The sequence below is a fragment of the Nannobrachium achirus genome (genome assembly GCF_963921795.1).
Source record: "Nannobrachium achirus genome assembly, chromosome: 1".
Classification (NCBI taxonomy): domain Eukaryota; kingdom Metazoa; phylum Chordata; class Actinopteri; order Myctophiformes; family Myctophidae; genus Nannobrachium; species Nannobrachium achirus.
The window spans coordinates 68,151,889-68,264,388 of record NC_137810.1 but is presented as its reverse complement, the minus strand read 5'-3'; the positions used below and the strand labels follow the sequence as shown (position 1 = coordinate 68,264,388).

At 41.1% G+C, this 112,500-nt stretch overlaps 1 protein-coding gene and 1 long non-coding RNA gene across 2 annotated transcripts; both read right to left on the bottom strand.

The window, feature by feature from the left end:
- Positions 1-23,330: 23,330 nt before the first annotated feature.
- On the bottom strand, positions 23,331-75,753 carry LOC308289563 (protein NLRC3-like; the record flags this gene model as incomplete). Its single annotated transcript, XM_080731291.1, has 3 exons — positions 23,331-23,855; positions 41,329-43,091; positions 75,717-75,753. 3 exons carry the CDS (start codon positions 75,751-75,753, stop codon positions 23,331-23,333), a joined length of 2,325 nt encoding a protein of 774 aa, XP_080587417.1.
- A 7,483-nt stretch (positions 75,754-83,236) lies between these two features.
- Positions 83,237-87,050, bottom strand: LOC308281934. Its single transcript, XR_013961884.1, has 5 exons — positions 86,966-87,050; positions 86,616-86,709; positions 85,391-85,516; positions 84,843-84,998; positions 83,237-83,448 (listed from the first exon to the last, which is right to left on the bottom strand). It is a non-coding gene; the product is annotated as an uncharacterized lncRNA (long non-coding RNA).
- Positions 87,051-112,500: the final 25,450 nt, after the last annotated feature.

The window sequence follows — 112,500 nt, the reverse complement described above, 5'->3', positions numbered from 1 at the left end:
AATCTGTCAAGGATTTGATGAACAATATTCAAGCTCTGATATTCATGTCAGACATACTTTAACATGTCTAGAGCCATGCAGTGCTGTTATCTCATTCTGTAATGAATATAATTTTTGTGAAAATGTTCTACTCTGGAAATTCAATGGATGAACGAGGACTATTAAATGATCATGTGGGCTTACATATAAAGAAGGGATGTAGGATGAGGATTGTTGTGGTGGTCTTGTACAACTAAAGAAGGGATGGAAGGATGAGGATTTTTGTGGTGGTCTTGTACATATAAAAGGATGGAGGATGAGGATTGTGGTGGTGGCCTTGTACATTGGAAGTTATGGGTGAAGCCCCCCTCCAAACTGGCCAGCCAGTTAAACATTGTAAGGGAAACACTGCACTAACCAACGTGGCCACAGTCCAATTCTACTCACTTCAGAGTATCCAGTGCAGCAGAGAGCTTCTTCAGACCAGAGCCTCCCAAGTGGCTGAAGTTCAAGTCCAGCTGTTTCAGATGGAAGGGGTTGAAGGTCAGAGCTGAAGCCAGAGAAGAGCAGCCTTCCTCTGTGACCCCACAGCCTGACAACCTGCAGAGAAATCCATATTTAACAAACTGCTGTGTTGATGTTCAAGTAGAGATCCACGCCTTACAGTATTTACAGCATTTACCTCAGGATCTGCAGTCTACACTCTTCACTCTTCAGTAGAGCAGAGAGTCGGTCCAGTTGTGATTCCTGCAGGCAGTTGAAACTGATGTCCAATTCTCTCAAATTGGAAAGATTAGATCTGAGAGCTGATGCCAGGATGTCAAATCCTGTCAGTGTGATGTTACAGCCAACAAGTCTGTAATTAAATAAAGAACAGGCAGGCAGGAATAATGTGAAATAAATCATTGTAATCTTCCAAGAGGCAGCCAACTGTGATGTATAGCGGACCAGTTACCCATAATTGGAGACCCCATGGTACCCATATGTGGAGATCCATGTACTGTATATGGAGATATGCTGTGAGACCCCTAACATGCTTACTCAGTTATTTATTATGTGAAAGTACTATGGCCTCTATGACATCTGACATCATACATTCAATTCCTTTGCCCATATATGGAGATATCTGTCTGCAGAACCAGCCACACATATATGGGCTGTCTTGGCCATCTGTCTTGGCCATATATGGATTATGTTAGTGTGGTATGTGGCCGATGTGGCCTCCATATATGGGCATTTAAATATGAAGTCCTGTTGGATATGGGCTTAATATTGATGACATCAGGGATCTCCATACATGGGCATAAAAGGGACTCTGTTAGTGTGGTACACCTGACATCACAGTGATGTCAGAGCGTGATGTCAGAGAGTCAAACTCATAGACCATTAAACAAACCTGACACGTACGGAGGCAAGATGTGCTCATTGCGACCGTAAGGTCGCAGTTTAGTATGAAAACCTCCACCGGCCGTCCGTCCGTCCGTCCGTCCGTCCGTCCGTCCGTCACACACGTCACACCTTTGCCCTGCTCAATGTATACGTGTAACGCCTGATACTGAGGTGATGTGTCACTGTGACATCACAGATACTGAGGTGATGTGTCACTGTGACATCACAGGTGAGATCGCAGTGATGTCAGATACTCAGAGCAGGGATCTCCATATTTAGGCATAAACAGGTGACATCACAGTGATGTCAGATACTCAAAGCAGGTATCTCCATATATGGGCATAAAATGGATTCTGTTAGGGATCTCCATACTGTATATGGGCATAAAAGGGATTAGTGATGTCAGATACTCAGAGCAGGGATCTCCATATATGGGCATAAAAGGGATTCAGATGGAGATTCAACTTCAATGAGTAACAATGGCAAACTGTCAACTGCCCGTATTCTTGATAATTGGTAAAACAAACTTTTGGCCCATTTGTGGCTTATCATCACATCCAACCATCTTAAGATACTCAGCTAGTGGGGAATGCTCTCTTCCCTGGTGAGAATTGCCCCTTTATATAGGGCTTGTTTGTGTATTGTATGACATCACGCCACATCATCAGCTGTGGACTCTGTGATGTCATCGTATCTCCATATATGGCCATCTCCGTATATGGAGATATAAGTCGTCCATGCCCAGGTATGGGCTGGTGAGGTCAGACTTTGTGTGATGGGTAGGTTATCTCCATATATGGAGATTCAACATTCCAGGTGTAACTATGGCTGCCCGTATGACGTGAGAGGTGGAGGCTGTGATATTTGTGGAGATAAGCGACCAACGGTCGCTTATCTCCCGATTAGGGAGTCTTACTGGTGTTAAAGTATAGGGTGAAAAATGATAAAAACGAGTAACAATAAGTAGTTGCGACCGTCAGGGAGCAGTTTACTATGAAAACCTCCACCGGCCGTCCGTCCGTCCGTCACACGTCACACGTCACACCTTTGCCCTGCTCATATCTCCGCATCAGTATGACATCACACCACATGTGTACACAAACCTTTGTGTACGTTGCTGTGGCAACAGTCTGTTGTTGCTGGTCTGTTAGTGTACGTTAGCAACCACCTTAGCAACCATGGTTTTACCCTAGCAACCAACTGTTTACCCTAGCAACCAACTGTTTACCATAGCAACCATGTTTTTTTACCCTAGCAACCAACTGTTTACCATAGCAACCAGATACGCAGAGCAGGGATCTCCATATATGTGCATAAACAGGTGACATCACACTGATGTCAGATACTCAGAGCAGGGATTTCTCCATAATATATGGGCATAAAAGGGATTCTGTTAGGGATCTCCATATATGGGCATAAAAGGGATTCTGTTAGGGATCTCCATATATGGGCATACAAGGGATTCTGTTAGGGATCTCCATATATGGGCATAAAAGGGATTCTGTTAGGGATCTCCATATATGGGCATAAAAGGGATTCTGTTAGGGATCTCCATATATGGGCATAAAAGGGATTCTGTTAGGGATCTCCATATATGGGCATAAAAGGGATTCTGTTAGGGATCTCCATATATGGGCATAAAAGGGATTATGTTAGCTGTTAGTGATCTCCATATATGGGCATAAAAGGGATGCTGTTAGGGATCTCCATATATGGGCATAAAAGGGATTCTGTTAGGGATCTCCATATATGGGCATGAAAGGGTTTCTGTTAGGGATCTCCATATATGGGCATAAAAGGGATTGTATCCCAGATGATGCCCTGTTAGGAGATCCACACTAACAGAATCCATATATGGTCCTACCGACAGCTGCTATAAGCCAACCCTGGCGATAAGGTCTGAGTCGAAGAAATGCTTCTTTCCTGGCAAGAATTGCCCCTTTATACTGTAGGGCTCGTTTGTGTATTGTATGACATCACGCCACATCATCGGCTGAGGACTGTGTGATGTCATCATATCTCCATATATGGAGACATAAGTTGCTCATGCCCAAATATGGGCTGGTGAGGTCAGACTTAGTGTGATGCGTAGGTTATCTCCATATATGGAGATTCAACTTCAATGAGTAACCATGGCAAACTGTCAACTGCCCGTATGTCTTGATAATTGGTAAAACAAACTTTTGGCCTATTTGTGGAGATAAGCGACCAACGGTCGCTTATCTCCCGATTAGGGAGTCTTACTGGTACTAAACTGCTACCTACTGTCGCAAAAAAGTGTGACATACAGACGTGCCGTTTCAACTATTATTACTATTATTTGTTTCTGGTCAGTGTGGGTTACTATGACATCAACCTTATTGGCTAAATGAAACGGACATTAAACTGCTGGTACTGGTGTGCTGGGGAACCAGCAAACCTTCCAGTCTGTGTTTACACCAGTTTGACACTCAATGATTGTGTAACTGGGCGTGATGATACCCTAGTAGCCACGATGGATCACATATTGTATTTACTGTATAAATACAATAAATACAAACTCAGGCCAAACTCTGACCGTATCATTATTCTAGTCAGTGTGGGATGTCTTAATCTAAATAATGCTGGTTAATTAATCAGTGACCTCAGTATCTCCAGTTCACAATGATGAGTTCCATGAATGAATCCGACACGTCATTATAACTGAGATCCAATTCTCTTAGATGTGAAGGATTAGAGCTGAGAGCTGAAGCCACAATTTCATAATCTGGTTTTTCAAGTCGACAGCCAACAAGTCTGTAAATGTAGATGTAAAAATCAGAGATTATCAACACAGATTAAATCAAGTTCTTATTCAAGTAAAAACAATAAAAACATGCCCAAAATCATGAAAAATGAAATAAAAAAGAAATAACCCCCAAATATTAATCACATGGTGAGGGTTGTATACTTAACGCAGCACATTTATGCTTAGACCAATGGTGCCACAAATGGGAAAATGTTGCTAAAAGGTTTACAGTGGTCAATCCCCTCAATATGACAGAGGTGATCTGAACCACCCCACCCGGCTTCGAACCCAGGTCTCCTGCGTGAAAGTCCAATATCTTAACCATTACTCCAAAGGGATATCCCTATGGAACGAGAGCAGATACTAGACTTTTGAGGCTTCAGGCTGGGGCTGCGACTCTCTCCGCCACACACATATCTTTTCAGGACACTCATATCTTTTATACTACGGTGAGTATTGTTATCGTGTGCCTCTTTAAAGCTATACTGTGTAAGTTGCTCAACTGGTGGTCTGTAGCAGTATAGCAAACCGCGGTCGCGTTTGCTTTTTTCGTCCGTTTTTCGCTCGCGGACCGGGCCGTCAGACCACCGCGTCCGCCTCGCCTCGCCGAGACGCTTTCAATGAGGTCTCCCGTGTCCTTCTACGAGCAGCGGTTGGGGAGTTACATGCTAGACTCCTCCAGTGTAAACACTGCAGTGTACTTCCTGAAGGCGTTCCTTTCCTAAACCCACCAGAGAGCCCGGCAGTGTATGTTCTGCGCTGTGATTGGCCGGCAGTGTATAACCCTCGCTGTGATTGGCCGGTAGTGTGATGACGCAATTTTTCCGCGAAAACCGGTCCCGGGCAGGGATCATAGAAAACATATAAAGAGAAGGCTTTAGAAGCTGAAAATAACGGAGTGGGGGTTCTAAAACTTTAGCGATTTAACAGCTAGGACCATTTTAAGATTTGTTTTATAAAAAAGGTTACATGGTATAACTTTAATGGTTATGTTATGTTCATAGGAGTGATTGTTATAAATAGTATTATTTATATATTGTACATGACAGTCATCCTGTGATCAGACATGTTAAGTGTAAAAGGACCACAATGGAAATATCTCCTGGACTTTAGTTTGTTTGAAAATCAATAAACAGTACAGTTATAACCATCTGACGAGACACAATAAACTAAATTAAAGTCATTGTTCATAAGGCCATCCTCAGATGGTCATAACTGTGCTGTTATTGGCAGCGGTCCCTCAGTTATTTTCTGGACGTCCGGCCTCCAGTTGTTACACGTCGCTCCAATGAACTGCAGCGGTGGATGAGGTATCTAGCTTTTTATATCTATGGTACAGAGGACTTGAGTTCTTCTGTTCTGTGTGGTAATATGTTCCCTTTTCCCTGTTGGTGTGTATTTTGTCTCTGTTTACCTAGCTTTAATAGGACTAGCCTTTATTTTCACATTCACACAATACCACCAGTCACTAGACCTAACTATTATTGGATATTTTACATTAACCATAATTTTATAATAGTTTTAGATGATTTTAGATTGATTCTCTTCTAAGCCGTTTTCTATTCACACTAACCGAGCCTTTCTGGTGTTCCTCACAGCTGGGATCAGTCTGGATTTCTCCCAGTCTGGTAATGTTCTGTGGGTGTCCAGGTCCAACTCATCCAGAACCTCCTCTGACGTCAACAGCATGTGGGCCAGAGCTGAACACTGGCTCTCAGACAGTTTTGTCTTTGATCTGTCCCCTGACTCCAGGTACTGTTGGATCTCCTGATTAACTGAATGGTCGTTCATCTCCATCAAACAGTGGAAGATGTTGATATATCTGTCAGGAGAGAGATTTCGATCCTCACGTTTTATCTCCTTCAGGTTGTTGATGGCTCTCTGGATTTCACCTGGATTGTTATCTGTCTGACCTCGAAGGCCCCCTATCAGACTTTGGTTGGACTCCAGTGAGAGGCCATGGAGGAAGTGAACAAAGAGGTCCAGGTGGCCATTTTTACTCTTCAGGGATTCTTTAAAGGCTCTCAGCAGGAAGTCAGCCAAGGAACTGACATCATCTCCCAGGAATGTCTTCAGTACCCCCATGTTCTTCTGTGTGTAACAGTGGAACAGGTAGACTGCAGCCAGAAACTCCTGGATGCTCAGATGAACAAAGCTGTAGACCTTTCTCTCAGATTGAACAGTTTCTTCTTTGAAGATCTCTGTGCACACTCCTGAGCACAGCGAGGCGTCTTTCACATCAAGACCACACTCTTCCAGGTCTTCTTGGTAGAACATCATGCTACCTTTCTCCAGATGTTCAAACGCCAGCCTGCCCAGTTTCAGAAGTAACTTCCTGTCAGCTTCCATGAGCTGCTGTTGATTCTCTCTCTGGTGTTGCTTCTTCCTCTGTCTCTTGTTTGGTTTCTTTTTCTTGTCTTTATCCTTTACCTTGTGTGTCTCGTCATATTTCAGATTCTTCCTCTTGGTCTGGACCCACAGGAAGTGGCCGTACATTTTAGTCAGGGTTTTGGGCAGCTGTTTTGTCTCGTCTGTCTTCAACATGTCCTCCAGAACGGTAGCGGTGATCCAACAGAAGACGGGGATGTGACACATGATTTGGAGGCTCTTTGATGTCTTCATGTGTGAGATGATGTTGCTGGCCAGCTTCTCATCACTGAATCTCTTCCTGAAGAACTCCTCTTTCTGAGAGTCTGTGAACCCTCGTTTAGTTTAGTTTAGTTTATTTGATCATCCTCACAGTACAAAATACATCAGCAAAATCATATCATCAACAACATACATATTTGTATATATATTTTTTTTTTTGTACTGTTTTTTTGTGATCAAAGGGAGTAGGCTGAAGCTTAGAGCTTGTAAGTGCCTATCCTACGAATATACACATAATTACAGACGATTCAAACAAACAGAAAATAACAAAGACAAAACAAAAAACAAAACAAACAAAACAAACAACCAAAATAGGTTGCCAAAACAAAGATATCCTAGTAACCAGAATGATGCTAGTCTACACCTATATACCTCCATGGAGTTATATAGTGTATTTAGTAATAAAAATATGATTATCTTCATCATTATAAATGTCAATATCATCATTAATTAAATGGTCCTTCACGACCCCACCACCATTAGCCACCAATATCACCATATCTGCCATTACTCTATCATCATGAATCTAACCGCCTTACTTTATGTATTAGAATTGTATTTTGCAAGAATATTATGTTTGAGACGTTTTTTAAATTGTAAGATATTAACACTATGCTTGACCTCCTCAGTCAAGCCATTCCAGATTTTAACTCCACAAACGGATATGCACATACTCTTCCGAGTGGTAAAAGCACAGCTCTGTTTTAAATTAAGTTCCCATCTCAAATCATAACCCCCTTTCCTATCCCTGAACATTTGGAGAATGTTCCTAGGAAGCAATTTATTCCTTACCTTAAACATAAATAGAGCTGTTCTATATTCAATTAAATCACATAGCTTCATTAAAGACGACCTTAGGAACAGTTCATTTGTATGGTCATAATAGCCAACCTTATGTACTATTCTTATTGCTCTTTTTTGGGCTATAACTAACGGTTGTAGGTTACTTGGATATGTATTTCCCCACACCTCTAGACAATAAGACAGCTATGGTAATATTAGAGTGTTATACAATGTTAACAATGACTTATAATTTAACACCTCCTTAGTTTTGCCAAGGACACCCACACTTCTTGCCACTTTAGACCGGACATACTTTATATGAGGTTTCCAGCTGAATTTATGGTCTATGATCACCCCCAAGAAAATGTTCTCGTATACTCTTTCTAATTTTACATTATTAATCTTTAGCTCAACCGGTGTATCCAATTGTATTTTTTTATTACCAAAGATCATGAATTTAGTTTTTTTAAGGTTAAGTGATAATTTATTTATATCAAACCACAGTTTTAGTTTGTCCAGTTTCTCTGAGACCTCCTCTAATAGCTGCTGGAGGTTCTCCCTAGCGCAAAAGATGTTAGTGTCATCAGCAAAAATAACGTATTTAAAGATATTAGAGACCTTACAGATGTCATTGATATATAATATAAACAATTTAGGACCTAATGTGGAGCCTTGTGGCACCCCACAGGTGATGAGTGAGCTGGTTGACTTATACTCACCCATCTGAACATACTGTTGTCTTTTTTCTATATAACTTCTAATCCAATTAAGTCCTACCCCTCTAATACCATATATTTCTATTTTATTTAATAAAATATCGTAATTAATTGTATCAAAGGCTTTCTTTAGATCTATAAAAATTCCTAGTGCATATTTGTTATCATCGATTGATGAGGTCAGTTCTTCAATTAATTCCATTAATGCCATAGAGGTTGACCGACCCGCTCTAAATCCATACTGACTATCTATTAATATATTATGTTTATCTATGAAGTTGTCCAACCGTGCAGCAAATATTTTTTCCAGCACTTTAGAGAACTGTGACAGTAATGAAATTGGCCTGTAATTAGTAAATTGATGTTTGTCCCCGGCTTTGTAAACAGGGATCACCTTGGCTGTTTTCATTTGATTGGGAAAGGTGCCCGTTTTTAGAGAAACATTACATATGTGAGTTAAAGGGTCAGCCACCTCATAAATAACCTTTTTTATAAGAGCCATATCGATATCATTAACATCTGTAGATTTTTTATTGCTGAATTTGTGGACAATATCAATGATTTCCATTTTATCAGTACTTTTTAGGAAAATTGAGTGTGGATTCCTTTCATGTGTAAACTGAGCAACACCACCCCCTATGGGAGGGTTAATTTCATTAGCCAGATTAGGCCCCACACTCACAAAGAATGAATTAAACCCCTCTACGACATCATGCATGTTAGTAATTGTTCTGTCATTTTCAATAATATGAGCAATGTGGTTGGAGTTGATTCCCTTTCTTATTAATTTATTTAAAATATTCCATGTGCCCTTGATATTACTTTTATTCTTTTCCAATAGTTTATTATAATAATCTTTTTTACTTCTCCTGATAATATCCATTCATTTATTTTTATATATTTTATATTTAGTTTCTTTATCACTGGTTCTATATTTAATAAAATCACGATATAGTTTATTCTTTTTCTTACAGGCATTCACCAATCCCCTTGTCATCCACGGTTTATCACCAGAATCAGTTTTTTTTCTACATTCTATTAATGGACAGTTTTTATCATATAGTAATAGGAATATATTTAAGAATTGATCATAAGCTGAATCAACATCCACTGCTTCATACACAATGTTCCAGTTTTGGGAAAGTAGATCTCTCTGAAATGCCATAAGAGCTTCATCAGTTCTAAGTCTTCTATATGTCGTTAAATTAACCTCCTTTTTCATTCTATAGTCACAGTCGTAGATCGCAAAGACCGGCAGATGGTCACTAATATCCTGCATGAGTATTCCACTTACTATATTATTTTCCATATTATTAGTATAAATATTATCAATTATAGTAGCTGAATGTGGAGTTATTCTAGTTGGTTTAGTTATGATAGGATATAAACTCATACTATACATTACAGCATTAAATTCCTCAATTAATACATTATTGTTAGGATTCAAAAGATCTATGTTATAGTCCCCACAGATATAAGCCACCTTCTGCTCGTACTTCTGTCACCATGTCAAAATATTCAGGAGGGATCTGATTGGCTGCTGCAGGTCTGGTAGTTATCCAGAGGAGGGCTGAGGGGAGCAGATTCCCCTTGATGAGGTTTGTCAACAACAGGCCCACTGATGATGTCACTGTGACATCAGAAACAATGTCATTGTTGTGGAAGACATCAGAATCAATGTCAATGTTCTCGAATTTCAGTGGAATCCTGCTTTCATCCAGACCATCAAGGATTAAGCCAACTTTCCAGACAGTGAGCTCCTCTGCTGTGACCTCCTTTAATGTTGGATGGAAACGATGGATCAGTGAGAGAAGACTGTGCTGCTCATCTCTGATCAAGTTCAGCTCCCGGAATGAGAAGGGAAGCAGGAGAATGACATCTTGATTTTCCAAACCTTTTGCCCAGTCCAGAGTGAACATACGGACAGAGAATGTTTTTCCAATGCCAGCTATGCCCTTGGTCAGAACCCTTCTGATGGGTGTCTCTCTGCCAAGGAGGAGGGGCTTAAAGATGTCACGGCATTTGATTGGTTTGTCATGGATGGTCTTCTTCTTGAAAGCTGTCTCAAGCTGCCAGACCTCATGTTGGTTATTAACCCCTTGACTCTCTCCCACTGAGACGTAGAGCTCTGTGTAGATGCTGCTGAGGGAGGGCACTTCAGTGACATATGTCACACGATCAAGACGGTTCAAACTGACCTTATAAACCTTTAAATCCTCCTGCGGACTGACACCTGCTATGAGAATACAATGAAGACATTTTAAAGATTTACTGCTGTGTTTGCACACCAATTAACATTTGCAAGATGTTTAAAAAATGTAAAAAAGAAAAAAGAAAAAAAAATGTAAGAAATATATAGGAGATGTACAAGCTCGCCAAGATGCGTTCCTGATTTTAAAGGGTTAAAGGAGCACTTCGCCCGTACTATGTTGTTGACTCACTCTGACACCTTAATCCCATTTCTAAAACGGCTAGTTCCATTCCTTGATTCTGATTGGCTGGTTGCCGTGGTATATGAGACTATAACCCACACCTTATATTAAAGCCAGGTGTGTTATTTCTTTCCACTGTGCCGTGAGGCTGAACTAGAGAAGCGAGCGTTTGATTTTCTCTCAAATCCTGCCGTGCGGGTGCTTCTAAGCCCTGCCCGCTTGCATAGGACAGTGACTGAATGGCTCCGGGCGGGGCTTGTAAAGGCAACAAGCGCCTCTATTCTCCAGGCACATACTCGGCTGTTAGTTTAGGTTGCTATGCTAGCGTTTTTGATGTGACGTTCACCCACATAGCAGCTAAATCTGGATGAAAATAAACATGTGTATGGATCGAATATGGTTCTTAACATGAGACTGATCTAACACATAAGTGTTGTTTCCCTATTTTTTGGCAGAAAGAATGACGTGACTTTATAAACACACACTGGCTACCGTTCCTGGGATGTGGCTGGTAAACAAGGAAAGGTCTCTTCCTGGTGGCGGAGAAGTGTACTTTTTTCTTTAAATAATGGAATGCTATGATTTTCATGTTGCAATATTGTGACCTGCCGCGAGGCTTGTGGTTACCGGGGTAGTATACACCGGCTGAGAGGGTCGGAAACACTCGGCTGGCGCCTCGTGTTTCCCAACGCCTCTCAGCCGGTGTATACTACCCCGGTAACCACTCGCCTCTTGTGGCTTATTGCTTTAGTATAACGCGCTGATTTTAATATTTTCCCACCTGAACTAACGTAGAGTATATATCTGCTGCTGCTCACACACCTAGGTCCTCATTTATCAATGAAGTGTAAAAAAACAGCATATTTTGTTTCCATAAATATTGGTGTAGTCAACGTTGAACCTATATCATTGTATCGCTGTATGTTTAGAGACCTCACGGTCCACAACAAGATTTAATCAGCGTTAGGGCGGTACAGACACCCGAAAATGCTCTTGTATACCTTAGGTCTGAACCAGATCAGCAATTTTATCTGAATAACTGATAAAGCACTTGTTTAACTCATTTAGTGCCACCCCTTTCACCACTAGAGGGCGCCCAGTGGCCAGAGAAAATCCCATAGAGATATGCTGGTATATGCAGAAGCCCTGCAGCCATGACTTGCCTGAACACTTTCCTTTGTGCATGACTGCATGTACAGGAAGAGGATGAAGTTAGCTTGAAGTTAGCTATTGGCTACCAAGCATTTTAGAAGCCTTATTTTCGTCAACTTAGCCATGATTAAACCTTGCACACCTCATGCATGGGAAAAAAACAGAGAAGAATGAGCTCTGAAAAATCCAATGCAATCCAGAGTGGATTTGTGCAGTTTGTTCACAGCTTTCAAACAAAAGAATCCGATTGGAAATCCGTTCAGGCATTCTTGAGATAATCGCCCTTATGTTTTACATGTAATGTAAACAAAAATGGCTGCCCTGTATGTTAGATGGGGTTGTATGGGGGTGGAACATGCAAAATCGCGATTGAAATCATGTTCACCAGATTTGATGGGGTCCAAAAAAAAAAAAAAAAAATTCAAAAAAAATTTTTTCAAAAAAAAAAAAAATTTTTTTTTTTTTTTTTTTTTTTTTTTTTTATATCCCGAACTTGTTCGGGATAGGCACCCTGTGATACGATCATATATCCCGAACTAATTCGGGATAGGCACTCAATGAGTTAAATGGGTGAATACCTAACTTGTAACATTGCAAATAAGGGATTTTAGATTGTTTCCATATGGCTAGATTTTAATTGTTATCATTGTCACTTATAAAATAAAATCGGCGTGCATGTCCATGATGTATGCCTTTATAAAATATTATATTCACAAGGATTATTCATTAGTTTGTTAGATACATTTTGGAGTGGATACATGTGTCCACATTTTGACGTAAGAGCTGAGTACGACAACGTCAAAGTCACGATGCAATGATAAATGCAGACAATTGTGGAAATCTTGTTGATAACAATTGTTTGCACCATGTTGATAAATGAGGGCCCTTATGTCTATATCTATCGGTGCCTATACTGCACAAATATATATATACTATGTGTTAATAGGTAGATAAATAGTGTTTTCTCTCTCTCTCTCTCTCTCTCTCTCTCTCTCTCTCCCCCCCCATCTCTATCTCTCTCCCCCTCTCTCTCTCTCTCCCTTGCCCCCCTCTTCTTCTTATGTAAATAATAAAGATGGAACTTAATGCACAAAAACTGATTTCACCCACAGTTTTTGCTTTGTTGCTAAAAGCGACAAAGGCAATAACCAGATTCCAAAATTGTCCTGAAGCGACGTCATTATGAAGCGCTCGAAAATTCCGACAGACTTTTGGCCAGTCGGAGCTATAGGCTCACAGCACATTGGATGTGGCACTTGCGTTGCAACGATGAGGAAATCGCGTGCTCTCAGTGAGATTTTCCCCGTAGTTAATCCGTCTCCCTCCTTTCTGCTGGACTAGACCAGGGACGTGCAGAGAATCTTAGAGAGGCAGGGACTGAAATTTCTAAAAATATTGAAAATAGCAGAGGCTGCGACGTGTTGTGAGCTTGGAGGTCGGCTATTTTAAGTTCTTGATACCACACTGAACTAAGCATATAGTCAATACTGGAGATATGGCGTAACAGCATGGATTTCTACACAGAGAGGGCAATTCTTTTAACATAAGATGCTGCATTCAAGTTCAGGAAAGTTTGGACAAGGCAATTCTCTTGAATGCTGCCTTCAGGGTATGGCATGGAAAGAGGAGCATTTGCATTTCTTTCACCATAGTAAAAACTGCATTCATGGTCTGGAGAGGGCACTTTTGTTACAGACAGATGAAAGGGCAGGGGCTCAAGCCCCCTTTCATGTCTATGTGTGTCACGTGCCTGGATTAGACTGCTCGCACTCAAAACATACCATTAGACACTACACTACAGGATAATTGTTTAAGATTCGCCTTTCAACACACACACGCATGCACGTGGCATGCATGCACGCACACACAAACACATTAATGTTATCCTCCACTCGACACCATCGCCTCGCACAACGGAGGAAAGTGCTTCAATACGGAATTTGTTTCCCATGAGTTCACTTTGACACGTTTCATGTCTATCCATGCATGGATCTGTTCAACTCTGACTTTTATCCTCTCTCTACACTGTTAAACTAGTAGATCTAGTAGTCAACGCAATTATGAAGCGTTACAAATGAGGCGGCTCTCCCCTACGTTGGTGTAGCCCAATTTAATATTCTTTGTTATGCTAAAGAAAACGACAAGCAACAAAGCTTAATATTGAAATATTTCAATTCTAGTTTACACCAGTAAACCAGTTGATGTGACAATAAAGATCTGAAAATGGGCGAAATGCTCCTTTAAGCATCTCAGTTATTAACATGAAATGTTAAATATAGCTGCAAGCAGCGATAAAGTGGCCAAGGTAGAAAAAGTAGTTAAGCAAAAAAGCATCAAGGGAAAGCAAAGAAGAAATCAAAGAAAAATTAGAAGCAGTGTTCTTCCGAACAGGTCTCCGGCAGGTCAGGTGTTTTTTTTTTGGCCTAGTGGTGACTATAATAGGCCAAAGTCAAAAGGGTACCACGTGTTCTTTGGCCTTTCACGGCAATCGGACGCTGCATGCGGGATTTGAGGCATTTTGTTCCAAAAATGGGTTTTGCAAAAATTGACCCGCTGGTGGCGCTATAACAGGCCAATGTGAGAAGGGTGGCATCTGTTCCTTGGCCTAGTGGGAATGTGCGTGCAAAATCTCACACAAATAGCAGGCTGCGTTTGAGACATTTTGTTCAAAAAGGAGCAATCCTGCAAACCTTGGAATTCAATGTTAGCCAATTAGATAGAATATGATATTGGACAAATCCGTCATGATTACATCACTGTAGAGATACTGTGTGCCCATTTGTGTGATTATCGGATAAAATCTGAAGGAGTAATATCGAAGAATGCGTTTTCGGCCTTCTGGTGGCGCTATAAATGACAGAGACTCTGCCGATTTTACACTAATCGGCATAGTTATTGGTGAAAGCACAAATTGACCTCTACACAACATGTATGCAAAAGACTATATGCAACAGACATAAAATGTGTCCCAATCTCACTGAGATCCAGTCATTGCAATTTTTTTCATTTTCATTTTTTCATTTCATTTGAAAGCTGGGGATCATAGCTACAAAATGATATATTGGTTGTGGAGATTGACCCAACAGTTTTGAAGATATGGCTTATAGAATGATGCCATGCTAAAATACTACTTCTGAGATATTTACCTTTTAAATATAATTCTAACCTGCAATGACGTGACTCCGCCACATGGGGAAGTAGAGAGGCACAATTCAATTCAAAAAGCTTTATTGGCATGAGAACACAAACGTTTACATACACTCTAACTTAGAGAACTTGGCTATTTCTACTTTACTTTAGTAAATCCAATTTCCAATACTTTTACTTCTACTCCACTACATCTCGGTTCCAAATATTGTACTTTTACTCCACTACAATTTTTGAAAACTTTAGTTACTAATTACTTTGCAGATATAAATTATAATATTATAAAACATGCACGGACCACTTTAGCCCTATTTTATACCTTGGTAATTTGAAAATAGCAGAGCATGTGAGCATGTAGATCGGCTATTTTTTCCACCACTGGTTACTGTGTGTGAATTATTTCGTAACCTATCTTATCTTATCTTTGTAGCCAAATGCGGTAATATCGGAAATCCATTACTTAGCGATGCAAACCACAGTATTTATCCCGTTCATTCAATGCCACGTGTGTTCCAAATGAACAATTATTAACCACGTAATGTTGTTATACATCTAACATCTAACAATAGATAACTGTAGCTATGCTAATTGCTAATAGCTAACTAAGTGCTTCATGTTACATGAGTGTTTGTGTAACTTCAGTCAGAAGGATAATCTGACCTGATAATAAAACACAATCTACAGGCTTAACCGCCTCGCGTTGTGAGCTTGTAGAAGAGAGCAACAATAGAGTTGGGTCACGTTTTATTTGTTTATACGATGCCTGCGTTAGCCTGCAGCTAGCGCTAGCTAACGCTAGCTAGCGTTAGCCGTTAGCCACTCATAGCCAGTCAACCAGAATAGTCTACTCTAAAGTCAACTTTCCGACGGCGAGTGAACGATTGCATTCCATCCATTGTCCAAAAAAACAAACGCCCTGAACGTTAAAACTAGATAGTTTACGACGACACTGATCTATTCAATGCTAAGCTAACTCAGTGACAAAGGAAGCTTCCGCACCGGAGCTTCACGGAAGACAAACGCATACGTCACAGACGTCTCCAGGCAGGAACGGATCATTTTCACCAGCGTAGAAGAAGAAACAGCGGAAGAACGGCGGAAGAATAATAAATAAAATAATACACTAAATCATACATTACGTGGTTAATAATTGTTCATTTGGAACACACGTGGCATTAAATTAATGGGATAAATACTGTGGGTTGCATCGCTAAGTAATGGAGTCCCGATATTACCGCATTTGGCTACAAACGGCTAACAAAGGCATATTTTGTTAGCATTAGTTAGCATTTTAGCTAATATCAACTGGGAGGACTAACAGAATTATGTACCGATCTCTCACATTAATTAAAAAAAGTCTTATTTACATGCAGAGTTAAGCTCTGGCGTTTAAGTGAAATGTAGCCTGAAATTTATGAAATGCTTTAGTGGCTTTATCACATTTTAGTGAGAAAAAAAAAAAAGGTATTTTCAGTCCCTGTCTAAAGCTGTACTTGCCGAGATGACTGGCTGTCAATGAGATCGGGACACAAATAGTTCCAAAGAACTCCTCAAGGTTTTAACTCAATATCTTTATTTTCCAACTTTTTCATTAGTTGTCTTTGTTGAAGAGTTTGTCATCAGGTTGTAAACCTTCAAAACAGAGGGTTAACAACCTAGCCATTTTCAGGCATGTCTTTTAAATCACAATGTTGTCAAATAATTCAAGTAGTAAACGTCTTCAAATAAAGTTTTTAAACATTAAGTATTGTGAAGTCTGAACCCAAACCAGCACACGGAAACAGTTCTCAAGGTGAAAACGCAATAAGCGTTGTTTTATTCAATGGGGCGTTCCCCTAAAACATGAAATAAAGTTCTTCCCAAAACCGGGGCTTTTAACTCAAAATATGCTTCTTTCCAGAACTTAACAAACAGGGGTTACATTCGAAACATATGTTTCACAGTATGCCGTTGCTTCCATTAACACATGCCATTTCTCTTCCAAGACTCAGATGCAGCTCCTAATTTTCCTACAATGGGAACAGATAGAACCACCATTAGCAATGTGGCAAAATACAGAGCAAATGTGCGACAGAGGAGAACATAGTGGAGTTTTGCTTACTGCTCGATGGAAGAGTCCCTTCGAGAGCCAGCTACACAGTGAAGAAGAGCTCGGTGGTTAAGAGCAAAAACATTTGGATTGCCTGATTCGGAGAAGCTGTGTTGCGGCCAGGTGCTGACAAATCAAACTGATTGCAACAAGCAGCCATCTTAGCTGCTGCATTCTGGGAAATGTAGTTTTTCTGAAAACCAAACAAAGCCATCAGTTAGATTCAGTTCACATGCAAAAAACAGGGCCTGGATAAAAAAATAAGAAAAATCAACTAATCAGCCGATCTACAGGGTTAAAACAAAATAAAGTAAACAGATCTGCTGATTTGGAGGTTGTGATTTGCCATCCAATTTGTGTGATTTTAGGCCAAAATCTGTAGGAGCAGTGTTGAAAAATGTTTTGCAAGAATCGGCCTCATGGTGGCGCTGGAGGGCCATATGAGAAATCAGGCAGCCAAGGAGTGTGTGCAAAGTTTGGCATGGATAGGGGCAATGGTAGCGGAGATATGAATAGGGCAAAAGTATGATGTCACACGGACAGAGTAACAGCCGGTGGAGGTTTCGATAGTAACTGCGACCTAACAGTCGCAATAATACTCACATCTCTTTAGTTAAATGCTTACATTAAAGAAAGAGATGAGGCCACACCCCAAACAATAGTGGACACAGGCAATCATCCACAACTAAACACTCCTGACAATATAAAACACATTCTCACTGTAAACCATAGAACCAAAATAACACAGTAAAACGGTAAAAGAGACCATACAAAACACAAGCAAACAGTCTTACCGGTTAACAGAGCAGCACACATAGCCTCCTCAACTCAGAGTGTTTTGCTCAAACTGTTCAGATGGATTCAATCGGCCGACGCCCAACAAGCAACCATCTTAGCTGCTGCATTCTGGGACATGTAGTTTTTCTGAAAACCAAACATTAGATTCAGTTCACAAGCAAAAAAACGAAAACCAAAAAAATCAACTAATCAGCCGATCTACAAGCTTAAAACAAAATAAAGTCGACAAATCTGCTTATCTACAAGCAATAATTACATTCCCGAAATGAATCTTTTTATATTCCAATCCCAAAACCAGAAACAAACATTTCCGAGCCACATGTTCACTTACCAATTATCTTAGTCACGCAGCCTCGGTGTCAATATCAGAGTTGGTCAGGTGGATCTAAAAGCAATATAGTGTGGGTTAAATATAAATGGAGTAATGTTGTTAGAAATTGGAATAGTATTGAAATGAAATGTGTACAAACCTGCAGCAGCTCCATTGAGGTTACTGAACAAACTGAAGAAAGACTGGCTTTATACAGGGTGTGGTGATTACGAATGCTCGGCAGCTGTGACTCAGGGACCGTGGTCAAAACATTGCATGTGAAAAATAAGAATATATTCCATTTGAAAAATAAAATAAAATGACTGTAATTCCCGCTGAACCGTGGGTTACAAGTGCACAAGTGCACAGTGCACTAACCTACATTATTGCAAAGTGTGATTAAAATGTGACTTTGAATGTATGTTTTAGAGGCAGAAGAATAATTTGCCAGCAGCATCAACCATGCTTCCAAACACACTGAGCACGCACGCACGCACGCGCGCACGCACACACACGCGCACACGCGCACACACGCACACGCGCACACGCGCACACACACACACACACACACACACACACACACACACACACCTGTGCCTAACCATTCTGCATTAGAGGTGGGATTTATGGCTCTTTGAAGTGAGACAGTACCATCGATCTGGCTCACTAAAAAGAGCCGTTCAAAAGACTGGCTCATTTGGCTCCTTGTATATTTATATATTTTTAAGAAGAATTTGTTTAAACATGAATCCACAAGGTGGCACCACATTCCTCTGCTGACAGTTGAGATCACAATTTAGTATTTACCCTTTTCATAAAATGTGTGTGTAAATTAAGCTACCTTGACTTTTGTTATTCATAAAACACCAAAAAAAAACAAGCAGGCAACAATGAACTCGCTCCTCCACTTGTTCTCTCTCTCTCACTCACTCACTGTACTCAGTCAGTACTCAGTGGAGTAGCAAGGAGATGTTGAATTGGGGGGAGGGGGTCTCCCCCCCAAATGAACGGCTCTCTACTGCGCGAACCGGATCCCAACGTTCACTTCAAAGAGCCGTTCAAAAGATTTGATTGGTTCGCGAACGTCCCAGCTCTATTCTGCATCTAGCCTAAGGCCCAGATCATGGGAAAACCCTACTCACGTCAGGGTGGGGGGTCCCCAGTTCAAATATGATTCTTTTTGGTTTCAGTGATATTTGGACTTACCCTCTACAGTAGTTCATCATGAAAAATTTACTTTGCATGTATGTTTTAGAGGCAGAAGAATAATTTGCATAAAACTTGCAATGTTGATTGAATTATTAAAAAAGCATGTTTCAATGTTTAAAAAATCCGATCTGACAGATCTTTAGATATTGGTCCAAAATTCATGTAAAAAAAGTTCTGTGCACGTGACGCGAAGGTTCCGGAATAAAAGCGGGTACAGTGTACAGTTCTGTGTACACAGTGTACAGTGTACAGTTCTGGAAATAGCAAGAAATGTTGAGTAGGACGTAGTGTCTACGTCCTCTAAGAAATGTCATAATTATTAGTAAGAAGTAGAGAGAATTGCTGATCTACAAGATCACACCACGGCACAAAGTGATACGTTAAAGGCTTGTAGATTTGTTATTTTCACTAGTTTGGGACCCGGGCCAAACTAATCTCTCTTTTGGGTCTTGACCTGAAAAATATGAGCAATATTACCCAGTATTAAATAAAGTAGTTTTTTTACATGAATTCCAGCTAAATCAGTAAAATCGCCTAGCTCTTTCAGTGTTTAATGTGATATAGCAAAGCAGAAATGCAAACATTTACCATATATATCATATGAATTGTTTGGTATTGAGTCAAAGTCAATGTATCATGATGATTTGTTAAGTTAAAATTTATATTAGTGTTGTTTTTTTAAAACCAAATATCCCCCGGGTCAAAATGACCCGAACAGAACGAAGGTGTAGTGAATCTGAACAGAACTTAAGGGTTAAGTGTTTTACAAACTGCTCAAAATGGCGGAAAATCTAAGGGCGGAGCTTACTTAACAAAGACACAGATGTCTTCCGCTTGAGTCTTCAAACGAAACGAGGCATGACTTATGCCCCTTTAAAGTTTGAGTTTTCAAACGCTTCGTATAGCGCCCCCCTTTGGCCAATTAGCCTTATTCACGGCCCGCCCACCTACTTCCGTTTCTCAGTTTTCCCCGGGTGCTGACTTCAATTTAGAAGGGGAAACTATACTGGACTTAAAGCCAACAAATCATTATTTCTAACAGTAAAGTAAATTATAGTGCTTTGTGCCGTTTAGTATCTTGTGTTCTTGATCATGCTAGCCGTATTTTATACTTTACTATTCGGAAATTGCATTAAATTTGCGATTTCTGTGCTAACTCCATAGGCTATGGTAGGATTTACCCCTTCAAAATGTGACTTCAGCACCCGTGGGATGCTTAGTGGGCGGGCCGTGAATTAGGCTAATTGGAGTAAGATAGCTTTCAGTGATATTTGGACTAACCCTCTACATATTTGCCAAATGCCATGAACGTGTCACTTTGCATGTATGATTTAGAGGCAGAAGAATAATTTGCATAAAACTGCATTATACAGTGAATTATTAAAAAATAATGTTTCGCTTTAAAGAAAATCCGGCCGCTGTGCGATGACCGTATTGGTCCAAAGTTCATGTAAAAAAAAAGTTTCGCGCACGTTACGCGAAAATCCCAGGAGGAGATAGATTTTGACTGTTTTTCATATAATTCAAAATTGTGGGAGAAGTAAAGGTCAGAGGTCAAAAGTCAGAGCGTAAAAGTTGTTCGGCATGAGGAGACGCATAAGTGTATACAGTTACATTTTTCAAAGGCTTCCTACAGCGCCACCCTTTGGCCGATTGTTGCGAGCTTCGCGTTTTAGCCGTTTGGCATAGTCCTCTGCCATACTGCCGAGTTTCGTAAAAAGCGACTGCACGGTCTAGCCGCTAGAGAAAAAGTGGCGGAAGAATAATAATAATAAATATAGCTGCAAGCAGCGATAAAGTGGCCAAAGCCAAAAACACCTCAAATCATGAACAACAGCCTGCAATGTGCGTGAAATCTTGCAAGCACATTCCCAATAGGTCAAGGAACAGATACCACCCTTCTTACATTGGCCTGTTATAGCGCCACCAGCAGGTCAACTTTTGCACAACACATTTTTGGAACAAAATGGACCAATCTTTGACGTCAGTAACGTCAAAGAGAGCACTGCCTGCGATCTTGACATTTTGTACTTTCATAGCCAATGTTTTCTGGCTTGAAGCGAGCCCACAATTGTTTCGAAGGAACAATATTTTCTAGTTTGTGATTTGATATTCTTGAAATGGCGGGGTTTATCATAGCATCACTATCACTATTTATGTTTTTAAAGGGGGGACTTGGATTCAGAAATCAGGGAAAGGGGGTACTCATACTCAAGCCAAACAAGATTGAGAAACACTGCTGTAGACAGTATCATTCAATGTTATTTGAGTTCACGAGAAGAATCTCAACGGAAATAAGCTAAGCTGAGTTTCCTTTAAGTGAACTGTACTGTCATGACACTGTACCTTTTACAATGCAATACTTCTAATAAATACCTCACATATACTCTGTTTGTTGAATATTTACACGTCAGTTTAAATCAGTGGTTCCAAAACTTTTTCGTTCAAGATCCAAGCAAGAAATGTTATGTTTCCCCACAGCGGGACCCAAATTATTAAAAAAGCAGATCTACAAGCTCACAATGCAACGCGTTGTAATACGAAGCAACGCATTGTGAGCCTGTAGATCGGCTATTTGCAGTACATCTTAATTATTTGTATTATTATTTTCTTTCTAAAATGTATCCGATTATTTTACACAAGTTGTGACCCATACAAATTGGTACGTGACCCACAACTGGGTCCCGGACCACTGTTTGAGAAACATTGGTTTGAAAAAATGTGTCAGTGATTTAAAACACATCCTGGTTTGAAACTAGATTTGAATATTTTGGGACATCTGGTTCACAATTATACTTCAGATGCTTTATAGTAAAAATAAATAAATAAATAAATATTGCCTATTTCATAAACCATTCATAGTAGTGTTTGTTCATAGCATCATATATGTCCTGTTATTAACATCATAATGCATATTAATCACACACATGATTAGACTTAATGATCTTGACTCGAGGATTTAAAGTAACAAACTGCAAAGATTCAGTGATCATATTCAACATTTTATTTTATAAAAATAGAAAAAAAGGTTTCACAGCAAAGGGGAACAGATTGATAAATATAACAATATTTGGATAAAATAATTTCAGGTCTGATGAAGAGCTTAGGCTCAAAACCACAAGTAAACTCACTCTCTGGCAGCATAAAACATGCTGTGTAGAAAATTACATGTTCAGTCAGTCAGTCAGTCAGTCAGTCAGTCAGTCATGTACATTTCAGACATTTGAAAATAACTGATCTACAAGCTCACAATGTGTCTCGACGCAACACATTGTGATGCTTGTGAATCAGCTATTTTCAAGTCAGTGTTTTATCTTGACAGCAAATTATTATGTAGTGTTAGTCTTTTGAATAAAATTCCATTTAGTTTTAGTCATATTTTTTGGCATCTGATTTTATCTTAGTTTTAGTCTAGTTTTATTCGACTGAAATGTATTTTGGCAGGCTGTGATGTTATGCCTGATTTTATACTTGGTTGTGCGCTGCGTCGCATTGTGAGCTTGTAGATCGGCTATTTTCAGAGCGCAACCAAACATAAAATGACTAGTCTTTTAGAGCTACAGGATCTCTTCTCCGCTGGTCCCTACTATATTTTGTCTTACCCTCATAGCTCAGTGTTTGTTTAGCTTTTATTTAGTCAGTGAAAAAAGGTAGTCGATGGACATTTTGATGCCAATACCTTTACACTTTTACTCCAGCAAATTTGGAATTCCAGACTTTTACTTTTATCAGAGTATTTCTACGTTGCAGTATTGACTGTACTGTGGACATATAAAATATACATACATATATACATACATACATAAAATATTTTGCTGTCGCCTGGAAACCTTGGATGTCCAAAATGCTAATTGTGTTCAAACACACATCCATAACAACCATATTGGTTGATGTCAACTCATCAGAGACATTATCTGTCCTCACAAAGACACACTGAGGAGGAGTCCCAAAGAACCCTAAACCCAGGGTAGAGTGGTTCAGTGAATGTGGACTGAAAGGTGTAAAGGTGTTTCAGTGAGTCAGAGGACACCTTATAGAAGGACAGAGTTCCAGCAGCATGGTCTACATACACTGCTACTCTGTTGGAGTCAGAGGGATCAACAGGGAGGGGAGTGGTCCTACTATTGTGAGAGACAGTGTAATAGGCTACCCCACAGCGCAGACTCCAGGACAGATCATTGTCCCCAAGTCCATTAGGACCCTCTCCTCTCCTGCTGATTCCTCTGTAAGCCACTCCTATCTTAACATCTCCACTCGTCTCTACCTCCCAGTAACAGCGTCCAGTCAGACCCTCTGTACACAGAACCTGTTTACACTCATCATCAAATCTGTCCTGATGATCAGGGTATGACTGAAGCTCCTCCCCCTCTGGTAGAGTCACCTTCCTGTTGCTCTCAGACAGACAGAGTGTTCTGCTCGCTGTGTTTGGATCCAGTGTGAGACGATGGAAGTCTGATGAGAGAACAAGACAGGAAACATTAGAAATATATAGAGAGAGACATTGGTTTACAGTAACTGAGTACACAATAAGTTAATGTTGTGTAGTTAACACTAATAGTGCCTCTTAATCTGAAGGTTGCTTGGTGCCTCGGTGCCACGCCGTTTCCTCCATAGGCCGCCGCTATTATTTTGAAGGGCTGGATGGGGGTTGTTTTTGTGTTTTTGGATTATCACTTGACGGCAACGATTACGTCATCTAGTCACATGACAGTGTGGGTCCAGAAGGGAAACATGGCTGCGCGCATCCCGTGTCTAGAGTGTGCAGAGTGGAGACCCCTTTTTGTATACAAATGTCTTTTATGAGTTATTGAAGTTTCTTTATGGGCCTCTCAATGGATTTACTATGGAGGAGCTTCACTTCGCGTGCACGCCCGACGTGCGTTGTAAACAAATCGCGGACATTACCGATGCGGGCGGGACCGGAGCGACGTACAGTAAGTAATGATAATGAACTTTATTTGTATAGCACCTTTCATACATACAATGTAGCCCAAAGTGCTTTACATACAAGTAAAATACAATAAAATAAAATAAAAACAGAAACAGTGGTGTTAAAAAAATTGAAAGAAGTCATTGAGGGCAAAAGGAATAACAATAAGAAATAATAAAAGATCATAGGAAGTAAACACAACAAAGAAAAAACTGATTTAAGTAAAAGCCATATTAAAAAAATAGGTTTTCAGCTTAGTTTTAAAAACACTGAGAGAGCTTGCCCTTTTAAGCTCCAGAGGTAATGTGTTCCATAACTGAGGGCCATAAACCCAAAAAGCGGCCATACCAATGGCTTTATGAGGACCTTTAGGGACCTCTAGTAGAAGAGCAGTGGAGGACCTAAGCGTTCTTGGTGGAACATAAAACTCAATAGAATCACTAATATAGGAGGGTGCCAAGTTATTTAGTGCTTTAAAAATAAATAAAAGAGCTTTAAAATCAATTCTAAAAGATACAGGTAACCAATGTAATGTAGACAGGACTGGACTAATGTGATCCCTTCTTCTTGTGTGGGTTAAAATTCTAGCTGCTGCATTTTGGATTACCTGAAGTTTTCTTATAGATTTTTTGGTTAATCCTGTAAAAAGTGAATTGCAGTAGTCCAGCCGGCTTGTTATAAAAGCATGAATAAGTACTTCTGCATCATTTTGATTTAAAAATGGTCTTACTTTGGCCATGTTCCTTAGATGAAGGAAGGCTGTTCTCGTGACTTTGTTAAAATGAGAATTAAAATTTAGGTCAGAATCTAAAATCACGCCCAGGTCTGTGACTTCTTTTTTGACGTGTCCAGCCAGAGGTCCAAGCATGGACTGTATTCGTTCTCTCTCAGCCTCAGGACCAGTGAGGAGAATCTCAGTTTTCCCATCATTTAGTTTTAAAAAGTTATGGGCCATCCAGAGGTGGATGTCATTTAGGCAGGAAATTAGCATACTGAGGGCATTGGGGTCGTCTGGTGAGATGGATATATGGAGTTGCGTATCATCTGCATAGCAGTGATAGTTGATTTTATGGCTTCTGATAATGTGGCCAAGTGGCAGCATGTATAATGAGAAAAGGATGGGTCCTAGAATACTTCCTTGGGGAATCCCATACTGACTCTCAACTGGATCTGATTTAAGATCACCGAGAGAAACAGAGAACTGTCGTTGAGACAAGTACGATTTAAACCAGTTCAGGACCTTACCTGAGAGACCTACCCATTTCTCTAATCTGTTTATTAAAACGCAGTGATCAATTGTGTCAAAAGCGGCACTTAAATCTAAGAGGATGAGAACAGACACTTGATTTTTATTACTTGCCATTCTAAGGTCGCTGACTACTTTGAGTAGCGCTGTCTCAGTACTGTGCTGGGATCGGAAACCAGATTGAAACTTGTCGAGGATATTATTATTTTGAAGATGATTGAGGAGTTGATTAAAGACTATTTTCTCAAGAACTTTACTGAGAAAGGGGAGATTGGATATGGGTCTGTAATTGTTAAGATCAGTGCTGTCCAAATTGGGCTTCTTCAGCAGGGGTTTTACCAAAGCCATTTTAAAAAGTTTGGGAAAAATACCTGATTGGGTGGAAAGGTTTATTATGTTAGTTGTCTCTAGGGAGAGACAGTGGGAGGTAGCTTTGAAAAGCTTGGTTGGGATGGGGTCTAGGGCACAGGTACATGACTTCATTTTTCCTATCAGAGTGCTGACATAGTCAACACTGACAGGCTCAAATGAAGTCATAGAGGAGGCTGGCCCTTGACCAGGGAAATCCCAGTGGGTGGCTAAGGGGGGATTTAAAATTACATTTTGAGTAGGGTTCATTATTTCATTTCTGATATTGATGATCTTGTCTCTAAAAAAGAAAGCAAGATCATTGCATTTCAAGGCAAGTGCTTGATCATTTACTAGTGTAGCTGGCATAGGATTTAAAAGACTGTTGATAGTGGAAAATAAGACTTTATGATTATTTTGGTTTTCATTTATTATAGTAGAGAAATGGGTTTGCCTAGCCTTTCTGACAGCAATGTTATATTTATGTAAGTGTTCTTTAAAATTTCCAAGGTTAACATCTAGTTTATTTTTTCTCCATTGCCGCTCTGCTTTGCGGCAATTTCTTTTAAGCTGACAGATGGCGTCATTATTCCATGGGGTTTTGTGGGTTTTATACCTTTTCTTAATTTGTAGAGGAGCCACGGTATCCAAGGAGGATCTCAGTTTGTCATTAAAATAATCTACAAGATTATCAACTGAGGTCATGTTTGAGGGAGTAGGAGTACTCATTAAATTAGAAAATTTAGCTATGGCTGCATCATCAATATTTCGCTTTTTAAAAACAGTAACAGTAATAATATCTTTACTGTATATACAGTAAGATTGACAGTCCTCACCGTCAACGGCGCCATGGTATTAACCCTTTCAATGACGGTGAGCGTCGTCAACAGCAGCAGAACAGTTAAGGTACTAATACCTGAGTATTTGTATTACTGGATACTTGTGACTTTCACTACATTTCAAAGACGCATAATTGTACTTTTAACTCCACTACATTTGTAGGAAGAGAAAACATTTATTTATTATGAATTATTATGCCCTATGTTTTTTAGTAAAAATTGCTTGTAGATCGGCTATTTTGATTATGATTGATAGGCTATTAGTGTTGATTTTGTCAGCTAAAACTATGACGAAAAATGTTTGTCGACTTTTTTCACTGTGGAAAACTAAATAAAAACTAAAACACACATTTAAGATAATATGACTAAAAACTAAGACTAAATTTACTGACAATTTTGTAAAAATGAATAAAAGTAGACTAAAATGTTAGGGAGGGACTAGTGGAGACGAGATCCAGTAGAACTAAAGACAAGTAATTTTATGTTTGGTTCTGCTCGGTAACCTGACTGCGCCAGATGGTGGCAGCAGTGCGTATGCCTGCATAACGCTCTGCCTTTACCATCTGAGATTCCTCGGGGAGAGTTGATAACACTCGTAAAGTCCCGGGCCGGACGAATCAGCGGCAGCTACGGGCGGGGCTCTGAGCGGCTCTGAGCCAATAGAGTCTGACTGCAGACCACGTGGAAATCCAGGAGGAGGATTCTGGGTCTAACGTCATGCAGACAGGCCAATAGGAGTGGTTGGAGTTGACACTCCCAGACTGTGATAGACAGGCGGCCCCATCCAATCACCTGCTAAAGAATTTGAAAAAATGGCCCGCCCCTTACATCAGGTCTGCCCGAGCGATCCCAGATGTAAGGCAGAGCGTTATGCAGGCATACGCACTGCTGCCACCATCTGGCGCAGTCAGGTTATCTGCTCGGGTGTTGCGCTCTGAAAATAGCAGATCTACCAGTAAGACTCCCTAATGGGGAGATAAGTGACCGTCAGGTCGCATACACAAACTTTAGAAGGCAATGGTAGCCAATCAGGAGGGAATATGGGAAATGGGACAGATCCATGTTGATGACATGACTTTAGAGATACTGTGCACCGCTTTGCGTGATTTTAGGCCAAAATCTGTAGGAGCAGTTTCCAAAAATGTGCTTTGCAAAAATCGGCCTGATGTTGGCGCCATATGAGAAATCAGGGCTGGAGGTTGTGGTTTGCCATCCAAGCAGTGTGTGTGCAGTGTTTGGCATGGATAGGGGCAACGGTGGAAGAGATAAGAATAGAGCCAAAAGTGTGACGTGACTTGTGACGTGACAGACGGACGGACAGACAGCTGTTGGAGCTTTTCATAGTAACTTGCGACCTGACGGTCGTAATTAAGTAAACGTAGTAATACCACAGTAAAAAATAAAAAGCCGGTATTCAGAATTTTACTTGAGTAAAAGTACAAAAGTAATGGAATCAAAATATACTCAACAAAGTTTAAATATAGTGTAGCCTACCAACAAAGTAAGAACACTAATGTTTTTCATTTTTCTTTCACAAACAGAATATCTACAAGCTCACAACGCACTGAGATGCAGCGCGTTGTGAGCTTGCAAATATGATATTTGTTTGAAAAGCCAAATTATAGGCTTTAAGTGGTTCTGTGTGTATTTTATTACCGGTAATAATTTAAATCTGAAAAGTAACTATCAACTAACCCTGTCAAATAATTGTAGTGGAGTAAAAAGTACAATACTTGCCTCAGAAAGTATGGAGTATAAGTATAGGCTACAAAGTATTGAAGAAATGAAACAACCAGGTAAAGTACAAGTACCTCAATAATACCTGAGGACTGTGAGGAGGCTCTGTCTTAATAAACATTTGTTTTGTGCATAAAAGCTGGTCTGATCCTCTAAACCAGGGGTCCTCAAATACAAATCGTGAAGGTCCACAAATATTTTTTTGAAACAGGTCCGGGTCCGGGGAAAAAAAAACAATTAATATATATATAAATATATATATTTTAAATATATTTATTTAAAATATATATATATATTTTTTTATTATGTCGGTCATTCTTAAATAGTAGGCTAAGATACAAAAAAGTACCAACCAGGGGTTGACACTATGGTCTCAGAGGCACTTGTCCGTCTGGAAAGTACAGGTCATGTTCTACTTGCCCTCATGTCATGGCCACTTGCCCTCATTATTGTTCATCTTAATTAGGGATCCCTTTCTTATTTTTTTACAATGGCTGATATGTTTATTTTTTTATTAGTTTGTTGATGCAGTAATGGTCTTTTCCCGTTTCTTTCTTTATTAAAAGGGTCCTTAAATTATGACTTCACTGTCATCTGGGCTGGGGACTCCTCCAAAATCATTTGGGGGCCTTACTTGATTGAAGAGAAACAACCCATTTAAGCAGGGAGAACAGAATGTTGTGGAGCAGAGATATTTTGCGCAGAGAGCAGAGATATTTTGCGCTAGTGCTCTGGTTTCTTTTAACAAACTGGGATAATTTTCGAATAATTTATGCTTGTGTCGCAACGTGAATATCGATAAGAAAACAAGGTGTCGCGCGTCAGAGACAGGGGAGCACACACTGAACGTGGACGGCTGCGCAGCGTCTCGTCGCGGTATCGACGCACGTTAAGTGCCGCACGGTAACCCCAACTGGATGCGGCGCGCTGCCACACAGCCCCCGGTGGGGAGAACCATGGGAGAACAACATTCATGCAGAAAGAGAGGCAGCCGTCACGGGCCGTCGGGCACTCTGGAGATAAGATTACAATCCTGCAAACGTATTCACGTTGATGATGTTTGCGTGAATGAAACCCCACTGATTTATAACTAGTTGCATTGTTGGTGGCTGAAGCTACTGTTGTTGCTGCTGCTCTGAAAACTTCCGCGGGTCTGTGGCAACAGCCTATCAGCGCACCCTTGTCATAGAGATGACAGCCCATAATACTATGTTGCCCGGCATCAGCCAATCAGCGCGTCGTTGTCTCTCTCTCTCTCTCTCTCTCTCTCTCTCTCACACCAGCGCATGCAATGAAAGTGAATGAATAAGTGGAAACAAAGCGTGGGGATATTTTTCCACTTTTTTTTTTTTTTACTATAATTCGTCCTGGGTCCGGTCCGCGAGGCACCGCGGTCCGGACATGGACCGCGGTCCGCCTATTGAGGACCCCTGCTCTAAACTGTATGTTTTTAGGTCAAGGTTCATAATAGCATGTTTGTGTTCAGTGCCACTTGCATAATACTGTACCAATTGAGCATAAGATGGTGCTGTTATCACTTTATTAAGGAATATGAGCTTGTTCAAAATAGGGCCTAAAAGTCTCCATTTCCAGGCTTATTTGCAGCTTGTTCCAGTCATGGTCTGTAGCCAACTGAAAGGAGGAGTGACCCAGAGACAGTGGCCCTCATTTATAAATGGAGTGTAAAAAACAGTGTATTTTTTTCTCCAAAATTTTGCGAGGCCAAGTTCAAGTGGCATTTATGAACACGTCCTAAACAGACACACCTGGCGTACATTTGATCTCAGCCTTGATAAATGTGCAGGCTGAAATTTAAATAACACGCCCTTAAATATTCTTGAAATGCCCGACTTTACGGCCAGAACAAGCGGAATACGTCCTAACAAATAAAAGAAGGCTAATAAACTTCCCTTCACGTCCGCGTCCCCCACACACACACACACACACACACACACACACACACACACACACACACACACACACACACACACACACACACACACACACACACACACACACACACACACGCAACTAGGCTTGGAAAAGCAGCATTTTGGTTTACACAGCAGTCTTTGACAGTGGGAATGTGGGATTAACCAACGGTACAATCTTTGACAAGGAGGCTATAGCACTGCAGCCGACATGAATGACACAAGTCACTGCCATGAATACTCTGGGATATTCATTTAAACCATACCCATGCGCGTTCATTTGGTTACAAGCAATCATAATTCCCCATGGCCATGATCTCACAGGCTCGCCACATTAATGACAGATATGCTGGAAACTAAAGGTCATCTGAATGCAGTGGTTGCAGAATGAATGAGGCTCTAAGCATTGATGGATGAAGGCTGGCTGGTGTTGAGTGATCTCCAGGTGGCATAAATAAATCCACGGCGCCCACGGGGAAGATGGTGCGCTGTGGGCACAGGTGGAGCGTCGGGTTTCATCATTAACTCCAGCATAGTGTACAGTAGCTACTGTATACATTGAGAGACCCCACGGTTATGTTTGGATATTAATTTTAACCCAATATCGGCGACGAGCGCAATGCGCTGAGTTCTTAAACTATAGCAATCATGTACCGGTATATACAATTCCCGCACGGGTTGGCTATCTCCCCGGTGGGCCGTGGACCCCCAAATAAATCATCCACAGCGTGCGCTGGGCTGGGCACAGCCAGGTTTGGACCTCCGGCTTTTATCCTTAATAAAGGACTCACGTCACTGTTTAAATTGGAGGCTCACGGTCCACGAAAATGCTCTTGCGAGCGTTCGTATCTGTGCTTGTTCTGAGCCAGAACTGCAATAGACTGTTAGTGTTAAAGCACTTAATGTAGATTGCTTCCATATCACTAGATTTAAATTGCTTGTCATTGTAACTTGGACATAAAATCAGCATGCATGTCCATGACGTAGCCGGCTATATGCTTTTATAAAATGTTATATTTTCACAGGATTATTTATTAGTGTGTTAGATATACATTTTCGAGTGGATACATGTGTCCATTGCCTGTCAGATAGTTAGACAATGCTGCCCCGCATGTCTACAATGGAATAAGAGGTGTAAGATGAATCCTACACCACCTCTGAACTTGACGTGAGATTTGATCCTACCCTACGCCAACGTCGAAGTCACATTGAAATGATAAATGACGAGACTTGCCTAAATTTCGGTGTACGCCAAAATTGTGATCTGCACCACGTTGATAAATGAGGGCCAGTGTGTTTGGGGGACATTAAGCAGAATGTGTGGCAGAAGGAGGGTTGAACATTACAGAAGGTGTGTCAGGTAGAGGGAGTGTTTTGTAAACAAGCATCAGCTGGTGTGAAGGACCAGGCCAAGAAGAGCAGAGAAACCTCCTGCATTCACTGGAAGCTCTACTGAAGAGCTTTCAGGACAGCATCCAGGGAGGGAGGGGCCAACAGAGGATAAGACACTGTGTACAAATACAGACAGACAGACAGACAGACAGACAGACAGACAGACAGACAGACAGACAGACAGACATACAGATACTCACATCTTTTAAGGAGTTCAGGATTAGTCCAGAATTCTCCTCCATTTTTCACTCTGTAGGAAGTAGAACAACAATGCATCAATGTCTGACTGTCTAACACAACCTCTCCACTACCTGACACTACAGTCTTTCTGCTACTAGTGAAATGACGGGAATTTGCAAAAATTGTGGGAACTTGCAAAAGAAAAATATGTGTTTTGATTAAAAAAAGGTGATTGAAAAGGTGACTCACCCTTTTCTTACTAGGCTACTATAACTTTATGAACGTGGCAAAGCTCAGTTTACAAGGAGTGCAATGAATGTTGCATCAAGTAGGATTCATTTAAATTGTCATTATTTGAATTTTAACAGAGCAGATAATATAGACATTATGTTTAATTCAGCAAGGGAAGAGATTATATCTTCTGCGCACGCACGCACGCACGCACGCACGCACACGCACACACACACACACACACACACACACACACACACACACACACACACACACACACACACAGGAGCACTGTTTTTTCACAGCACAGTTGTGTGTTCTGTGAGAACGACGGTTGAGGATGACTTTATAAACTTTATGTGTAAAAATGCAGTGGTGGAAAAAGTACTCACATTTTCTACTTCAGTAAAAGTATCAATGCATTGTAGAAGTACTCTGTTACAAGTAGCAGTCCAGAATTCAAAATGTACTTGAGTAAAAGTACAAAAGTATTGGCATCAAAATCTACTTAAAATACTAAAAGTAAAAGTCCAAAATGTTTGAAAATAGCAGATCTACAAGCTCACAACGTGTCACGATGTGACGCGTTGTGAGCTTGTAGATCTGCTATTTTCAAATAGCCTCTGTATAAAATAGGGCTAAAGTGGTTTATGTATGTTTTAACATATTATAATTTAGATCAGCAAAGTAACGAGTAACTATAGTTTTAGTATTGGAATTTGGAAATACAAATACCTCAAAACTATAAATAAGTACAGTACTTAAGTAAAAGTACTTAAAATACAGGGTACGGTAAAATGCAGGGTTAATGAAATCATGCAAGCCCAGCTTATTTACGTATTTTGCCTGGATATTTTACTGCAACAGATTATACACATAAACATGAATCTTCAGCAGGTGTATGACTGTATAAATGGGGTGGGAGGAGGGGATTGTTGGGGCAGACTAGCACAATAGACGTTATGCCATTGGAACATGAAACAAGGGAATCACTGCACTAACCAACATGGACACAGTCCAAGTCTACTCACTGCAGAGACTCCAGTCCAGAGAAGTTCTTCAGTCCAGACACCGGCAAGACGTTGAAGTTCAAGTCTAATTCTCTCAAATGAGAAGGATTAGATCTGAGAGCTGAGGCCAGAACTTCACAGCTTCTCTCTGACAACCAGCAGTTCATCAGTCTAAGTGACAAATAAAACACACAATGTTTGATTGTCTGCTAAAAAATACATTATTCTGAGAACCTGCTTACTGTTACAACCACCTATTAAAGGAGTCATCCAGACCAAAACACATTATGTGACCACTCACAGAGTTATCAGACACAACTTGGCAGTAAGGGATTTCTACAATAGAACAAAATGCATTCGATTTAATTTTTTTGTCTTTTTCGTTTCTAGGCATAATAAAACAGTTTGGATGTTGATGATTTTAATAACAACAGATAGGCGTTTTACATTCATGCAGTCATCGTTTTATAGTCTTAAACATGGCTGTGTTTTAAGACATTTTCCGTAGTTATTTGGGGGTGGAACATTCCTCTACATATTTAAATAGAGTGCTTGCGATTGGTCTCGCCTATTGTTCCCAGGTGGTTCTCCCCACTGGCCTAGCACCGCCCAGCAGCACACGTGTTTCTAAACAGTAAACACAACAGTATCAATGTATCTTCTTATAATGGCTAGTTTGCAACTCACTTTGTATCAGCACGCTTGCTTAAAGCTTTTAATGTACAGGACAGCCAGTAAACGGAGGCGAAAATCAGGCGATGCGCTGATTACAGCGCTCCCCGACGAAAAATAAAACAGTGACACAGGGGAGAATTAGTGGTGGTGGGTTACAATGCTGTGAATGTACCAGAATACAACAGAACGCCTTGCCTAAATCACAGCGGCGGTGACTCGATCTCGTGGTGAAAAGAGCTGATCTACAAGCTCACAACGCGACGCGAATGCGACGTGTTGTATAGATCAACTAGTTTCAGAATGCAACATGTCGTACGGCGAAGTTAAAGTCAGCTTCACTGTTGTAGAGGAGTCGCTTGCGAGGAACGTTTCTTTCTCTTTATCTTTCTCTCCTCCCTTCCCCCCTCTCTCTTTCTTTGTCATGGCTCGGTGGGTTTAGCTCAAAGGATCCGGGGTTCAATTGGTTTAAAATCAACGCCAGATTAACTTTATTCTTATTATTGCATGCATTTCATACGGCCACACTCTGTGACTCTGTCCCTCACTCTGTCTCCATCATGTTACAAAACATGTTGCTCGAACTTCCCCGTGTGAGAGAGAGAGAGAGAGAGAGAGAGAGAGAGAGAGAGAGAGAGAGAGATGACGGGTGAATTAGAGCGACTGGTAAAGTCACTTTGGAGAGAGAGAGAGAGAGAGAGAGAGAGAGAGAGAGAGAGAGAGAGAGAGAGAGAGAGAGAGAGAGAGAGAGAGAGGATAGCGCATTTTTGGGCAAAGAAATAAGAGAGTAGTGGTGGGAAAAGTAATCAGATCTTTACTCAAGTAAAAGTATCAATACTATAATGCAGAAATATTTGTTACTAGTAAAAGTCTGGTATTCAGAATTTACTTGAGTAAAAAGTATAAAAGTATTTCCATCAAAATGTACTTAAAGTACAAATAGTAGGCTACTAGTAGCCTATTAATACATCATGAAGTAGCCATCTTTCATTTCAAATTGTACTTGTAAAAGTATAAAATACTAATTTGAAAATAGCAGATGGTGCACCCTACACGCTCTCAGTGTAGTAGAGTCTAAGTATTGGAAACTGGAAATACTCAAGTAAGAACAAATACCTACCTCAAAATTATACTTAAGTATATTACTTAAGTACATTTACTTAATTACTTTATACCATTCATGAGTATTATTTGATCTACTGGCTTGAAGGCCTGTCTTGTGAAATATGTTTCAAGTATTGACAGACAGTTGACAGCTAGTGGGGGAGTGGTTGGGGGAGTGGTTAGAGGTGGGGTTAACTACTATGTCACTCCCATTTTCTTAGCCTGGAATAGGTGTTAAAATGAGAATTCTTTGAAGGGCATTTTCTCTCCTTTGCTGTTTCTGGATCAACACGTTTCAATTGATCATATCTTCTTCAAATATTGTCCAATTTCAATGAATGATACATCATATGAAAGCTTACATGCTGTACTAATAATAATAAAATGTAAAAAATAGAAAAATGACCATGGCCCCGTTGTGTCTGAAAACGCCACGAGCGGTCACATATAGGGTTAAATCTGCCTTTTATCATACCCCTTTATACCTGCTTTAGTCCATTTTTTTCATAGCTGCCCCTGTTGCTAGATTTCGGCTGCCCCTGTTGCTAGATTTTGCGGGCCCTCTCATAACTAACAGAGTAGATAGACTTTATACTAGTGCGGTTATTTCTTCAGCTTCAATGTTAGTATTTTTTATTGGATTGTGTTTACACAACGTCCTGAGACCAACCAAACCGCTGTTTTGACCTCACAGGCACCCTTACTTGTGAAACGGCTTCTGCTCTGCACCAGAGCAAGGTAAATAAAGAGGTACAGACAGCCACGCCCCTTTCGCTATCTCGCAGTTCCAATCGGCAGATTTGTCGCACCATGGGTGCCAAACTGCAGCCGGAAGTTCGGTGGAAGACTGTGGAGCAGCCTCCCAGCAGCTCACATGAACATGAACAAACACTATTCATGAAAAAGTGAGACCTTTATAACATACTCAGCTCAGGAAAATAAAAGAAGGCATGTCACACATTTTTTTGTGCTGTGTGGATTTTTGATGTGTGCACTGTGTCATTTTATAGCAGTATCTAAAGAGCAAAAAGTATGTTTCTAAACGAGCCAAGTATCGCGAGACTATCCACCGTTTCCTGTCTGGGAACCAAATCTCGCGATACTTCGGAGACAGAAACGATTATTATTTACTGTTATTATTATTATTTCATTATGTAGGGGAGAGCCTGCACGATTTTAACGTTTTTCACATTTCAATATTTTACTCAGAGATTATTTTACCTACATAGCCAATATTTTCAGGCAAAGGACCTACACATGTCTGCTATCATGAACCACTTCAAGTTTTTCAATTGATGAAACAGGTCATGAGTTATTAAACTGAGAGTGGACGCTGTTCCGATGTTACATTTGAAGCCCACATGGGATTAATTGTAACAGCATGATTTAATGTAACACAGCTAAAGAACTGCATTAAACAAATATTTTTTTGTTTAAATCAATTATATTTCATTCAAGCAACTCTTTTACATTGTTTTCATACCAAGGGTGTGATAAGATACTATATCATACTTTAGGAAAATATTAAATATTACAAGATGTACCAGTTTAAGCGTTTGAGTGAATTCCATGGGAAAATACATTGATTACCTAAATAAATAGCAAGTTTGATTAATTCAACATGTTATACATCCCTAATCTGACTTAAAATACACTGTAATTGAATGTCAGCTGACTGAACACAATTTTGGCCAATATGTCAAATATTTCAATATGATATTATCATGTTAAAATGTGTTACAATTGAACCGTTTTGGCACCCCTGCTTTGACATGCCTACAGAACAGAACTAACATGCATAGCAAGTTAAAATAATGTAAACTAATGAAGAACAGATACATGCAGACGCCATCTAGATTTTATCTCAGCAACATTAAAGAAAAGATTTGCAGACCAAAGATACTCAAGGTGAAAACTTTTACGCATTTTAGAAATACCAGTTTTTCTGCATTAGCTCGGTCTAGGCTGGATACAAATAGTTCTTACTTCCTGGAGACGTTCATTACGGCCCTGGTCACATACTGATGCGATGACGTCATGATGGCATTGACCAATCAGGAGATAATGTGCTTGTTACAATTATGAAGCGTTACAATTGAGGCGGCTCTCCCCTACTGTGCACATCGAAAAGCAAGTGATTGTAAAAATACCTTTGGTATGTCTTCTTTTATATTCCTGAACAGATTAGATGACAAAGGTCTCAGTAGTTAATAAATAGTTTTTGTTCCAGGTTTGTTCATGAGCTGATCAAGCCGGCTCCATTCACTGACGCGACCACGGTTTTCCCAACGGCCCTGAGCGCAAGGGTGGGGGCGCGGGAGTGTGGGAAGCCTATTGCCCATCGGCCCCCACCTTTGCGCTCAGGGTCACTGGGAAAACTGCGGTCGCTTCACTGACATGTATTTTATCGTACTTCCGGTGCGAGTTCTGGCACCCATGCTGAGCTCCATACGCATGCCCATGTGGTCACGTGTTTCCCTTCCTTCTTAAATAACTTCCTTGCACCAGAGCAGGGAGAGGAGAGGCTAGAAAGGGAGGGGAGGGAGGGGTTGGTTTGACAAGTAAGGGTGCCTGTGAGATCAAAACAGCGGTGTGGTTGGTCTCAGGACGTTGTGTAAACGCAATCCAATAAAAAATTACTAACTTTGAAGCTGAAGAAATAACCGCACTAGTATAAAGTCTATCTACTCTGTTAGTTATGAGATAGTCTCGCGTAGCCAGACAACTATTCCACAATCTCCGAATGTTATATAGAGTCTGGAACAGCAGCTCCCGAACGGCGAGTATCAGAAGTAGCCAGTGCTGCACTGAACTGTAGTCCCATTGGAAACATAACAGAATTTTAATAGCTCAGACAAAGTCATTCGAGCGGCCTATTTTTGTTATGAGTGTATAGTTTAAGAAAACGTTTGAAAACAACATGGAAGTAACACCAACAACACCAGAGAAAGACGAAATAATGCCCCCAAAAATAAAGAAAGGAGACATAACGCTTCCAGTAGGACATGTTATTGCTACTGCACGAAGGGAGCGGTTGCGTCACATCCGCTTTATCTCGCACTCATCATTTCTTCCCCGGTTTGCCAGACTGTATGCCGGGAGCATTTGGCCAAATCGTGGAGGCAACAGTCTGGCCACGCGAGACTAGTTATGAGAGGGCCTGCGAAATCTAGCATCAGGGGCAGCCGAAATCTAGCAACAGGGGCAGCTATGAAAAAAATGGACTAAAGCAGGTATAAAGGGGTATGATAAAAGGCAGATTTAACGCTATATGTGTTTTGGTCTGGATGACTCCTTTAAAGGACCTGGTCTGGATGGACTGTCTGGGTTTTAGAGTAGAAAACCAGACAGAGTAACATGAACTAAATAATCTTTACTTAATCTTCCAACAGACAGGAAACAGCAACAGGTTGAAAACAGATGATCCAGCAAAGAGACTGAAAACAGAGTTTATAAAATGGTTAGTTCCAATACTTGATTCTGATTGGCTGGTTTCTGATTAAACCAGTGTCTAAATGACACGATAATCCACACCTTGAATCAGTTTATATCAAACCCAGGTGCGTTATTTCTTTCCACAGTGTTGTGAAGCTCAACTAGAGAAGGGAGCGCTTGATTTTCTCTTAAATCCTGCCTACGGGGCTTCTAAGCACGGCCCACACACATAGGACAGTAACTGAGTGACTGGACGGGGCTTGTAAAAACACCAAGCGCCCCCCCCCCCCCCCCCCCCTATACCCCATTCTGATTGCAACAGGTGTTTCTGCAGCCTGGCCGGGAACTACTTTCTTGTAGCTGGGAACTACTTTCTTGTAGCTGGGAACTACTTTCTTGTAGCTGGGAACTACTTTCTTGTAGCTGGGAACAACTTTCTTGTAGCTGGGAACTACTTTCTTGTAGCTAGGAACTACTTTCTTGCAGACCTTGTAGTGAATTATTATTGAAATAGAACAGTTTTAATTGGTACATGTCTATGATTTTTCATGTTGCCATATTGCAACCGTTTTAGAAAAGCAAGAAGCCACGCAGGCATGTGGTTACCTGTATTTTATAACGGCTGAGAGGGTTGGAGACACTCGGCTTCGCTTCGTGTCTCACCACGCCTTTCAGACGTTATAAAATACTGGGTAACCACATGCCTCTTGTGGCTTATTGCTTCATTATACACATAAGACCTAACAGGTCAAAGGTCAATTGATGGACAGTTTAAGACAAGTGAAGCTGATAACTGCTGATGTCACAGACACAGGAAGGACATCTGCTGGAGAAAGAGACGATACAGACCAGTGGTGGAATGGAACTAAGTACATTTACTCAACTTCTGTACTTAAGTACAAGTTTAGTTTACTTTATTGCTTATGTCAACTTTGTATATTTTATACTTCTACTGCACTATATCTATAGAGGCAAATACTGTAATTTTTACTCATTCATTATTTGAAAATTTTAGTAACCATTTACTTCAGATCTGATTTAGATTATTGCAATATACATAAACCAGCTATTTTATCACCCATTATACACTTTTTTATTTCGACAAATGGAAACATAAAAAGGGGACATTCTGCATAATGAGTATTTGGTAATAAAGTGTATTTATTACTTTTACCAGTAACAGAGCTGCATTGTGATATTGCCACTTGGATTATTTTTTACCCTGATACAGACAGTCTTTGAGTGGTTTGAGTGAATTTAGTGAACATGTACACACTGTAGTTACTGTACCTCCTCATTATCCCAGTCAATGTGTGTTACTATGATATCAACCTTATTCATGCCACAATATTCATATTATAATCACATGATAAATCACTGATGGAAATAATGATTGTAAATTAATCTCACCGTAGAGTCTCCAGTCTACAATGAGGACTTTTCAGTGCAGCACAGAGTAGATCCAGTACATACAGGTCCAGGTGGGTGTAACTTAAGTCCAGGTGTCTCAGATGGGATGGATTAGAACTGAGAGCTGAAGACACAACTTCCATGTGTTCCTTCAGGAGGCGACGACCAAAGCCAACAAGTCTGTAATTAGAGGTGGTCAATCACACACACACACACACACACACACACACACACACACACACACACACACACACACACACACACACACACACACACACACACAGTTTGTATCAATTAGCTTTGAATTTATTCTAGCACACAGAGTGTGTGTGTGTGTGTGTGTGTGTGTGTGTGTGTGTGTGTGTGTGTGTGTGTGTGTGTGTGTGTGTGTGTGTGTGTGTGTGTGTGTGTGTGTGCGCGCGTCACTGTTGATTTTGTCGACTAAACGGAAACATTTTGTTGACTACTTTTCACTGACAAATACATTCTGTACAGACAAAGCTATGATGACTAAAACTAAGACTAAATGCATTGACAATTTCATCAACAAATAAAAGCTAGACTAAAATGTTAGGGAGGGACTATATATATATACTAGTGGAGAAGAGATCCAGTAGAACTAAAAGACTAAAAGTCATTTTATGTTTGGTTGCACTCAAACTAAACGACTGAAAATAGAAGATCTACAAGTTCACAATGAATCACGCTGGGATGTGTTGTGAGCTCATAGATCTGTTATTTTAGGCTTGCAACCAAGTGTAAAATCAACCATTACTACACCATCAAGGCACCGCAAAAATACAACTGCATATAGTCGACTAAAAATTACATTACATTACATTTAATTCAAAAGACTAGCGACTAACGAAACGTGTGTAATAACATATAGCAGCAATCTTTCTTCCTTAAAACAAAAATGAAAAGACTGCTGACAAAAAAGTAATTAAAAATAACATGTAATATGTAATATATTGTCTTTTTTAATAATAACCAGTAATAAAACATAATATTACTGTTCTGGCAGAGTAATCCCTTACCTTACTCATTACTGGATAAAGTAATAGCATTAATAGCAATAATATATTACTTGTAAATAGTTACTGCACAACACAGAGTATTATTGCCTCTTGTTATGATTCTGTGAATTGATAGATCTTTTATCCAACTTTTTCCGCGAGAATTTACTGTAGCATTATCTGTGGGACACTTCCGGAGAACAGCTGACATACAAGCTCACGACGCGTCACAGAGGCAACCGCTGTGAGCTTGTAGATCACACTCGGCTACTGAGCCGCATGCTGCCGCACACCTTCTGCGCAATGCATGATGGGACATTGGTAAGTCGTGGATATGATGTTTCTGTACTTTGTGATGTGTCTGGGTCAGATATGTGACCAAAATGAACCATCATGTCTAGTTTTCTATTCACATGACTACTAACCGAGCCTTTCTGCTGTTCCTCACAGCTGGGATGAGTCTGCGTCGGCCATCCAGGTCTGTGTTGTATTTGTCCAGGTCCAACTCCTCCAGAACATCCTCTGACATCTGCAGCATGAAGGCCAGAGCTGAACACTGGGATGGAGACAGTTCTGTCTTTGATCTGTCCCCTGACTTCAGGTACTGTTGGATCTCCTGAAATACCGAGTGGTCGTTCATCTCCATCAAACAGTGGAAGATGTTGATCATTCTCTCAGGAGAGTAATTATTAGTGGTCATCTCCTTCAGGTTGTTGATGGCTCTCTGGATGCTCTCTGGACTGTACTGTGTCTGAACCAGTAGGCCTCCTAACAGACTCTGGTTGGACGGCAGTGAGAGACCATGAAGGAAGCGGAGAAACAGGTCCAGGTGACCATTCTTACTCGTTATGGCTTTACGGTTGGCTCCGGACAGGAAGTCCTCCAATGATATTTCACTGGTGTCATCATGTCCCAATGGGTCATGTCCCAGGAATGTCTTCATTACCTTCATGTTCTTCTGTGTGAAACAGTGGAACAGGTAGACTGCAGCCAGAAACTCCTGGATGATAAGATGAACAAAGCAGTAGACTGCTCTCTGGAAGAGCACGCCCTCTCTTTTGAAGATCTCTGTGCACACTCCTGAGTACAGCGAGGCGTCTTTCACATCCAGACCACACTCTTCCAGGTCTTCTTGGTAGAACATGATCCTGCCTTTCTCCAGATGTTCAAACGCCAGCCTGCCCAGCTTCAGAAGAACTTCCCTGTCCTTCTCCATGATCTGCTGTTGATTCTCTCTCTCTTTTCCGTTTCTTTTCTTGTTTCTTTTTTTCCCCTGATGAGGCTCATCATACTTCAGCTCCTTCCTCTTTGTCTGGACCAACAGGAAGTGGCAGCACATGGCAGTCAGGGTCGTGGGCAGCTGTCCTGTCTCGTCTGTCTTCACCATGTCCTCCAGAACGGTAGCGCTGATCCAACAGAAGACTGGGATGTGACACATGATGTGGAGGCTCTTTGACGTCTTCATGTGTGAGATGATTCTGCTGGCCAGCTCCTCATCACTGAATCTCTTCCTGAAGTACTCCTCCTTCTGGGGGTCTGTGAACCCTCGTACTTCTGTCACCAGGTCAACGTATGCAGGAGGGATCTGATTGGCTGCTGCAGGTCTGGTGGTGATCCAGATGAGAGCCAATGGCAGTAGATTCCCCTCGATGAGGTTTGTCAACAGCCCGTCCACTGATGATGTCACTGTGACATCAGAGATGATGTCATTGTTGAAGTTGAAGGACAACCTGCTTTCATCCAAACCATCAAAGATGAAGCCAACCTTCCAGACAGCGAGCTGCTCTGCTGTGACCTTCTTCAACGTTGGATGGAAAACATGGATCAGTGAGAGAAGACTGTGCTGCTCATCTCTGACCAAGTTCAGCTCCCGGAATGAGAAGGGAACCAGGAGAATGACATCTTGATTTTCCAAACCCTTTGCCCAGTCCAGAGCGACCTTACGCACAGAGAAGGTTTTTCCAATGCCAGCGACGCCCTTGGTCAGAACTCTTCTGATTGGTGTCTCTCTGCCAAGGAGGAGGGGCTTAAAGATGTCACGGCAGTTGATTGGTTGGTCATGGAGGGTGTTCTTCTTGGAGAGCGTCTCAAGCTGGTAGACCTCATGTTGGTTATTAACCCCTTCACTCTCTCCCACTGTGATGTAGAGCGCTGTGAAGATGCTGCTGAGGGAGGGCACTTCAGTGACGTCTGTCACACGATCCAGACTGTTCAAAGTGATCTTATAAACCTTTAAATCCTCCTGCACACTGACACCTGCTATGAGAAGACAATGAAGACATTTTAAACATTCAGTTGAATTTATAACTTAAAGCCATACTGTGTAAGATGCCCAACTAGTGGTCATTAGCCCTATAGCAAACCGCGGTCGCGTCCGCGTCTTTCGGACGTTTTTCGTACCTTCAGACCCCCGCGTCTGCCTCCACCTCGCTGAGATCTATCTTTTAAGGGGTCCCTTGTTCCTGTGCGTTCAGTAATTCCAGAGATACGGACTCCTTCACCCTGCCTGGTAGGCGAAATTACCTAGAGAAGGGATGGTACAAACGGGCGACAACAAATATGGCTGCCATAGCGACCCCACTTCAAGATGCGCTGTGATTGGCCGGCAGTTGTATAACCCTCGCTGTGATTGGCCGGTAGTGTGATGACGCAATTTTGGCGCGAGATCCGGTCCACGGCAAGGATCTCAGTTTACATACAGAGAAGGCTTTACAGGCTGAAATTCACGGCGCGGATCTTCTAAAACTTTTGTGATTTAATAGTTAGGAGAATTTTAAGATTTGTTTTATAAAAAAAGTTACATAGTACAACTTTAACATGCTTACAGCTGTGTACACACATTAGTGTTACAAAAAACAAGAAAAAAAGAATGCACGGAAAATAACGTGTGATTGTTGTCAACATTAGCTACACAAATAGACATGTCTTGGCCATCTGGCCAGTGATGTATATCGGACCAGTTACCCATATATGGAGAGCCCTGGTACCCATATGTGGAGTGTGGTATGTGCCGATGTGGCCTCCATATATGGGCATGCCCATATGAAGTGTATGGGCATAAAAGGCATTCTGTTAGAGTGGTTCCCCTGAGATCACAGTGATGTCAGAGCATGATGTCAGAGCGGCAAACCCATAGACTGTAAAAGAGTGTACACAACACATCCAGGCGGACAGAGTCAGTGAATCGGTGAATCTCCGTCAAGTAGGAATTCGTTTAGTTAGCTCAATCTACTTCTGGCCTTCAAAATAAGAGACTGGCCGCGGACGGGGCAGGCGAACGGCAGCCTGGACATTTTAACCTGTTCATGTCTGGAGCACTAAATGGGTTAAAAGGTAAGAAAATGGCAGTCATCGCGAAAACCCCTTTTTTTCTGGGCTGTCAATGTTAATTAGTGTAAATTGTGTCCAGTCTTACTGTGTCCACTGCTGGTGTGACTGGGTGTCTTCAGTCTACGTCTGGTCCTGAAGATCTTTCCACACTGGGGACAGTCATGGTGTCCTGTTGGAGCAGACTGCTCCCAGTATGAGGTGATGCACTGTCTGCAGAACCAGTGTCCACAGCTGCTAGAGACTGGATCTGTCAGAACCTCCTCACACACTGAACACCTGGACGCCTGCTCTGTCACAACACACACCCTCTTCCTCTTCCTGTGGAGGAGAAGAATTATTTATTAAGTGTGCCTGCCATGCAATGCAATGGCAAAACACTTATTGTAATCCGCCATACTTATATAATAATAATAATAAATATAGCTGCAAGCAGCGATAAAGTGGCCAAGGTAGAAAAAGTAGGAAAGCAAAAAAGCATCAAGGGAAAGCAAAGAAGAAATCAAAGAAAAACTAGAAGCAGTGTTCTTCCGAACAGGTCTCCAGCAGGTCAGGTGTTTTTTTTTGGCCTAGTGGTGACTATAATAGGCCAAAGTCAAAAGGGTACCACGTGTTCTTTGGCCTTTCACGGCAATCGGACGCTGCATGCGGGATTTGAGGCATTTTGTTCCAAAAATGGGTTTTGCAAAAATTGACCCGCTGGTGGCGCTATAACAGGCCAATGTGAGAAGGGTGGCATCTGTTCCTTGGCCTAGTGGGAATGTGCGTGCAAAATCTCACACAAATAGCAGGCTGCGTTTGAGACATTTTGTTCAAAAAGGAGCAATCCTGCAAACCTTGGAATTCAATGTTAGCCAATTAGATAGAAAATATGATATTGGACAAATCAGTCATGATTACATCACTGTAGAGATACTGTGTGCCCATTTGTGTGATTATCGGATAAAATCTGAAGGAGTAATATCGAAGAATGCGTTTTCGGCCTTCTGGTGGCACTATAAATGACAGAGACTCTGCCGATTTTACACTAATCGGCATAGTTATTGGTAAAAGCACAAATTGACCTCTACACAACATGTATGCAAAAGACTATATGCAACAGACATAAAATAGTTCCAAAGAACTCCTCAAGGTTTTAACTCAATATCTTTATTTTCCAACTTTTTCATTAGTTGTCTTTGTTGAAGAGTTGGTCATCAGGTTGTAAACCTTCAAAACAGAGGGTTAACAACCTAGCCATTTTCAGGCATGTCTTTTAAATCACAATGTTTTCAAATAATTCAAGTAGTAATTGTGTAATTGTGTATTGTGAAGTCTGAACCCAAACCAGCACACGGAAACAGTTCTCAAGGTGAAAACGCAATAAGCGTTGTTTTATTCAATGGGGCGTTCCCCTAAAACATGAAATAAAGTTCTTCCCAAAACCGGGGCTTTTAACTCAAAATATGCTTCTTTCCAGAACTTAACAAACAGGGGTTACATTCGAAACATATGTTTCACAGTATGCCGTTGCTTCCATTAACACATGCCATTTCTCTTCCAAGACTCAGATGCACCTCCTAATTTGCCTACAATGGGAACAGATAGAACCACCATTAGCAATGTGGCAAAATACAGAGCAAATGTGCGACAGAGGAGAACATAGTGGAGTTTTGCTTACTGCAAGCAGCCATCTTAGCTGCTGCATTCTGGGAAATGTAGTTTTTCTGAAAACCAAACTAAGCCATCAGTTAGATTCAGTTCACATGCAAAAAACAGGGCCTGGATAAAAAAAAAAGAAAAATCAACTAATCAGCCGATCTACAAGGTTAAAACAAAATAAAGTCAACAGATCTGCTGATTTGGAGGTTGTGATTTGCCATCCAGTTTGCGTGATTTTAGGCCAAAATCTGTAGGAGCAGTGTTGAAAAATGTTTTGCAAGAATCGGCCTCATGGTGGCGCTGGAGGGCCATATGAGAAATCAGGCAGCCAAGGAGTGTGTGCAAAGTTTGGCATGGATAGGGGCAATGGTAGCGGAGATATGAATAGGGCAAAAGTATGATGTCACACGGACAGAGTAACAGCCGGTGGAGGTTTCGATAGTAACTGCGACCTAACAGTCGCAATAATACTCACATCTCTTTAGTTAAATGCTTACATTAAAGAAAGAGATGAGGCCACACCCCAAACAATAGTGGACACAGGCAATCATCCACAACTAAACACTCCTGACAATATAAAACACATTCTCCACCATAGAACCAAAATAACACAGTAAAACAGTAAAAGAGAACATACAAAACACTTACCGGTTAACAGAGCAGCACACAGCCTCCTCAACTCAGCAGTGTTTTGCTCAAACTGTTCAGATGGATTCAATCGGCCGACGCCCAACAAGCAACCATCTTAGCTGCTGCATTCTGGGAAATGTAGTTTTTCTGAAAACCAAACATTAGATTCAGTTCACTGGCAAAAAAACTAAAACAAAAAAAATCAACTAATCAGCCGATCTACAAGCTTAAAACAAAATAAAGTCGACAAATCTGCTTATCTACAAGCAATAATTACATTCCCGAAATGAATCTTTTTACATTCCAATCCCAAAACCAGAAACAAACATTTCCGAGCCACATGTTCACTTACCAATTATCTTAGTCACGCAGCCTCAGTGTCAATATCAGAGTTGGTCAGGTGGATCTAAAAGCAATATAGTGTGGGGTTAAATATAAATGGAGTAATGCTGTTAGAAATTGGAATAGTCTTGAAATTAAATGTGTACAAACCTGCAGCAGCTCCAATGAGGTTACTGAACAAACTGAAGAAAGACTGGCTTTATACAGGGTGTGGTGATTACGAATGCTCGGCAGCTGTGACTCAGGGACCGTGGTCAAAACATTGCATGTGAAAAATAAGAATATATTCCATTTGAAAAATAAAATAAAATGACTGTAATTCCCGCTGAACCGTGGGTTACAAGTGCACAAGTGCACAGTGCACTAACCTACATTATTGCAAAGTGTGATTAAAATGTGACTTTGAATGTATGTTTTAGAGGCAGAAGAATAATTTGCCAGCAGCATCAACCATGCTTCCAAACACACTGAGCACGCACGCACGCACGCACGCACGCACGCACGCACGCACACACGCACACACGCACGCACACACACACACACACACACACACACACACACACACACACACACACACACCTGTGCCTAACCATTCTGCATTAGAGGTGGGATTTATGGCTCTTTGAAGTGAGACAGTACCATCGATCTGGCTCACTAAAAAGAGCCGTTCAAAAGACTGGCTCATTTGGCTCCTTGTATATTTATATATTTTTAAGAAGAATTTGTTTAAACATGAATCCACAAGGTGGCACCACATTCCTCTGCTGACAGTTGAGATCACAATTTAGTATTTACCCTTTTCATAAAATGTGTGTGTAAATTAAGCTACCTTGACTTTTGTTATTCATAAAACACCAAAAGAAACAAGCAGGCAACAATGAACTCGCTCCTCCACTTGTTCTCTCTCTCTCACTCACTCACTGTACTCAGTCAGTACTCAGTGGAGTAGCAAGGAGATGTTGAATTGGGGGGAGGGGGTCTCCCCCCCAAATGAACGGCTCTCTACTGTGCGAACCGGATCCCAACGTTCACTTCAAAGAGCCGTTCAAAAGATTTGATTCGTTCGCGTACGTCCCAGCTCTATTCTGCAGCTAGCCTAAGGCCCAGATCATGGGAAAACCCTACTCATGTCAGGGTGGGGGGTCCCCAGTTCAAATATGATTCTTTTTGGTTTCAGTGATATTTGGACTTACCCTCTACATTAGTTCATCATGAAAATTTTACTTTGCATGTATGTTTTAGAGGCAGAAGAATAATTTGCATAAAACTTGCAATGTTGATTGAATTATTAAAAAAGCATGTTTCAATTAAAAAAAAAAACGATCTGACAGATCTTTAGATATTGGTCCAAAGTTCATGTAAAAAAAGTTCTGTGCACGTGACGCGAAAGTTCCGGAATAAAAGCGGGTTTAAGTGTTTTACAAACTGCTCAAAATGGCGGAAAATCTAAGGGCGGAGCTTACTTAACAAAGACACAGATGTCTTCCGCTTGAGTCAAGGCACGCGTGTAAGCAAGTTGCATGTCTTCAAACGAAACGAGGCATGACTTATGCCCCTTTAAAGTTTGAGTTTTCAAACGCTTCGTATAGCGCCCCCCTTTGGCCAATTGGAGTAAGATTGCTTTCAGTGATATTTGGACTAACCCTCTACATATTTGCCAAATGCCATGAACGTGTCACTTTGCATGTATGATTTAGAGGCAGAAGAATAATTTGCATAAAACTGCATTATACAGTGAATTATTAAAAAAAATAATGTTTCGCTTTAAAGAAAATCCGGCCGCTGTGCGATGACCGTATTGGTCCAAAGTTCATGTAAAAAAGGTTTCGCGCATGTTATGCGAAAATCCCAGGAGGAGATAGATTTTGACTGTTTTTCATATAATTCAAAATTGTGGGAGAGGTAAAGGTCAGAGGTCAAAAGTCAGAGCGTAAAAGTTGTTCGGCATGAGGAGACGCATAAGTGTATACAGGTTTCATGGCTGTACCTCAAACACAGCATGAGCTACATCTGTTCAAAGTTTGCACTTTTGAAGGCTTCCTACAGCGCCACCCTTTGGCCGATTGTTGCGAGCTTCGCGTTTTAGCCGTTTGGCATAGTCCTCTGCCATACTGCCGAGTTTCGTAAAAAGCGACTGCACGGTCTAGCCGCTAGAGAAAAAGTGGCAGAAGAATAATAATGATGAAGTCCAATATCAATAAGTGGCCATTTGCCACTTCGTGGCCTTGGCCACTAATGATGAAGTCCAATATCAATGAGTGGCCATTTGCCACTTCGTGGCCTTGGCCACTAATTAGTATAAATGGTGTCCAGTCTTACTTTGTCCACTTGTGGTTGGACTGGGTGTGGTCAACACTCTGTGGAGAGGAATATAATGTATTATATGACTTTAATGTAGGATGAATGAACAATTCGTTAACAACACTTAATGAGGACCACAGTCTGTCTTTGTCTCTACCTGCCCCCACTTTGTGGTGAGTGTAAAATGTGCTTACTGGAATAGATTTACAGCACTCCTCTCAACAGGAGGCCAACTGTCTCTGTGTCACCCAGCAGTGTAATATAATGTCTACAGTTGCATGATTAGCATGTCACAGGATGATAGTCAGGATGAAAATGATTATTAATTTTGATGGAGTTGAGCCCTTAGGAGGGACAATATAAGATGCATGTTATTTCATACAGTATATTATTTAATTTAATCATATTGTGGAGACTCCGCTAAAAAAGGTGAGAGCTTCCACAGGGCCATGCAGTGGACACAGTGATGGCAGAGTCCAGCACCTCGGACAGCGCCAGTGCCTTGGCCACGTCATTGATGAGAGCGTGCTATTGACCATATTCACACTGCGGCCAACACATGGGCCTGCATTACAAACCATTGTAAACAATGGAGCGATGGTCCCAAAATATGAGTTCTGTTCAACCAATTTCGTTTGACCAAATTGACGAATGGGCAGATGAAAATGTGTGCGGTCACAGCATCAGCATCTTGGGGAGAACATTCATGTAGGAATGAAATGCAGATTTCGGATTGGACACACTTGTCTTCTGGTCTAAATGCACCGTCTGGGTGTACAAATAAAGTGTGTTATGACCAGTGTTGGGTATAACAGCGTTACAAAGAACGGCGTTATGTAACAAAACTACTTTTCTCTGTAACTAATAACGTAACTCGTTACTTTCCCCATTCAGTAACACCGTTATTGTTACTGTGGTGTGAAGGGGCTAGTTACTCGTTACTTTCTGTGGTCCAAATGGAATGTTTCTCCCTGCCGCAGAGAGAGGACTGAGCGGAGCCTGTCTGCTCTCTGTCAGAGTGTGTGTGTGGTAACTCATAGTGATGAGTGAAAGACGTGATTCGGCTGCACACACTAACATGAACCAATGTGTTGAAGAAGAGCGATGATTGGTTGACCTGGGCAGATTTTCAGGCTACGCCGATCAGAAACAGACCTGGTTTGGTCTTCTTGCCTCATAGGGAAATACACATACACACACTTCCAAAATCTAAACACACGCTCAGTTGCTTACACGGAGACAAAGGAGAGGAGAGGAGAGTGCCAGCAATTGCTGGCGAGAGCTCAGCTAGCGATAACAGCACCTGTTATCGCGGTGCACCTGTGGCACCCCGGGCCCCTATAGGGCCCTTGACGTGGCACCATGGGGCCTGTGATGTGGCCCCTGGTGTGACTATTGTTATGGCAGATCCTGAACAGTGTCTGTGCCATATTTGGTGCAGATCAGAGCAACGGTGCACCTTTGGCACCACAGGGGCCCATGATATGGCACACTGGGGGCCCTGATGTAGCCCTTGGTGTGACTATTGTTTTGGCAGTCTCCTGAGCAGTGTTTAGGTCAAGTTTGGTGCATATTGGAGCAATGGTGCACCTTTGGCATCCTGGGGGCCCCTTATGCAGCCCTTGGTGTGACTAATTATCATGGCAGACCCCTGAACACTGTGTATGTCACGATTGGTGCAGATTGGATCAACGGTGCAACAGTTGCACCCCAGGGGCCCCTGAGTTGGCTCCTAACGTGGCCCCTGGTTAGACTATTGTCATGGCAGACCCGTGAACAGTGTTTATGCCAAGTTTGGCGCAGATTGGACGAACGGTGCACCTGTGGCACCCATGGGCCCCCAGGGGCCTCTGATTTTGTCCCTGGGGGACAAATGTGGCCCCCCAAGTTTGGGTCTAACTTGCCAGTAACTGCTCCAATCCTCACCAGTCAGGCCCACCCGTGGCTACGCCGCTGGTGAATATTGTAATGGATTGTACTGGATTGACTTACTGTGTGTGTGGAGGTCCAGGTTCATTACTGAAGTTAAGAGGTTCGTCTTTAGACCAGTCACCCTTCATAGACACACAGCTGGGTGTTGGAGACTCTGCTCTGTGGTGAAGACTTCTGGAATCATAATAAATGTTTAAACAGTTTTTCAGGTCAGGATTTAGTCGTTTTTAGAATCGGCCTCAGTCCTAAATGCAGACATCACAAGTCTCCCGGATGTTGCGGGAGTCTCCCGGAAATCAGCGTCTCCTCCCGGACACCCGCGAGTGGCACTAAACCTCCCGGAAATCCTGGCCGCTCCCGCAAATGTTGCCATATCCGGCTGGATCCGGTCGAAAAAGCCGTATCTGCGATCCGCGAGTGTTCTAATCCGGTTCCAATTTGTCGTTGAACTGTCAATCTGGCAAATGCATGATTGTAATTCGCTGTGGGAGATGTGGGCGTCTAAACGTGACCAACCACTGGTGTCAAATGGAGACTGGGTTCTCCTCTCGAGAGTCGAGACTCTCACGCGCGAGAATATAATCAGCTCGTAACAGTAAACAGACAGGTTTTTGACAGGTCTTGCTTAATATGAATAAAATAACAGTACATTACAGCTGTCGGTTCTTTTTCGCTGGACATACAACTGGACAAGCTGCGCCAGCCTGTGCGATGCACGGCAGCCTGTGTCTCACTGTGAGAGTGACTTAACCTTCTCCCAAATAGGTAAGACATCATTCTATAAATTAACCTGATTATATTAAGCCTAAATGGTTCCGCCGTTTTTAACAATTTTTAACCGTAGAAAAATTAGTAAAATCCGCGAAAAAAACGATATTCGCGGGCACGCGTGCACAGGTGACCTCCCGGAAATGGTGATCGCCAACTTGGGATGTCTGTAAATGGGTTAATGAAATTATCTCATAAATAGCACCGCTCACCTCACACCAGGTGTGATTTTTTTGCAAGCTTGAGGATTGGTCAAGCAACAGGTATAGGTGGCCTGACTAGTAGGCCTATATATAATTTGCACACTGTTTAACACACTTGTCACATTAAAGTGTTGTTGTAATGGATTTACATACTGTGTGTGTGGAGGTCCAGGTTCATTACTGAAGTTCCAAGGGTGACCCATAGACCGATCACTCTTCATAGACACACAGCTGGGTGTTGGAGACTCTGCTCTGTGGTGAAGACTTCTGGAATCATAATACATTTTTATACAGTTATCGTGTGAATGAAAAAGGTCAGTTTGTTCAAGATTATTTACCCCTAGTTGCTCTCGGTGAGCTGTTTGGTGCCTTGCATGGTTTCCTTCGCCATCGGTGTGTGAATGGGTAAATGAATGTAATGCACAATGTAAAGCGCCTTGGATAAAGGCGCTATATAAAATGCACCATATTTTTTAATTATTCTTTTTTTAGTAAAAATGTGACCTAAGGTCGTAATAATCTATAGTAATTTATAATATATATTAATTTATAATGACTATAAGGATTGGAGAGAGAGGACACATGTCATTAGACTATGTCTGATTATTTAGTAACTATTTAGTGCACACATGACCTAGCATTTAGTGTGTATATTGTAGTGGTGTCAAAAATAATCGATTCAGCAATGCATCGCATTTCAGTTCAATCAGTTCAATTCAATGCAATTCAATGCAGCAACTTGACATAATTGATAATCGAAGCCTATATAATTATATAAAATTATAATATATTCATAATGCTAATGTAATACAATTCTAAATAAAATTGCTTGTATTGACTGAAATGCAACAGCATATGGTCAGTCAGTTTCATGTTCCTTCAGTGGCCATTAGGGGGAGCCATGATACCACTGTAACATTCAAAACGTCTAAAAATCCAAAGATTTAAGTGGTTCTTTAACACAATGAAATACATGGCAAATAGGTAGAGCTTATAGGTCACAGTGGCCGTAGGTTGAATTATTATTCATAAACTGCACATATCATAACTTTCAGTCTATAGGTAATGCTTGGACAGGGAGAGCACACTATTCTAATACCCTGTTTTATTTTTAATAATTTGCACACTATGCAACACATGTGCCATGTTATAGTGTTGTGTATATTGTAATGGATTGTAATGGATTCACATACTGTGTGTGTGGAGTTCCAGGTTCATTACTGAAGTTAAGAGGTTCATCTTTAGACCAGTCACCCTTCATAGACACACAGCTGGGTGTTGGAGACTCTGCTCTGTGGTGAAGACTCCTGGAATCATAATAAATGTTTACACGGTTTTTCAGGTCAGGATTTAGATGTCGTTTTTAGAATCGGCCTCAGTCCTAAATGGGTAATGACATTAACTCATAAATAGCACCACTCACCTCACACTAGGTGTGTGTATCTAACTATTAATCAAGCAAATGTCTGTCCGCCAAGTGGGAAGTGAGCGCCTTATGACTTCTGGAATCATAATACATTTTTATACAGTTATCGTGAGAATGAAAAGTTTGTTCAAGATTCTCTGTTGTTGCATCAAATTATGAAAGCAGGGCACAGACATACAAACTGAGTAGACATTAATATTACCAGAAACAGTCTGGACTGAAGAGTGAGCAAATGGAACCAAATGGACCCTCTTGGGTCCATGTGGTTCCGTTTGTACACTCACCGAGTGAAGGGGGTCCTTGCAATTAAAACATTTTGAGAACTAGTGGACTCATAATGTGCCAGACATAGTAAATACTGGTAAGTGTCACACATATTCAGATTCTGAAATTCTGACATTATAATGGTGTGTAAAAAAGAAAATCTAAAATTTGCCATGGCCCACGGACAAGACCAAGTCTTTGCCACAGACACATTTGAAAGTATAGCAGGGTAAAAATGTTTTGGAGTTTCAACTCCTGGACGTTGCAGCAACGTCAGCCTGTATAGTGCAGCTTCACCACTGAACAGCACATAATGATTTGTAGAACTTCATTCACAAACTGCACACATAAGCCCCTTTTCCACTACAGGGCCGAACCAGAACTAGAACCAAAACGTTCCAGAACCAAGAACTTTCAAGAACCCGTGAAGTTCCGGGACCAAGTTCTGCTTTCCATATAACCAGACCTGACCAGCAGTGCTCTGCCCATTGGTTCCCAGAACTCACGTTTAGTTCTACATCGAGAGCAGGACCTGAAAGGCTCCTAGAACCTTGTCTGAAACCGGACTGTGCGCTATGAATAAAATAAATAAATAGGTTCAGGTTCTAGAAAGTTCTGGTTCTGCTTCGTAGTGGTAAAGGGTAACTTATAATCTATAGATAAACATTGGAGAGACATACTTAGTGTGCGGAGGTCCAGGCTGGGGAGGAAATGTTGGAGACTCTGCTCTATGGATGTGATGCTTGTCAGCTCCCCCCTCCTCTTTCTCCACACACTCACTCATCTCTAGGTCTTTATTAAACCTGTCAGATTTCAGTCAATGAAATAGATCATCTTTAGGTCTTTATTAATCCAGTCAGGGTTACAGGCAATGAAATAGATTTTGATTTATTTGATTTATTTATTTGCACAATAAAAAAACAATACATGTGAACATTATTTTAAAAAAGCATGAAAATAAGTGCAGGCGAGAAAGGAAGCCCATAAAGGGCTTATACAAGGTTCTCACATAAAGTAATAAACAAGTACGTATAATTATGTTAAAACACAAGATTCAAACTAGAATGATAAAAAAGTACCTAAAATGTGTGTGTGTGTGTGTGTGTGTGTGTGTGTGTGTGTGTGTGTGTGTGTGTGTGTGTGTGTGTGTGTGTTGTGTGTGTGTGTGTGTGTGTGTGTGTGTGTGTGTGTGTGTGTGTGTGAGAGAGCATATGCAGAAGCAAGGCCACTTTATGTGGTAGAATTAAATGTAGAGGCTTGATTTATCAGGCTGTTTAAAATTACAGATTGAAGATGAGGATTTGGCAAGAAGTATGTGGGTGGGTGACGTGACGTAACGTTTTCGCTGTCCTCGGTGTCAAACATGTATAAATAAAAAATATATTTGTCAAAAACCTTCTGAATATTGTGCAGGACATTAAGCTTTATGTGAACTTACTCAAGATTAAAACATTTCATTCCTCATTTCTTCAGAATCTTCAACCAAACATGGCAAAACTCATATGGTGTGACTGTCCTGACCTTGTTTCTCAAAGTGGGAACTTGAATAAAACTAAGAAAAAGAATTGCTAAAAATCATTTGAAAATGAATTTAGGCTAAAAAAAATGTCTATTTTGAGCCTATATCTTTTCAAAGTCAAAGCATAATGTTTTCAGTCATTTCTGATCAAAAACATTTTGTCCCCCAACCCAAAATCATTTGGTGTGACACTAGTTTGGAAAAATTAAACAGGCAATTATTTGGACACCTATTGGCTAGAGAGGTCCTTCTTCTGTAAGGCTATTCAGCACTCCCAGCACAACTGCAAGACAGGTGTCTGAGGTGAGTTATGATTTTAACATTTTCATGAAATGCCATCTTGTTGAAACGTTGACAAACTCACCATTCTGGATGTCTTTTGGTGTGACACCTTTTCTTTAAAAAAAGCTTAAGTTATTTGAAGTTTTGGTCATATTTCCATGTAGATCTAGGCTGCTTTGTTATAGCTAGCATGCTGTTAGCATGCTAATGTGTACATAGTAGCCTCAAGGTAAACCTAAATGGAGAAAACAGTAATATGGTGTGACACTTAATCATATGGTGTGACATGTCTGCTTGTCACACCATATGACTTGACTGTCACACCATATGATTTATACTGTATTTAACTACAGATATAACAACAAATAACAAAGTTCCATGTTTCTTTTGTACATTTAAACATTTGTTTTAAACATTTTTACATAAAATGTAATTTAGCTTCATTCAGTGATACTTCAAATTCATCAGACAGAGCAGAAACCCCTTCACAGAAACCTTAACATATTGTTTCAATCTAAACAATATTTTCTCTTTGTCTTAAACTATACATTGCATTTTCTTTTGTCAGCTGGAAAATGACAAGTGCTGAGAGAACGAGAAAGTACAGGGAGAAACTAAACAATGACCCAGCAAGGAGAGAGGAGCCAAAGGGGCGAGACTGCATTTTCTACGAAGAGCAGGAGGTTGTCTGTGGCATAGCAGAACCGCAACAAGGCAGCCGGTTTGCTACCCTCACCAAATACGACTGGCTGATGTACAATACAGTCTAAATGTATAATCTAATCTGATCTAATACTTTTGTACTTTCACTCACTGGACTGGACAGTGGACAGTGTTAAGGTAGGACCCGAGACAAAACTAGCGAAAATAGCTGATCTACAAGCTCTCAACACGTTGTGCTGCGAGAGCTTGTAGATCAGCTATTTTCGGAGTTGCGCAACCCAGCACTCTTTAGCTAGTGGAGATGTGGTGTAATGTCATGATTCCTAATTACATTTGTTCAACACAAAATGCTGTGTTCAAGTTCAGGAGACTTCGGAAAAAAGCAATTTACCTGAATGCTGAGTTCTGTTTCCACTAATTGGTGTTAATAAAATGTTGCCTTCAATGCCTTGGCTCCAAGTGTGGCTATGCGCCTTATTGTCCCTTTAGGATCCTTCTGCCGTGGGCCGGCAGAAGACTTAGGTGTGCGTAGCATTCCTGTGCACATCCTCATCATCCATCTACTACTACAATTCTTTCTTATCCCATGTTAAAGCCCTACAATAATATCCTGTTCAGAAATATTAAGGCCATGTTATCCTGGGTAATTGTTTAATCAATCAGTAGTTCAGTTCAGTACTCACTAATAGGTAGGTTAAAACACAGTTTGCTTTGACACATGAAGATATGATCATACGGTGTGACACTAAATCATTTGGTGTGACATTCCAAATAGTGAGAAATCATACCTTTATTAATGATTAAACCAAAAAAATGTTTATGGATTACATAGAGAATATTATCAGGAAGAGTCACAAATATTTGTGTAATTTTAGAGAAAGTTTTGACAGAATACATTTAAAATATGTTGTAAGATCATGAACATGGGCCTCACACAGAGTGTCGATTATGAAAAAAATATACAGATATAATTAATTTTCAAAAAACTATAGTGGATCACTGGTTAGTTATGATAAAGGACTTTGATAAAGTGAGTAACTTAAGAAAGATGTACTCCATTTTCATTTTATGAACAATTATTTTCATGTCACACCATATGACGATTTTAGGCACAAGTACAACAAACTGCTGAATAAAGTCTGATTCCAATAAAATATCTAAAAACAAAATGTATTTCCATAAGGTTGAGAGTGAGTAGAACAAAAGTAAATAACTTTTATGCCTGCAATTTAAAGTTTTTTTAAAAACACATTTTTTGGGGCGTCACGTCACTGACCCACGTGTGTATTCCAGAAGAACCTCTGTCTTTAATGGAAAACTGGCTATGCGTGATACAACTAAAGGGAGGATGGAGATTGCCGGATTGTCTGGTATCATAATCATGAAATTGTGAATTGGTCTTAATATTCCTTGAAAGGAACACACATGAGGACGGTTTTTCGAGGCGACATCGCCGTCTGAAGGCTCACTCGCTGGCAGTGCGGATGAGTTGTGACGCCGACGGCAGCGTTCGCTGCCGCAGCGCGCAGCAGTTACAGACCCCACTACCAACACCAGGGTTTAAACACCAGTAAGACTCCCTAATCGGGAGATAAGCGACCGTCAGGTCGCAGCGTGATTTTAGGCCAAAATGTGTAGGAGAAGTGTCCAAAAATGTGTTTGTAAAAAGCGGCCTGATGGTGGCGCTATATGGGACTGATCCATGTTGATGAGATGAGTGTAGACATACTGTGTACCGATTTGCGTGATTTTAGGGCAAAATCTGTAGGAGCAGTGTCCAAAAATGTGTTTGAAAAAATCGGCCTGATGGTGGCGCTATATGGGACAGATCCATTTTGATGACATGAGTGTAGACATACTGTGTAACGATTCGCATGATTTTAGGGCAAAACCTGTAGGAGTAGTGTCCAAAAATGTGTTTTTAATAATCGACCTGAAGGTGGCGCTAAATGGGACAGATCCATGTTGATGACATCAGTGTAGAGCAAGTGTGTACCGATTTGCGTGATTTTAGGGCCAAATCTGTAGGAGTAGTGTCCAAAAATGTGTTTAAAAAAATCGGCCTGAAGGTGGCGCTAAATGGGACATATCCATGTTGATGAGATGAGTGTAGACATACTGTGTAGCGATTTGCGTGATTTTAGGGCAAAAATTGTAGGAGCAGTGTCCAAAAATGTGTTTTGCAAGAATCGTCGTCATGGTGGCGCTAGACGAGGGCCATGTGAGAATTGATGGGTGGAGGTTGTAGTTTGGCAGGCAAGGAGTGTGTGTGCAAAATTTGGCATGGATCGGGGCAACGGTTGCGGAGATATGAGCAGGGCAAAAGTGTGACACGTGACGTGTGACGGAGGGACAGACAGACAGCCGGTGGAGGTTTTGATAGTAAGTGCGACCTGACGGTCGCAACTAAAACAGTGAATAACACCCAAACTTAACCCAAGAGAAAAGCATAGAATAGATAGAAAAACAATAGGCACTCAATCCGTAGATTCACCCCCTCCACACCACGCTCTTGCTCAATCACACATGTGCGAGAGAGTGAGAGAGAGAGAGAGAGAGAGAGAGAGAGAGAGAGAGAGAGAGAGAGAGAGAGAGGGGTGTTAGTTTCTGCCAAACACGTTCCAACAGCAGAGAATAAAGACAGATAAATATCTCTCTCCACATGCTTTATGCATGGCCACGCACGCACGCGCACACACACACACACACACACACACACACACACACACACACACACACACACACACACACACACACACACACACACACACATACACGCGCGAGCAGCTGAAGCCTTTGTCTAGAAAAAAGTCAATGCAAGCTTCCACACCAACTACGAATTTCCATCGGGTAAAAAGGCGTCTGTTTATTTATTCGCTCTTGTGTCGAATTTTTAAAACATTCGCTGGCGAACTCCTCTCTCTTTGTAGTGTGTATCAAAGCAAGCTAAACTCTATCCTATTTAAAGAGAGAGAGAGCACTTGGTCGAGGGACCATCCCTTTGCATTGAGGCCAAGGGGAACAGTGTTTCTCCTTGTCCGTGTCTTGTCTGTGTGGCTGTTTGCTAGTATTGCCGTCAGTGGTGAAAAAAGTACTCAAATTTCTTACTAGTAAAAGTACATTTAAATGAATAGTTGAGTAAAAATACAATAGGATCCGAAATGTAGTGCAGTAGTACTGGAATTTGGACATACTCAAGTACAAATACCTACAAGTACAGTAAGTAAATTACTTTAAACCACTGGCTGCTGCTGCGACTGCCTGGCTGCTGCTGAGGAACCCTTCATGTGGTGTCCTCTCTGCTGTGTGAGGTTATGGTTGTGTGATGTCAGCCCGAAACAATTTGCACCACAGATCACATTATTCAATTTTTGGCGAATTGTATGCGCGTATTCGCGTCGCGGTACTGTAGGTGTGGGTGTGTGTCGGCAGCTGTGCATTTTTGGGTCACTTATTTGCGTCGCTTCGCTAATTCACCGGTCTCTAATGACCTTTACAGTAGTCAAGTTTTGATATGACTGATGTCTGGATGAGGAGCTGGGCTGATTCCTGGGTGAGGAAGGGTCTGATCCTTCACATGGTATATAGAGAGTTTAAACCTACAGGTTAGAGTGACCGCTGCAATGTGTGCCTTGAATGAGAGCTGACTGTCCAGGACAACACCAAGGTTATGAATGAATGAATGAATGAATGAATGAATAAATGAATGAATGAAGGGGAGATGACTGTCCAGGACAACACCAAGGTTCTTGGCTGTTAGAACAGAAGTCTCCAGGGAGTTGTCCATACAGTTTACAGTTTAGGCATTTAGCAGACGCTTTTAATCCAAAGCGACTTACAATAAGCAGATAATACAACAAGATAACCCACTACCAACACCAGGGTTTAAACACCAGTAAGACTCCCTAATCGGGAGATAAGCGACCGTCAGGTCGCAGCGTGATTTTAGGCCAAAATGTGTAGGAGAAGTGTCCAAAAATGTGTTTGTAAAAAGCGGCCTGATGGTGGCGCTATATGGGACTGATCCATGTTGATGAGATGAGTGTAGACATACTGTGTACCGATTTGCGTGATTTTAGGGCAAAATCTGTAGGAGCAGTGTCCAAAAATGTGTTTGAAAAAATCGGCCTGATGGTGGCGCTATATGGGACAGATCCATTTTGATGACATGAGTGTAGACATACTGTGTAACGATTCGCATGATTTTAGGGCAAAACCTGTAGGAGTAGTGTCCAAAAATGTGTTTTTAATAATCGACCTGAAGGTGGCGCTAAATGGGACAGATCCATGTTGATGACATCAGTGTAGAGCAAGTGTGTACCGATTTGCGTGATTTTAGGGCCAAATCTGTAGGAGTAGTGTCCAAAAATGTGTTTAAAAAAATCGGCCTGAAGGTGGCGCTAAATGGGACATATCCATGTTGATGAGATGAGTGTAGACATACTGTGTAGCGATTTGCGTGATTTTAGGGCAAAAATTGTAGGAGCAGTGTCCAAAAATGTGTTTTGCAAGAATCGTCGTCATGGTGGCGCTAGACGAGGGCCATGTGAGAATTGATGGGTGGAGGTTGTAGTTTGGCAGGCAAGGAGTGTGTGTGCAAAATTTGGCATGGATCGGGGCAACGGTTGCGGAGATATGAGCAGGGCAAAAGTGTGACACGTGACGTGTGACGGAGGGACAGACAGACAGCCGGTGGAGGTTTTGATAGTAAGTGCGACCTGACGGTCGCAACTAAAACAGTGAATAACACCCAAACTTAACCCAAGAGAAAAGCATAGAATAGATAGAAAAACAATAGGCACTCAATCCGTAGATTCACCCCCTCCACACCACGCTCTTGCTCAATCACACATGTGCGAGAGAGTGAGAGAGAGAGAGAGAGAGAGAGAGAGAGAGAGAGAGAGAGAGAGAGAGGGGTGTTAGTTTCTGCCAAACACGTTCCAACAGCAGAGAATAAAGACAGATAAATATCTCTCTCCACATGCTTTATGCATGGCCACGCACGCACGCGCACACACACACACACACACACACACACATTCTCACATAACTTAACTACTTAGGACCTCTGACTAATGCTGAACTTTTTAGGACCACTCTTTCTAGACATTGTAGAAACATATGCTTTACACCCCTGAACATGAAAAAAAATCTATTTCAATACAATCACCGCAGATTTAAAGAAGGGAACATTCTAGACATTGTCATTTTTACTGTACTTGTTAGGACCACTCTTTCTAGACATCGTAGAAACATATGCATTACACTCCTGAACATGAAAAAAAATCTATTTTAATACAATCACCTCAGATTTAAAGAAGGGAACATTCTAGACATTGTCATTTTTACTGTACTTGTTAGGACCGTCTAAAAAAGGGGGGGAAAAAAGGTAACACTTTTTGTTAACTTTAATGTATTGTCTCTTATGAGCTTAATCAAATATACTGTATAGAATGAATCACCCGTTTTTAATGTGATACAAATAAAAACAGCTTTAGTTCACTTAACCAAATAGTTTTATTCTATCCTCCAGATGTAGTGTGTAATCCTCTAACGTATTGTCGGAAAATACACAACGTTTGGGCATGTGTGAAGACGCATCCGTATTCTTTTTCGAATCAAAGAAACGAATGCAAATCCACAAAAAACGGTGGTTTCGATTCGCTACAGCTTCACTGTTGGTGTGAATCCATCCGTCTCAAATACAGGCAATATATAGAGCCATGTGCGGGTTAAATCCATAGTTATTTATAAAAGGTTAAATCCCCCTCCAGACCGTCCGCTCTCATTAGATTTCTGACCATTCTGGCCGCCTCCTCCCCTCATTGATTTCATTTCTGATCACCGCTCCCTCGATCGCACATGGTGTATTATTTGTGAGGAGTTGCTCACAGTTAGATGAAAGGAAAGTGCCACTGGAGTCACTTGTATATCATATATAGGATATAGGCCTAATATAATATAGGCCGATGTGTGGGTCTGTCTCTCGCCCTTGCTCGCGCGCGCGCTCTCTCTCTTGCTCTGTGCCAAATCATGTCCAAATGGAAACGCTTTACGCGGAGCGCAGAGAGGGAGCCAGCGGAGGGCAAGACGAGGGGCAGAGAGAGAGAGAGAGAGAGAGAGAGACACGTTGACGTTGTCCTCTTCGTAGATATTCATATCTTGCTAAGTAGGCCTATTTGCTGTCTGGTTTATTGCTGGTAGATTTTGCAAGTCCCTCCTGCCGCCGCATGGTTTTATTTTTTGATCGCCCGTTTATGACCGTCGACCGCAGATAAATATTTGCGGGGGTCCTGCGACTCCTGCGGTTACATTGTGAGTTGAACTTGAAGAATTATTAAACACAGGGAGATGGAGGAGGCATTATTATGCAGCTTGGATACATACATGTCCCGTGGACAGACGTGGACTCAGCAATTCCTTGTTTCGGATGACAAAGTGCAGTGTGAGTGCAAGCGTCTCAATTAAATATGCAAGAATGTGGCAACTTCACCCCTCCCATTCGCACAATTAAACCGAATTATATTATGAGAATGTGGCCTAAGTAGCATGTTAGGGGTCTAACTAGGTGTTTTTAATTATTCTGAATTCATTGCAAGCATTTATTTTGCACGAAAAACATTCATTGGGCCAAAATCAGACGCAAAAAAACAATGGTTTAGTGATGAGTCATCACTTTTCACAAGGTGTATGGGGTCCATTTTTGGCCCAAGGAATGTTTTTGGTGCAAAACCAAATGCTTGCAATGGATTCAGAATAATTAAAAATCAAACCTCGGTTCGAAGTGAAGCGGTGAACTTTTATTCTATGTGTTCTAGAGCTATGAACTCTGTATGGTTCGAAGTGAAGCGGTATGTGTTCTAGAGCTTCAGTATTGAGAATTCTGAATGAATGAATGATTTTATCTGGAGGGCCGAATTGTCATGTGAAGCTTGACCAATCCTCAAAGTATTGGACATTTTTAATCATCCAATCATCAGACCGGGACGGACACTACACACATATTTTGGAAGTACGGGACAGATAAAGCCTGTTCATTCTGGACTGAAATGACCATATATGGACGTGGGGGACACACATGGGACACACATTTACGGACAGATAAAACCTGTTCATTCTGGACTGAAATGACCATATATGGACGTGGGGGACACACATGGGACACACATTTACGGACAGATAAAACCTGTTCATTCTGGACTGAAATTACCATATGACCATATATGGACGTGGGGGACACACATGGGACACACATTTACGGACAGATAAAACCTGTTAATTCTGGACTGAAATGACCATATATGGACGTGGGGGACACACATAGCCACTCCTTGGAAGCGGCTTTCACCGCTTCAAAAACACCTAGTTAGACCCCTCACATCCCACTTAAAGCATATTTTTGGGAGTGATTTTATAGTACAGTGTATAGTAAGTGAATGAGACCCAGAATTACCCTAGCTGTCAAACATTTTGCTAGGGATGTTGAATTTCAATCTTTGTTAGATAATTATGTTACTAGACACCTTTACGAACACAGGCAGGCAGGCAGGCAGGCAGGCAGGCAGGCAGAGAGATGCCTACTGCTACTTGTAAATCACTGTGTATCTTCACACTGTGTTGGGCTCTGTTAAGGCAGCTAGTGTTTCTCAAACTTTAGAATTCCAATGTCTCCCCTACTCTGAGTACAAAGGGACCTGTTAGGGTTAATTTAACCTCTCATCATGAGACTTAGGGTTCATTTGGTTCCATTTGTACAATGACAGAGTCCCTGGAATCCACTTTGAGAACCACTGTTAAAATGTGCATAACATAACAATAGCACTGAGCAATACATGCTTTAAGCTACGAACAACCCAGCCCACCTGTCACAGTTGTCAGATACATAACTTTAGATTATTTTGTTTAATTAAGTATGTTTGTCATACTGGCACACAACAATGAAATAACATCTAGTGGAATTAAGGAGATATACTTGACTTCATTCTGGCTTCCACTTATCTTCTGCAGATAGAGTTGAGTTGACTACAGCCACTAATTAGTGATTATATGCACCTGTGTGTCTGCTCACAGCAGTGTCACTGTGTTTAGTGGGGGAGGGGAGTGTAACTCACAAACAGACAGGCAGGCAGAGAGAATGCCAGTGGAATTAAGGAGATATACTTGACTTCATTCTGGCTTCCACTTTTCTTCTGCAGATAGAGTTGAGTTGACTACAGCCACTAATTAGTGATTATATGCACCTGTGTGTCTGCTCACAGCAGTGTCACTGTGTTTAGTGGGGGAGGGGAGTGTAACTCACAAACAGGCAGACAGGCAGGCAGAGAGAATGCCTATTGCTGTCCTGAACAGGACACGTGTAAATCGCCTGGTGTCCTGTCATATTGATTTAGGGTTGTCTTCACACTGTTTTGGGCTCTGTTAAGGCAGTGTTTTGCAAACTTTAGAATTCCAATGTCTCCCCCACCCTAAGTACAAAGGGACCTGTTAGGGTTCATTTAACCTCTCATCATGAGACTTAAGGCCTCTCCATACTTCGACCGAAATGTTCGGTGAGTTGTGTTTTCCGACGTGCAAATTTCCGAACTCTCGTTCGGTCCAATGCTTTTCAGAAGTCCCGAGGGATATAATTTTATGGTAGAAAAGGACCTTTTGACCGAAAACGGCGGTTTCGGTCAAAGTATGGAGAGGCCTTTAGGGTTCATTTGGTTTCGTGTGTACAATGTGGAATCCACTTTGAGAACCACTTGTTAAAATAATACAATATAAATATTTATACATAACAGCTTGGCGGTAATAGCAAAATAATGGTTGCTGGTAAATATCCATCATTCCTTACTTGATACTTGATACTTGATGCATGTCATACAGCCCATAACACAGCATTATGGCAGATACTGTAAATCAATTGATTTAGGATCTTTCTCAGATCTAATTGTGTTGTTGGTGATTTCTTTGCTAGTTGTTTTTATCACTCTGACCTGTGGACACTGCACTATTAGGTTGTTCTAGTAGTTTGAGTATTTCTTCTTGTGTTTGACTTGATAGTGAGATACTTGTTGCATTAACTGGCATTGACTGTTATGGTAACTTTGATCTGGGCACTGTATTATATTGATAGTTGTGCTGTAGGACACTTTTATATATTATTCGTTCCCTTTCTTAATGTACCTTGCTCTTACTGTACTGTACTCTATCTATCTATGATAACAATAATGTATGTGCATTTATAGCTTTAGGGACATAAAAGGACAAAACAATCAAACACCAAAGGGCCAGCACCCGCCCAGCAGTCTGCTGTCACTCAGGCAGGTGCGTGCATGTGCCCCTGTGCACGACCTTGCCCTAAGGTAATCAAAAAATACAAATTACAGCACCTGATAAACATACGAAGAGTTCATTTGCAAAAACAGATAACTCCGTTTTTATAAATGTTCACAAATCCAGTTTTTTTATTGTGCACTCAAAGTAATATCAATCAAACTGAAGTTGGGTGGATTTGACTAAGTAAAAATGACTTAACAAAATAGATGTATCATAAAAAATGTAACTTTATTAGAAAATTGTTTTTCTTTTGATTTAAACTTATTTTTTTGGAAAAAACAGATAACTCCAACAGTCGTTTTTTATCAAAAACAGATAACTCCACAATTGATGTTTCACCATTGAATTTTGCCATATCGAGGACGCAAAAAGGATTTCCAGAATTTTACAGGAGAGCAAAAACAAAGTTTTGACAACATACTTAAGTAGTCTGTACTTTTATAGGGGCCACATGTAGCCACCAGGGGGCACAATAGGGGACAACACAGGGGCCCCTGGGGTGCTAAAGGTGCACCGTTGCTCCAATCTGCACCAAACTTGGCACAACCACTGTTCAGGGGTCTACCATGACAATAGTCACACCAGGGGCCACCTCACCGGCCACACCAGGGGCCCCAGTGTACCATATCAAGGGCCCCCGGGGGCCCCAGGGTGCCAAAGGCACACCATTGCTCCAATCTGCATCAAACTTAGCATGAACACTGTTTAAGGGTCTGCCATGACAATAGTCACACAAAGGGCTAAACCAGGGGCCCCAGTGTACCATATCAGGGGCCCCCGGGGGCCCCGGGGTGCCAAAGGCACACCATTGCTCCAATCTGCATCAAACTTAGAATGAACACTGTTTAAGGGTCTGCCATGACAATAGTCACACAAAGGGCTAAACCAGGGGCCCCAGTGTGCCATATCAGTGGCCCCTGGGGTCCCCAGGTGCCAAAGGCGCACTGCTGCTCTGATCTCCACCAAATATGGCACAAACACTGTCCATGGGTCTACCATGACAATAGTCACACCAGGGGCCACCTCACAGGCCTCATCAGGGGCCCCTGTATATCAGGGGCCACTGGGAGCCACACGCCACATGGGGCCACATGGTAGACCCCTGAACATTGTTTGAGAAAATGTTGGTGCATAATGGGGCAACAGTGCGTCTATGGCACCCAGAGGCCCCTGGGGGCCACACATGGCCCCTGAGAGTCACACATGGCCCCTGGTGTGACTTTCCTCATGGCAGACCCCTGAACAGTGTTTGAGACACTTTTGGTGCATAATGGGGCAACAGTGTGCATAATGGGGCAACAGTGCGCCTATGGCACCCAGAGGCACCTGGGGGCTACACATGGCCCCTGGGAGCCACACATGGCCCCTGGTGTGACTTTCCTCATGGCAGACCCCTGAACAGTGTTTGAGACACATTTGGTGCATAATGGGGCAACAGTGCACACAATGGGGCAACAGTGCGCCTATGGCACCCAGAGGCCCCTGGGGGGCCACACATGGCCCCTGGGAGCCACACATGGCCCCTGGTGTGACTATCTTCATGGCAGACCCCTGGAACAGTGTTTGAGACAAGTTTGGTGCATAATGGGGCAACAGTGTGCCTATGGCACCCAGAGGCCCCTGGGGGCCACACATGGCCCCTGGGAGACACACATGGCCCCTGGTGTGACTATCCTCATGGCAGACCCCTGAACAGTGTTTGAGACACTTTTGGTGCATAATGGTGGCAACAGTGTGCATAATGGGGCAACAGTGCGCCTATGGCACCCAGAGGCCCCTGGGGGCCACACATGGCCCCTCGGAGCCACACATGGCCCCTGGTGTGACTATCTTCATGACAGACCCCTGGAACAGTCTTTGAGAGAAGTTTGGTGCAAAACGGGGCAACAGTGCGCCTGTGGCACCCAGAGGCACCTGGGGGCCACACATGGCCCCTGGGGGCCACACATGGCCCCTGGTTTGACTATCCTCATGGCAGACCCCTGAACAATGTTTGAGACAAGTTTGGTGCATAATGGGGCACCATCTTGGATCACATGGTCTAAACACGCTGCCCAATGGATTTATCTGTTTCTGCAAACAAAGAGCTATGTCACTTGTCTGTTTTTGCTACAAAACCTGATCTTTGAGGGCGTTTAGAATGGGATATATCTGCCTTAACAACAAAATTGATTTTATATTCTAATAAAACTCTAACTTAACTGTTATTTACAATAGTCATCTCATTTTTTTCCAAAATGGCTTTTATCTGTTTTTGCAAATGAACTCTGTCCTACAATCCACAATCTGCTGTCCAAGGCAGATTTTGGTTTCAGAAAATGATTTGAAAAATGCTCCCTTCAAATGTTCTGGGTAGCTATAATCACTGTTGCAGGTCCCCCAGCAGCAACATTTCACCATGGCCGTAATAATGTAATATAAATGTTCTTGATATTAATTTGCCTATATACCCTGCCTATATGGGAGCGAACTTTGGGTGGAAGTTTTTTGCTACGCTGTCGTCCAATCCTCACAGTTAGGGGGAGGGCTTTGAGACAGATCAATCATGCAGAAATCATGCAGATCTAAAAGCTCGCAGCACGACGCGTTGTGAGTCGCCCTCCACAATATTTTTCTTTTCTCATTTGGCCCCTTGGAGAAAATAATTGCCCACCCCTGACCTAAGGTGTTCAGCAGTAACACTGTCCAAACCACAAGCCTTGTTATTGTCTAGCTTCTTAATGGCAGCAGACACATGAGTAGATTTGACTACCATATTTGGAGATGAGTTGACATTATCAATTGTAACATCATTACCTCTGATACAATTAAAAAGATAAAAAATAATTCTCTTGCCACACTTTAGCAATCCGGTCCTGTCCACAAACACCCTCGATGTCAGCAGGCAGAGAGGTTCTACTGTTATTCATGACCTTGACCTCTTTCCAGAAGTCAACATGGCTGTTTATTTGCAGTTTTCTAGTAAGTGTGTACAAAAGGGTCCAATATGAACTAAGGAAGTTCATGTTGGACAGAAACCCTGCCCCTGGCCTGTGTCATGCCCGACTCCACCCCTCTCACCTGATCTCAATCTCACACCTGCTCCCATTCACCTAATCAGTGACAGCTGGCTATATAAACTGCTTCAGTGCCTAGCTGTTCACTTCTAGTTTGGCAGCAGTGGAAGTACACCTCCCTGAGCCCTGTCCTAGAGTCACAAAGTACCTTGGTCATGCGTTACTGACAATAAAAACCATAACAATGGGAACCACCACTCTCTTCAATGGCTTTCTAGCCGAAGCCCCATGGCGATGTAATTAACCTGACCAGCCCTGAACCCTAGTCAAAACCCTATCCTACTTTATAAAGTGAGTTAGCCCTCATTGTGTCCTCCTTTGTTTTGATAAAACGAAGAGCTTGTAATGTTTGCATTTGTTTGCATTGATAGAGGGGGACAGATTTCCCATGCGTGCCATTTCTCCAACAAGCTATATGTTTTAATGAAGTTATCCCATCCTCTTTCCTGGTTCCATAGATCCTGCACTATGATCATTGCGCGAGATGTGAAAGGAGTCATATAGCCCAGAGGATCATAGGCTAATGGCTTGACACTATTTTTTAAATGTTCCTCATTGTAGGCTGATGGTAAATAATGGACTTGTGCTTATAACTCAGTATGTCAGAGCAGTTCCACTGGAGGCCTAGTGTTAGCTCTTTGGGGTCTCCTCCATTCTCTGATAGCCACGGTTCACTTTTCGGATCTGGCGAGAGATGGATCATTGCAGCTGTGTCATTGCTAGCCCATCTGATGTCAAACCACCATCAGCAAGTAAGGGTCTCATTTTTGTCAATTAGGGACTTGGCTTTGTGAGATGAATGGGAATTTTAAAGGCAATTATCTACATAAGAACTATGTTGGGTTTTTGGGCTGCATATGTGGCACAACATGGGTCAGTGGTCTTTCCTATTTGTGGAGATCTACAGCTCTCTCTGATATGCTTTTGACTCTGTATGAGAGGGGTACTTCCACACACCCAGGCTTCGTCTGATCAGGTGCGTAGGTGATGTGGCAGTCAAAATGAGGAGGAGGGGGAGAGACCCGCACACTGACAGTAGTTCAAGAGTATTCATTTATTGAGAAAAGCAACATTTCGGTCCTTCGACCTTCTTCAGGCATATTAAAACATGGCATGATCAAATCATTAAATGTCTGCCTGGTCTCATTGACCAATCAGCGACAACAGAGTACAGCTGTGGTTAACTGTGATAATGTGACCTGGAGAAACCAGTGTTCAAAGGGTCAAGCTAAATTAAGGGCTTAAGAGGATTTGTCTGGGTGTGAGGTTGATCTCTGAGGTTCTGTTGTATCAAATGAGCCCTTATTCAAAATATAATTGTTACATATTCTGTCATCTCCATTGACTTTTCAAAATAGTCCTCTGTGGAGGAGGATGTCTCAGTCTATAAAACTGACTAATAGGAAAATAATTGATAAGACTAGTTGGGTGATTGTTTATGGCCAATACAAAAGGGTTACAATCGGTCTCTTTCTGATATAGAGTTGTGGATAGGCTGCCCCATGTACCTCAATCCACATGTCCAGAAAATGTACTTTTTGTGGCCTGCACTCCATGGTAAATTTCAGACTCTTGAATTTGACTGTAGCCAAGTTGAAAGGTCATAGAGGGAGTAAGTTTGGTTCATCTGTCCAGTTAGAATGCCACAATTAATACAGTACTCAACAAATCCATCTCTGTAGGCTACTACACAGGGAGTTAGTATGTCAACATGAGACACATGTAAATTCAGAGCCATTAGGGCCATCTAAGCACAGCAACATTCCCACCTGAGCATGGATAGAAAGGGAAAAATCATCCAAGGCCTTTACATTACTAATTGGCTCCATTTATACAGCAGTGGCCAAAGCAGTAGGCCTATCTATTTGTATACTGTATATTATAATGACGGTCCTGCAGATTAATATAATGACCTAAAAACGGTGATAAAACTGTGTAGACTTACACGTACAGTACACACATCTTGGTGTTACTGTAATTTAGCTTTCGTTTCATATTGAGCATCATGTCAAGTTATTTGAATCAAACAGCACACTGAGATGAGCTGCCAACTTTAATGTAATTTGGACATTGTTGCAAACTTAAAATACCATAACATCTGGAATAATATAACATAATGAATGTTTATTGAAATCGTCTCTATTTTTAATTAGCATGTAATTTCTATCTACCTGTAGTTTTGGGGGAAATTTGGGGGACTGACTACTGAAATTTCAAGCATCATCATCAGCATGGCTAAATAGAAAACATCTCCATGCATGGCCCCAGTTACTCTCTCTGCATGATGTACAGTATGTGTTCCAGAAGCAGGAGGTCTAGCATGTGCAGCAGGCTGGCCTTTGTTTGCCTATACGTGAAGCGTGTTGTTGCAGACTGGAGGTCAATGCTTTGTTCACACAAGTGTTAAATTGCTCTACTTCCTGATAGGAATCATTGCTAATATAGTGTTTGTTCAATGACAGTGAATAGCTCAATATTGTGATAGCAGGCCTAATCGTTGCTAAAAAGTGTTTGTTAAAATGTAACAAACACTAGTATGCTCAGTCTATAGCAACGACTACTATCATGATATAGAGCTATTCACTGTTATTTATCAGTTAAATAAACCCTGAAAAGGAGTTGAAATTGACTCTGTGGGAATGGATGATTGTAATGATAAAATGTAATTACCTGAGGGTGGGAAGCGACGCACAAATGTCACATTTGCGCGACCACAGGTCGCAGTTTACTCAGTCGCGGGGAATCTATTAGTGTAGAGGTCAGGTCCATGTATAGAGAAGTAGTTTGTATGATCCAGTGCCCATGTTGCCATGACAACATATTCATTGTAGAAATTTCCATTTATGTAGATCTCAGTAGTATCTTTCTGCCTGTATCCCTTTTATGTCCATATGTGGAGATAAAAGAGCTACAGGCTTTATGTTTTATGTTTTATGTTTATGTTTTATGTTTATTAAAGGATCCCCATTAGAGACTCATGAATGAGCCTCTAGTCTTCCTGGGGTCCTGAATCAGGCAAATACAATACAAATATACAATTAAAAAATAAAAATAAAAAATACTTAATGCTTAATCACAGACTGTCTGTCTGGGGTTAGACAATAAACTCCATATTTGGGTATTGGTCTGACAGGCATTTTCAGCTGACAATGTATGTATGGAGATGATTGCCCATAATGGAGGTTTCGGTTTATTTTTGACTGGCATTTTCAGCTGACAACATATGTATGGAGATGATTGCCCATATATGGAGGTCTCAGTCTGTCTGTGTCCCATTTATGCCCATATATGGAGATCTTGGTATCTTCCTGCCTGTAGTCCTTTTATGTCCATATATGGAGATAAAAGGGCTGTCTGTCTGGGGTTAGACAAAAAAATTCAGAGTGACGTCAGACACGTGTCACCATGATGATGTCATATGGGCTGCCAGACACTTGTTACGATGAGTCAACATGATGATATCATCAGTATTCCTGGCACATATATGGAGTAGGGCTGCAACTAACTATTATTATCATAATCGGTTAATCGGACGATTATTTAAACGATTAGTCGATTAATTGTATTATGGCACTTATTTAGCTCCTCATAAATTTTAATTTTAGGTTATTTTAGAGGAAGTTCTAACTAACAAAACTACATTAAAGATGAACAATTCATTGAAAAAATATATTACATTTTGCTCAGCCGCCAATTAAGTTATTATTCAAAAAGAGACAAAAAAAAGAGACAAATTTATTCGTTTTTTCATTCTATATATTTTATGTTCTTCAATGTAGATGACCCTTCAATGGCATTTACAAAACACACAGGCGCTAGTCTCACTGAAATTGCATAACTTGACCAGGCAGATTTGCACTTCAAAATTCTACACACACCAGTAATTAAAATATTAAGTTCGCCAGATGGTCCTAAGTAGGACACACACAAGAAAACACACACTCGAAATTCTACACACACCAGATGCACACACACCAAATGTAAAAATGCCTCCTTTTTAGGACCATATATAAAAATGCCTCCTTTTTAGGACCATGCCAATTTCAACACCAGGCATGTTAAAATGACATTATCTATCTGTTATAGTGGTCAAACCTACTTAGGACCATGATTTTGGTCCTAACTTGGTCAACGGTCCTAATATGGAAGGTGGTTTTCTTAGTAACGGTCCTAAGTAGGTGAGTAATGTAAGAACACACACACACACACACACACACACACACACACACACACACACACACACACACACACACACACACATACACGCGCGAGCAGCTGAAGCCTTTGTCTAGAAAAAAGTCAATGCAAGCTTCCACACCAACTACGAATTTCCATCGGGTAAAAAGGCGTCTGTTTATTTATTCGCTCTTGTGTCGAATTTTTAAAACATTCGCTGGCGAACTCCTCTCTCTTTGTAGTGTGTATCAAAGCAAGCTAAACTCTATCCTATTTAAAGAGAGAGAGAGCACTTGGTCGAGGGACCATCCCTTTGCATTGAGGCCAAGGGGAACAGTGTTTCTCCTTGTCCGTGTCTTGTCTGTGTGGCTGTTTGCTAGTATTGCCGTCAGTGGTGAAAAAAGTACTCAAATTTCTTACTAGTAAAAGTACATTTAAATGAATAGTTGAGTAAAAATACAATAGGATCCGAAATGTAGTGCAGTAGTACTGGAATTTGGACATACTCAAGTACAAATACCTACAAGTACAGTAAGTAAATTACTTTAAACCACTGGCTGCTGCTGCGACTGCCTGGCTGCTGCTGAGGAACCCTTCACGTGGTGTCCTCTCTGCTGTGTGAGGTTATGGTTGTGTGATGTCAGCCCGAAACAATTTGCACCACAGATCACATTATTCAATTTTTGGCGAATTTTATGCGCGTATTCGCGTCGCGGTACTGTAGGTGTGGGTGTGTGTCGGCAGCTGTGCATTTTTGGGTCACTTATTTGTGTCGCTTCGCTAATTCACCGGTCTCTAATGACCTTTACAGTAGTCAAGTTTTGATATGACTGATGTCTGGATGAGGAGCTGGGCTGATTCCTGGGTGAGGAAGGGTCTGATCCTTCACATGGTATATAGAGAGTTTAAACCTACAGGTTAGAGTGACCGCTGCAATGTGTGCCTTGAATGAGAGCTGACTGTCCAGGACAACACCAAGGTTATGAATGAATGAATGAATGAATGAATGAATGAATGAATTAATTAATTAATGAAGGGGAGATGACTGTCCAGGACAACACCAAGGTTCTTGGCTGTTAGAACAGAAGTCTCCAGGGAGTTGTCCATACAGTTTACAGTTTAGGCATTTAGCAGACGCTTTTAATCCAAAGCGACTTACAATAAGCAGATAATACAACAAGATAACATGTCAGAACATCAACAACAATATAACAAATGCATATGAATTTCAATCTAAAACAAAAAATCAGTAAAGAGAAAAAAAAATAGAAATAGTTTAGATCTGGCATTAAGACATACCCAGGGCCGGAGTGGGCCTGTCTGGGCCATAGGGACCCATACACCCTTCCAGGCCACCCTACCCAAACGCTAGGCAACATGAAAACACATTAACGCGCCTAGCACCCGCACTCACACACATGTGACAGCCTTACAGAGCTTCAGTTCTGTTTGGCTGAGATGTTTCTTGTAAAACAAAACACATAAAAAACGAATATACTAATATATACCACCCACTGTAGGCCTACAGAAGTAGTCACTACAACACTCGCTTCTGTGCAGACAGTGCAGTATGTCACAGGAGCAATCATATGAAGACAACAGTTACAGCATGTTTCCTTTCCACATGGGCTAAGTAATCACTGAAAATCATTATTCCATATATACCAACAGTCACACTAGAAAGTGTTCTATATCCAGTCCATATTATTTATATGGTATGCAATTAAATAAAAATATAGTATTATTTTGTCAGCAAAGCATTTAGATGTCAGCTTACTATATCAATATTATATGCAAACGCCAATGTTCAATGTAAAACTGTACAATCTAGTACTGTACTGTATTATCACTGAGTAGAGCTCTGCATGCACCTCTCCCCCGGAATAATCTTATATTCAGTTAGAATCATCACTATCTGCTAGTAGTTCCATTCTGCTAGTAGTGCTATGGAACCTCCTATTCAGTTAGGAAGACATTGTGGAATAATTACTGGAACTAACAAGCACTGGCCTCCACCCTACAAACAACATACCACATAGCTAGCTTACAGATTGTCTGTTTCAACAGCACAGCAGCTTCACATTTTTCTCTATCCCACAAAAACATCAATCAATCAGGTAGCCACATGTATCACAGTCAAGCTCAAATTATATATAAAATGACAACAATAGTGTAGAATATGCCTGAAGATGGTGTATGAAACTCCAACTCAGTACAATGTTTCCCATTTCTTAACTTCTGTCCATACATTAGCATAATCACTTAGTAGTGTGGTCTCAGGGCGCCCCAACACAAAATGGCACCAGTTATTTTAGAGTTGTGCATACTAGTATCCACCAAATGTTTCCTCCAAACCCTAAAGTGTAACTTGCATCATTCTTACTAGAAGACTGCATGCTGAAGCTTTGAACATTTCAGTCAGTATAACATTTCCCGCCATCCTTCTCTCCCTTCAGCTCCATGTTTTCTCTTTTTCTTTGTGGGGCTATGCGGCTGGGGTTGGGGTCCATAATTTAACTATTTATTTTGTCGCCTTCTTCTCTCTGCTGTCTGGCCACTATCCTCAGTCAGATGTGTGTTTGTGTGCTGCCTTCCTTAGCCGGTAGGTCTGTCTGTGAGCACGCTTGTGGTAGGGCCTGGCCAGAAAGCCAAACTAACCAATCACGCATTGATTCTTCAAAAAGAAAAGTTGATTGCTGTCCTTTTTGACCAATCCCTTGGGGATAAAACACACATTGTTTTCTGTTTAGAGAGGGGAGGGGGCGAGTAGCTGTCAGCACAGGCCAGCTGTGGTGTCAAGTTACACAGGCAGGGCTGCTGTATGAAGCCCTGCTGCTGCTGGCTATGTGGCCTGCGCAAAGGGGATCTTTTACTTTTTTTCAGGAGGCACCAGGCCAGTCCACCAGGCCAGTCCACCGGGAATCGTCCCCCTACTCCCTACTGTCAATCCGGGCCTGGACATACCTGGGAAGAAGAGAAGCTCAGTCTTGTCTGGGTTCATCTGGAGGTGTTGTGTGCGTGCATCCAAACATGCAGTGTTGTGCTCTTCCACCTGAGAGAAATATTAGTATCACTCTCATTAGTTTATTCATTTTAACAAATTGGCTCATAATGTTTTATGACTACAATAAGACAAAGAAAACACAGCAGTTAACAGCATTTCACACCAAACCACCCATTTTTGTCTCCCCGCCAGGAGAGTATGCGCTGTTCTAGCGCCACCTTGAGGCGGATGTTTGCAAAACACATCTCTGTGCACTACTCCTACAGATTTTCTCCAACCTAAAAGTTTAAAAGTTATAAGCCCTGCATGACATCACACTATAGTGACACTGCAGTGCATTGCTTGACATGCTGGCATACCTTCATCAATGTGTTTCCATTGTCAGGTTGACATGTCTTACATCACACCTACTCATATCTCGTCAACATAGAACCTGTTCTCCTTCATGAAACTATTTGTACATGCGTGCATGTGCATGTTTAACATTTCATTCTCTCTCTCTCTCTCTCTCTCTCTCTCTCTCTCTCTCTCTCTCTCTCTCTCTCTGTGTATATATGTTACAGTATGTTTGGGTAACTCAGGACGTTCATTGTAAGAGCGCTTGTTTCGTTCACCACACACTAATCACCACCAGATGGCGACGACAGCCCATAGACAGCCATTCACTAGTGCAGGCGCTGACGTCACTCGTTTGCGACTCCCTTTCTTTATTTACTAGCCTAGCTGGGCGGTGTTTAGCCATTAGCTTAGCCATTAGCTTAGCCATTAGCTTACTATGAGCGTTTATCTTGGGCTTGCCCAGGCCTTACGGCCTGGGCATAAATATAACGATTGCATTCACCACGGCTTCGTAACTCGCGCGGCGCTCCGCCGGCCGCGCGGCCCTGGCCCGCTCTTCGCGGCCACTCGCGCCTGCGGCGCTCGGGGGCGAAGAGCAGGACCAAGGTCCGCTGGCCTTCGCGCCGCTTGCAATGTCGTGGACAATCGATGGGCTCCGCCTGGAGGACGTTGTTGTGGGCGACCGCTTGTTCCGCCCCGTGCGGCACCGCGAGTGCTCTGTTTCTCGGCCGTCCTGTTTCTCTAACATCCGGTGACATATATATATATATATATATGTGTGTGTGTGCTATAATACATTAATAATACATTAGTTTGTTTTGCAATGATAGCAAGGTTGGTTTAAAAGGCTATCTAAAAGTACTGTGGCAGCCAACCTGGCATTTATGTAGGCTAATACAAAGCTATTAATTGTGTGAGTGTAGGCTATATAACCATGTTAGCCTATGTTCTCATAGCAAACACTGAGGATGGTGTGCGGGGCAGATCGAGTGCATTGCAATTTGGAAGCACCTACCGGTACGCATGTCTGTAAGCTGCAAATCCCTGAAAATCTATTGTCTGGCAGGATGTGTGAAGTAGTGGTCTTCACGGGGGCCCGGAATTAACCGAATACCTAAGAGACCCGTACGTGGTTCGGTCAGTGTTTTATCATAATCACTCAAAGCCGGGCATTTCCCTCGGAACACGGGGCAGTCAATCATTATACCAGAGTGGACCCGAGAGGACCCGTACTGTGCGTAACGTGTGTGTACTTTCGGCTTTTAAAAAAAAACTGTTAATAAAGCAATCAATCAATGTGTGTGTGTGTGTGTGTGTGTGTGTGCACTGGCGTGCTCTCTGATCAGGAGAATGAACGGGTGTGCTGCGTTTAGGCTGACCTAGGATCAGGTCCTGCGTAGCTAGATATACTGTAGATAGAAAATAGCCTAAAGCATCCTTTCTCCCTGGCTTTTGTCTCGATGTTAATGTTATAGATTCCTTGGCAACCAGCAGTATTGGACAATAATAAGTCGACATATTACACAATAAAGTTTACACCTTCGCTCTGACTTTTGACAGTGCCTGCATGTCAATCAGTTAACAGCGCACGGCTGCAGTGAGTGAGTGGATCTCTGCACATGAAAGGCAGAGGCACGCACAAATAAGGGGCTTTAATTATCATTAAATTAAATTACAAATGTCACGGCTTACAGTCTGTAGAAAAAGAAAAAAGTCGTTCTACCTTCTGACAATGACAGGCAATTAGAAAGGGCATTATGAAAATAATAATCATACTCAGCAGATATTTCACCCTATCCTGACAAACAGATTTTTTTTATTATTATTTTTTTTACACAGCAAAGGTAGTCAGGATCGGGATTGGAAACTGGCGACAGTGAATCCACTGATGTCTTCTTTCACTATGTAAACTAGTAAGACTGTTTTAGTCTCTTCCAACAACAAAATGATCATTAGCATCATTAGCAGACCTGAACCACAGTCAGCCAGCATGCAAAACAAAGCAAAGTGATACATAGGTTAACATGCTTGCACAATTAAAACTGGTAGGCTATTTATCACATATACTGTATACAACCGGGGCGGAGATCCAAATGTATCAATACGTTTTTACACATCACTCAACTCCCCTAAAATGACTCATAAACTATACACAACCCAGGTTGAATATGAATATAACTCCTGTTTATTCCATGTTTTCCTTTCCAGGCACATATCTTACCTGCAGGTTCTTGTGTTTTAAGAAGTGTGTGAGGCCGGTATGTAGAAACTAACCGCAGCCGAGCCACGTAGTCAGAGTTATGTATTTCTCCCTGAAGCTATCAAATGATTGGGCACAGGACCTTTCAATGAATACAACATCAGCAGAGATTGTGATTGGTTTAGAGCACTGGCAGGCGTGGTGTGTGCGTTCAGGCTGGCATGGTGAAAACCTGTTTCAAAAATGGGGCATAGCATGATGGTCTTTGTTTGGTGCAGATGTTTATCGAAGTCAAAATGATTGGTGTAAAACAGACATAACTGAATATGTCCAGTGCAATGCTTCATCTTCATACAACATGTTTATCAAGACGTCACTCAATATTTATAATGATAAATAAAGATAATTTTTTATCATGACTGTAACCAGTTATGATGTCAACAAGGTTCATAATCACTAATTTTGTATCATAAATAAAGCTCTACTATAGGTCTACTGTAAACAGGGTTGAGTGACTGCCCGCCTGTGTGTGTGTGTGTGTGTGTGTGTGTGTGTGTGTGTGTGTGTGTGTGTGTGTGTGTGTGTGTGCGTGCGTTCGTGCGTGCGTGCGTGCGTGTGTGCGTGCGTGCATGTGTGTGTATGCGCACCCACCGCTGTTCCCCACTGACCCGACGTTGTCTCTTTTGTTTGATTTGTTCCTCATGTGTTGAATGGCCTTCAGAAAGGCTGGTTATGTTGAGTTCCCTTCTCCTTTTCGTTCTGGTTTCATGGTTATTGTTGTGTTTGGTTGTTTCTGTAAGTAGATCCTTTGTTTGTTTGATAGCGTCAGCTTTGAGCCAGGTGAGTGTGTGTGTGTGTGTGTGTGTGTGTGTGTGTGTGTGTGTGTGTGTGTGTGTGTGTGTGTGTGTGTGTGTGTGTGTGTGTGTGTGTGTGTGTGTGTGTGTGTGTGTGTGTGTGTATGTATGCACTTGTATGTGCGTGTGAGTCCATTCTGCTATGTTCAGAATGTTGTCAGGTGATTGATGTCACCTCCCACAAACACACACCTTCCCTGTAAGCAGATAAATAAACTTGAAAAGAAGAATTGCAACTGCCTGGCTGGCCTGGCAGGGCTTGCATTTCACAGTCAAAGCCAATTGAAATGGAATCTGGCGGATACATTTTGAGTAGTAGCGAAAACTGCGTTGTTCTGATCCAAAGAATCCATATACAGTATATATATACATATATATATATATATATATATATATATATATATATATATATATACTGCATATATATATACTTCATATACTGTATATATATATATATATATATATATATATATATATATATATATATATATATATATATATATATATACATATATATATATATATATATATATATATATATATATATATATATATATATATATTCCTTTTAAGATTTCTTTTGAGGATCTTTTTTATGTCTTTATTTGATACTAACAGTAGTCTGACAGGAAATGGGGAGAGAGATGGGGAGAGACACAGCTACTTGCAAAGTGTAGTTATCAAACTACAAGTTACTCTCGATGAAATATAACTTAAGCTACAGCTAACTACAGCGACACTACTTGATTCTATGCTGCCCGGCGGATCTTGCCGCTTTGAGTAAATGAGGAAGTGATCCGCGGTGGAAAACGAGTGATAAATCATAGCGATTTTATAAGTATAATGGATGGGCCTAAACAAACCAGTTCACATGAACAATACTGATGTTTGATATTTGAATGGCTACATTTATTTTAAACAATTAAAATGTCATGAGCCAGCACAGTTATAGGGGGGGGCTTGCCCAGGCTTATTTTTTTTCCGATCGCCAAAATAAATAAGCCTGGGTTTCCGAGGCTAGGGGCCAGGAGAAGCACCAAGATCACCCTCCCTGCCAAATGTTAGGCCAAGTTGGATGCACTGTGGTGGATTCAAATCCCTAGACTCCATGGTGGTGAACAGGTACTTTACCCCTGCACAGCGATACAGAGATACAAGTTTTGTCTCGTTTTTGTTTTGCTCGAACGGCAGATGAACACATTTTGCTAATAGTTTCCTTTCGGTGGGGCAACTCTCCAACATAGCTTAAACCAGTGGTTCTCAACCTGTGGGTCGGGACCCCAGGGGGGTCTCCAAATTATTTGGGGGGTCCCCAGATGATTAACTTAATGTACAACATTGTTTTCTCACTCAACAGTAAATAAACCAACATAAAGTTTAAGCGTATAGAAGGTATCTGCACATTTCTAATTTCTAAAGTGAGAATTTATGGACTTTTTAATACCTTTACAATGACGAATGAATCATTGGCAAAATTGTCAAATATTAGAGGCAGAAATTGTGAAAATAGCCAATCTACATGCTCACAACGCCGCGCAACGCGATCTGCTATTTTCACAATAGAACCATGTTATACAAAATGTAAAGCCTCAACTTTCAGGGTGGGGGGTCCCCAGTTAAATATAATTATTTTGGAGGTCCCCAGTTAAAATATGGTTATTTTGGCAGTCGTGGCCTGAAAAGGTTGAGAACCACTGGGTTAAACTACACACCAGAACACTAGTACTCCCGCTGCCATGGCCCACAACCTGCAAGGCATCATGGGAAGTGGATGCGTCTGAAATCCCGGCTTGTGTTGCAAATGCTTTGGCTGAACGCATGTGTCCAGCCAAACGTTGCTGTTTTATTTGGATATTGTAATACATTATAAGGTAATCATTTCCACCAGAAAATGTCTCTTTTCCTCCCTGTATTGTTTTGTTAGGGTTCATTCACACTGCACAACCTTTTGCTCTGATTGTGCTGTCGGTGACCTGTTTTGGCGCTCGCCGACAAAACCGCCAATGTGCTGATCGGGCTTTACTCGACAAGGTTTTGCTCGTTGTGTGTGAAAGGCACTGAGAGAAGATCTGGCCAATACCGGCCGGCCGAGCGTCTAGTCGGCAACCTGGCCAACTCGGGAACGATGTAAATATGGAATGAATGTCCCACCCTTTAATGCAAACCCCATTATACCTGTTGTCATAGGATCCGTTTTGACCCTCTGTTTTCCTGTGTCCATTTATGCCCATATATGGAGTTATCTGTCTGTCTGCGTCCATTTTATGCACATATATGGAGATATCTGTAGGACCCGTTTTGACCATCTGTTTGCCTGTGTCCATTTATGCCCATATATGGAGTTATCTGTCTGTCTGCGTCCATGTTATGCCCCTGTGTCCATTTATGCCCATATAGGAACATCAAAACACTTCATACTGATGACATTCAATACGTAACCATTTCTTTGTTGACTCATGTGGCGTACGTGATGTCAGAGCCTTTTATGATGTGATGTCACAATGAGTCAGCGCTTGCGGCGATTTCCTCAGAAACAGCCTGATGTCAACAATCAGCTCCGCATACGGAGATTCCGAACGTTTCGCGCCGGTTCGGGAAAACCACACATCGGGTCGGGTCGAGGCCCTGCACTGCACTCCGTGCCGCGGCGGGGAACGTGCGTGCCATATCTGAAGCCGGTGGGACGAACGGTTCTCGAGATACACAGGGCACATACATACTCACAGAGATTTCTCGCATTTATAGTAAGATGTTGATAAAGCCGCACAGCAGCAATGCAGGTGTTATTGTGAAAACATTGAACGCATGCGCTCTCTCTATGTGTGTGTGTGTGTGTGTGTGTGTGTGTGTGTGTGTGTGTGTGTGTGTGCGTGCGCGCATGCGTTTGCGTACGTGCAGAGAGAGAAGGAGAGAGGGAAATCATTAGCGCCCTGATCGCTCTCATGCACAATTAGGAAAAAAAACTAATGTAATGTTGGCTATGTATCGGGAATCATATCCTGGTGAAATATCTGGCAGTGTGTAATCCCTTGTCGGCGATCAATCTTATAGTGTGAAAACCACAACGATATTTGACAGCCGATTGCAATAAAGAGACTCCCATAGTGTGAACTACTTTAACGATCAGATGAGTCAGCGACACTTCCAATTCCTACAGTGTGTACGAGCCTTTACTTAAATCAAAAATCCCTGCAAACCACCATTGTTGTACACATATGCTTAAACACATACACATCTTATAGTTTGTCTACATTTTCTTTCTATTAAATTACATTAGGACTTGGTAAACCTTCTTCTAGAAATACCAGGAATTCCATGAGAGCGTGTTATTTTCTCTGAATGTTCTCCTATCAGGTCATGTCTAGCAGGGGTGTCGTCGCACCAAATTCTGGGACATGGGTACAAGGATTCACTGCGGGCCCCCCATGAATGTTCTTCATAGGGGGGAGGGGGTTTATTTAGACATGGGAACGCATTATTATGCATTATGTTGTGCTTTAACTAGAAAAATAGCAGATATACACAGCGAGCTTGTAGATCTGCTATTTGTTTTCTTTTTTAATCGTGAACATTTTTGCAAGTCTTTGAATATTTCAAATCCTTCTAAGGTTTTTTGAAAAAAACCTATGTTTCCCATAAGCAAAATTTGATTTAAATATGTTCGCTTAAAAAGTACATATTCAAAGATTTGCACACATTTTCACGACTTTAAAACAAATAGCAGATCTACAAGCTCGCAGCTCAGTGCCGCAGTGAGCTTGTATTTCTGCTATTTTTCAATAGCCAAAGTATAAAATAATTAAGGCCCCTCCACCTTGGGCCCTATAGTAACTCAGTCCCACTTCCCCCCTTGTGACGCCCCTGATGTCCAGAATAGTAGTGGTTCATATAGTGTTCCATTCAGGTCAAACAGAGTCAGGGTGCTGCTATTGTGCTTGGTTGACTCTCTGGAAACACCCTGCTACACTAAATGGAACGGAGCCTTACCCACACAACAACCAATACAATGTCACCAAAACCACCACCACCACCACCAACAACAACAAAACCATCAACACCGTTTGTGAATTGGTGATTCCTCCCCATGTAGAATGAATGATTCCCTGGTTTTATTAAATGAAGTCCAATAGATTCACATAAAAAGAATCACAAACAATGCGTTGCACGCACGCACTTTGCGCGTGCGCAAGGTCGCGTCCTCTACTTCCGTCTCCGTCCCTTCCTCCGCTTTCAGCTGCGGCCGGGTGTGATTGCCAGTAGGCCAACAGTCTGCACACACAGTATCTGTAGATGATGTTCCTATAATAAAACAAAAACACAATCACGACATAACACAAGGAGAACATATTTTCAGTACATATTCAGGGTCATATTTTCAAGAGAACATACTAAAAGTATGGTATAGCCTATTTATTTATACTGTAATGTGGAAATACTACAGTACATTATTAATGACTAAAATAACATTAAAGACCTCCTGAAAACATTGTGTAGGGGGTTCTGTCCACCAAGGTATTTCTTTATTCCTGAGCATAGCAGTTGTTTTGAATTGTTTTCAGAGTGTATTTACACTATACTGGAAATGGCAGCAGCCTGATGAGACACTGGGAATCCTTCATGTCTGCTGAGATTTATAACATTTTCAACAGTGGCATTTGGATGAGTGTAATGGAATAACGCCTTAAATTGTCAGCTGGAGGAGCAATGCTTTGGTGGTCACACAACCTCATTCTGAGCTGTCTACAGTGCCTCCTAGTGGGCTTTTTTAGAGCTTCCTGTTCCCACTGCCATTACGTTCAGCTGCTATTTCTGTCTTTATATTAAAAAAGAGCATACTTTATAAGTAAAGTATAAGCTCTAATTTATTTAGATCTTACAACACCCAGCAATGAAAACAAATCCATAGGCCCTATATCAAAATGGATTACATGAACATTTATACACTACTTAAGGTCAGTTTACCGAAAAGTTCTTCAACAAATACATAAATGTGAAGACAGTGTGTAGAAACATAACAGAAAAGCACTCTCATGAAGTGTTGCAACTGTATAAGATCATTGTTCATTTGTGTGTGGTTGTTAGAGGGCTATAACATAATAAAATTGTGTGCGTGCGTGCGTGCGTGCGTGCGTGCGTGCGTGCGTGCGTGCGTGCGTGTGTGTGCATGGCTGGCTTGCTGGCAGGCTGAATTTCCAATCCTGTGTGTATGCACTATTCCATGATTGTGACACATGCAGACAAGAACAGATGAATGGTTAGGATGTGTTTCTCAAGTAAAGGTGTGGTCAAGCGTGGTTGCATGGGAGAGTGTTTTCTGCTGGTGTTTCAGTCCGAGTGTATCAAAGGGTGCGTTCGGGAATGCGCACCGGGTCTGGTTAGGGTTAGTTTTAGGCATAGTTTTACTGACTTAACTTAAAATGAATTACTTCATAAAAAAATAAATTAGTAGAATACATTTGTTGAGGTGTTACAGAAGCCCAGGTTTGTTTGATAGCGGCCTCAAATATCATAGTTTACTTTATGAATGAAGCCCAATGTAAATTTGACTTTACTCTGTTCAGACAATAGCAGCAGACACTGAACTCTGAACATGGTAGATATTCATTTAGTCTTTCACTTTGTCCATATAAGAACACAAAGAATGTTTGGGCTCTGCTGAAAGGATACCTGTGTTTTAAAATAAGTACACCAACCTTTTTTAACAATATATTGACCCGGACGGCAGCTGCTGTGTTTCTGAGTTTTAAAACATCCATTATTAGTTTGGAATACACAGTAGAATCCCTCTGATGGTTCACACACTGCATTAGATGTTGCTGTACATGGACTCTTCTCTCTCAAACCAGGACCTGTGGATTACATTGACTTGAGTTTAAAGAGGATAATTCCACAATTCAAATCTATTCTAACTGAATAAGTTCTATTTAGTTCTTGAGTAATGTGTTGCATTACTTATAGTCATGGTTGTGACTTTTTATCAAGCATATCATTAGACATCATTTAGTATTAGTGTAATAATAGTGTAATAGTAGTGGATGGTAACCAAACGTATTCCTATAAGTGATGTTTCATATTTTTATTTAGGCAATTTTAAACTTGAATTTACCTCTGGGGATTTATAAAGGTTGTTGTTATTTTATCTGATTTGTCTTTTATTTGGCTGAGGGGGCCTAAGCCTAGCAGCATGTGATCTCGATTAAGAGCGTCTGCTAAAAGCTTAAATTGTAAATTGATAATGTACCTGCAGAACAGTTGTTACATGTAAAACAGTGTGGTCGTCCGTTAGGCTGATCCAGGAAGGTTCCCTCAGGACAGGGTTTACATGATGTGCCTCTAAACTGTGTGCAATGTTTAGAAACATGGCTTCCTGTTGGACAGGGAATCACAATTGAATGTATTATCTTAAAATTGACTAAAACTGTCAATTATAACAAAAGTAATGAACATTTTTGCAAATGTAATATAAAATACTACAACTACTACTACTACTAATACTAATAATAAGGGTAATAATAATAATAATAATAACAATTATTACCCTTATTAGTATTACCCTTATCATTATAAATATAGCTGCAAGCAGCGATAAAGTGGCCAAGCAGGAAAAAGCAGGGGAAATAAATCAAAGAAAAACTAGAAGCAGTGTTCTTCCGCGCACAGGTCTCGGCCAGGTCAGGTGGGTTATTGTGGCCTCCTGGTGGCGCTATAATAGGCCAATGTGAAAAGGGTGCCATGTCTTCTTGTGCTTTTCACGGCAATCGGACACTACATGCATGATTTGGGGTATTTTGTTCCAAAAATGTGTTTTGCAAAAGTCAATCTGCTGGTGGCGCTATAACAGGCCAATGTGAAAAGGGTGGCATTTGTTTCTTGACCTAGTGGGAATTGCACAATTTCACAGATATAGCAGGCTGCATTCATGATCTTAGGCATTGTGTTCAAAACTGACCAATCCTGCTAAATTTGGAAGCCAATGTTAGCCAATTAGGATAGAATATGAAATATCAGACAGATACGTCTTGATCACATCACTATAGAGATAGGCCTACTGTGTACTGATTTGCGTGATTCTTGGATAAAATCTGAATGAGTAATACCAAATAATGTGTTTTACATAACTCATAGCCTATTCATGTTGATCACATGAATCTAAAGATACTGTTTTGCTTGATCTTTGAACAAAATGTGTAAGTCTACTTTTTTTTCTTTTTTTTTCAAAATTTTTATTCATGGTGGCTCATGTGAAAAATGTGGGGCAGAGGTTCTGAATTGGCATCCAGGGATTGTGTGTGCACAGTTTGGCAGCGACCGGGCCAAGGTAACAGACAGGCGGACAGACAGACGGATGGACGAACAGGGGGAAAAACATAGTCTCGGCCATATGCCTTTCGGCCTGGGGGAGACAATAATAATATTGACTAATGCACAACAGGCAAAAGATAGACAATTTAAGGTGTAGTTCTTACCAGTGGAACACAGGGGGCAGCATCTGCCCTCTACAGTATACTCTTCACCAGAACAAGTGACAGCACATCCAACATCAATGGGCATAACACAAATCTATTGAACAATGAAAACATGATCATTAGATATACTATGTCTTTAATAAAATGCTGTCTAATTAACCTGTGTGTGCAGTGGTGGAAAGTCGCTCAGTATAGGTGTACATGTAAAAAAATATACTGGATTTCAATAATTTAAAATAACTTTACTTTTTACTCTTTCAAATATTGTACTTTTACTCCACCATAATTATTTGAACACTTTTGAAAAAGATGTGTGAACGAGAGGCTGTTTCCACAGCTAATCCTATTACCAATAAGAAACATGAACCAATCACAAGAAGTTTTCTCTCCATTTCATTAAAGATGTTCAATGGTTTTCATCAAGGCAGGATGTCTGGAAGAAAAACAGGAAAAGTGTTGGTAAAATGAAGGGTAACTTACTGAATCATTTATCTATCTCATTCCCTAGGACTAATACAACAATGGCTTATTACAAAAAATACTGATATCACAAATCTGGTTATAATGTGAAAAAGGTGTCAGCATGTACATCAGGTATCTCGATACCTGATGAAGGTCAGTTTACCGAAAAGTTCTTCAACAAATACATAAATGTGAAGACATTGTGTAGAAACATAACAGAAAAGCACTCTCATGAAGTGTTGCAACTGTATAAGATCATTGTTCATTTGTGTGTGGTCGTTAGAGGGCTATAACATAAATAAATAAATGGTTTACGTGTGTGTGTGTGTGTGTGTGTGTGTGTGTGTGTGTGTGTGTGTGTGTGTGTGTGTGTGTGTGTGTGTGTGTGTGTGTGTGTGTGTGTGTGTGTGTGTGTGTGTGTGAGTTTGTCTAGCTATACTTATGGGGACTAAACGCATGTTCACACAGTCACCTGCAGGGGACCTCTGACATTGTGGGGACAAAATAGTAGGTCCCCACAACGGTTAGGGTTAGGTTTAGGGTTAGGGTTAGGGTTAGGGGTTTAGGGATAGAGGTTAGGGTAAGGCCACAGGACTTGCATAAAAATGAATGGAAGTCTATGTAATGTCCCCACAAGTGATGTAAATATATAGTGTCCGTGTGTGTGTGTGTGTGTGTGTGTGTGTGTGTGTGTGTGTGTGTGTGTGTGTGTGTGTGTGTGTGTGTGTGTGTGTGTGTGTGCGTGTGCCTGTGCGTGTGCCTGTGCGTGTGCCTGTGTGCGTGTGTGTGCGTGTGTGTGTGTGCGGCAGGCACACACACAGGCAGACAAGAACAGATGAATGGTTAGGATTTGTTTCTCAAGTAAAGGTGTGGTCAAGCGTGGTTGCATGGGAGAGTGTTTTCTGCTGGTGTTTCAGTCCGAGTGTATCAAAGGGTGCGTTCGGAAATGCGCATCGGGTCTGGTTAGGGTTAGTTTTAGGCATAGTTTTACTGAGGTTAGGGTTAGGGTTAGGGTTGGGTTTAGGCACTCACTACACTGAGCACACACCCGGTCACCGGGTGTAAATGCGCACCGGGAACCGGTGCGCATTTCTGAACGCACCCTTTGATACACTCGGACTGAAACACCAGCAGAAAACACTCTCCCGTGGTTGCATAGCATTGTGCGTGAAAGTCAGAGTCCAAAGTCTCTATTTACTAATCATTCTGAAATTCCCCTGAGTGACGTCATGATATGTTTTTGTTCTTTGTCAGTGTTTTGATGAATGACAATGACTCGTTTTGATCTTGTTACACATTGGTTTAGTTGTGAGAATATTGCTTAAATATAAAGAACACAAGGTAAATATAAGGCTGGGACTTTAACTGATTAATTGTGATTAATTAATTACAGAAAATTTACGCGATTAAAAAAATAAACTTTTAGCATTTTAATCATACGTAGTTTTTGCACCACAGAACCTTCAGTTTTGGGCGTACCGATCATAGCGATGCACCTATCGCCAAGAAAAGACAACAAACGCAAAGGGAGAAGTAGCCGATCAGAGAGCTTTGCTTGGCCCAGTGGATGCGAAAGTTAGATAAAAAAAAACTCACTCGTTGATTCACTCGTACAACAAAATGTGTTTTACTTGAAAAGAAATGCTTCTCAGGTCAAATATCGATGTGCGAATAAAATGCGATTAATTGTGTGATTAATTAATCACAGAGCCTGTAATTAATTAGATTAAAATTTGTAATCGCATCCCAGCCCTAATATATATATATATATATATATATATATATATATATATATATATATATATATATATATATGCACTGAGAAAAATATCTCTTCCTATTTACAAAAAAAAATTAATGCAACCAATTGCATCACTAAATTATGTAAATTATACTAGAATATGCCTTGTATCAAATACTTAATTTGTTTAAGTAGTCAACTTATCTTCTCCAGTAAAATTTACAAGACATTTTCAAGTAAAATCTAAGGCAGTAAAATCCATTAGAAATGTCCAGTAAATTCTACAATGTTTAAGTCACAGTAAATAATACAAGACATTTCAAGTAAAGTCTGCATTTGTAAAATCTACAAGAATATTCAAGTAAAATCTACAAGTATAATAAAATGAATGAATTTAATAAATAAATATTAATATACATTTTAAAGAATAACTTATTTTTTTAAATTGTAATTAGATGCCATTTCTGAAAATACTGTAAATGCTTATATTGTCTTATGAACACCACCAGAATGAGTCAGGTTTAATAACATTTATTCTGAACCATCAGGACAGCTATACAGTGCATGCAGAACTCTGCTTCGTTAAAGCAAAACAAAAAAAATACATTCAATACATTCAAGTGCTTTTGAGATGCTTTCTGGTGTGTGCTTGTAGATCTGCTATTTTTTTTAAAGTCGTGAAAATGTGTGCAAATCTTTGAATATAAGCAAGGAAAGGTTTGTAACTCAAATTTTGCTCCCTGGAACTATAGATATTTTGAGATGGGGGTCCGTGGCCAAATAAATATAATTTTGGGGGTCCTTCACATGAAAAGGTTTGAGCACCACATAGTAGTCTCTCAAGAACAGACTAACTGAGCACCAGTTAAGTGAAAAGGACCTTTTCTTTGACGATGGCTGGCCAGATTGCTAACATTGAAACATAGGTTTTTTCCGAAGATCTTAGGATTCAAAAGACACTTCTAGAATCGGGTCAAAATGCAAATTTTCACGATTTTTCAAAAATAGCATCAGTGCAACGAGTGCATAAACAATAAAATATAGGAACAAAACTTAAAGTGCAGCCACAAATGAATACAAATAAAATAGATTGTATAACTGTAATGCAAATGGCGAAGTTGCATTGGCTGATATCTGCATTTTTTTAGAACAAGCAACAGCTGCCTTAAAATGATAAAATATTGGTCAATGAGGTAATGGAGTCAGCCTTCAGGCTAGCCTCCATGAAAAAAATTAGGCCCTACTGACCTTTAGATGCATGTGGATATGTTGGAACTAGCCCTGGGGGCAAGCCTCCAAGAAAAAATTAGGCCCTACTGACCTTTAGAAGATGAGAAAACAATAGGCCCTACTGACCTTTAGACGATGAAATGTTGGAACTAGCCCTGCTAGCCTCCATGAAAAAATTAGGCCCTACTGACCTTAACACTAAGAAATAGATTTGGAACCTAGTCCTTTAATTTGAGGTTTAAATCGTAAACCTTGGAAGACACATTGTTCTTTGCGTCCAGCTCCAGAAAGATCTTCTGGAAGACCTCGAACGTGTACTTCAACTGCTTCGGGTAACTGAGTTCCAACGCGTACATGAGCCCCATCAGGCATGTGCACGCTGTTGCCACGTCATTGACGAAGAGGACCTCCGATCCCTCAATGGCGATACCTGCCGATTGGTCACGACCACCTGCGCCCCGGCTGACAACAAAGATCTTCAGAACCATTTTCTCGACGGCCTTCTGGACCTCGGCAACATCGCCGTCATCAAATACCTGTGAAATAGAGACAACCGTGAGAATGTGCTAAGATGAAGGAGCACTTGTCATCAAAGACAGACAGACAAGGGGGAAATAAAGAGTACTGTAGTGTACAGTCCAAAGGGTTATCACTGTAATGGCATTTAAAGCACACCATTTAGACCTAACCTATAGAATAGGGCTAAATCAGAAATGAGTCTACAAAACAAATATGTTGCTACATACTGTACATGTACTGTAAGCCCCTCCCAAACAGCAAAATGTGTTCCCGGCCTGAATGGGTTAAACTTGGTAGAGGTTTTGGTTTTGAGTTAACTTGCCCTATTTTCACTTATTTCAAATAATGAAGAGTGACAAGAGCCAGGCCTGGGAGGTGAGTGAGCGTTGGCTTGTGCCTGGTGTCTGGATCTATCATGGTTGGCCAATAAGAGCTACATGCGACACTTCAGCCTAGACATAGGGCTCAGTAATCAAAAGAAAAAAAGTCATTTTGGGAGTGAACTACTCCTTTAGGGGAGCACACATACATTTTCAACCTGGTCTTATTTGCTATGAGAATTACAAAAGTGTCAAGGGGCCACGAAGCAGTTGATAAAATGACAAACTTGATAACTTTATTTCCACATAACTTAAGACAAGTGCAATGTGCATTATTTTATGGCTTGGAATTTCATTTATATTCTGTCAATGACACAATTTGTAATCAAAGTAATTTGCAACATTTTCTCTTTTTAATAATTCTGTGCAATTAGCATATTCCACACAAACACTAAACAAACTAATGTACATTTGTCAGCCATTTGTCTGGGTTGATGTCGTTCTGTTTTGGCCATTATTTCTGGAACGCAAGGTCCAATCTGCTCAGTTTAAAGCTTGTTGGATGCGTGACTTCAAGGACATTAGAAGGGTGGGCCAGTCAAAATTGTGCTGCAGGAGTGGTCCGCAGGCCTGAGTTTGAGTATCGCTGGGCTAGGCCTTTAAACCATCAAGTTTTTTTTTTTTTACCTTGAAGTCCTTGAACAACTCCTCCGTCTTCTCCCCAAGGAACAGAATGAGGCCTCTGATAACCGTTTCCCTACGAGACTCAATGGTGTGGTCCTACAAACACATGAAATGAGAATGTACAGACATCAGAACCAGAGTACTGACATCAGAACCCAGAAGTGCAGACACCATAAATACATCATACAAATAACCACTACACTATTGCAAGTACTTGCCCTATCCAACACCTCAAGTGTCCCGCTGAGTTTCTTTCCAACAGCTCCCCCCTTACTCCTGAAAAGACTCAGTAGCTTTGGTGTGTATAGGTCCAAGTTCCTCATGAATGTTGACTGCAGAGGTTTGAGGGTGATCCTCCGGAACTCTTCCTCGATCTGGAGATGGAGAAAGACAAATCAATTAGAAACTGGCCAAGGAAAACAAGCAAGACATAGAAACCTATAACTACACTAAAACCCATGTTTTGTAAGGGATGCATCAGTTTGGTCATGTTTGAATTTATTTAGATGCTAAACCTTAAGCGTGCACAAATAAAGTGCTTTAAAAACACTTATTAGTTCACCCCCAAAATAACCCTTTTCAATTGATTACTCACTCTGGAGACTTCGAGTTCAATATGTTTTTGTATTAATTGCATTCTTAAAACACTAATTTGGATATAGTACATTTTGAAACTTCGTTTTTTATCGACACAACAATGGCTTGTTACAGCCAAGATTCCAGTAAGTGAAATTAAATGAACATATCAAGTGACGTCATTGGTAGGCTAGTTTCTGAACTGTCCATAGCCGCCTCTGAAACATGTAGACAAAATTCGAGGCGTCAAATGAGCATTAATGACCAATAACATGAAGAGAATGTTTAAAATGGGCTAAGTGTTCCTTTAACATTTTTTTTTTTTTTACATTAAGCCATGCAACTTCACTGTTAACTGTCATTTACAGGATAATTGAAGTGTCAAATAAAGCAATAACAATTGAAAAATAATTAAAACAATTAACATGTTTAACCTGGGAAGGTTCAAAGAGGGCAGGCCATCTTGATTTGAAGTTTACAACTCTAGGTTTATTGACGACCACATCCATCCGGCGGAATGAGAAGGTTTTGGCCATCTTCTCACTGACAATGTTCTTGTTGTCCCGCTTCATACACTCAAGGAGGAGCTCCACTCTTTCTGCTTCAAGGGTCTCATCCGTTTCACCCTCAGGGTGAGGTGGGAGGTAATTTATCTCAGCTTTCTTTGCCTTTTTGACATTTTTGGCCGGCGCTTTATCGGCAGCAGATTTCCGCTTTTGAGTGTTCACGTCAAGCTCTGGAAGTGAATGCCTCTGTCTCAACTTTGCCCTGTAATTTGCAATCTTGGTGTCAAATTTCTGAAGCCAATATGTGATGCCATCATCGCTTTTTGGGTCTGTCAAACACGGGTGTGTTTTAATGAGGGCCTTAAGCATCTGTTCCCTTTGATGAGGGGTGGGATAAGGAGTGTATGAAAACACTGTCTCTACAAGTTTCTGGAGAATGTCACTTTTTATGGTGAACTTGTTCATCAGGGTTCCATCCTTTCTATAAGCCAAGTTTGCCGCATCGAGGAGGATCTCTGTGTCAAGGGAGAATTTAGGAATCTCAAAGACCTTTGGCCACGGCAGAGAACGAAGGGAAGAGCTCTTGCCCTCTGGAAAAGCCTGATATGGGACATCACTGGACACAGAGGTGGCTACGGATGCAACAGAAAGTGAGGAGCTCTCTGGTGAAGACAGGATGGATACGGATGCAGAAGAAAGGGATCTCTCTGGTGAAGACAGGATAATGGTATCGGATTCAGACAAACTGGCATCGGCCACTTCCTCTCTCTCAGTCTCAGCGGACAATGGATTCACTGATGCGACCGTTGGCTGCGGCGCAAAGACCACCTTGATGGTGTACTTGTCCTCTATGTCTTGTGTGTTTATGAGAGTGAAAAATTCACCACCAAAGGTTTGATCCTGGTACTGAATTTTAAAGGCTTCTTCAATTCTATACTTGTCCTTTACTATTTGATTCAATTCTTCCACAGTCTGAGGGATTCCTGAGGGCAAGTGAAGTTTGAATACGTCTTCTTTAAGTATCACACGAAGTACGGCAGACATGGTGATTCTGTAGTAGGGATGAGAAAAAAAAGAAAAGCACATAATTGGTTATGTTGAAACAAAATATTAAAAACATGAAGCATTCAGTTAAGGAGAAGTTCACCCCCAAAATTACTTTTTTTCTATTGAATACACATGCCATGGAGACTTGAGTTCACTAATATTTTTAGTTTTTTGTTGTATTACTAAGACAATAATTTGATAACTATACATTTACCCCCTTTGATTACGGATGGGACCCAAATTTGGGTCCCCATCCGGAATCAATTAGGGTAAATTTACTAAAATATATTTTTTGTCTTAGGAATGAGATAAATATGTAAAGATGTTATCGTACTCAAATCTCCATGGCGTGAGTATAAATCAATAGAGAAAAAGTCATTTTGGGGGTGAACTATCCCTTTAAAGGCCTTCCTTGTCACAAGAATGCATACATGATCAGCACACAACAGTAAGTGAGTGATGAATGCACACAACAGTAAGTGAGTGGTGAATGCAAATTAAAATTAAATTGCAAGTACCTATTCTTGAATCAAAATGTGCCGTTTCAAGGTGACAAACCGCTTTCCATCAACAACGTATGCTGTAAGAGGGTAGGAGTCTGTGAATTCCAGTCGCTCGAGGACAGTCACCTGTCTTGTGTCTTCCAGTTCCCAAGCCCGAAGATGTTCACTGTACCATGAAACTAGACTCTTCGCTGCAAATACAGGTTGGCCGTGCACAATGAAGATCAAACTAAGTTCAACAAATCCTGGAAGCCCGTCTGTGGATCCGTAGGGCATGATCATTCCCACTGAGTAACTGGTTCCATAGCAGGTCACTGTATTGGCCACCTGAAAACAAGTCTCTCCAGGAAACTTTCTTTGCACTGCTTCCTGTATGTTTTCCTTGAGGACATCCAAAGGCAATGTAGACAGATTTGAGACACTGAGGGCAGGTTTGAGTATGTCTGTGCCATGCAGATGGTAAGCTAGCATGAACTGATGCTTAACAGCAAGAGACAGCAGAATATTGCGAAAACATCTGGTATGTCTGACAACTTCCTTAAAGAATTTATGTTTTGCTTCAAACCTCATCGTCCACAGAGCTACAACTGGTCCGAAAGCCTTGATTAGCTGTGGATAATGTTCAAGAAAATGATGCTTTGGTTTAAGGTTTGACTCTGGGAAAAGCTCCAAGTATCTCTGCCTGTGTTCCGATATCAAGTTGTCAAGGTATCCAATTGTGTCATCTGTGTGCACTGGCGAAACCACTAGTTCAACAATTTCTTTAAGAACTATTAGAAGTTGCCATGCAGGTTCAGTCTCTGGCACTTTCATACCAACAATAAAAGGCAGAAGCCGTAACAAACACCAGTTTTCATGAGCGTTTCCACCTACACTCTTTTTGATGGCATATGTCAGTGGGACAGGCTGTGGGCTGTCAGCTTTGTCGGTCCACTTGTAGGGGAACTGTCTGATTAGATCATTTAGTTGATCTAAACTAAAATACTTTTTCTTTATCAGAACATTAAGGCATAAAGCCAGCTCCAGGGGTACTATTCCCTCAAACAGGTCATGGAGCAAGTCAGGTGGATACCCTGATAGAACATGAAAATATTTTAATTTATTGGTGAAGGCACAGTTCTTTCGCACCCCACAGCAGTGACTGAGAGTTTCAGAAGCTCTTTCTATATGAACAGAATGTTCCTGCTTTGTTCTTTCTCTGAATGATCCTTGTCCTACTTCTTTTTCCTGAAATTCTGACTTCTCTGCTAAACAAAACCTACAAACATGAGATGAAGAAAAGCTTTCCACAAAGCCACCAATAGAATGGGCACCTAAATTATCTGCTACTACACTAACCACAGTGCCTTTGATTTGCTTTCCAAGCATAGGAATGAAGAGCCCTTTCTCTTCCAAATGGACGAGGTCTTTTAACAGTGGTTCAAGCACTGCTTCATAACCGTAAGCCTTCACATCCACAGCCTTGCACAGCACAGCTAGATAAATTGACCTTAGCGTAGAACGAAAATGTGGCGGAACATTAGCCAATACCCAATACACAGCAGTAATCTTGTGTTTTTTTCTAGACGTTCCTAACGGGTTACAAACCTCATAATCATCGACATAGAAAATCAGAGGAAGAGAAATGTCTTCGCTAGACAAAAGTGCATTTTCTTTAAAATGCGTGCCATCATGAAATGACTCGTATCTGCCCTCATGAGTAGTGTATGAAGTGAACGCTTGCTCCTGTATGTCTTTCTGGCTTAATACCTGTGACAATGACTCAAGAATAGGAACATATTGAAAGGTTCGACTACCGTTCATGTCTAGGTTGTATTCAACAGGCTGAACTACATTAAATTTTTCCTTAAAAAACTCCCGTCTTTTGTAAGACGTTGCAAGACGACCATCAGCTCTTAAAGCTCTACTAATGGGGTTTGACTCACTCAACTCGTTTATTAAATCAGAAACTACAGTATCTTCAAGGATACAATCATGTTTCCTTAAGCATAGGTTTACAGTCTCTGCTATGCTTGGACCTGACACGGAAGAAGAAGATATAAACTGGAGATCTGAAACCACTTCACTGATGCACTTAGTTGGCACGTTATTAATGCTTTCTAATTTTAAGAAAAGATGGCCTAATTTAAGCTCAATTTCATCTTCTTTTATTACTTCAATGTCATCCTCTCGTAAATCGTCAACTGCCATTGCCACAGAATCCTCATGAGTGTCAGCAGATTGTGCTTCTTCAATGTCATCAGTAATATCTGACTGATACTTGTGCACAATTTCATCACGGAAGTCAATTGAAGAATGTGATGTGTGGTTTCTAGACCTATGTGATGCAAAGGTTCCTTTAACATTTGTCTCATAATGACAGTCTTTGAAGACACAGCGCACAGTTTCCTTTTTCTCAAGATGAACTCCGAGATGTTTGAAATAATCCTTTTCGTTGGAAAGAGTAGAACTGCAATGTTCACACTTGAAACAAATGCTCTCGGTCGTTGACTTGTTTACTTGTTGACTTGTTGAATGTTTCCTTGACAAGTGTGACTTGAGGGCACCCCATGTTTTGAAGGAGCAGGGGCAATCACAATGTAAACAGTGAAGAACTTCACTGTGGCCGTGTCTTAATCTATAGTGCTTCATAAGTTCCTTAGCTTCTGGCCCAACAAAAGAACATATCTTGCATATCCACCCCATGACGCCCAGTTTGTAGTCAGGATGTTGTGTGCTGGTGAGTCAGACCGCAGGATGTTGTGTGCTGGTGAGTCAGACCTCAATGGTCAGGATGTCGTGTGCTGGTCAGTCAGACCTCAATGGTCAGGATGTCGTGTGGTGGTCAGTCAGACCTCAAAAGTAAGGGGAAAAAAAATGTAAAAATGGGGAATTGTATTGGATTTATGACTGACAGGCCTTTAATTTGGCTTTACGTTACTTTAACGGTTGTGTTGGTGTGTGCTAGGCTTCTACCTGTCTCTGGGGACTTAGGGCACACAGGAAGACCGACTGGGTGGGGTGGTGGTGTCCTGTCTCTGCGAGGACCACAGGGAGACCGATTGGCTGGTTGTCAGCGATCTGGGAGAACAGAGTAAAATCATATATACTTCGTTAAACCTCATGACATTTGGCCAAATAGTTTTGAACACAGTAAGTGGTTCTCAAAGAGGATTCCCACTGAGGACTCTGTGGGTTCCTTAGATGGTCTAAATTGTTCCATACAAGTCTGTAACTCTGACAAGTGTTCAAATGGAACCAAATGAACCCTAAAATGTCCCTTTGGTTATGTGCAACTTCAAAGCCTAAAAGCCAAACAGATGTAATTTCGTGACAGCCCTACATTAAAGTCAAACGGTGTGCTCGGCTTCTGTTCTACAGTACCTGTCTTTGGTGAATGACCACGGAGAGCGAACCACGGAGAGCGACTGCAGGCTTGGGTGGGGTGTCCTGTCTCTGCCGGGACCACAGGGAGACCGAGTGGCTGGTTGTCAGCGATCTGGGAGAACAGAGTAAAATCATACATACTTCGTTAAACCTCATGACATTTGGCCAAATAGTTTTGAACACAGTATAGTGGTTCTCAAAGAGGATTCCCACCGAGGACTCTGTGGGTTCCTTAGATGGTCTAAATTGTTCCATACAAGTCTGTAACTCTGACAAGTGTTCAAATGGAACCAAATGAACCCTAAAATGTCCCTTTGGTTATGTGCAACTTCAAAGCCTAAAAGCCAAACAGATGTAATTTCGTGACAGCCCTACATTAAAGTCAAACGGTTGTGTTAGTGTGTGCTCGGCTTCTGTTCTACAGTACCTGTCTTTGGTGAATGACCACGGAGAGCGAACCACGGAGAGCGACTGCAGGCTTGGGTGGGGTGTCCTGTCTCTGCCGGGACCACAGGGAGACCGAGTGGCTGGTTGTCAGCGATCTGGGAGAACAGAGTAAAATCATACATACTTCGTTAAACCTCATGACATTTGGCCAAATAGTTTTGAACACAGTATAGTGGTTCTCAAAGAGGATTCCCACCGAGGACTCTGTGGGTTCCTTAGATGGTCTAAATTGTTCCATACAAGTCTGTAACTCTGACAAGTGTTCAAATGGAACCAAATGAACCCTAAAATGTCCCTTTGGTTATGTGCAACTTCAAAGCCTAAAAGCCAAACAGATGTAATTTCGTGACAGCCCTACATTAAAGTCAAACGGTTGTGTTAGTGTGTGCTCGGCTTCTGTTCTACAGTACCTGTCTTTGGTGAATGACCACGGAGAGCGAACCACGGAGAGCGACTGCAGGCTTGGGTGGGGTGTCCTGTCTCTGCCGGGACCACAGGGAGACCGAGTGGCTGGTTGTCAGCGATCTGGGAGAACAGAGTAAAATCATACATACTTCGTTAAACCTCATGACATTTGGCCAAATAGTTTTGAACACAGTATAGTGGTTCTCAAAGAGGATTCCCACCGAGGACTCTGTGGGTTCCTTAGATGGTCTAAATTGTTCCATACAAGTCTGTAACTCTGACAAGTGTTCAAATGGAACCAAATGAACCCTAAAATGTCCCTTTGGTTATGTGCAACTTCAAAGCCTAAAAGCCAAACAGATGTAATTTCGTGACAGCCCTACATTAAAGTCAAACGGTTGTGTTAGTGTGTGCTCGGCTTCTGTTCTACAGTACCTGTCTTTGGTGAATGACCACGGAGAGCGAACCACGGAGAGCGACTGCAGGCTTGGGTGGGGTGTCCTGTCTCTGCCGGGACCACAGGGAGACCGAGTGGCTGGTTGTCAGCGATCTGGGAGAACAGAGTAAAATCATACATACTTCGTTAAACCTCATGACATTTGGCCAAATAGTTTTGAACACAGTATAGTGGTTCTCAAAGAGGATTCCCACCGAGGACTCTGTGGGTTCCTTAGATGGTCTAAATTGTTCCATACAAGTCTGTAACTCTGACAAGTGTTCAAATGGAACCAAATGAACCCTAAAATGTCCCTTTGGTTATGTGCAACTTCAAAGCCTAAAAGCCAAACAGATGTAATTTCGTGACAGCCCTACATTAAAGTCAAACGGTTGTGTTAGTGTGTGCTCGGCTTCTGTTCTACAGTACCTGTCTTTGGTGAATGACCACGGAGAGCGAACCACGGAGAGCGACTGCAGGCTTGGGTGGGGTGTCCTGTCTCTGCCGGGACCACAGGGAGACCGAGTGGCTGGTTGTCAGCGATCTGGGAGAACAGAGTAAAATCATACATACTTCGTTAAACCTCATGACATTTGGCCAAATAGTTTTGAACACAGTATAGTGGTTCTCAAAGAGGATTCCCACCGAGGACTCTGTGGGTTCCTTAGATGGTCTAAATTGTTCCATACAAGTCTGTAACTCTGACAAGTGTTCAAATGGAACCAAATGAACCCTAAAATGTCCCTTTGGTTATGTGCAACTTCAAAGCCTAAAAGCCAAACAGATGTAATTTCGTGACAGCCCTACATTAAAGTCAAACGGTTGTGTTAGTGTGTGCTCGGCTTCTGTTCTACAGTACCTGTCTTTGGTGAATGACCACGGAGAGCGAACCACGGAGAGCGACTGCAGGCTTGGGTGGGGTGTCCTGTCTCTGCCGGGACCACAGGGAGACCGAGTGGCTGGTTGTCAGCGATCTGGGAGAACAGAGTAAAATCATACATACTTCGTTAAACCTCATGACATTTGGCCAAATAGTTTTGAACACAGTATAGTGGTTCTCAAAGAGGATTCCCACCGAGGACTCTGTGGGTTCCTTAGATGGTCTAAATTGTTCCATACAAGTCTGTAACTCTGACAAGTGTTCAAATGGAACCAAATGAACCCTAAAATGTCCCTTTGGTTATGTGCAACTTCAAAGCCTAAAAGCCAAACAGATGTAATTTCGTGACAGCCCTACATTAAAGTCAAACGGTTGTGTTAGTGTGTGCTCGGCTTCTGTTCTACAGTACCTGTCTTTGGTGAATGACCACGGAGAGCGAACCACGGAGAGCGACTGCAGGCTTGGGTGGGGTGTCCTGTCTCTGCCGGGACCACAGGGAGACCGAGTGGCTGGTTGTCAGCGATCTGGGAGAACAGAGTAAAATCATACATACTTCGTTAAACCTCATGACATTTGGCCAAATAGTTTTGAACACAGTATAGTGGTTCTCAAAGAGGATTCCCACCGAGGACTCTGTGGGTTCCTTAGATGGTCTAAATTGTTCCATACAAGTCTGTAACTCTGACAAGTGTTCAAATGGAACCAAATGAACCCTAAAATGTCCCTTTGGTTATGTGCAACTTCAAAGCCTAAAAGCCAAACAGATGTAATTTCGTGACAGCCCTACATTAAAGTCAAACGGTTGTGTTAGTGTGTGCTCGGCTTCTGTTCTACAGTACCTGTCTTTGGTGAATGACCACGGAGAGCGAACCACGGAGAGCGACTGCAGGCTTGGGTGGGGTGTCCTGTCTCTGCCGGGACCACAGGGAGACCGAGTGGCTGGTTGTCAGCGATCTGGGAGAACAGAGTAAAATCATACATACTTCGTTAAACCTCATGACATTTGGCCAAATAGTTTTGAACACAGTATAGTGGTTCTCAAAGAGGATTCCCACCGAGGACTCTGTGGGTTCCTTAGATGGTCTAAATTGTTCCATACAAGTCTGTAACTCTGACAAGTGTTCAAATGGAACCAAATGAACCCTAAAATGTCCCTTTGGTTATGTGCAACTTCAAAGCCTAAAAGCCAAACAGATGTAATTTCGTGACAGCCCTACATTAAAGTCAAACGGGTGTGTTAGTGTGTGCTAGGCTTCTGTTCTACAGTACCCCTCTCTGGTGACTGACCACGGAGAGCGACTGCAGGCTTGGGTGGTGTCCTGTCTCTGCCGGGACCACAGGGAGACCGATAGGGTGGGCGATGTGGGCGATCTGGGAGAACAGAGTAAAATCATACATACTTCGTTAAACCTCATGACTGGCCATTCTGGGCAGTTGAACACAAGGGTGAGAAAAGGACTAAAGCACTAAACTAGGCAGGCTTCATATGAAAAGGTTTGAGCAACATAGTAGTCTCTCAACAGACTAACTGAGCTCCATTTAAGTGAAAAGGACCTTTTCTTTGACGATGGCTGGCCAGATTGCTGACATAGAAACATAGGTTTTTCAAAAAACCTTAGAAGGATTCAAAAGACACTTATGGAATCTGGTCAAAATTCAAATTTTTACAATTTTTCAAAAATAGCAGATCTACAAGCTCGCAGCGTGGCACTCGGTGCCGCACTGTGAGCTTGTATATATGCTATTTTACAATAGTTAAAGCATAAAATAATTATACACAATAATGTGTACCCGTTCTGAATGGGTTAAATGCTTTTACAATTATCAGAATATGAAAATAAACACATGTTTTAAAATGACATCATACATAGTTATCAATGGATGAGAATAGAGAATACAATCAATTAGAAATACATACAGACTCCTCAACCCCCTATAAGGACACCAGCATATTCAAGGCTTTCCAATGTTGTCCTTGACACCCATGTTGAGCAACACAGGTGTCTGAATTTGTCTGATTGGCATAGAACTCATGTTCTAAAAATATGCCAATATCTATACATGTGTTGGTCCTCAACATGGCCTGTGTACTACAAATGCAACCCATTAATTAGTACATTTGAAGCCCAATAACCTACAAAAATAGCAGATCTACAAGCTCGCAGCGTGGCACTCGGTGCCGCACTGTGAGCTTGTATATCTGCTATTTTACAATTAGTTAAAGCATAAAATAATGATACGCAATAATGTGTACCCATTCTGAATGGGTTAAATGCTTTTACAATTATCAGAATATGAACATAAACACATGTTTTAAAATGACATCATACATAGTTAGTTATCAATGGATGAGAATACAGAATACAATCAATTAGAAATACATACAGACTCCTCAACACCCATGTTGAGCAACACAGGTGTCTGAATTTGTCTGAATGGCATAGAACTCATTCTGGGGTGAAAGTGGTCGCAATACAAGCACTACAGATGCTCACTTTTACCCCTGCTTAAATGTTGTTCTAATAACGTGGGTCACACTGTGTTACAGTGGTTGTGTGATTATTATGGGATGCTGACATTACGTGCAAAGCGCGGGCTAGACAAGGAAGTATGGGTGACAAGAGACTGAAGTGCATGTTCTGACTTGTTGAAACATGTGCGTGTCCAGTCTTTTCCAACCACAACAGTATATCATTATGGGATGCTGACATTACGTGCAAAGCGCGGGCTAGACAAGGAAGTATGGGTGACAAGAGAGTGAGACTGAAGTTAGTGCATGTTCTGACTTGTTGAAACATGTGCGTGTCCAGTCTTTTCCAACCACAACAGTACATCTAAATAGCATACACTTCCTAAATCTTTGGTTAAACTCACAGACCATTACATTCCACAAAGAAATCGTTTTAAGACACAAAAAAAAAAAAGAATACACACCCACGCTGCGTGACATTATAAGTCACACTTACAAACACAAAAGGCATGGGATTTAGGCGCAAAAACTACAAACTAATTAACGTCCCTCGTCAAAAACAATTCAACGTTATACCCACAGCAAAACAATGACATTTAGACGACTCTTGTAAGCTCCGCGTGTGTTTTTAGGATAGTTTTTTTCTTGAAACAGGTGGCATGTTCTAGCTCTATTAGGCGGTGGTCGGTGCTTCTCTGGGCGCCGCCGCCGCCGCCGTCGCCGCCGTCGCGAGCCGCCACCGCGAGCTGCCACAGCGGCCGGCCCAACCAGCCCAACCCGCCCGGGGAAGGCCGTCGCTCGGCGGCGACTCTGGACGCGCGCCGGGCGGTGGCGGCTCGCGACGGCGCCCAGAGAAGAAAAAAAATATCCTAAAAACACACGCGGAACTGAACCTCAGTCAAATGCAAAGCTTGTAAACTAATGTAATCCTTACCTTGAAGTTGTAAGCGGGTAGCTGTGAATGCGTGATGGCGGCGGGGCTTCTCTTTCTTGCTTTCTTCTCCAAACTTTTTGGAAGGGGCGTGACTTCTTGAGAAGCTAGTTGGAGATCACGTGTTTCAGGGTCGTAAATTCTACAGATGTTTCATTGCTTGTATAAATTAATACGTTTTGATTGTTGAGTTTGGCTGTAAATACTATGTATTTGTATTAGTTAAATTTGTGTACTGAACAAGATTGGTTGGTTTTAAGTAAATAAAGCTATTTGAGGAATAAATGCACTTATTCTTGTATTTTCAACAAGTGATATTTCACATAATACTGGAAATATTTATGTAAACGAACAAACTTGATTTGTTATTGTAACTTTTAAAATATTTAATTATGTTACATCTACTGGACATCAGGATCATTTATTTCAGTGTGTATATATATATATATATATATTCTTTTATCTTTTTAAGGAAAAAAAACTCTCCATGGTAACTGTCTCATTGCTGTCATGAAACTGAGTCATGGATAAACATAGCCAGGATAACTGTAAATCCCTGTGAATGCTACAAAGCAAACATTTCCATTCCCCACCCAGTTCCAATCTAAACCAGTGGTTCTACAGCTGTGGGACTGGACCAACAGGGGGGTTTCCAGGTGACAATTTAAGGACTTGTGTATGATTAATACCACAAAAGAAAGAACGAAAAAGACACCAAAAGTACTAAACAAACTATACTATAAAAACTGGCCAAACTTGTCAAATAATACCATGCTGAATTATGTATCTATCTCATTCCCTTAGGACTGCCATACAACAATGGCTCATTACAAAAATACTGATATCATAAATCTGGTTATAATGTGAAAAAAGACCATGAAGACGATGATCATACTGTAGCAAATGAAATATTACTAATCATTCCGAAATTCACTTGAGTAAAGTCATAGTATCTTTTGGTTCATTGTCCGTTTTTTATGATGAATGACATCTATCTTTGCATATTGGTTTAGTTGTGAGAATATTAATGAAAAATAAAAGCAGAAGATCGCTAGTGAAGGCCATGACCATAAATGAAATATTGCTTGATGAGAACCAGCTGTGTTATAATCAAGTACAAAACAAAGCTTTCCAATGAGACTGACTGCTGACTGAACAGATAGGGCTCCAGGAAGAATAAAGCCTGGCCTGAATAACACATTTATTGCATTGAAAGTAATAAACTATAAAAACTGGTGGAAAGTGGCAAAATGTGTGAAGCCTTCCAATGTGAGGATGTAGATCTGCTATGTTCACAATATTTGCACCGACAAGAATTCCAAGTGCTTGTCAGGGTGGGGGATCCCCACTTCAAATATGATTATTTCGGAGGGTCACGGCTTGAAAAGGTTGAGAAAGATCTGTTTTTTCTATCATTTTAAATCCTCAAATGTTCAGCAGACCCACATAATCCAGTCAATTCCACATATAGGTTAAACAGACCAACATGGCAAATGTTGATTAGTGGTCGATGGCAGAAATAGTAGCTTACCTCGTGAAGATGATTAAAGGTTGATTAAAGTATTGATTCAAATGTGTCAGTACTCAGTAACCACTCTCTGTTCTCTACTGAGCGTCCCTCTGTGTGCTTTAAGTTTCTGTGTGATGCAATCGCGCAGCACTGTTACCTGTTCTTTCAAGGGTCAAGGTACAAGTTGGTGTGGTGATCTTTATTGTGTACATACCGGTAAAAAAGGTTCTGGTTCCTCATGGCTTTGTAGCAATATCAATAATAACTAGTAAGACGCCTCAGGGAAACAAGCGAGCTCGCGCCACAGTGATGTGGACATCAGGGATGTGGACATCAGGGATGTCCATATATGGGCATAAAAAGGGATTGTTCCCCTGGCATCACAGGGATCTCCATATCTCCATATATGGGCATACGAGGGATTTGTTTCCCCTGGCATCACAAGGATCTCTCTAACAGGGCATCATTAATATTGATGACATCAGGGAACTCCATATATGGGCATAACAGGGATTCTGTTAGTGTGACATCACACAGACGGATGGACGGACGGACGGATGGACGCGGACGAGCTGTGACGTTTCTCATAGAAACTGCGACCCGTCAGTTTCAATAATACAAATAAAATATACAACAAGGATTATAAAGAAAGTAGAATAACCCATTAAAACCGGGAAAGCATCTGTAATTTTTCTTTTATTTTAAAGTGATCCCTGGCTAATACGACAAATATGCCTTAATACATTATAATCGTCCTCTATAACTGCAAAGTAAAATTAAAAACACCCTAAATATTTTATTTCTTCTAGAAATAGCTTATCTTTAACTTAACAGGGGAAATGCCCGTCGCAAGTTGATGATGTCATAAATGTCATGTGTGATCTATCCCTATGGAATTGATGGCATGCATGTGAAAATAAAAACAAACTTAATATTTCTTATGGTTAATATGAGCATCAAATCAATATTTCAAATGTGTTTTTTGCACATGCATGCCGTAAATTCCATAGGGATAGATCACACAACATTTATGACATCATCAACTTGCGACAGGCATTTCCCCTATTGAGTGAAAGATTCGTTATTTCTAGGAGAAATACAATATTTAAGGTGTTTTTAATTTTACATTGTAGTTATAGAGGACTATTATAATGTATTAAGACATATTTGTCGTATTAGTCAGGGATCACTTTAACAACTTCAACCAATATTTTATACTTTGGTTATTAAAAAATCATGAGAATTTGTGCAAATCTTTGAATAGTAGCATTATATAGTCAACTCAAATCTTTGCTTCTGGTGGTCCCTGGAACACATTTTTACATGGGTTTCTGCAGCCAAATACATATCGTTTTGGGGGTCCTTGACTGATAGGTATTTTGTTGTGGTTAATATCATCCTTTTATCAATTCATATTAATTGTTAGATAGGAATTATGATATATCATTATATGATTCATTTATAAGGTTATATTATGTGAACTATTGTCTATATTACCCTGACTACGAGATCATGTTTTGGTTGTACTGTAGGTTCAGGCTAGTGGAAAATTACCCTACCAACACTCTACGTGTCTGTGTCTTCTTGTTATGATAATGGGAACGAATCAATGAGTCCCACGACTAACTGTCATAATCTGTATTCCTTATACTGTATGTTAACTTCCATCTTTGGAAGAGAGAATTAGCAAGCTGCCACTAGGATGGTATGATTACTGTTTTGTCTCTTTGTCTGACTCTCTTCAATACAGCAGTGTATTGATTGTCCTTTGGCTCATCTCTTGGTCTTTTGGTTATGGATTTATCCATATCCATATTTATTTATGAAAAGGTTTTGAGCACCACTGACATAGAAACATATGTTCTTGATTTAGAAGACATTTTGTAGAATCAGGTCTGTTTTCTGTTGTCCTAGTGTATACGTTGTGTGTGCATGTATTATAAACAATGTATAAGGTTTTTACTACTAGGTTATAAACATTATAAACATCTGTGAGAATGTATAAGCTGTGAAGTGACCTTTGCCATTGTCCTTGGCATTGTTCAACACACGGGCTGTTTCTGACCACAGACATATTGATTGTGTGCGTGCGTGCGTGCCCAGTAAACACTAGCCGTCATTTAGCCCAATGGTTATGTTTAGCCCTCATTTGAACCGTCTATCGTCAGTCTGTCTATAGACCGATTGTAGCTGATTACATTTAATCCATTATTCCATACTTGTTGATTAAAAAAATAGCTTTAATATCCACACCTGGTTTTCAAATATTGGACTAAAGTAATTTTAAGAGCCAATTTCACTATATAGTCTAGTTGAGTTGTAGCCGTCATCTGAACGCTTCAGATCACCGTTAGATCACCGTTTAGGACAAACGTGTGTTAGACCATCTTTTTTTTTAAATACATTTTTATCAAGTTGTTCATTATCAGATGCTAACAGTATCTCATCCCGGTTCTACCTTAATAGTTGTAGTTTAATTGCATCCACTGAGCATTAACACATCTTTTAGGCGTCTAAAAGACGTGCTGGACAATACCTTTGAAAAATTCTAAAAGTGTAATAAATAATGGCATAATGCCGTGGTACTGCTCATGACAGCATACTATTACTTCTCTGAGTTACATAATTAATTCTGACACCAACAGACAAACACACAAGACTGCAGCCACATCCCCACCCCCAGCATACGATAATGATTAAATAAAATCGTTTTATAGCTATCCATCAATATAAAGTTAGTTTGTGTTGTCAAACAAAATGCACCGACGTTAAACGAACAGCCATAGATATGTCAACTACTAATAGCTGCTGGACACATGAAGTTACAACGTGTTGCCGTGGTCCAGCGGTAGTGCGCAGGTCTCATTGTCAGAAGGTCCTGAGTTCGAACCCCGTCGACTCCCTGTGTCAAATAATAACAGTTCAAGAATCCATTACAAATACGATCAGCTGCGGTGGTTCAGGTAGCATACGGCTCTCAGAACCAAGGAATAGTGATTTTAAACACTGCTGGCTGCCATCATTTTCACTACATTTTCACTACTTTCGGCGGCCGCTAGGGGCCGCTAAAGGCGTTTAAATGACGGTGATGTATAGCCGGTGAAAAAACTTTAAAATTGAAACTTGTCACAGACCGGATCTAGCTATACGTCCGGTTAGGGCGAAGACGTCATTTGAACGTGTTTTAACCCCCAAATTGCTTAGTGGGGTGCGTGCGTGCGTGCGTGCTAGCGTGCGTGCTAGATGCTACAGTAGATATCTTGAAACGCTCGGAAGGCATCGCCGAGCGCTATTATCGCGGCCAGATGTTCTCTCAGTGCCTTTCACACACACAGTTCACTAAAACGTGTTCAATAAACATCATTGATGAATTAATGTCTTTTTTTATATAATTTTTATATATTTTTTAATTTTTTTATATAATTGATTATAATTATGAATAGAAATGTCTCTTACCAGGTGATTAAATCAGATAACCATTGTCTTGGATGAACCGACCAGTCCTTAACCCTTAAGTGCTGTTCGGGTCATCTTGACCCGTTTTACATTTTCATTTGGAAAAAAAAGGTAGAAGTTAAAAATGTTTCCACCTGAAACTCACTGGCCTTAAAGATTCTTCTGAGATGAACATGTAAAAAAAATATTTTTGCACTACACCCATGCTACACCCCCCTCATATTTTTTGAACCTTAAGTGCTGTTCGGGTCATTTTGACCCGGAAGCACAGAAATACACAGTATTATGCCAAAACACAGACACACAGTCACCCCCACTTCTAACACCGCCCTTCCGAAGCCCCATTCCGAACCCTCCCCCCTTCCTATAAGCATGAGCAATATTGCCCAGTATTAAATGAAGTAGTTTTTTTTACATGGATTTCAGCTAAATCAGTAAAAACGCCTAGCTCTTTCAGTGTTTAATGTGATAGAGCAAAGCAGAAATGCAAACATTTACCAAATATATCATATGAATTGTTTGGTATTGAGTCAAAGTCAATGTATCATGATGATTTGTTAAGTTAAAATTGATATTAGTGTTGTTTTTTTTAAACCAAATATCCACCGGGTCAAAATGACCCGAACAGAACGAAGGTGTAGTGAATCTGAACAGAACTTAAGGGTTAAATAATGTTTAATTTTCGAATGCATCAATTTTTGTCCAACCAAGGAATCAATGTAAGTCAGACATTGCAATTAATTTAAAAAAGAAAATGCTTTATTGATTAAAACAAATCTGATTTGAAAAATGCGTAAATCCCATTCTAACTAATGGGAGATAGTTAGTTACTGTCCGTAAATTGTCTTCATAGGATATATATATATATATATATATATATATATATATATATATATATATATATATATATATAATTCATGTATATATTCCATTAATATTTATAAGTGGGGCTAGTGGATAATAATAGGCCTAATGAAAAATTTAAATATAAAAGTAATAAAAAATCTGAAATGAGCTCAATATATAAATGCAATATAACTGTAATATCGGTATCGGAATCGGTATCGACAGATATGACCCTGCAAATAATCAGATATCGGTCATTTCATAATTGTGGGAAAACTATGTTATCTTCATTATTTATTTACCAAGCTCCGTCACAGACAGGGCCCTTAGCCAATGAGGTGCAATTGGCGGAAAAACATCTGGGAGTGGTGTTAGCTGGAGTATTGGTTGAGCTTCACATGACAGTTAGCATGCTGCAGAATATAGTCACGTTGGCAAACATAAGAAATGAAGGAAAAACAACAATTTATTTGATTAAGAGTTTTTTTTATTTTAGTTATTATTTTAAATTATTTAATTACGAGCGAGCCCACATTGTTTCGTAGGAACAGTACTTCTAGTTGCAATTATGTCCTGATAACATTCAACTACAACACTTAAAACGGATAAACCAAATGCAACAGACATGTTAATTGATCATTTAAGTCAATCAGATTGATTCAATGTGCCCAACTAGGGATACAGGTCATTCTACTTGTGTGTGGTATACTATTAATAATAATATGTATCCATATACATACACTATATTTCATGCCCATACATGGAGATCCCTATCTGAACCAGCCACACAGATATGGGCCATGGCTTGGCCATCTGGCCAGTGATATATATCAGGGATCTTCATATATGGGCATAAAAGAGATTCTGAGGAATACCCATATACTTTTACATAGGTGATGTCACCTGTGATGTCACAATAGACCGTAAAAATGTGTACTGACTGACTGACTGACTGACTGACTGACTGACTGACTGACTGACTGACTGTCTGTCTGTCTGTCTGTCTGTCTGTCTGTCTGTCTGTCTGTCTGTCTGTCTGTCTGTCTGTCTGTCTGACTGACTGACTGACTGACACAGAGACAAGCTGCAACATTTCTCATGGTATACTGCGACCTTCGGTCGCAATTATTATTATATATTTTTTATAATCTTTATTGTCCCCGAAGGGATATTTGTCTTCACAAGTCTGTTTGAAAAACAACAACAAGAACAACACATAACCATGTAACACAAAACAAGATACCCTAAGGGAGAGGTCGCGCTGAAACAATGCAGCTACTGAGGGGATAAAAATCCTGCTTAAACGAACCTTTTTCCACATCAGGTCTCTGTATCTTCCCCCCGATGGCATGAGGTGGAAGTAGCGATTTGTTTTACATGCTTTAAAAGTGCTAAGCATGTGATGGCCTTATTGTTCATATCAGCAAGAGTGGGTGCGGGATGTCCGATGATCTTGGAAGCAATACGGGTAATAATGTAAAGTTTGTTTCTGTTAGGCATGGAAGTATAGTGAAAAAAACATTGCAAAAGCGACACATAAGATTGCATTCAAGGTATCCCTCTGTTCTCTCACCAGTTAGCCCTTAGGTTCTTCTCCTAAATCTCTTACTGACCATCAATCTCACATTGGCCATGATGATAGAAGGAATGAACAGTTTAAACAGTTGTTTCTTCAACCGTCTGAAGTAAGGACATACGTTCAGTGGCATCTACATTTGTATCTGGTCGTGATGGCCTCACTGTGACCTTGAACATAGAACAGTGGACATGACGCGTCACTTAAACATAATTTCAATTTAATGCCATACATGTAAGCTCTTGCAAAGGGTGTTAAATAACAACATATAAATAATGTGTGGTAAAACAAACCTGTTGTGGAACCCTTATTCTTCTTGCTGTAAAATAACAGTGAGAACAATTATCCAATTGTATAGTAATCGTGATTATATAAACATTACATGTCTTCTGAATGCCAACTTACCAAGGTTTTCATCCAGGAATAATATTTTAAACAACTGCAGAATCACAAACCCAACAACCACACCACACATAACGTCAACAGCAACAACAAATTGCCCACCGACATGAGTAACGACACCAGCTACAACACCAGCAACAACACCACCAACAAGGACACCAGCAACCACTCTATGAAAAGTGACAACGATGATGCCACCAACAATATATAAAACCATCCACCCGACTACAACACCACCAAAAGCATAACCAACAGAAGCACCAGCAAAAAGAATGGCACCATAAAAAACAAAAACAGCAAGAGCAGCACCCATCATATCATCAAGAATGCCAACATAAACACCAACACCAAGACCAAAAACAACACCACCAACAAGAACGAGAACAACATTAACATCGTCACCATGAACACCACCATAATAAAGACCAACACCGCCACCAACAATAAGACCAACCGCACAAACAAGAACAACTACAACTCTAACAATACCCACACGACCAACACCACGAACAACACCGCAAAGAGCAAAAATGCCAACCAAATAACAAACAAGAAACACAGCAACAAAATCAAGACCACCCACAACAATACCTATACGACAAGCAACGACACTAGCAATACAAAAAACACCAACGCTAACATGACCAACAATACCACCACCACCACCAACAAATACAACAACCCCAAAACCACCAACAACAACACCAACTACAACAGCAACAAAAGCAACAACACCAGTGATTGTTTGTGAATAGAAACTTTCTCCACATGTAGAATCAGATGAATTATTTCCTGTTTTCATTAGATGAAGTCCTATAGATCTACAACTGGAATAACAGAGAAGAAACATTAATTGGTTGTGCATTTTTCATGAATTTGTATAATGAAGATTCAGCTCTTCTGTAAATGACACGTACTGTGTGTGTGGTTGACAAGTTGTAAATGTACCATCTGAATATGTATCACCAGTACAGTCAGCACACACTGTATCTGTAGATGATGTTCCTATAGGAAAACAGAAAACACAATCATGGCATGACATGACACAAGGAGAAAATATAATTTCAGTACGTATTCAAGCTTATATTTTCAAGAGAGCATAGTAGTATATATGTATACATAATATAAATGGTATTGTGGAAATACTACAGCAGTAGACTAAAATAGCACCAAAGAACTCTTGAAAACATTCTTTAGGGGTCTGTGTCCTCTGCAGTTGTTTTGAATTGTTTTCAGAGGGTTAGTTGCTGAGTGTTTACACTACACTTGAAACGGCAGTAGCGTGATGAGACGCTGAGCCTCCTTCATGCCTGGTGGCAACGGTGGCATTTTGCAGGGGTCATCACCATGCTCACTTGTGGTGGACATTTTTGTCAAAATCATTTTTTTTTGCCACGGACATACAAAATACCAGAAACACTTAAAGAGATAGCCCTGAATGATCATTATAGATCTTTAACACTGAGAGTGTACAAATGGAACCAAATGGACCCTGAATGAGGCCCGATATGAATTTGCCCTTACTCTTGTTCAGACGATAGAAGCAGATACTGAACTCTTAACATGGTAATT